The following is a 144,179-nucleotide window of genomic DNA, read 5'->3' on the forward strand; positions in this document are numbered from 1 at the left end:
TGTTATGGATCCATCTTTATCTGAAATGATCCGCTTAGGAAATAATGTACCTAACTGCAAATCCAAGATTGAGATTATAATTTTAATATTATTCCAGAAATAGGTTTACAACCAACGGAGCTTGTTGCTGCATTTACCGCAATATCAGTTCTAATATGATTAAAAAAAAACAGTTCATAAACACTAACAGCAAAATACTAAAGACCAGAAACACCAAACAGAACTAGCATCAACTAAATTAATAAAATGTTTGTTATTAAAGTTTTTTTTAAACTGTAACACTCTTGACCTTACACTTTGACAACTTCACTGAATTCATTACATTTGTTTGTGAGGTTATGATTATTTAGTGACATTCCCCCCTAAAGTAGCGCCGTGGAGATCACAGGCACTAAACCTTCGCCCAGGCAGATGTATAGTGAAATATGTCAATCATCAAGACGGCGGTGGTAATAATGAATCGGTTACGCCATTGCCTAGCAACACCGGCGTTAGCGTACACGGTTATCTGAAAAACGTAAAGCGAAAACTCTCTAATGACACAACAGCTACTCTGAAATACTTTGTGGAGCGAGATCTACTACACAAAGAAGCCAGTAGGGGTTTGCCAAACAATGCATACATGGTTTAAACTACTAACTAACTAGTCGTAGGAGAAATTTGGCGTTTGGGAAAGATAATGATCCTAATTATAGGATTTTTAAAACAGACAATTGATTTGTTTGAAAATATTAAGGCTCGCGTTTACCTGAGTTTGAAACGGTCGAAAAAGTGGATTTTCGATCACGTTTTTTGAGAAAACAGTACGAGATGAACGTTTTCTCTCTTTACTACATAAATTATGAACATTTCTATTAGTGAACTATGAAGAGAAAAATATAATTTTGTTTTGACGAATTTGTTGAAAAACCACAAATAAAATGCTCTGCTTGGAAGCTGTGTAGGCAAAATGAAAAGAGATATCGAAAATATCTCACGTCATTCACTAGATATTGTTATGAATGTGACGCAGACGAAAAGTGGTGTTTCCTACTTGAATATTAGTTGAAAAAAACGAAAAAAATGAAATCATTTCTCAACGTTAAAATTTCACGTTGTAGACAACCAACCCTACATGCTACCTGAGCTAACAGCTTACGGAAAGGGGACTATACAAGGGTACAAATTACATCGGCATATCACCCATTTTAATATTATGCAAATCTCTATCCTTTTTTTTTACGTGCAATAATAATTTCCAGTAATAATACACCATGAAATAAGCACAATTTTTTCCTTTATTTCATGTCAAAATTCATGATTTAAAATATTTTATTTTATACTGTCCGGTAGATGTTCGATTACATTATCCATTTGAGTCCGGTAGGTTAGTTATAACAGTATCAGAGACTGTTTTATTTATACAAATCAAATCTGACATTGAAAAGTGCAAAAGTCGAAAAAAATTGAGTGCTTCGAAATGATCGAGTTGTAATGCGAAAGTTGATTAGCAACCACGAATGTCATTTTTTAAAATGGTTGCAAGTTGCTCGTCAGAAGTTGACGACTCATGGTGACATTTGATATAAAAATAAAAAATGTGACACTAGTATTCGCCGTTGTCTTAAAAATTTAAAAAAAAAAAAAAACATTTGAAGGACAATAAAAAATTATCGAAAAATTATTGCTGTAATTCAAAAAATAAAGCCTTACGATTAGCCGAAAATGATGATGAATGAAATAATCACATATTATATCCCAAGTGTAAAATTTTTTATCGGAAATTTTTTTGCTAATGAACGAAGTCATCCATAAATGAGGTCAGAAGACCAATTATTAGCAAATAAGAGCACGAGACGAAGTCGAGGGCTTTTATTTGATAATAATAATTGGTCCTCTGACCGAATAATTTATGGATGTTTGAGTTCATTAGCAAAAAAATTGCCGATATTAAAATTTTGCACGAGGGGTATACGGCTGATTATTTCCTGAATAGAATGAAAACAAACGCATTATTTCCAATTCTTTTTATTCAAAATAATTAAATAAAAAAAAATCAGGTACCGGCATTTTTTATCAGATTATTGCACATTAGGGGCTATTCTGTAAGAGATCCGATAAATTTAGCGCAGCGTTAAAATACTCGATTTTATCGGAGCGTTTAATGCACAACTTTAAATTTCTATTCTGTAACTCGAATTTAACGGAGACCGGTAAAATACCAAGTTTTAAGGCATGTACGTTAAATCAGTTGTGAACACACCACATTTGTAGGCCGTTCATCCCGCAGTAGATATAATGCGCACGTTTGTTTTGAAAAACCAGACTGAAAATTCACATGTGAGGTTAAGTTATACCTACTTCAACTGTTAATGAAAATGTGATCATTTAATAGAATGTGATTAACAAATACGTAAGTATTACAAATCATCTGAAGAATTTTGTTATGAAATATGAAATGTGTTTTGCAGACGCAGACATCTGTCGCATCTGAGAAAATTTCTCTAGGCCTGGGCAGTAAAATGTAAAACAGTTTTTACAGTCAAAACGTGCCGATTTGATTTGATTTTAGTTTGTTTCCAGCGTTTAAGGAAAAAACAACATAAATGTTTCGAGGTCCAAGAACAACAAAAAAGCAAAAGGAGCTCCTCGTGTGCCTCCTAGAAAACCAACGATTTCAGTTAGAAGGGCGGACGAAAAATGCTATTGAGTTAGAGTGATTTGAGGAAAAGTGGAAAGAAGTGGCTGCATAGTTAAATAAGATGGAAGCGGCTCGGAAAACTGTTAAACAATGGCGGGAGGTAATGAGTTATCTTTTAAAAAAAATTATGTAATTTAAAATGTTTTAAGACGTTAAATGACTTCAAAAGCAGCACGAGAAGTGCCTGGTGTCGTTGGCCAACGCAAATATTAAATTGGCCCAATCAGTTTTGGAGTTGGCAACAAAATTGAGGAGGAAGAGGCCAAAATGTGCTGCACTACGGTTAAAAATTTGATGTTTTTTTGTCATTTTAAATAAAATAAAAGTATGTAAGATGAACATGTAGATAATTTAATTTTCAACTAAATCCAAGCAACATCGTTTGTTTAGTTTAAATAATTTTAAAAACATGCAATTTGGCAGAGTTAATGCGTTACTAGTGTCCCTCAGTTGTCGATGCATCATCCATGCTTTATTTCTAAATACATAATTGTTATTTTAACCATTCTATGCAGTTAAAACAATTGGCCTGTTTTACCTTCGTAAACGATGACGTTGCTGTTCGACAATTCCCAAATAAATTAAACCATTAAATGCCAAAGTGCCCACAGATACCATAAATTTTGCCACAAATCTAAATATAAGTAATAAACGAGTTAAAATACTTTAATAGAAGTAACAGAACAATTATACGTTATTCGTTTACCGCTCTTTTAATTTTAAGGGTTGGTCTGGCCTAGCCGATAAAATTTTCCCCTTAAAAGTCAGATTTAACGCACTTGCTTTAAAATTTTAACGCACCTACGAGATACAGAATAGCATTTTCGTTTTAAGACATCCTTAAAATTTTAAAGCAGCGTTATTTTTATCGGACCTCTTACAGAATAGACTTCTAGTATGAAATAATAGTATACTATTACTATTAGATACATGAGCAAGTACAGAATAAGTAAAGAATAAAAATCGTTACTTGCGAGTACATAATATAATCCTATACTATAGCAAATTTTTTTGACTAATAAACCGATAATATTCAATTATTCACCGAAGGGACACAAGATGAAACCAACCGTTTCATTGTAATTTTACCTTAAAAATATTTTACCATAAGGGTCATTTTTGTCTCATTCATAATTCTTGACAAATCAGGTAGAAACTCCGAACTAAAATTCATTCCCTCATCTGCAGGGAGTAAATGCAGATTTAATCGTAATACTTTGGGAAAATACAACTACACAATGCTGCACCCTGTATTTGGTGAATATTATAGTTTTATTAGTCGGACCTTCAAAGTCAGAAAAATGTCCTATACGATCAAATTGTAGGTATATTATGTACCTACAAAAAAATACTAAAACAAATTCTTAGCTCAATATTTTTAATTTTTTAAAATTTAATGTTCCTTTTGTTAAAAAAAAATCGGGAGAATTACAAAGGAAAGTCGGAAAATTAGGGCAAACTTCAAAAATTATAATTTTTGTATGCACTCTCGATCATAACTGACGACATATTTAATAGATTTTTTTTTTGTTCGGTTTGTTCCCGGGATGGAAATAACTCAATTGAACAAATGTTTTTGGAAAATTTGGAGAAAAATCTGGAAAAACGCATTCCAGCCTAAATTAAAATACATCCGTTTTTACTTTTCTGTTGTTTCGCGATCTGTCGAACAAATGTAATTATTTTATTTCTATACCAATTTATTTCGCTATCGGATTGTTCACTTGAGATTCATTGTTATTTCAAATTTAATGGAAGAAAATAAATCATCATCACAAACTAATTTACTGAAATTTGAATTGGACAAGACAATGTCTGTCGGGTCAGCTAATAAATAATAAAATGGAATGAAACAACAGTTTGCAGTGCAGCCAATTCAGATTTGGCATTGTAGGACTTGTCTTTCCAACACAAAATTTTATCTCCGTATTTAGGTACGGAACAGGACATGATCGTAATCCTCTACCCTCTACTGAGCGTCTGTGACTAATTCAAGGTACCTGCGTCTCTCGGTTTGTTTGACCCGTTTGACCAAAATATAAATCTGTAAATAGAGGACCCACTGCACATCAACTAGGAAATTTCTTTTAGGTAAACGCGAGCCTTAAGATTGGACCTCTAGTAGTGCGGAAACCAGTTCAAACAGGAGTAGTTTTTGCATCATCCAATGCTACAGAATTAGTAAACTGTTATTTGAAAACAAAAAAGTTTAAACATGTATATTTTAGCCGTTTTATGCAAGATGCGTTAGAGAATCTATTTTCAATGGTAGGATTCATTAACCCAATTCCAAGTCCAAAGTTTTTTAAAATAGCCTTAAGAATTATCTCAGTAGCACAATTTTTCGAACCGCTCAGGTCAGGCAATTACGCTGCTGACGATTCTGCATGTTTAATAGACTTTTTAAATGCGAAACCGATTGAAAGAATCGAAGAGGAACCAATTCCGATAATAACGACGAAATAGACAAAACTAGTGATGAAGATGTAAAGAGCCTTTATTATTTAACATGCAGAACCGTTAATCACCTGATAGTGAATACTGGTTTGGCATGTATGTACAACTTGCTTACAAAGTTTTAAAACTAAGTCCAATGAGCCCCAAATAGCAGCCTTCAAAAGATTCACCGAACTAAAGGCATTAGCTGATAAAGTAACGTATCCTCCACGGTAATTATTTAGTTTTTACTCACTCTACAATTAGTGATTTTATCATGATTTATTTTGCAGAGAAGTGTTTGACTTACTGCAAGGAGAAGAGCAACATTACAAAAAATTCAAGCATGCGATAATTAACAGGGGGACTGCCCTTAAAGCGATCAGTGATACTTTCTTAGGTTTGAACACCCAAAACTTCTCTGCCTGCCATAACATAAGATCAAAATTAGTCGATTTACTGAAGAGTACCGGAACAACATTCTTGATGTTTTCATCAATCAACTTCACGACGAAGAATTTGCTCAGGGGTATTTTGAACAAGACGAGGCTAAAGCACAGGAGACTCTTCGTTATTTGTGGCAATTTTTTTGACGATAGGTTGATCAATCGAGAGCTCTGGTCTGCAATTACGCCGCTTGATTATTACCTGTTTCCTGATTTTAAAAACACCATTTTCAAGAAACCTATCCACAGAATTGATGATTTGAAAAGTAGAATTAAGGAAGAATGCGAGCGAGTAACCCCTTATACATTAGTGTATGTTTTTGAGAACATGAAGAGGCGTCTTACAATGTTCATCGAAGCGCAAAGCTATCATTTTCAACATTTGCTCTTGAGTAATTTTTAAAACACATTATTGTTAATTGCTGTTTATTTATTTATTGTTATACTATGGCGGCCAAAAAATTTCGTCCGTCATTTTAAAAAAATCGGTGTAGTCCATTCCTTATTGTCCTTATGATTGATGTTTTTACTTGTCACTTTTGAAAGTTAAGCAAAATGCCATCGGTATCAAATTTTAATAAAATTAGTAACTCTTGCACAAAGAGGAATGTCCCAAGCACATATTTCGATGGACCTTCGTATACCTAAAAGTACAATTTCGTCCATTCTTCAGAAATGGAGACAAAATGGAACTATTGAAAGACACCAAGGCTCAGGGAGGCCTAGCACATCTACTGCAGAAGAAGATAATGTGCTTCTCAATAGATTACGCAATAGTCCTTTTATGACGGCTGTTGAAGCGGTAAATACAAGCAAATACAACGCAAAGGAGCGGTCGATTTTTGGCAAACATATGGGCATGGATTTCAGTAGATAGCCCCGGGCTAATATTGCATGTACAGAGTGATGAACAAGAATCCAAATCAGAGCAAGCATTGCAAATTATCGGTCACGTCGTAGCAAAATCATATGCACATAAGCGGTCAAAACATGGGCGTAGACAATTTATGGTCTCAAACGCTATTTAATAAAAAAATGATACCTTATGAATTTTAGACGTTGGAATTATAATTGTGCATTTTATTATTATTATAAGATAAGGGAAACAATTTATAAGATTAACAAGAGCAACATTTTACATTTGTAAGAGTAAGTAAATTATCATCTTTATTGCCAAACGCGACGCCACTGGTACGGAGATGCTTCGTTGAAATGTCACATTTCAAAATTCAAGGTTGTTGTTGTTGACAATTTAAGTGATTTAACCTAGAAAACAAATCTTCGATTTCGGCAAAGTTTACAGACGTTTATTGAAGTTGTAAGCAATAATTATCCCAGAATAAGTTGTAAAATGGGTTTTACCATTAAAGAGAAGGCATTTTTATTAGGTTATTTTCGAAAGAGGGTGAAACAAGAAAATGAAGACTGGCCTTACTTTGTACTATGGCGGACAATAAATTTAGGCCGGCCTGTCATTGGCTTGACATCAAAATGTAAAGCTGGCATTATGTTCAACTAACCCCATTTTCGATTTTTGTCATTCTTGTCATCTTGACAGCGATAAATCAAAATTAAAATTGGGAAAAGAAGCGTGCACCATCGAGAAGTGCTACTACAAATCAGTTATGCTAGTGCGTCATGATCTGTAAGTTACGAAAAGGGCGAAGGAAACGCCAAACAGCTTGAAAACCTTCAATTTGACAAACTGACACATCAGTCATAATGACAATAAATGGTCGCTTGCATTGACTTTTTTGAAATGTCAGAAAATTGCCGGCCTAAATTTATTGTCCGCCATAGTACCCCCTTACACCGAAGAATTTCAAGCCAGATGTCCGAACCTGATGGTATTGGTTATCAACACGTTTATCAATGTCTTAAAATTATAGTGCCTAATTTTAGCAAATCATTAAGAAGAAATCAGGTCAGTCCTTAGTTCAAATTTTAGAAATGGTGCAAAATGTTCGACAAATTATCAAGGAACATCCCTCAACTTTCATAAGGCGTTTAACAGCAAGTTAAATTGTGTTATGGCACTTATCAGAACATTTTTAAGAAGGATATTAATTTGTTTCCCTTTGTGTGTTGCAAGAAATAAAACCCACACATTACCCTAAACAAATTGACAGCTTCATAAGGGTTTTTGAAATTATGAGAGGCGAGTTTGATTCTGTCTGGACCACAATGAAGAACATTTTGAGCAGTTTTTGTGAAAACTTATTTTTTGACCTTGGAGTAATTTAAATGTTTTAAACACTGCTAGAAAAATATTAGTAAGTTCTCAATTACCCAAAAATTAGAGAATAATAACTTTTACACTTACAGAAAACAACAAAACAAAGAATTGTGAAAAATAATTATTTTTAAAATTTTGTAACTCAAGATTGTGCCTTATGAAGGAATTTTGTGTAACTGTGTGTTTTTTCCTTAATCAATAATAAATAATAATTAATTATAACTTGCTTTTAAATCTATTATTCATGAATTACAAAAAATTTATAAAGGCAATTAATAAATAGATTTTTGAGAGGTAAGCAACCAACAAAACGAGTGTGCACAGCAAGTAAATAAAAGCGACTGATTCATGTTGGAAATACGTTTCGATAAAACAAAAGATGAGGTAGCACTCTTGATTTGGTTTCTTGTTGATCACTCTGCATAAGATTGGCCCAACAGTGATGTTTATGTTAGGATTCTTGAAGACGTGATGCTGCCTTCAGTTTCAAGAATTTTTCCGAATTTAAACTTCATATTTCAACACGACAATTGTTCAGCACATATAATGGTTCAGGAATAATAACTTAAACGTTCTTGATTGGCCGAGTCGCAGTCCAGATTTGAACCCTATAGAAAACATGTAGCGACTTTTGGTTCCTAATTTGCAACAGCGACGACAAGTGATTCGGAATAGGGCAGAACTTTTGACTGCGATTACTAATGCATGCAATCATTACCTAGGAATTATCACAGAGATTATACCTCTCCATGTCGCGTCATGTAAGGCGAGTTATAGACGCAAACGGAGCGATGACCAAGTATTAATTTTAAACTTCATTCATTTTATCTTTTGATTTAGCTACTTAAACAAAAATAAATGTTTCATTTCCTTATCTTTGCCTTAATATTTTTCGTGTGATTTTTTTAAACTACGGCATACTCGTATAATTTCCACGGTTCTCTGTTTGGTACATACTTTAATCCAAAAATAGTCGCAAGTCTGCCTCTAGTGCCACTAGCGGTCGTGTGGTGATTGTGTCAGAGAGGAACTTGTCCTTTGTATTCACAAAATTTGAACTGATGTGAATACAGCGTATGCACTTTTACATCATGACAGTGATGCAGCTATTAAATACAGTAGAATCGTAAGTTTAATGGAGCTGGCCATGCCTTATTAAAAACTAAGAGACATCTATCGGGAAAAGTAGAAATATAGCGGTTACCATTTTTTTATATCTAGCGCAACAGCGCATGTCTTAGAATTTGGTTACTTAAGTGTTTCCACTGCTGTCAAAGTCAAATACATGTCAAATCGTAAAGAAACTGTAAACATTCTAAACATCTAACAAAATGTTGCTTGCTTTGAAAAAGCGTTTCATTCACTTCGGCTACGCTATGACAAAGTGGACACCCCCTACTAGTACTAGGGGAGGTGGGCCACCATGAGACGCGTTTACCATGAGACAGTCGCCATTATTTTTAAATAACGTTGCACAAGTTGTCGTTATTCACAGAAACATCAAGTGGCAGACCGTCCACACCGCAGCGCAATACCGCGCAAAACGCTCGCGAACGTTCGTGAACGGTCACACACAGTTGCGCGGTAAACGTCCAAATTGCTGCAACGTTTGTTCAAAAATGTTCGTGTTTGCCAAGGTTCCCCGGTACATTTGTGGCGTATGTCTGCAATATCTACCGACACTTCTAGAGGTATAGGTGGAAACGGATATTTTTTGCAGACACATGAATATCGGCGATAAGTTCTTAAAGTTGATTAGCGGTCTACTTTTGTGTCGACTGTCGAGCAATAAGTACTGAGTGCATTTCACTGCAATTTGTGAATCATTTTTATTTTCATTGTTGCTATTGTATATTATTTATCTGAAATGAGTGAAAAAAAAAAGAGTGGCTAAAAACAGAAATAGACGAACTAATTGACTTGTACCACAATAAGCCTGTACTGTGGGACGTAGAAGATAAAGTCTACAGGGATACCTGCACCCTGTTTATAAACTCTGTACATAACTGATAGAGGAAAATTTTTGTTATTCGTATTTTGATTTTAGTAATTTAATAATAATAATAATTTACGTAATGCATACTGTTTGAAGAACGACAAGCAGTTCCAATCAAAATTTACCTTTATCAAAAGAAGAGGGCACTTGGAAAAATGCATTTTTAAACTGTCAGCTAGAACAGTGTAAAATTTCTTTGACAATAATCAAAAGCAAAATGACAATAAAGCTTGAACTAAGTACTATTGGGGACACGGAAACTGGGCAGATGTGTCATTCAGTTGTCAAAATTTCTAAACCATACCTTAGCTACTCATAACCAAGCTTAAGTTAATTTGACAGTTTTTTTGAAAATATCAATCATAATGACGGTAAAGGTGGCACTTTTTGAAATGACAATAACAGACTGCCCAGGATTCCATGTCCCTCATTGTACATCGAATTTTTCAAAACTGACAGAAGTTTGATGTCCCACTTTTTTTGCTCGCAATAATACCTAGTGTCGCGAGCCAAAAATTTTGGTCGTCAATGTCATTTCACAATTTGGTTGTCACGAATTAAAAAAAAAAAATCCTGCCTGATTATGCCCTTCTCAACAAATTGTCAAAAAATTAATTAATTAATGTCATACAACACGAAGATAGGTTATGATATTTACGACCGTTTTACAATGGAGCATTTTCCATTGCGTCAAAGCATGATTTTGACGACCAGTTTTTTTTTGCTCCCGACAGTATGTTTTGGTGAAAAATAAAAACTGTTTTATACCGGGTGTCCCAGAACTCGCGGATCAAACTTACAGTGCGTTTTCCTTGGTGATAACTGAAAGCAATAGCGTTTAAAAAAAAGAACAGGGTATAATCGATTTTTTGTAATGAATAATTAAAGTTGACCAATCAGAAGGACGCTGTCAATTTGAATTTCACGTAAATTTAACCAAAGGTTTGAATTGCCTAGCAACATAATTCTAGTAAGAATGGTATGGAATTTCAAGTAAATGTTTGGGCAACTGTGAAGATTTTGACAACGTCAAGTTAGGTAAATTTAAATATCATTCTTTGTGTGTATTACGAGTTGATTTTTTCACGTTTTATTAAAATATTGCGGTTTGTAACTAAGACCTACCATGGGCTACAATAAGACACGAATTTTGGGCCTCCTTGAAACGTGTCTCAGGGTGGCCCATATCTAACGATTTATGTTGAAAAAAAAATTATTTTGCTTAAGGTATGTCACGAGGACGGAAAAGAAAATCTGAAAAAGGCCTGTTTAGTGCCGAATCAATGAAAAGGGCTGTCAAAGATGTTATTAAACACAAATTAAGCTTAAGGAAGGCAGCGGAGAAAAACAACGTGAAACATCAAACATTGGCGAGATATGTTAAGATGACACAAAATAATAAAAGTAATGAAAAAATGTTATCCTACAGGAAATTATTCTGAAGAGTTTTATTATTAAATGTAGCCAAATGTGCTACGGCAAATCAACAAAAGATGTGAGGCGGCTAGCGTATGAACTTGCCGTCCATAATAAAATTTAGATCCCAGAGAAATGGATAAAGAAGATATCAGCGGGAGTGGATTGGTTACAAGGGTCCATGAAACAGCATCCAGCACTGAGCATTAGGCAACCTGAAGGCTGCAGCCTTTCTCCTTTAACCGCAACAACGTCGAGCAGTTTTTTTGCAACTTAGAAGCGCTACAATGGGTTTTGCTGACACTTAGGATGTGGAGTATATTAATTTGATTTTCAGTAGGGTTGGAGATTCTAGTGTGAATAGAGTGAATGTTACGAGTTTAGTTTATAGTCTCGTGTTGGTCGTTCACAATGGAAAAACAAAAACGTAAAGCGTTAACACTAAAAGCCAAGTATGATATTATTCAAAAAATAAAAAATGGTGTTAAACAAAGTGACATATGTCGTGAAATGAGTTTGCCTAAATCTACCGTGTCCGTAACTTGGAAGAAAAGAGAAGATATTTTATCATTGTATGGTAACGTTAATCTTAAGCTAGTGTGACACGATACTAAATTTCACAGAAAATGCTGTAAAAATGACAAAGACAGAATGAAAAAATCAACTCATGAAGAGCTGTATAAGGGACTTTTACAGTGGTTTAATCAAAAAAGGAAAGATAATGATCCCTTAAGTGGCCCAATTCTTCAGGAACAGGCTTCTAAAATGGGTAGTATCATTGCTAAAAAAGACTTTACATGTTCTAGAAGTTGGATTGAACGATTTAAGCAGAGACATTGCATCAGTGGAGGAAAAATTGTTGGTGAGTCTGCGTCAGTTAATATGAATGTTGTTGATGACTGGCTTAGCACTATTTGGCCTGATATTTGCAACAACTATAACAGTAAAGACATTTTCAACGCCGATGAGACCGGGCTTTTTTACAAACTGACACCGGATAAAACTTTGAAATTCAAAGGAGAAAGCTGTGCTGGAGGGAAGATGTCTAAAGTGAGAATTACTGTTTGATAGCTGCGAACATGACAGGAACAGAAAAAAGAAGACTGCTTATTATAGGAAAATCCGCCAATCCTAGATGCTTTAAAAACAAGACATTACCAGTGAAATATAGATTAAACAGTAAATTATGAAATATAAAAAGAAAACTGCTTGGTGGATTCTGTGATACCACTATCGACTTGCTTATTTTCTAGGTCTAGAGAAATGGATGAAATGAACATAGGGCTGTACAAGCTACGTAAGGATCAGTGCGATATTTGTTTTGCTTATAAAACAAAGCAGTTGGATGAAAGCGATTACCAAGAGCATGTCAAAGCAAAGGAAGCGGCACGAAGTGAAAAAGATGTTGACAAAAAAAAAGCAGAAGAAAATCTACTGTACTATTTCACCATGGATGTTCAAGCCATGAAGTTATGTCCTAACCTAGCAGTTAGCACCGCCTATTATAAAACAAAGTTACAGGTGCTCAACTTCACTATCTATAATTTAAAAACACACCACAGTAAAAACTTTTTGTGGAACGAGACTGAAGGAGAACTCTGCTCTTCTGTTTTTGCAACTTGTGTAGTAAAACATTTGAATTCAATTTTACAAAATGAAGTTAAACCTACCTTGTGTTAGCTATTCAATACAACATAATTATCGAGCAGAAGTATCTTGAAAAGGGTCACACTTAAATGTAGTGTGACTCTACTCATAGCCTCATTGAAAAGCGGCTTAAAGGGAAAGATATATTTTTACCTACTGATTATATCGGCATAATTGAAGATCCTAACTGTAAGAGATACGTCCTGGAAACAAGAAAAATGATTTGAAAGTAAGTGCTTTAAGATGCCTGAAATATGAACCTAATCGTGACATCAAGATGTACATTTTCTTAATGATGCGCTGCAGTATGAAGACCAGGCTACTAATATCAAAGAATATGAAAAATGAGGAAGATGAAGATAATAGGGTGGACGGCGATAAAGACGATAAATAATAGGAAAATTAATTTTATAACCTCACTTTCAATAACAATTGACTTGTAAATGAAATGAAAACTTAACTAACCAGTGGAATGTTTTAGGTTTTTTAGCAGTTGATTGGAATGGCTTCGCATCAAACTTAAGGTCAGCATGGGAAAATTTTACACAGTCGAGCTCGCGAAATTATCGTCAACGTTATCGCATTTATAAAACACGAATCAAAGTGTGTTCTGTGTTAGAAAAAATCAGGAGTTATAAAATTTAATAAAAAGTTGATTTTACGTGTAATACTTTTATCCACAATTCTGCATGCATAAATTAGGTATTATATTATAAAATAATAATGCTAGCCTTCGCCCTCAAATCTGACAAAAATTCCCTATTCATTATTATTCACAAACTGCTCAAACGTTTTATTCTACGGTGAAAATTTCCGATTAGATGATGCGCCACTGTCGTGGTTCCCAGCGATTCTCATTTTCCCTACGCCACTGACGTGTTAAAGGCCGCGCAAGCTAAGCTCCGCCCCAGGTCCTTTACAGTTTAATACGATTCTAAAGTTCTGTTAGCGGGTGAAGGGACATTTGGAGGGGGAAACTTGCGCGGTTCAAATATCCAACCAATAGCAAACATTCTTATGTACGAATAAATGGACCTAGTCCAACCACAGAACGGTCGAACGTAATAGCGTTGCTGCACATCCCCACCTAATGTCCCCTCACGCAGCGACTGGAGTCTACCTACCTACACAGGCTGGGATGTTTTGTAATATTTGTTAAAATCAGTTATTATTGATCTTAGTCATAAGTTTATGAATATAACAAAAAGGTAAATCTTATTTATTTCCGCCAGTTTCATTACACCACTCAGTGGAATAATAACTTACTTATCCCACTGAGTGGGGTAATGAAGCTCACTTATCCCACTGAGTGGAGTAATGAAATGCGTCCGGTAATGAAGTTCCTTATTCCACTCACATGAGTGGGATAAGTGTCATTTATCCCACGGGATTAGATAAAAGGATTTAACCAAATGCAAACAAAATAAATAGTTTTCTTCTTCTCCTGTAAAATTTGCTTTTAGTGGGTTACGTCGTATTAGTATTAGGCAATCGATATGTTGCATATTTGGACATTTGCTGCATATTTTCAGCTTTTTGCATTACCGTTTCATACATTTTCGTCAAGTGTTCAAAAATGTTGTTTGACACTGCTCCTACTCCTACTCGTATGACAAGAGGAGCCCAAAATTAATGTGTTTTTTTTTCAAAACATCATTCACGTAACATGCTTAACTCAAGGAATTGGAGTAGGCCGATTTTATTATGAAGTTGGTAACATGCAATTTTTAAAGGCACAGCAGTGACCTTGGACAGGTCAGTACACGTGTTTAAACGTCTATTACCAACCGTTAATAGAATAATAGAAATATATAAATCACAGCCTGATTCTGATTCCGAATTTGTTTGAAGGCACGGTATTAGGAATCAAAATTCCCATTGTTCCGGATTTAATTAGTAATGTAAAAAATTTATTTTTAAAAGCCCCTTGAGAGTCCAGTTTTATAAGGAGCAACTTCTAAATATTCTATTGCCTCCAGAACAAAAAAGATGGGGTATATAGTTAGAGGCAGCAATTTTTTAAGCCGATAATTTAATTCATCTATAAAAAATCCCATAAGCCGCGATGCATTTGTCACTTTGACAACGGATAAAGTTAGCCCTAACTTTGCATCTGGATAAAATGTGCTTAAACTTCCATGGCAAACTTTTTCGAACCTGATTATTGTTTGTTGTTATGATAACGAACCAACAATCTTAAACATTGACACAGCTTGTAATAAATTGAAGTGCAAAATGGCCAATTCAATTTTTCATAATTACCTACCTATTATTATTATTCATTAAATTATCTCATCGAATTACGCTCGAGGTTTTTGTCGTCCAGGATAAAACTTCATTTTTTAAACTCTAATTTGGTTTCTTTTTCGTAAATTGACTCCACAAACCACCAGATAAAAAAACTCGTCTTTCGAACTCGTTTTTTTATCGGGTGATTTGTGTCGTCAATTTACCAAGCAACCAAATTATCGTAAAAAAATTCAATTTTATCCGTACAAAAAAGACCTCTCGTGTAATTACAGTCGATAATTTTGTAGGTAGGTATTTAGTATCTAATTCTTCAAAAAACTGATTCCAGCGCTACCTTGGATAATTGTAAAAAAATTGTGAAATCAACAGAATTGCCTCACCGTCGTTATTGCATTAAATCGAACTATAGTTTTGTTTGAAACTCTTCATAAACTAAAATCGCAGTTTCAGAGTCAATTGAAATAATAGATGCTTTTGACGGACTGAGTAAAAAAGTTAAGGGTGAAATAGGTGACTCTATATCGGTGTCCCAGAACTCGCGCGTCAGCCGTAAACCACAAATTCTGTTCTTCCATCTGATATAGGATAGGATTTTCAAGATTTTTTTTCTTAAACCATGTAGCATGTCAAAATGCCACTATTTTTTTTGACCGGTGTAGGAGGCCCAAGTGTTCCTACCATTGCTCGCGGGAATATCACATCGCTGCTCAAACACCTGGAGCTAGCAGAAAAAGCACGACGTCACATGTCGCCGCGACGCGCCCACCTGCCGTCACATTTTTCGGGACGCTCATTTTGAGATTTTTCAGTTTTGTTTGTTTATCGCTTCAGCTTTCAGTTTTTTTTTAATCGTTTCACTTTCAGTTTTCTTTTGCGGTGTCATTTTGAGTTACTGTGCCAGCCATTCGGGGCGGCTGGAACAACACGCGTTGGCCCCAATATCTAGGGCTGAGTTGGCTTCACGCCTCTAGGCTGTCTAGCTGCGGCCTATCTTTCTATCGTTCCCTTTTTTCTTCTTTCTCCTATCCTTTTCCCTCAATTCCTTAGATGGGGTCCGGGAGTTACTCACACGAGTATTGGATGAACCTAGCCTCCGCGTAATAACGACGAAGCTAGCTCACTTGAGAAGACGATTAAGTAGGGTTACGGTCGAAACGGGTGCGCAAACCGAAGCGAAAGAGAAGTTGAGTGTGGGCATAGAGAAGGCGGTAGAGAGCTTCATACTTCGCAGCAAGTTCTTGACGGGAATTCGCAATACGTCCTTGCTTTTAGAACTAAAAATGTTTCTTCCTGTCACGTCCACACCACAAGCAGAAGCCGTAGACGACCCCTTGTCGTTCAGATACTACCGGAACGGCGAACAAGAAATAGAGATTTGGGGCATCATCTTTCAGGGGGACCGTAAAGACGATCTACCGCATGACGTCCTGCGTCGACACGCGAACGTGCTATTCAAGGGCGAAGCCCTGATCTGGCTCAGGATGATAGGGAGTAGCGTGTCCAGCTGGACGGACATCTGCGAGAGATTGAAGGAGGAGTTCCTACCGATAGGATATTATGACACGGCACGGGACAACCTCTGAAATTATCGTCAGACGGCGGATCAGTCGTATTTGCATTTTCTGCAAAAAGTTGACAACTAAATTTGCTAGACATTTGTGTCTTGCTCATAAGGATAAGCCTGAAGTTTAAGATATTATATTTTTTGACAAAAGCAAGTAAAAATGTATAGTTTGGGAACGAGAAATTGGAACTTTAGCTTCTTGACTTGCAATGGGTTTAGGGAAGCTTGTAAAATTTATAATAATAAAGATTTACGATAGTGGTCAGTATTTGCCCGCCGACGTGCTAGTCTAGTATACCTGCTAGTTATTAAAAAGGGATGCCGAATATCGGCAATATGCGGATTGTTTGTGCCTCCAGGAATGAAGTGCTCACAGTCGTAAATCGTCATTATTATAATCTTTACAACCCACCCTAAACCCATTCCAAGTCAGGAAACCTAAAGTTCACCTTTTTTATGTTAACAATTTTCTGTCAAGGATCTCCAGACCAATTGAAACTAATTGAAGAATTAAGAAAGAAAGGCACTTTTGAATATAACTGTTCTCCAGTTTACAATAACGAGAAGCAACTTCTAGTTTCAAGACGACCTCAATTGGAAAAACAACGCACAGATTCACATTATGAGTGCTGCTACAATTGTAAATCTTTTTTTTCAAAATTAACACTGAGGCGTCACTTTCGAAAATGTATGAAGACTTCCAGAAAGGGAGAAAGAAATATTATGCAATCAGGACGACAATCGAGAATGCATTTACTTGACATTGCAAGTCCTGTTCTTCGTGATGAAGTTTTTCCAATACTGCGACATGATGCAGTGACAAACATTTTGCGACAAGACAAGTTACTCATACTATTAGGAAATAAGTTACTCAAGAAATATAGAGCCAAATATCACCATAAGGAGATTCGATCAAAATTAAGATCTCTTGGTCGACTTTTGCTTGTGATTAAAGAAAAAAATCCAGAAATTCTGAATTTTGCTTCTACATATTTATAATTCTCGATATTATGATTTAACTTTAAAGACAATAAATGAACTGGGAGGTCTAAATGAACAAACTGGATGCTATAGAGCACCATCCTATCCTTATATGATTGGTATCTTATTAAAACAAGTTGGCAAAATTCTAGTAAGCGAATGTATTAAAGACCAAAATAAATATCTTAAAACTAACGTCGAAGAATTTTTACATTTACTTCATGAAGATTATGGAACATCTGTGAATAAAACAGTTCTTGAAAATCAATTGGAAAAGAAAAGAAATAAAGGGACTGAGATCCCTAACTTGGGAGATATTCAAATCCAAAAAAAATATTTAGACAAAAACCGCTCTAAATAATAATAATATTTTAACAATTTAAAAGAAAAGTTTTCTGTTTCCGACTGGAAAGCACTAGCTATGTATACTTTAACTAACCCTTCAATTATTTAATAGAAGAAGAGCAGGAGAAATTCAAAGAATTTTAATTGAGGATGTATAGTGAAATTTTTTTAATAAACAATTGTCCATGTCAAAATTAAGTAAAAAACCATCTGTACCACCCTAAAATGTGCTAATATGGACCAGCTGTATAACAATTTGACACCAAATCATAGTTAAGGTTATATTCACTTCACTTCCCCTACCTTTCTTCCGCGAATTCATTTTCAAAACAAATTGAATGAGAAATCAGCAGAAATCTTTTTCGAATTTGAAATAAAATCTCGCTCGTCAGGGCGCAGGCCCAGTTACATTAAAAAAATATAGACACTCAGTGTGACTAACCGTATTATCATGAAAATCACTGTTTGGCTCATACCAACACGACAACGATTTGACAATTGTTTATTAAAAAATTTCAATTATAGAGAAAACTCATGGAATAAGAAATGGTACTAATGATGATTTGTATAATTCCCTAACACCTGCAGGAAAACAGACAGCAGATCAGTATATGCGATGTGTGATACGTGGAAAATTGGCACGTGGTGTGCCTGTTTTGTTTCATAAGACTCATTGGGAATGTATTAAATTAATATTAAAACATATAAGTAGCGCAAGAATAAGTTCTGAAAATCCATGTGCTTGGAGTGCCTAGTACAAACAACAAGTGTCAAACAACAAGTGTCAATTTTTAGATGCATGTGCTCTAATGAGAGATTTTTCGAATAAATGTGGGGCTGAAAACCCACAATCTTTGTTACATTTCTCTCGTCGAGAGCAATTTACAAACTTATTAACTACAAACTTAAACCTAGAACTTGCCCTAACTTACAACCTAAACTTAAAACTACACAGCACCTCACGGTGGTCCTTTCACACGCGTCTCTCCACTGGTCACCCCTCGTCCTCGTCTTCGAAGAACAGTCCCGGAAAGGGGGACCACCAGCGCACCACCTGCCAAGCGGGATCCTGCATCTGCCCGCCGGCTCTCAACAAACACCGCGGCAGCGATCCGCGGAAGAGTCAACCGGACTACTCCGGGAGAACTTCTTCCGGCCCCGGCCCTCGCCGCCGCCGTCCTGTCACAAAAACGAAAAACAGCAGAGGCGAAGCAAGATAAGGACACAGAAAGTTGTCCGTTTCGATAACGGCTCGTTTCCATCATCGGGACGAACAACTCGTAGTAAAAAAATGAAATCCAAAGCGAATTTACCGAGTTCCTCCTTATCCCTTTTGTATCCTTATGTATTTCCCACTCATCAAAAGAAGACCATAAGTATCACTAGCGCAGTGTAGTCTGATGAACTTTTTAAGAATTAAGGAAAACAATAATTATGTAATACCTAGGATAAGTCCGGTTTTAGCTAATGTATATAAAAAAAAACATTGTTATAAAATAAAAAACAAACAAGGTATTTATTAGTTTAGGATATTATGTATTTTTATGTGTTATTACTGTTTTTAGATAGTTATCAAAATAAAACACAAAAAACAAAACATCGAGCGTTTTATTTCACAAAATTTATATATTTGATTTTAACCGAGATTTTAACTTCAATTAATAACAATAAAATATAAAAAAAAAAATAACATAATACCTAATACTTCCATAAGTTTTAATATTTACATCTTCTTGAGTCCACTGTTTTCCCTTAAGTTTCTTAGCGTTTCCTATTTTATTTTTTGCATTTTTTTAATAATTCTTTCTTTACCAGATTTTCATATTTGCAACATTATTTTGACCAATCAAATGACGGAATGCAAGGTGCTATTTATCCTCTCGTCTGAGACCTAACGACCTAACCACAATCTTACCTTACTTTCGCGCTTGTTAACGCTCTTAATTTATATTATGATAATTTATAACTTTCTAATGTCTTCCTCTGCGGAAAGCCATACACGAAATGTGTGGCGAGAAAATGAGTGTCTGGTGCTGGTAGAAGTTTTCCGACAAAACAACATCAATAAACTATTTGACGGCAAAAAGTACAAGAATGCCGAAATCTATAAGTTGGTCCATTCTAAAATGGCGAAAAAAGGGATAACTAATAAATCGCCAGAACAAATTAAAACAAGGCACTGAAGGTGGCATATTATAAATGCAAAAAAAAAACACAAGTGGCGAGGATCGCTCGCAATGCGAGTTGTTCGAAATCCTGGATGAAATATTGGGGTCCCGGCCATCGGCAAATTTAGAAGCAATAGATGCCATTGAGACACCCTCACAGTTGTTGCAGCAAGATGTAGTATTGCAGGTGGACGAAACTGTGACAGAAGATGAAACAACCAGGTGTGCTCACCAGCAAATTCAGAGAGTGTTCCGTGTTCTGAGAATACATCGCGTTTTTCTGTAATAAAGAAGAAATGGCAGAGGATACAAGAAGAAATTGAAAAGGACTTTGCGAATCGGCAGCAACAAATGTTGACGACTTTTTTCTTGAATACCAACGAGAAAGCGAGGAGAGGAGTGCTGAAAGAAGGAACCAACAATTGGAAAAAATCTTGAACGCTGTTACTACGTCAATGAAACAATTTTTTTATATAGGTTGCCTTATTGATGGGACTCGGAGGGGCTTGTCGACGCGAAGAGCTAAGTAATTTGAAGTTGGGCGACATAGAGAATGTCGGATCTGCCTTACTTGAAAGTGTTAACAACACTAAAACAAAGGTCTATCGAACTTTTGCAATTATCGACAACGACAAAGAGTCCTTGGATTTTCTGGATATGTATAGAAGATATATCGCTCTGAGACCTTCGCATGTACAACATCGCAGGCTATTCTTGAAGTATAAAAATGGTAAATGTGTAAATCAGGTGGTAGGGAAAAATACACTCGGTTCTTTACCCCGAAAAATTGCTGGATTTTTGAAGTTAGAAAATCCTGCTGATTATACGGGCCATTGTTTTCGATGCTCATCTGCTACACTTGCAGCTAATACTGGAACGGATATGACGAACTTAAAGAGATTAGGAGGTTGGAAGAGTTCAACAACGGCTGAATCGTACATTGATAACAGTCATAAGACCAAATTAAATATTGCCAAAAATGTTCTAGTGGGAGAATCTTGTGCGTCGGTAGCTGGTGCTTCTAAATCTTCTCCGCCAAGAAGTGTTTCTATGTCTACGAGTTCACCTTCATCAAAGAAAATAAAATTAGATGAATCTTTACCTGCCAATCCTGTTGCTATTGATGTCCCTGCTACTGACCAAAATATACAGCAAAGTCAAGTGTTAACTTTGAAGATAGACATAAATGTGAATGTAAACAAGTGATTTTGTTCATTCAACTACATACATATTTCAATAAAATAGATATTCAAATTAATTGTTGTTCTTTTAGGCCTTAGGGCGCAAGGCAAAAGGAATTATTTACGCCCGCAAATTACTGTATAAATGACTTCATTTTGATACGATTTTACAAAAACATATATGTGAACGACGCTTTTGTTGGTCCCAAATTGATTAGCAACGACTCGATATTCTGCACAAGAAGCCAATTTATACAAAGCAATGGCCACTTTTATTTCAACCGTTGCAGGATCTTGAACAGCATTGCACTTTGCTTGTAGAAACGGCTTGAGACGATTGCGAAAAAACTTAAATGTTGAGGAGCTAACTCTGAAATTTTGTAGCGAATCTTCATCAGTAAAATGCTTTTGTACAAGTCGATGCCACCAGTATCTACTTCTGGTCTTCATCCAGCAACTCCGCTTCCGCTTATTATTTCTCTCGTAGGATCTTCGACTGTTGCAGTGATGAATAACTCTCATTTGGTGTTGGAGCATAAAAGACACAGTTTCGTTTTGTCTTTCTTTATCTTCAGCTTTCTCTTCATTAATAAGTTGAAATAAGGAAATAAACAATTGAAACGTAACCATGCACAACAGAGCCTTTTTAGTTGCTGTAATCATTTTTGACTCTTTGTTTTAATTTTCACTCACAAACACAAGCGTAAACAGTAAGGTGAAAATAAGTTTAGGATCACAAATTACACTATTGACGGATGAATAAAATATTTTTATCTTACAGGTGGAGTTTTTGAGCTACCTTAGACCATTGTTTTCGGTGACAGAAGTCAAATTTTAATCACAAGTGAGATAAAATACTCACTAGTGAGTAAATTTTACAGCTGCCATTTAACTTGACATAAAGTACTCACAAGTGACTAAATTTGACAGCTGTCATTTTACTTGAATGAAACTTCGTTTCTTGAATTTTTTGCAATAGTTGCACCTGTAAGATAAAACGTCGTATATCACACGTGATCGAAATGCCATTATGAAACTCGTGAGAAGTGTCCCACTCGTGCGCAAGCCCACTCGTCGGTAAAAATTCTCACTCTTGTATAGGCTATGTGCATGGAGGCGTGGTTAACGAAACACGTTACAGCAGCGCCCATGGTGGCGGCCGTCGTAACTGCATTTTAGCCTAGCAAGCACGGCTTTATATTGTCGCCAGTTATATTTTGATTAATAAAACACGTGTTGGGCACTGAAACTCGTACTCACATCTCGGAAAGTAAAGTACTTTTTTGTTCGACACTGTTAGAATTTGAGAAATTTCTCCTGTATGAACGGATTTTGATAAATGTCACAACTTGTCAAAACGAAACGTCAAGCTAATTTTAATGATTTTAAGCTATTTGGAGCCTTTAAGGTGCTCGTCGAACAAAAAAAGACGTCGTATGCAACTCGTTCGTGTGTAAATTGGGCTTTTTATGGCACTGCTGGGTTTTTAAAACGCTCGTTTCACTGGCGTTTTAAACTGGCAGACTCATGCCATAAACAGCCCAATTTACACATGAACTCGTTAAATAATATACTATTTCAATACATTCATAATTGTGTAAGTTATCATCTCCGCTGATGAGCGGCTGTGAAGTAAACTAAAGTCTATTTTTTCCTGGTAGGCGCGTGCGTGCGCATCTCCGAAAGGTAGAATCACATAGCTAAAATTTTTAGCAGGATGCAGGAATTATTAGTATTTTTGGTTGCATATTATCTAGGGGGATCAGTATTTGTGGTTGCATATAAAACTCATGTTTATGATTTAATTTTTGTATAATTTGTAAAATGTAAACAAAAAAGTTTATGAATAAACTCGTGGAAAATTTGATAACAAATATTATATGTACAACATTTTTTATTTTTATTTTATACATACAGGAGTTTAATTGGGTACAAAATAACTCGATACTTTTGGATTCAATCGTTAATTTAAAAAACAAAAATAAAAGAAAATAATCATCAGCGCACTTTTCACTTATAATTTACACGAGCTTTTTTTTGCCGAAGTAAACTTGACATTTCAATGAGAATTTTGTTGCCTGGCAATTCAACGAAAAAAACTCCCTCTGGCAGTTTTTTGAGTTTAATTGCAGGCAACAAAACTCGAATTATAAATGTAAAGTTTACTTCGACCCAAAAAACAAAAACTTGAGTGTAATTCGGTAAGACAATTTAATGAATACGGAAAAGTACGATGATGCAGACCTACTAGAATCAAACGCTTTCAAAAGTTAGGTTCCGTTTTGTCGCTGGAAAAGTTAGGGCAAACTTTTTTCGCTGTCATAGTGACAAAAACATCGCTGCTTATGGGATTTTTAGTGTATGAATTAAATTGTCACATACAAAAAATTACAGTGACATCAACAAAAATTGACAGTTCACATGAAAGCGGCAAAAATTTCATAACATGGACATGGCCTGCTTCGACTACAATCATTTATAATAACCATGTATCTTGCAAGAGAAAAGGAGATATTTTTGATGTTCATCCAATTGAATTATACATTTGCTATCAGGTTTCTTCGGTGCCTTTTCTTCCGCCAAGTATCGTTGAATGGTTCTAAATCCACAACCTTCAACACAAAGTAATTAAGCTGTGATAAAACAAAAACAAAATCTGAAATCAATACCAGTATAATCTGCAGTTTTTTCCATTTGAGCCGTCTTTGTTAACTCGGCAAAATCCTTGAGGATCCCACGAAATACTTAAACGGTCTTTCTTCTCTTCTCTTCTAGATCTTCTCGGCTTGTGAGAAATTTGCTATAAATATGAATTTATGCATTAATAAAAAACTGTTACTTGCTATTAGCATAAATCCAACTTACGCCGTTTATTTGGTGATCGAAATTGAGACATCTTGTTGACATATAAAAACTTCTTAACCTCTAAGAACTAAGACCTGTTTTTTCAATAAATAAACGGACACAACAGAAAACAGACACGAAACAGAAACAAAACAGACACAAAACACGAACGGAAAAGTAAGACACTATGAAACAAAAATGGCAGCTTGGACCTGATTGACAGTACAGAACACTGTAATATTGCACATTTCTCTAGTGTAAGTAGAAAAATAAAGTAACCAATAGGAAAGTCGCATTTCGTTGCAGGATTTTGTAAATGCGCACGCACGCGCCTACCAGGAAAAAATAGACTATAGCTAAATCATTTGAAATTCCTACCTCAAATTGTAACAAATTCGTGTCTGAATGAGAGATATTGAAAGCTGAAGTGAATAAATAAGGTTTAATTAAGAAACCTGTACATTATCGCAAAACGTACTTACAAAATCTATCCAAATTAAAATGGGTTGACAGACGGATAATTATTTCGTATTTTGTTCACAGCGTTGTTTATACTAGTCATAGTCATAGTAACGCTTCGCAAAAAGAGCTATATTAATTTAGTAGTCTACCCAATCTTCTACCTGGTTTCGTAACATTACTAAATAATTTGTTATGAAGGTTTGAAGAAAAATTAGTATACATATGGTATTCGGAGTAAAATTGGTTTTATGTGCTCAGCACATAGAACTACATTTTTACTCCTCATAAGATAATATATTATTTTGAGAAAATGACAATGACGTAACGTAAATTACTACATATTACACATTGGAACTGGCTGGCGACACAAGTGCATTATTTTAACATTATACGGAGTTGCGGTAACAAAAGTTTGCCGCACCACAAAACCATCAATTATGGTCCCAAAGTAAGTTTTTTTTTCTCCTGAACACGGCAGTTATGTTCCTTAGCAAGTTTCATATCTTTCTCGACCGTTGCTAGTGCAAAATCTAGGGTATTTTCCGATTTTCGATAAATTGGAACGCCGTTCGAAGGACAATATCCATCTGTAGTATTTCGAGTATAATTTAAAAATTGTTTTGATTATGCGACAAGTTTTTTTATAAATACATTTGTTATATCTTAGTGTGTATAATAATGCAAAATAGCACTTCCCGGCACACAATTTATTTATAAAAACAGTAAAAACTTGGACTTGCCGCTTGATACACGCGTTTCAGATGCTAGAAATGGTTTACAATTCCGGCCACCAAGCGGCGCCACTTGTACCCATGCACACAGCCTATAATGATGCATTTCTATCACTTACGAGTATAATACAGGGTTATTCTAAATGATTGTAGTCGAAGTAGGCGTGAAAACTGAATGTAAAAGTTATGGTTGCCGCTCCACATAAAAAAATCATCAAAATGATGTGTTAAATTGGGTGCAAAACAACTCAATATTTTTAAAATTGATTATAGAACAACTCAATATTTCTGGATTCAATCGTTAATTTAACAAAAATAAATAAAATCCTCATCACCGCACTTTTCACCTAAAAAATGACAGTGACAGCGACACAACTGACAGTTCACATGAAAGCGGCAAAAACGTAATAACATGGGCATGGCCTACTTCGACTACAATCATTTAGAATAACCCTGTATAATCTACTATTGTAAACAGAATTCAATCGATTCGACTAGGTATTGAAACTACTCATATGTACACTTTTGTACTCAATATTAATACCGTTTTCAAATCGCTTTCGGTTCCTCGTGGAAACGTAGTAAATATATGCTTATTTACAGCAAATCACTGTGCAATTCTATCATCCGACCATTTTGTAGCTGTTTGCAAGAAAAGTTTTAAAGGTACGTTATATTTTCTAGAAGTATTATTTTTAATGTTAAGAACAAAAAAACACAGTTTCGATCCTACTGGAAATCGAATGCACAAAATTAGTAGATTTATAATTTGAGGTGAGGAATCGACATACTTATTTAAAAATGCATCGGACAAAATGCAGCGAAATAATAAAGAAACATTCTCGCACCGCACTTCGCAGATAACCTGAGAGAAGATATTGGGGATTCACCTTACTCTCTCCTCATAGACGAATCGACAGATATCGCGGTTCACAAATATCTCGTCATTTGTGTTATACAGGATGTCCAAGAACTGGCGCGTGAGCCGTTAACTGCGAATTTTAATATTTAATTCGACAAGGATTCTACAACAAAAAACGTCAAAAGCATGTTAGTTTTGTAACACGCCTTCCTGAAGGTAACTCTACTAAATGTATGCGTTTCCGAGGAAATGACTTTAGATGTTGCTGCTAAAAAACTCTGATGAAATATTTAAAGTCCATTCAAAAATCAAAAAACCACCAACGTCGCAATTTCCTCGATAATTACTATCGGCAACGCTGTCTAGTGTAAAATTTGGTGAGATGGTGAGAATTGTAATTTTTAGGTTAAGTGTTTATTAAGTGTCAAATTACTCAAATTTATCGGGGGTTCGTGTGAATTCTATGTTATTGTACAGTATACGATGAGAATACTTAATAAAAAAGTTAGCAGGCACGAAAACAGGAGTTCTGATTAAAGAATAGTGAAATATGTAATAATATAAAAAAAAGAAAACAATGAACTGTACTTTAGATATGAATTAAAAACAAGAAATATAGAAGTAGAAGTAGCCCACTCGCGATGCAGGATGTCTTGTTATTGCTTCCACTACTCGGGCGATATTCCGGCTCAGGTTCATCTTCATCCTCATCATTATCTTGGTCACTGTCTGAGAGGTCTAAACCTGATTCTTCATCATCAGAATCGGCAAGGTTTATAATCCCTGGTGGAATATTATCAATACTGGAGTTGCCCATCTCTTTTATCCAATCACTTTTTATCAACTCTTCACAATGGGCAATGGTGTTTTGCCACATTTCAGGAGTGTAACTAAATAATGCCTCTGCCCACAAATTTGCAACACGGTCCTTATCATCAGTGTTTAAGTGAATATGTTTATTGTAATAAGATTTACAATAACCCCATGCATGTTCGATGGGGTTATATTGGCAATGATAAGGGGGCAAACGTAGGACATCTATGCCATGTTGACCAAGAAGTGTGTCAATTTCATATTGTACAGGCGAGTTGGTAAGAGTTGGTTCAATTAATTCCCATAATTGTTTTTTTGTAAATTTTTTGTCAAATGCAATATTTTTACTGATTAAGTAATTTTGTAGGTTCTCCTTCTTTGCAGATCGAGTTGGGGGTTTATCAAGTTGTACAGAGTGGTAGGGTGCGTTGTCCATGATTACCACAACTTTATCTTGAGAAAACATCGGCGATAACAATGCAGGAATTAACTGATTTAACACCCATTCTTTAAAGACGTTACCATTCATTGTGTTGTGATAATCACGATCATTATTTTTGGTATCTAACAGGAGAGCGCACCCTTCCATAAATCCATATGCACAACCAGAATGGAGGATTGTAAATCGCTTTCCTTCAGTTTTTGGAATCTTGTAATTAGTACTTGGCAAATCATCATTCACCCAAGTTTTTTGCTGTGAACCATACCTATATATCCATGTTTCATCTAAGTAAATAAATTTTACATTTGGATAATTTTTTAAATATTGCAAATACGTTCTTAAGAATTTAATTTTCTTTGCTATTATAAATGATCGTTCCATGAGAATGTTTCTATTATTTTCCAATTTATATCTAAAGCCCATTGATTTTAAAATTGAGTACAAAGTAGTGCGGCCGTAATTGTACCTTAATTCCACTCTGGCAAACTGAAACAGTTTGTCGAGAGTGAAATATTCTCCATTTTCTTTATATTGTTGAATTTGACGGCCTAATTCTTCTTTTAAAAAATGGTCTTCAAATAATGGTCGCTTATGTCTCCCGCCTTTACTTTTGTACGATCTTAGTTCTTCGCCGCGCAAATAGGGTTTCAAAATACTGATTACTGTACCTCGCGATACCTAGTTACAGATTAAATTTGGAATTGTTTCTAAAAATACAAATTCACCACAATTACCGAAAAAATATGCATCAGTATTTTATGAATCTGACGACAACTAAGGTCAGGCGATAATTTTTCAATTTCTTCGTAACCTCGCCCAACAGAAGCTTTCATTCCTGCAGTTAATAAATTTCTTGTTTTTCTGGGCATGTTAATAAATAAATGAAATGTGCTAAGCAATTTGAACAAAATTCAAAGCAATGGGATTTTGTTTTAAATTTAAATCAAATAAATGTGTAAATGTCATAATTTATTGTTACCAACATAGTATGAAGAAATAATTACCTAGGGTTTTTTAAATTTTACCAACCTAAAGCAACAGGTGGTGGTTTTTTGATTTTTGAATGGACTTTAGACAACTTTTATTAAATTCTGTCACTTTGACATTAACAGAAAACGGAAACAACATTAAACGAAAAGTACTATTGGGGACACGGAAAACTGGGCAGATGTGTCATTCAGTTGTCAAAATTTCTAAACCATACCTTAGCTACTCATAACCAAGCTTAAGTTAATTTGACAGTTTTTTTGAAAATATCAATCATAATGACGGCAAAGGTGCATTTACAGACACTTTTTGAAATGACAATAACAGACTGCCCAGGATTCCATGTCCCTCATTGTACATTTTTAAAGTAAATGATCAAATTGTAGATTTTCTGCCGACCATATGTGAAAATTGTGACTATTAAAAGTCAAGAATCCTTTTTAGACATAAAACCGCTAGGTTGGAATTTGCCCATCACAACATGAACTAGGAGAATGTAACCTAAGAATTTTCAAAAAATGTAAGTTTTTTTGAAGCATATTCTTTTCAGATAATTTTTTCTAATGAAAAAATGTTTAAATTATATGGCCCGACGGACTTAACTGCTATTGGAGGGATTTGAGGAAAGAACCGCAATACTTTTCCAAACGGAACTTTGGTGGTGGCACTCTAAAGGTATGGGGAGCGTTCACATAATGAAAAGTTTTTCTTTTCCCCATTATTTGTAATGGGGGCCACACACACAGAGGGAAGAGTCAAGACTTGAATGCACACGCCACGGGGTACAGTTAAAACTCCGTGTGTGTGGAGAAGAATGTGGCACGCGCATTCAAGTCAGTTGAAATCAAGACTGTCTTGAATTTTGGCGTGCAATTTCAAACCCGCGCGGGGATAACTCACTGTGTGTGGCGACAAGTCTCTGCATGCTTCGGTTAAAATTCAGTGGCAGCCGTATTTTGTCTGATTTACGAAATATGTCTCGTGAATACAATAAAGGGGCACGCCACTGTTATCAGACAAATTTCCTTTTTGGCCACCATCACAATGAACGTTTGCTGCACAACTGACGGGGAAGCAATAATGTGTGTGTACTCACAGAGAGTACGGGTTTAACTTAGGACAAGCGTGTACACTTTTAACTGCACATTCTTCCGTCTGTGTGTGTGGCCGGCTTAAGATGTTGAGCAACGTGTTATGTTTGATGTTTAATTTTAGGTGTTCAGAGATTATTGCTTCAACATCTTTTAGCAACACTATGAGATCTTTCGACGGGAATACCAAATGGCCTCTACTTCTCTGAGTGATGAATGTGTTAAAGGATTCCAGACCATCTCCAATGATTGTTTTTACACAATTCTGGCATTTCTCAGCTTTAAATTTTCGAGCAATGTACCCACAAATATATGCAAATGCTTCCTCATTATCACTGAACTCCACATTGCCAGCACATTCAAAATCTCCATCCAGCATTTCGTCAAGGTGTAAATCGACTTCGGCTTTTGATATATTTGTTTTTGCTTGAGTGCTACAACTCAAAAGATCTTTGGGGTTATGGACCAATGCTTCAAGCATAGTTCCGCCAGACACATTACTTCCACGAGGTGGCTTAACCAAAGAATTATAAAGATATTAATCTAAATCACTGAGCCGTAATAGAAAAAAAAATGTTCAAGTGGATGCCCTTAGACCTTTTGACGTAGATTTTATTAAAAAGAATTCAGGTTCTGCACAAGATTCCCACAATTCCATGTAAATCAAGAAATCTTCTAATGCTTGTTGTTCTGGAGAATTTAGTCGAAGTGCATTGAAACTATTGTTGGAATTGAAAATATCACATTAGTGATTTATCCGTCTGCAAAATTGAATTGTTGCTTCACAATCGGAAAAGCCAGGTATGCCTTTTTCTTTTAATATTATTAAGGAATCTGCAACTGTTGCACTGAATAATTGAAATGCATATCTAGTAGTCATTTTTTCATGATGTTCAGATTTAATATGTTTTTGTGTTAATTTTGGGGTCAGTTTAAATTCGTGATTTGCATCATATTCAACTAACATTTTGAAGTGGGTCAATTGAACGCGACCTTCAGGTACGTGAAATTCTGCCTTGGAGACGAGACGATTTCTGATGCATTTTATTAAATGTGGAAAATCGGAACACATTCTCAATTTTCTTTCTTCCTTGCAAGGATGAATACACCAAGGTTGCTGTGGATTTCCTGCACCAAAGGCTCTGTTCCAAGTAGCACCATCTGAAGTAACCACATCTATAAACAACCCAGCTGCTTCACACAAGAGAGTTGCTTCTAGGATCAACTTTGCTTAAATATTTCCTGCCTTTTGATAAGAAACAAGTAAGTGCCTGCATTTGTTTGCCAGCAAATGGTTGAAACATTATCACTAAAGCATGATCACCTAACTCATCTTTTTGCTTCTCAGGAGTATAGTTTCCCAAGTCCACAAAACCCATTACTTTAAGACGATTTTTATCAAAGTGTTTGCTTGGAGTAATTTTACATTCGTCCACCATAAGAGTTCCATGACGTTCACATTCCGGCATAAATTTTGTTTTTTCTTTTAAGAGTTCAAATAATTTATTATGAAAACCGTAGCTACTATCGATGTTGTTGATATGTCGAGAGATAGTGCTTGGTGAAAGCAAAGGTAGCAAGTATCTATTTCTTAGATGCCTGTACAATTTTGGAGACTTGATTTTTATAAGTATACAAGCATATATCCAATCTTTGGTGTACCTCCTACCATGTAGTGCCTGACCTGCACTCTCGATACACGTTTTGACCACCAGTTGTTGATTTTCTGGCAACTGGGAAATTAGATTATCAGTGTTTTTCATGTTTGACATTGGTTTTTGCAAGTTGGTGATAGTTGCTTCCTGTTTTTCTTATTTTTGCTTTAATCGCCTGCACTGATTTTGAATTTTTTTCCTTTGCGCTATGTGCTTCAATTAATTCAGATTTTTGTTTTGTTTTAATAATTGTTTTCGCAACTTTGCACAAAAGTCACAACGGTCTGTTTTTTTTCTTTTATTTTCACCACTACAGTGACGGCTAAACCTACTTCGTATCCCAGATCCATTGCAAAGAATCATATTGCCAATTTTTGCTATTAAAGTTATCAGATCATCCAATTTTGTAACTTCAGCATTATATTCACGAGAAATATTATTTAATGATATTCTTATTTCTGATCCGTATAATTGATTTGTCAAATTATAATTGATTTGTCCATTAGAATTGCTTTATTACCTCCTAATGAATCGTTGTATTTTACGGGACTGATTATGATCGAGCTACATTGATGTAATCCCCATTCATAAGGTAGCTTAGTCAATAAATTACTCTCTGAAATTTCCTTATTCAGATATTCAAAAAAATTGGCAGAAACCGAAGGAAAAACGAAATCATTTATGTTTGAACTAGTAGGAAGTGCTTGCTCGGATGATTCAGGATGAGTGGGATTTATATGTGAGTTTTGGAGTGTTATGGTACTACTAATTACTTGCGGTCGGAGTGGAAGAATTTCTTTAGGACTGTAAAAAAATATACATTATTAACAGTTTTATTTTTATTATTTACATTTTGTATTAGTTAGTAGGTATGTATTGTGTCCGTGTATGCTGTAATATGTAAAAATACGTGTTTAATTTTTAAAGGCTGATTTTTACACACCTTTCGAATTTTTTTTATTCCTATATTGCTTGATGTTAAGGACAGGAGAAACAGGAGGCAAATAATTGGAGCACGACTTCACATTTAGTTCAGGAATGGCATCTGGAGACAAAGTCCTTCCAACTGGGTCATTTTCATGATCAAACAAAAAGTGCTCCTTTACAAATTTTTTATTAAAATGTTCTGTACAAACAAAATGCTTTGCTGTTAAGAAAACACCTACCTCTGCTGCGTCGCCCGCTGTTATATCATTGGCAGCATCTTTTTCGTCGAGGTAAGCTCCACCTGGAGCTTGGCGATTAGCTGGTCCTTGGGCTCGTTCTGGGACTGGATCTGGTAGGTGTTGTGGTCGCTGATGGTGGCCCTGGTTTGGCCCATCGGCGAACGGCACGTGTGGCACCACGTCAGCGGGGTGCCGTGGTTGCGGTGGTTCTTGAAGATGACTTGGATCGATTACCAGGAAACGGCACGTGGCAATGAACTTCTCCTCCGTGATGTTGGGGAAGATTCGTTTTGCGATACGTCTTTTCCTTGAAAGAAAGCTGTCGGTTGACTCACCGACGGCTTGCCTGGTTCCGTAGTACTGCGCGTGGAGTTCGATCACGTTCTCGGGGCCTCCGTACTTGTTCACTACGGCCCTCTTCAAGTCTTCGTATGTTGGCGCGAATGGTGCGTTATGGCTCCACCATTCGGCTGCTGAACCTCGGAGTCGCGTTGCGATTTTGTCCCGCCACAACGCGGGGTTGGTTGTGGCGAGCCCTTTTTCGCAGAGTTCCAGGAAATTTTGTGGGTCCTCGTGGTCGAGGCCGGAAAATTCTGGGAGCTGGAGCGTCCCCGCCGGTGTGGTGACGAGGAATTGTTCCATGAAGGCCGTGAGAGCATCGACATCCTTCTTGGTGAGGGTCGAAGCCCAGGCTATCAGGTCCTGTTCCTGTTGAGAGCGAGTCTCGACCATGATGATATGCCCGGTATCTCAGGGTAGTCGGTTCTTTTCTTCTATCCAGAAAAAAAAACACTCGGGAGCGCCACGTTTTGGAGCCAAAATTGTCACCGGGCCGGTGTGAATTCTCTAAAAGCCGGGCCGGCTTTTAGAGAATTCAGTAATAAAGAAATGAAGGTTTTATTTATTTCAATCAACAAAAACAAAAGTTCTTATGTAATACAAAAATTAGAAAAAAGTAAAGTCAACTTGACAGCGACCGCCTGCTACTTGATCGGTGCCTACCGTCTCGCTTACTGGTAACACTATACAGTGCATTTTTTTTAACTGTTGCCATAGGGAATTGCATGGTAAAACTTATACCCCCTGTTAACTTTTGTTCTGATGAAAATATTCAAACCATTTTTGGAACAAAGTTGAAAGATTTTTTAAACTATCGGATAGATTACAATTCAATCTCCTAAACTGTCGAAAAAGTTGTGAAAAAAATATTTGTACCACGCCGGAATAATAGTCCGTCGAGCGGCCGCCAGAATAGCGTCCTTGTCGGCTCAACCAGCAACTGCCTATCCCCACTTTTGATTTTTGTCAGTTTCATTTAAAAAATAAATAGCGAGATCTTCTGGTGGCTATGATTAAATTTCTTTATAAAAAAAACAAAACGTAAAAACGTTAACTCACAAATAATTCAACACATTAACAGAAATTATCAAAGGAATTGTTCGAAATGTTTTTCTTCGACTATTTTGTAAATGTCGCACTGGAATGTAATTTGGTCAGGTTGAGCCGATAGGGACGCTATTCTGGCGGCCGCTCGACGTACTATTATTCCGGCGCGCTTTAAAATATTTTTTCACAACTTTTTCGACAGTTTAGGATATTGAATTGTAAACTATCCGGTAGTTTAAAAAATCTTCCAACTTTGTTCCAAAAATGGTTTGAATATTTTCATCAGAACAAAAGTTAACAGGGGGTATAAGTTTTACCATGCAATTCCCTATGGCAACAGTTAAAAAAAATGCACTGTATAAGAAAATTATTTATTCAACATCTAAAACGCCATTACAGATGGAGTTTTGAATAAGGAAATATTTACAATTTACAATATTTACAATAAAAACAAATCAAAAAACCAATTAGGTAAATCAAACAGTCAAATGTTACTGTCAATTTCATTCGTATGTGTTATTTGTTTTACAAAACGTTTTCGCAAATGACTCATTTAACAGAAACACAACGTACAGAAATTTTAATGTTGATTGGGTGCGGGAATAAAACTAGATAAAACTAAAACAGGAGGAATTTCTTCATAAACTTGCTTGTTGTCAACAAGCTGAGGGATGGCAATTCGAACGTTTAATTCCATAATTTTAAATACTTACTAACACAGTTTTTGACTTGTTTTTGTTCGTTATAAAATTTATTTTTTCCAACTGTATTTTTTTTTTCTCAAAAATTTCCTTATGTAAGGTAACAAAATGTTTATACTGGCGTTTAGACAATAAAAAGGGCTATCAGAATAAAAAAAAAATAGGGGGTTTCCATTTAAAAAAACTATCGATGACGTCATAACTCGAAAACAAATAACTGCTTGGAATTTTATTTTGTATTAAAATATGTATTTTTATAAACTAAAATTGACCTGTTCAAAGATTTTTTTGAAAAAAAATTTGTTTAATTTTTAATGAATTTATTCCATACTTTTGCCGCCCACTGTATATTTACGAAATAATTTAAAATTATGACATTATGAAAGCGGCATCTATGAAAATGGAAGACAAAGATAAACAGATGGTTCTGTAGTTTCATGAAGTCAAAATCAAAAGTTGTTATTAATATGACAAGAAAGAAGATCAAGTCATGGGTAGACATAATCAACTGCAAGTGGTTATGGTGAGAAGTCTTTTTTCTAATTGGAAGCAACCTGTCTATTTCGAGTTTGATCAAAAGATGAACAAATCTATGTAAGAGGATTGTTTGATAATTAGTGAGCCTGATCTAGGTACAACCGTTTGACGAAATTTATTTTCATGGCAACGCATACGCACTTGTTTTCTACAACAAGTGTGTAGTTGCGTCAATATTGTGACAATAGTTTTCGAACAAGAAATTAATAAGTGGTGCCATGTCAGGAGAATCAAGTACAGTTCTCAAAATTGAATACCGAGCCGTAATGAAATACCTTGTGATGAAAGGTAAAAAGGCCAAAGAAATTTTTGAGGATCTCACCGAGACATATCTCAACTTTTCTCCTTCTTATGCCACGATTAAACGTTGGACTCGTCTTTTTCAACAAGGACGGGAATCGATCGAAGATGATCCTCACCCGGGGAGGCCGCAGACTGTAGTGACTGAAGAAAATGTCAAAAAAGTGGAGAATCTAATTCTGCAGGATCGTCGAATTCGGGTTCGGCAGATAGCTGACGAATTAAAGATTAGCACAATTATTTGCACATGTCCAAGGTATGCGGACGTTGGGTGCCCAAAATGCTTACTCCGTTTGAAAAACAACGACATGTTCAATGATGGCTACAATTTTTTGGGATGCTGAGGGAATTTTGGTGATCGACTACTTGGCAAAAGGAAGCACAATGAATGGCACTTTATTATGCTAGTTTAATCTCGAAAGTTCGATCTATTGTTTTGGAAAAACGTCGAGGTAAACTTAGCCGCGGAATTTTGCTGTTGCAAGACAATGCCCCTTGTCATATGGCTAAAGTTTCAAAGCAAGCTGTGGTTGATGCCGGGTTCGAAAAAATTGAACATCCTCCTTATAGTCCGGACCTGGCTCCCAGTGATTACTACCTGTTCCCAAATTTGAAAAAGGAGCTTCGTGGAAAAAAATTTTGGTCCGAAGAAAAGATGATGTCCGCTGTAAATGATCATTTTGCAGCAAAATCTTCAGATTATTTTTTAACTGGTCTACAGTTATTATATAGTCGATCTGAGAAGTGTATTGCAGTCTCAGGAGATTATATCGAATTGATAAAAACAATTTGCTTATACCCTAAGCGCAATTATTATCAAACTCCCCTCGTAGCATTAAAAAACGCCACGATTTCGTTTCGGCCGGTGTAGAAGGCCCGAGAGGTTCTACAAAAGCTTGCGGGACAGTAACATCGCTACTTGACCATCCGAAGTCAGCAAAGAAACATCAAATAAAATGCAACGACGACCACGTCTCGTCTTTACGCAAAATCCCTACCTTCCGCGACATTTTAAATAGTTTATTTTATTTGACTGTTCGTTTCAAAATTCGACACTGTGCCAGCCACGGGGCGGCTGGAGAACCATATATCTAATACTCCTATATGGAGCATTCCCTATTTTATTGCATGGGCGGTTCGTGGACAGAGCAAGAGAGACAGACATATTGATGTCTACGGATTCTTTGGTTCAAATGCGCAAGCGCAACTTTACGGTGCCAAAATTCACACAATCAAATAAGTAATTAATTTTGAAATATCAGAAGGAAAAGTTTAATACAAGATTAATTTTTAAATGAAAAATTTTACCTGTTAAGCGTTTTACATTTATTTAAGGGGAATTTTTAATTATATGACGTCTCATTTTGTTCAACATATGTATTACATATTTTGTTTAACATACCTACTATTGCAATAGTTGTAATAGTTCGTCAGTCTTGAAATTGGACATTTGAACTAAAAAAACTCCGAGCCGGTTCAGACAAAATCATCATCAAAAACTTTTGATGTTATTCTTTTTAATACGCAGATAAAATGAGTCTTGAAACTGAACATTTGCAGCAAACGATCTCCGATGTGGTAAATAGCACATTATTATTGTTTTATTAGGATTAAAAGTGGCATTTTTTTGATGAGCAAAGTTTGCCGAGCGGATGCAACAGCTAGAAGTCAAAAAAATGCCAGTGGAGACAGGAAAAATTAAAACTTCCTAGCTTTAGGTTGGCGCCACTTTGGTGCATGCGCGTTTTCAAGAAGTGGCACGAAAGGATAGAACCCATGTTCGTTCATTTTCCTCTGTCCACAAATTGGAAGCAAATGCTCTATACAGTGAGCGGCAAAAGTATGGAATAAATTCATTAAAAATTGAACAAAATTTTTTTCAAAAAAATCTTTGAACAGGTCAATTTTAGTTTATAAAAATACATGTTTTAGTATCAAAGAAAATTCCAAGCAGTCATTTGCTTTCGAGTTATCACGTCATCGATAGTTTTTTTTTAATGGAAACCCCCTATTTTTTTTCTTGATTCTGATAGCCCTTTTAATTGTCTAAATGATAGTATAAAAATTTTGTTATCTTACATAAGAAAATTTTTGAGAAAAAAAATACTAAATTTGGAAAAAATAAATTTTATAACGAACAAAAACAAGTCAAAAAATCAAGTAGCTAAATCAAACAGTCAAATGTTATTGTCAATTTCATTGGTATGTGTTATTTGTTTTACAAAACGTTTTCCAAAATGACTCATTTCACAGAAACACAACGTATAGAAATTTTAATTTTGATTGGGTGCGCGGATAAAACTAGATAAAAACTAAAACAGAGGGAATTTCTTCATAAACTTGCTTATTGTCAACAAGCTGGGGGATGGCAAATCGAACATTTAATTCCATAATTTTAAATACGTCCTAACACAATTTTTGACTTGTTTTTGTTCGGAATTTATTTTTTTTTTTTCTCAAAAATTTCCTTATGTAAGGTAACAAAATTTTTATACTGGCGTTTAGACAATTAAAAGAGCTATCAGAATCAAGAAAAAAAATAGGGGGTTTCCATTTAAAAAAACTATCGATGACGTCATAACTCGAAAACAAATGACTGTTTTGAATTTTATTTTGCATTAAAATATGTATTTTCATAAACTAAAGTTGACCTGTCCAAAGATTTTTTTGAAAAAAATTTTGTTTAATTTTTAATAAATTTATTCCATACTTTTGCCGCTCACTGTATAGGAGTACAGAGTGATCAACAAGAATCCAAATCAGAGCAAGCGTTGCAAATTATCGGTCACGTCGTAGTAAAATCATATGCTCATAAGCGGTCAAAACATGGGCGTAGACAATTTATGGTCTCAAACTCTACTTAATAAAAAATGATACCTTATGAATTTTAGACGTTGGAATTGTAATTAATTAATTATTGTGCATTTTATTATTATTATAAGATAAGGGAAACAATTTATAAGTTTAACAAGAGCAACATTTTACATTTGTAAGACTAAGTAAATTACCATCTTCATTGCCAAACGCGACGCCACTGGTACGGAGATGCTTCGTTGAAATGTCACATTTCAAAATTCAAGGTTGTTGTTGTTGACAATTCAAGTGATTTAACCTAGAAAACAAATCTTCGATTTCGGCAAAGTTTACACTTACAGACGTTTATTGAAGTTGTAAGCAACAATTATCCCAAAATAAGTTGTAAAATGGGTTTTACCATTAAAGAGAAGGCATTTTTATTAGATTATTTTCGAAAGAGGGTGAAACAAGAAAATGAAGACTGGCCTTACTTACTTTGTACCCCCTTACACCGAAGATGTCCGAACCTGATGGTATTGGTTATCAACAAGTTTATCAATGTCTTAAAATTATAGTGTCTAATTTTAGCAGATCATAATCCATCATTAAGAAGAAGTCAGGTCAGTCCTTAGTTTTTAGAAATGGTGCAAAATGTTCAACAAATTATCAAGGAACATCCCTCAACTTCCATAAAGCGTTTAAGACAAGTTAAATTGTGTTATGGCACTTACCAGAAAATTTTTAAGAAGGATATTAATTTGTTTCCCTTTGTGAAATAAAACCCACACATTACCCTAAACAAATTGACAGGTTTATAAGGGTTTTTGAAATTATGAGAGGCGAGTTTGATTCTGTCTGGACCACAATGGAGAACATTTTGAGCAGTTTTTGTGAAAACTTATTTTTTGACATTGGAGTAGTTTAAGGCCCGGTTGTATAAAGCCTTTGTCAACTTTAACAAGTTGTTAAACCAATGTTAAATTCATTTGCTAATGTTAAGTGTTGTATAAATCAGTGGACAATAGGTTAACAGATTGTTAACTAACAATATGTCAAACCAATGTCAACCCAGGATTTGCATTGCATTTGCATTGTATAAAAGTATTGTCAAAGTTAACATAATGTCAAACCTTATTTAACTTTCTGTCAGCTAATCAGTCATCAGGCATCAATTAAATTACGAGTTCGTTTCCATAATGAAGCTTTGAGGACAAGATTTCTAATTTTTGGGATAAAGTAAACGTAATTCAGTAATAATATTTTTATTTAATATATTATTAATATATTCAATATAATTATTGGTTTATTTAGATATAAAAGATGTCAATATCTAGTTTGTCTTCACTGATGACTGAAGAGAGTGATGAAGAACCGAGATTACTATTACGAGCAGTAAGAATTCGTCGTCCAAGACGCTTTTTCGTTCGTAAGGATCCATTTGAACTGTATAATGACGCGGATTTTAAGGAAAGGTACAGGATCAATAAAAATACCTTCAACACGTTGCTTAATTTGATCCGTCGTCACCTAGAACCTGCAACAAAAAGAAATCAATCTATTTCGGCAAAACTGCAACTCATTGTTACATTACGATTTCTGGCCAGTGCATCCTTCCAACAAGTACTTGGGGACAATATCGGCATTCATAAATCTTCGACGAGTAGAATAGTTACCAGAGTATGTAATTTAATAGCAGCCTTAAAACCTCGTTACATTAAGATGCCAGTAACCGACCAAGAAAGACATTTAATTAAATCTGGATTTCACAACATTCGTGGGTTTCCGAAAGTAATAGGTGCTATTGACTGCACTCACATTAAAATACTCTCTCCAGGCGGTGAGCAAGCCGAACGATTTCGAAACCGAAAAGGGTACTTCTCAATCAATGTTCAGGGGTTTGTGATTCAGAACTAAAAATAATAAACATTGTTGCTCGTTGGCCAGGTTCTGTTCACGACAGCACCATTTTCAATGATTCACCTCTGTGTGCTGATTTAGCTGCTGGAATGTATGAAACAGACTTTTTATTAGGTGATAATGGTTACCCCTGTAAAAGTTACTTACTAACACCACTATTGAATCCAAGAAACCGTATGGAGAGGGCGTACAATGCGTCTCACAGATCCACTAGGAATTGTATTGAGAGGTGCTTTGGGGTGCTGAAGCGACGTTTTCCTTGTTTGTCCAGAGGATTAAATATGAAACTTCAAACAACTCTCCACATTATTGTTGCATGTGCAGTGCTACATAACATATGCATTCTAGAAAATGATGAATTCTTTGAGGGTGACGAAATTGAAGATTTTGATCCAGAATTGCACATTGTGAATGATGAAAATACTGCAGTTAGAGCAGCCCTAATTAATTCAGTTTTTGCAGACATGTGACATGTAGACTATATAATTAAAACTCACGTTAAATGCCAAATACGTTTTATTTGGGTTTATCACAATTAACACTTTTAATTAACAAGTTGCCCTTACGGAAAAAAAAATAGTGCGTTGTATTCCTTGCGAAGTGGGCTTTCAAACGAGGTGTCACTTGGCATACCCTTACATTTGAAAAAAAAAGTTAGGGGTAGTTGCGCACTTCCAGGAGGATATATGCAAAAACCATATACGCCAAAATGTGGGCAAGGAAAAACAAAAATCGACCTGTTTCGGGATTTTTTACAAAATGTACCTATGTCCAAGTTATGAATTTTATTCCAGTTAGTTTCCACAGGGTATATGTTACGGACAAAGACGATAATTCGGCCAATAACGTTATTGGCCGGTCAATGACGATAATGGCCAGTCAAGTTGGACATTAACCATAATGACCGGCCAGTAACGTTAATGTCCATGTAATTTGGGCAATGTTAATAATTCATTCATAGCATAAAATAATACCAGCGCGCTGCATAAAAAAATTTGCTCGAAGTACCATGGATCACTCTCATGCCACAACAAAAATGAACAATTTTGAGTACTCTCAATATTATTTGAAAAATTTGTGTTTTTCACTTTGTTCTAATTAGCTATTTATCCACCAAGGCGTTACAACGATGATTATGCCCGGAGAACGATGAATCCAGCTCGAGGGCTTTAGCCCGAGAGATGGATATCGTTCGATGGGCGTAATCATTCGGTGACGCCGTGGTGCATACCAGATTTTATTTTTCACTATACGTGTTCTTTAAAAAATTTCATTACGCCCGCTTATTCTTATTACACCCTGTTATTATTCCCCGGTTGTTTGGACATGTTTACGTATTTCGTATCCTAGGAGTTATCATGCAATTATAGTAAAGTGAAAAATAAGAAAAATCTTTTGTTTTTTTTATTTACTTACGTTACCAAGTAAAATTTGATAAGTGTGAATAATTTTTTTTCACATAGTACCTACTTCAACACATTTGATAAATAAAAATACTAAAAGAAAACAATATATGTATTGTCTAGTTTCAATAATAATCATGTAACCTACGAGTATATCAGCATTACCCAGCCGTTTTTGACCATTATCATTAATGACCGGGCAATGCTGTTAGCGTTAGAATAAAAATGACATTTTTAATAACATTGCCCACTCACCACGGGCCATAACGTTAATGTCCGGTCATCATCAATAATCGCCAGGAAAAATGGACATTCACGTCATTGTCCGGCCATTATCGTCAATGTCCATTTATCGTCTTTGTTCGTAACATATACATACATACGAGTATCTCTATTATATTTCTATGAAGAAAAATACAATTAAAATTCGAAAATTCACAAAATAAATAATAATAGTAAATTATATATTTTTAATTTGTTGTAACCAATTTAGGGCGTTTTTGGTGAGTACATGAAGTTCGGAGAAAACTGGCTGGAATTTAGAGTAAGAGGACATTCTTCCACAATGTGTTGGGATGGTTTCTTTTTCTGCACCACATTCACAAGATAGGTTTTCACGAATGTTCCAGTGAAACAGCATATTACTGCATTTGCCATAGCCGGTTCTAAAGCGATTTAATTTACACCAGATTTTCGTGGGTAGGTCCAATCCCGGAACTTGTTTTGTAGGATCTTCAATTAAATTTTTATTGAAAATATCTACGTCTTGCCAGGATGCTTTCCAATAATCAGATTTGGAAAATGGTTGCATGAGAAATTCTTCTTTCCAAACTGGTTCCAATGATAAAAATTATGTTAAAAATCTAAAATTAAGACAAAACATGAAAGAAAAAAAATTTATTCAAGTAATATAAAACAAAAAATTAGCTTTGCCCTTATTAATAAATTAATTTTTATTTAAATTTTCCAACTGTTTTCTCCTTATCTTCAAATCTAAACAATGCAATTGCCTCTTGGATTTTAATTCAAAACAAGCTACTTCGTATTTTTTTTTAAAGTATAGTTGTTTATAATTCAATTTCTTTTTGTTTATAATTCTTGTCTTTTTAACAGTTGCAATATGGCGAGACGATTTGGCTTGTACCGAGGCTTGTACATTAGACTCAACCGGAGTAACGGGCACATATTTAGGATCGGGAGAAGATACAGGTTTTGGTGAAATCTGGATAACAGAGCAACCAGGAATATCTATGGGTACTAAAATAATAAATGAGTTATAAAGGCATTAAAAACTTCCAAGACTAAAATACGCTGTTACCATCATGAAAATAATCACCAGCATCATCAAAAACATTTGATAATGGATCAATTTGATCTTCCATAATTGCTAAAATTTGCGCCCCTGCATCATCTAATTGGGGATTATAATTACCTCCACCGGTTTTATTAATTTCGCGCCTGTCCTCCTCATCAATCAACTTTGCTCTTATATACTGTTCTTTCTGTTAACAAACAAGTAACAAATGTATTACCCACTTGAAAAGTAATTTATTTTTACGTGTTTCTCGGCGACATCTTTTCGTGTTTTCCGCTTTAGATTTGTGTAGAGCAACTTCAAATGCTTTACTGTTCTGGTCACTTCAGTTTCGGCATTAAATTCCTGCATAATATTTTTCCAGGCATTGTTCTTTTTATCATTAATTACGCATGACGTGCCTTTATTTTCAATAATAGGTTTGTACCTTAAGGGAGAGGAGAGTGGATTGGATATTCAGGAATATATATAGAAATAGTTATTTGAAGGAATAATTGATAACATGTAAAATGTAAAACCGTTGAATTCTACCTACCTTTCAATTATACTCAACAGAGCCATTTTCTCCTTAACCGTGAAGTTTGCGGTTCGTTTTGTTTGATCTTCCATCGTTCTCTAAATGCAGAAAAATCGTCAAAACACTTAAAACCAAAACAAAACAGGCTGAAAATTACTCACGAATTAAGTTTAGGTTAGACAAAAGGTCAATGACGCGAAGCCAGTGGCACCAACTTCAATATATAAACGATAAAGTTTCTAGCATTCAAACGTGATCCCATGTTAACTCGTTGTCAACGCTTTGTCAGTTAACAAGCCTGTGCAAATCATTTATACAACGGTGTCAAAATTAATTCAATGTTAACATGTTGTTAAAGTTAACGCGGTGTTAGCTGACATGCAACTTGACATGCTTTTATACAACCGAGCCTAAATGTTTTAAACACTGCTAGAAAAGATACGAGTAAGTTCTCAATTACCCAAAAATTAGAGAATAATAACTTTTGCCCTTTTCTTACAGAAAACAACAAAACAAAGAATTGTGAAAAATAATTATTTTTAAAATGCTGTAACTAAAGATTGTGCCTTATGAAGGAATTTTGTGTAACTGTGTTTTTTCCTTTATCAATAAAAAATAATAATTTAAATTTATTATTCTATTATTCATGAATTACAAAAAATTTATAAAGGCAATTAATAATAGATTTTTGAGAGGTAGGCAACCAACAAAACGAGTGTGCACAGCAAGTAGATAAAAGTGTCTGATCCATGTAAGAAATACGTTTCGATAAAACAAAAGATGAGGTAGCACTCTTGATTTGGTTTCTTGTTGATCACTCTGTATTAGATATATGGGAGGAACACGTTTTCGCCCTGCAATTTTAGGCTAATACGGCCTCACGTCTTTGGATCGTCTCTGGCTGCGATCCATCTTTTTCTCGTACCCCATTTCCTTCTTCTTCTTCTCTCACTCAATCTTTTCTCAGCTATGGGTAACGTTACGGCAATGGGTTTTCTCACTTCCACTTTCGTCAGTTGCCTGGACGTTATCTTCTGTCTTTCCGAACTACGTCTTTTCTGTCTCTTTTCTCTTCTTGACCACGCGAAGATCAACGATTACCGTCTGACGCAACAAACGCGGGGACTCACCGGCTCTTTGCCGAAAACCATTTGCAATTTTCCCCGTCAGCGGAAATTTCAACATCCTCTAATCCGTCCTCCCGAAAATGTAAACAAACCAGAGCCATAATCCTTCTTTTGACAAGCCAGAGCGCACAAGCAGTACCGCGGAAGCACCTTCCATCCAATGTGACCGAATACATTCCAAAATCGGAATGCCTTATTAGAAAGGGGAATAAGTGTCGATTGTCTCACGCCACGCAGAACTGACAACTACCGGGGGTTACGAAAAAACTGCAGGAAGAGGAAACGACATCTTTTCATTGGTGACCGGGGAGAGAACCAGGCGTGCCGTGGTCGTATCGAAAAATGTTCGCTTCTGAAATCATCGAGGTACCTTTATCGACTACCGTCTCCCAAGAGACCACAATTATATCGTCACCCACAATCCTGGAAATTTAATCGGAAGAAATCGTTAGGTCGCCCATTTCAATCAGAGAGGTAATTCAAATCATTCTTATTCGCGTTGCTAACGACGCTCGTTAGGAGTTGCCGGTTTTGCCGTTTTTGCCAGTTTTGCCAGTTCTGCTGGTTTTGCTGATTACGGATTTTTCACGAGCAACTAACCTTCCTTGATTGGAACAACGACTTTGAATACCAACTTTACAGCGCTCACTCCGGCTTCTTATTGAAGACATTATCAACGTTGAACCACCAGAAGAAAGACCAGAACCTGTGGTAATGTGTTACACGTGCACGTCAAAAAAAAAACGTAAAATGACAGCTACATATTGTAACCACTGTCGCCGCGCGTTTTGCGCGGAACACCGTGCGGTATCGTCTGTTACCTGTGACGCCCCACATTAGTGTCTACATGGTTGACTGTTTATAACATTAGTTTAAAGTTCATTTAATATATCTATAAATAATGTGTCAATAAAAAATTATTTAGTTACTCATTATTTACTTTTGGACATAAAATCGTAAAACTTACGAATGGATAGTGTTTAGGCCACAGCAAATAAAGATTAGTATTCTAGGGTTAATTAGGAATTATGACGTCATCAATATTTTTTTAAATGACAACCCCAACTTTTTTCTTCTCTTTCTGATAGACCTTCGACTTGAGTCCAATTTTTACGAATATTTTTTTTTGCATATGGTACTTTTTTAGTAATTCTGATAGAGATTTTTATTCTGAAAACAACAGTGTATCACAAGTATAACTCGACATAAGAAAAATTAAAGAAGAGGAAGAAAACACTATTTAGCCTTGGGTAAAAAAATAACACTAGCTTTTGAAACAAATGACGAGTACCAAGCGAGAAACTATCAAAATGCATTGTGTTACAATGTAATAACCAAATTAAGTTAGCTGAAAAAACAAATGACAAATAATAATCGCGTAACTTGTCAAGTTCAACTTAAAAAATTGCTAAAATGAACGAACAATATTTAGACATGCTTCGAGTTTATTTTGAGTGCGATGATACTCGTAATTCTTACCAAGCTTCACAACGTCATCAGCAGCTCTATCCGAACAGACATCATCCAAATCGATGCAAATTTCAACGGTTAGCAAACAATAATTTACGGAGAAGAAACCGAAGCGGATTCAGCGTCAACTACGAGTACGAGATGAAAAGGTAGAACTTAACGTACTTCTGAGTGTTGAGGAAAAACAGTGGACTTCCGTCAGAGAGATAGCGAACAATTTGGAAACTTCAAAGAATACTGTTCAAAGAATTTTGAAAAAACAAAATAAAACACTATGTTCCACGCAAAATACATACAATAGAGGCAGGTGATCCTGACCACCGTTCAACATTTTGTCGTTTTCATTTACACAAAGTTCAAGAAGATATGTCATTTTACCAAAGAATTTTATGGTCAGATGAGTGCAGTTTTTCCAACAACGGTATATTCAATCGACACAATCATCGATGTTGGACTCAAGAACATCCGCATGCGACGGTAGTAAACAACTTTCAACGTAGATTTTCGGTAAATGTGTGGTGGGGTATTTTACATAGCAGACTCGTTGGACCAATTTTTATTGATGGTAACCTAGATCAATATAAATACAACACCATTCTTCGTGAAGGTGTGGAAAATTTTCTTGACGAGCTACCCCTAAATGAGTTTCGAAGAGTAGTTTTTCAACAGGATGACACTACCTCTCATAACGCCATTCTGAACAGGGAGCTTTTAACAAGGAGGTTCAGAGATTCTTGGATTGGAACATATGGACCCATACCTTGGCCGGCACGCTCGGCAGATATTAATTACCCCAATGGATACTTTCCTTTGGAGATATCTTCAAGATCAAGTTTATGCGCCACCTCCAGAAAATGAGGCTCAATTAAGAGATAAAACTATCGAGGCTTGTCGAATAGTTCCTGCTGAAATGTTGTCCAGTGCAACATATGGGGTTGCGCAGAGATGCCGCCAATATTTAGCGCAAAATGGACAGCAGTTTGAGCATAGACGATAGCAGTGTTTTTTAACTTTTTTTTTGTTTTTTGGTTATGTAAATGTATACTTGTGATACGTTGTTGTTTTCAGAATAAAAATCTCTATCAGAATTACTTAAAAAAAAGTATGTGCTCCCATTTGAAAAAAATATTTTGACAGTTTTAAGTGCATATGCCACTCATTTGCCTTATGTGCTGCTTATGCGACAAAGAATCTTCCTGATGAAGTTGAGGTATTAACTAATAACTAGAGACATTTATACTCATATGAATTTTAGTTTTAAAAGACTGAACGAGTTCAAAAATTTCAAGAATTTACTGAAACTAAAGTTCATAAGATACTTTTTCTACTTTGCGTTCGTACTGATGCTATTACGATATTGTTTTACGTATCGTAATAGGAAAAGGCGTGATATAATAATAATACTAAAAATAGTGAAATTTGATTTTTTAATTTTGACGGATACTGTGGTGTCGCGGCAGACCGCAGACGTGACCTTGGGTGGAATCCTTCAACTTTAACGGTTTTAAATTTTAAATTATTTTTTTTCATTGAAAAAGTGGCAAAGTAGAAAAAATACTGTATGACATCTCGTTTATAAGGCATTTTATCGCACTTACTCCTTTAGGGCACTCCTCGCTACGCTCGTCGTGCTCTAAAACCGTGCGTGCGATAAAATGCTTCTTATAAGACTCGTATCATAATATATTCTATTATCATCATCAGGTAAGATGGTTATCACTTTCTTCTGTGGTGGATCGGATACTGGAACAATATTCCGCCGTAAAATTATATTTTCGTTCACAGTATTTAGATAAACGTGATAAGACAGTTGAAAGTATTCATAAGAAGCTTGAGAATCCTATTTTCAGTGTGAAGAACCAAAAATACATAAATTATATGAGAAAATACTGCATACGTACCAGACACTTCTTCATTTTTATATTAAACCTGAGTTCTTAAAAAAAACTACTGTGTTAGATATTGATATTCAAAATCCTAAACATTTTTTAGATATAAACCAAGTTTACTTTGGTCCAAAAGTTACCGAAATGCTTTTAGAGCAAAACTTGAGCCCACCAGATGTACATAACATTAAAACTAACTGTCTTAATTTTTATATTATAGGGGCTGTACAGATAGCTAGACGCTTTCCTTTTAATGAAATGGAGAAATTAAAATATATCCGCAATAATAAACCTCCCTCAATAGTACCTTTAACCAGACACTTCCAACATTTAGTAAATGATATTGACGAACTGGACCGTCAGTGGCGTTTATTAAGGAATGACAATCATTTAGAATTTTGTTGAAAGCGATCTAGATTTTTGGGTGAAATTAAAATTAAAGAAAAATGCTGATGGATCAGAAATGTATGGAGCTCTAATTCAGTTTAGTCTGGATTTACTTAGTTTACCTCATAGCAGTGCCAATGTAGAGAGGATTTTTTCTACTATCAATCTAAATAAAACTAAAACCAGAAATCGTCTTTCAACTGATGTTCTTGCTGGAATTTTACATACCAAAGCACTGATTGGTAAAAATAATTGCTATGATATTACAATATGTGATAATTTAATTGCAAAACATAATGTGAAAATGCACGACTAGTTTTTATTGTGCATTTTTTGTGATAGTATTGATATTGTGTAGTTATATTTTTTTTTGAGAATCTTTGTTTATTTTTTTAATGTTTTTACTCATGTCAAAAATAAATTACTCCCTAAAATTCGAACTTTTAGGGAAATAACGTGTTTCATGTTGTGTGTAACTAGAATTTTAAAAAGTTATTTTGAATGCTTGAGGTTGGTTACTTTGAATTGAGAGATTAAATCCAAATAAATATGCCGCCAGTAAGCAAAATTGATTGTGAAACGAAAAATCATCTATCACTTAGCGAGAAATTAGTCATTCGCAACTGTTACAATTAATTTGCTGTCTTACATTTTTGGGATATCTTTTGTTTGTCACCAGAAACCACATAGCCTCCAACCTAAAAAAATCTATGGCAACCTAGTAACGAATATCCCTAAATCCTAGGGAGTAATTTATTTTTTACACGAGAGTATGTCCTTGCATCCAAAATACCAGCAAATTCTTCAAAACCAAAAATTATGTAAAGCAATACATAGCTCAACAATAGCTATTTATGTAACCAGTTAGGAAATGCGTTATTTTGTGTAACGAGTGGAATACTTGCGGGAAGAGCGCAGCGAGATCCCGCAAAATCACACGAGTTACACAAAATTGCATTTCCTGACGTGTTACATACAAGATTTTTTCTAATTTTGACAAAAAAAAATGTTTCTTCAAACGTTAAACGAAGTAATGAATAATAAATTATTATTGTGTTAAAATATCAAGTAGGTAAGTAGGCACGGTTATTTTGCTTAAAAACAAAAAATATGACTAACTGGTTAGGAAAAATTTATTAGAAAATAAATTTTTCCTAACTTAGAAAATAAATTTTTCCTAACCAGTTAGGAAAGATTTTACTTTTCGTAACCAGTTACGAAAAGTGTGACGTTTCCAAACGTCAATTAATTTTGAAAAGTGTCACTTTATATGTCAAAATTAGAAAAAGTATGTTTAGTCACCTATTTTTCGAGTTTATTTTTCTACTAACATTTACCCGCGGCTTCGCCCGCAAATTTCAGAATGTTTTAAAATTATGTTTGTACTTTCATGTATGCAGTAATTTCAATATGAAATTTGTCTTTTTACGAAGAATAATTAAAACTTTACTGTAGACTACTTTTTTAAATCACCAATTTATGTGAAAATCGTACGACACTCATTAATGACCAATAGAAAAATTAGTTCACGAGCCATAACCATGGCAACAAAAAAATTTCTTGGAAATTTTTTGTAGGTAGACCAACCTAACTGTGATTAATAAGTGGAAATTTTTTCAACCAATCAAAATCATTTATTTTGTTGTTGTCTTGGTTATGGCTCGTGAACTAATGTTTCTATTGGTCTTTAATGAGTGTCGTACGATTTAAAAATTTATAATTTAAGAAGCATAATGTCCGTGTCGTTGCGATTTTCTTACCGAATATGCCCTCGTGCATTGATTAATATCCGGAAATTTTATTCTCGTGCATTTCCAAAACGTAATTAGCCCTCGTATTCCACTCGGGCTAATTAATACGTTTTAGAAATGCATTCGAAAAAATTTCCGGAAATAATCAATGCACTAGGGATATTATAAGTGATAAGTTTATTGGAATTTATTGGATAAGCAATATAAGAAACATTTATTTTAAAACAGTAAGAATACATTTTTAAACAACAGAACTTATTCTAAGGCTTTTGGGTATACTACATTTTTAGTTTTCCTTTCTGGCGCATAAATATATAATTGTTTAGGTGTGCCTACCCGTAAACAGGCCACATATAGCTGACCGTGTGAAAAGCAGGGATTTTCTGAATTAATTCCTGCGACTCTTAGCGACTGTACTTGCGCTTTATTTATTGTTATTGCGAATGCCAATCGGACGGGGAATTGCAGCCGTTTAAAATCAAAAGGCATATCATTTGGGATTATTGGAATGCGCTTTCTTATGTGCCATGGCGCACTCGTCCCAAACAATAACTTTCCACAGTTGTAATAATTTCGCTTTTCCGGAGCCTTTGCTAATGTTGCATATAGGAATGTCCGACTGGGCAAAATTTAATAGTAATTTTAGAGCAGAATGAGCCGTGCGACCTCCTTCTAAAAAAATGTTTTCCCTGTGTCACCATGTGCATCAAGAAAAAAGAGACCTCCATTTTCACTTGCAAAGAGATCCGTTATGGCGTTATATGCTAAGCTTTGGTCGTGTATTGGGAGAGGCTTGTTGGTAGCGACGAAGTTTTGTAATTTTTCAGCATCGTAGCTTTTTTCTCTGACGACTTCTCAGTCAAATACATCGAAACCTGCTCGAACTGGTGCCGGTAGGTAAACCTAGTTGACAGAGTCTTTCCGTTAATGGATAAACATTGATCTTCCAATCGTATAAGAGCTTCATGGTAAGTAAATATGGAGAGAAAAATTTAAGCTCGTATTTGGGTTATGCCTTTGTAGCTCCCTTACAATATCTTCGCTTAAGTATTCTTTGTACTTGTCCCAAAGTGCACGCGAATTCGATGGCGCGCAAGTTGTTATTATTACAGCAAAAAGACTTCTTAGCTGAGATGGAAATCGTGTGAGGCACACTTCCGACAATGTATTGTCCCATTGTCTATCATCTTCAAGTAATCCACGTCTTTGGTATGCCTCCCTAAATGTCTCGCAAATTTCTCCTTCGACGGTTTTCAGGTCTACGAAAGAAGTCGGTCCACGGACAGTGTGAAGAAGTAATCTTAAGTAGTAACATTCAGCGTTGTTTGGATGAACTGTATACACACGTCCTAATGCATCAGTTTCGCGCACATCATATCCTGGTACTCGTTCACCTTGCTTCCTTTTGAAAAATACCTTGGTTGATTTATTCCACGTGTAATATTTTGGGACTTAAGAATACAACAGTGTTCTCGCAAAAGGATCTGTTTGGCACAAAAGGAAGAACGCTGTAAGTGTTGTGTTCGGTGGCCGAGCAGCTCTTTCTTGAGCGTTATTTTCTGTGAAATATACTCTTTGGCCGTTTTCTAAATGGACACTGAGATGGATAACGGTTGGATGCCGTTCGTGAATAGGAAAACTAAGTATACGCCAAACTGCTTCATTGCTGCTGATGTACCTCCCCATCTGATATAGCGTAATTTCATCAAACGGCCTACTTTCATTCTCTATTTGAAACACTGCCATATCGCTCCCCTTATTCACATATTTACATATGTATTTAACTGACTTGACTGAGTTGCAATACTCAACATTAATGTACGCTTTAAACATTTTTGAAAGTAGTGGCGTGTAAGGTACAACCCATCTGTTGTCTATTTGAATATCTTTATGCTGATTATCTACCTTCATTTTGATGGTCGTGGTGTATCCTCCGCATCCTGTATAGCGGGTAGCTGTCGTCCCCTGTTTGCGTCTCTTGTATCATTAGGCGTAGGTACCTTTTAGTACATTTTTTGTCTTTCATGCACGGTGACCTAGGATTAAATGGTCCACAAGGACCGTGAAAAGAGTTCAGGATCCTCCTCTGGGTTTGGAATCGCTGCGGAAATAACGTTATCGATTTCAGCAAGGTGTATCTTGTTCTTGAGCCAGATTAATATGTGAGCATGTGGAAGGCCCCTTTTTTGCCACTCAATTGAATACATCGAGCATTGTGTTTCTCCGTAGATATGGCACTTCCATGAGCTTAGTTAACTTTTGTTTGAACACTCTTGCTGTCAAGTCGTGACGATCAGAAGGTGCCTGACCTTCGAAAATCTCTTCCCTTATTTCTATCCAAGCCGGACTACATGTAAACGTAAGTGCATATTCACAATGGACATAAGACATAAGAAATACATAAGAGAATAATTTGTAAATTTGGGCAATTGGAAAATAATTTATGTGTCCATATAACTCGAATATGATTCTTCATGCCTTTTTGTACACAACAATAATGTTCACTGAGGTCACTTCTCATAAGTTACGTAAAAATTAATAGTACATATATCCCTTTCTTATTTCTTATGCCTTATGTCAAGCTTATGTCCATCGTGAATAAGCACTAATAAATAAATAGGGCCGGCCGTGCGTGCGAACATACTTCCCATAAACGTAGCTGGTAATATAACCGTCCGTCCGATGTCCGATACGGCTCCATCATTTGTCACAGCATCCCTCAAATGGATGTAATCTTCTACTCGAAGCTTCTGTTGGTTCAGTCGGATGTACAGAAGACGCTCACTTTCCACCTTAGCATACATATCAACAATAAACTGATGAAAAAGCTACCTACACATTAGAATGTGTTTTGATGATCCTTCCCTTATCATTATTCGATGAGCGTAAAAATCCATAGCCGATACTTTTTATTTGTTAACATACCTGTTGTTGCGTTAGTTTGGCGAAGATTAAAATGATAGCCATTCTCCCGCTCCCAAAATATGATTGGGTACTGTACGGCGTCATTTGAGCGATGTGTCTCAGCAATGCGTTGAAGGGCTTTACTTCGTCTTTGAATAATTATATCCCTTTTGTCGAATTCTTCTCCTACAATGACGATGGCTACTTCGCCGGTAGTAGGAGCGTTAAAACGTCGCTCATGTTCCCCGGTTGGAGTTCTGTCAACTCGTATAACAATTTTGAATATAGCTTTTAAGTTCTTGCACGCTTAAAATAAGTTGGCAACCCTTGGTGTAATTGGTATTATTCCGATTTTGTTTACTATAGTCCATGTAATACCCCAAGTCAGTAAACTATCTTTTTCTAACTTAAAGACTTTGGATGAAACAGAAAAGAACTAGAAAATAGGTATATCGGTGCTAGATCCAAATAATTCGGTAATCATGACAATTTTTGAAAATTTAAAAACAACTGTCAAATTCAGACATTTTGTTGAAAGTGGTAATAATAAATCGTTAAAATGGTGAAAAGGTTTAACGACCAATCAAAAAAGTTAATTTTGCATGTGTACGAGTATTTCCGCAAGCAATCCATCGAAAAAACAGACCAGAAGGTAACTGAAGAAATGATTGTATCGCAGACTGCTGAAGTTTTAAAGATCTCAACAAGATCCCTTTACCGCTTAAAGAAGCCGACAAAATCTGATAGCGAATTCAGAGCTTCAATGTCGAAGAAAATTAAAGAACTGAAGATCAAAATAAACCCAATAATGCAAAGTTCGATACGAGAAATTGTTTATAAAATGTGTGCTGAAAAAAAACACCTTACAATGAAATCATTGCATTCAAGATTTATGGAAGAAAATCCTGACTTTAAGTGTTGCGTCAAATCAATACATACATGGGTTCGTCAAATTGGATTCAAGTTTAGAAAAGACGACAATCGAAAGTTCCTCATGGAGAGACCCTGTATTCAAATAAAAAGAAGACATTTTCTGAGACAATATTTACGTCATAAGAGAATGCAATTATACCAGCCCGTGGTACTTGACGAAACTTGGGTATTTAGTAAAGGCGGAAATAGAAAATCTTGGCAAGATGGTAGTATGGCTACGACGTCGAAAAAGACTGGGGATGGGTGCAGATATATTGTGTTACATGCAGGAAACGAAGATGGTTTTGTTGAAAATGCGGGGCTCATTTTTAAAAGTACGACAAGAAGCGGAGATTACCACGACAACATGAACCGGAAAAACTTTGAGAATTGGTTTAAAACAGAATTGATACCCAATTTAGAAGAACCATCACTTATCATAATGGATAACGCAAGTTATCATAGCGGATTGCAGGTTTGATTTCTGCTAGGTACCATTTAGTATAAAAAATACAATATTTGTAATTCCAGGAAGAAATTCCTATAAAAAGCTGGACAAAAAAGAAGATGAAAGAATGGCTACAGAAGAAAAACGTTACATTTTCAGTCAGCGATATGAAAGATCAAATTTGGAAAATCGTTTCGTGTAATTTACCAGAAAAAGTATACCATTTAGACCAATATGCTGAAGAACACGGGCATTCTGTCTTAAGATTGCCTCCATATCATTGCCACTTCAACGCAATCGAAATGGTTTGGTCTGAATGCAAAAGATTTTATGACGAAGAAATAATCAAAACAAGATCAACTGTAGACGATGTGTTGAAGATTTGGAATATGGCAATCAAAAAAGTAAGTGCCGAACATTGGAAAAATTATGTAGCACATACTGAGAAAGTAATTAATGCTGCATGGGAAACTGAGAAAAAAATTGACGTCATAGATGTTGAGCCCATGATTATAAGTACTAATGGTGATTCAGATTCAGACAGTTCGGATTTCGATTCAGATAATTGTGAAGACGAAAATATGTGAATTTCCTCATAATTTTATTTCCTTTTCTACTTTATAATAAATGATTTACAGCCCTTTCACAATGGCGTTAACGTTACGTCGATGTTAAAACGTTAATGTTAACGTTAGCTAATTACATGTATTTCAGTACTTTTTATAAATTATTTCCGTTGGCTAACGTTAAGAATCCAGAACATTTCTAGAACTAACGTTATAACGCTAACAATATCATGCAACATTTACAGCCCTTTCACAATGACGTTAACGTTACGTCGATGTTAAAACGTTAATGATAACGTTAGATCTAATTTCATGTATTTTAGTTTTTTTTTTTTTTATTATTTCCGTTGGCTAATGTTAGAATGTAACGTTAAGAATCCAGAACATTTCTGGGTCTAACGTTAACGCTAACAATATCATGTAACATTAACTTTCATCATAACGCCATTGTGAACGGTCTACACTGAAATACATGTAATTTTGAATTTCTAGATCTAACGTTAACATTAACGTTACGTCGATGTTAAAACGTTAATGTTAACGTTAGATCTAGAAATTCAAAATTACATGTATTTCATAGTGAACCGTTCACAATGACGTTATGATGAAAATACAGGCCATAGGCCCGTATTCACCAACGCCAGTTAAAGTTAACTGTAGGTTAAAATATACGAAAACATTGTTATAACAATAGGTAACTAAAGTAACGAAGTATTTTAACCTACAGTTAACGTTAACTGGCGTTGGTGAATACGGCCGTTAGGCCCGTATTCACCAACGCCAGTTAAAGTTAACTGTAGGTTAAAATATACGAAAACATTGTTATAACAATAGGTAACTAAAGTAACGAAGTATTTTAACCTACAGTTAACGTTAACTGGCGTTGGTGAATACGGCCGTTAGTTTCATAATTTATTTAAAGGATAATTCTAAACCCATTTAGGTAGGTAATAGGTATTATGTATACTTATGTAATAAAATGGTTGAAAAATAAAGATGGGCTTAGTTTTTGCAAGTATTACAATAAAACTTTGAAAGGTTCACAAAGCCTTTTAAGAAGACATGAACTCAGAGAAAGTCATATAACAAATACCGACAAGTGTAAAAAAAACTGCCGACGTGAGTGAAATGCTAAAACAATATAAATCAAAACACATTACAGAAGCTATGAGAGTTCGCAAAGCAGAACTGTGCTTGACCATGTGTTTAGTAGAACACAATCTTCCATTTCTTTTTATGGACCATCTGCCTAAGTTATTAACAACAACAATATCAGATTCAGAAATTGTGGGAAAGATCAAATGTTCTAGGACAAAAACAGTTAAATTAGTGCACCTTTTAAAAGAAGAGGCACAGAAGGAAATGATAAGTCAATTACAAAGCTGTAAATGTTCGCTAATTATAGATGAAACAACAGATATCTCAGTGACAAAATGTCTTGCCATAGTTGTAAGATATGTTGAGAATTATCAAAGAGTTCAAGACAAACTGTTAACTTTAGTAGAACCCTTAAATTGCACAGCTGAAGGGATCACAACCTCTGTGCTAAGTGCACTTAGAGATTTCAATATTCCTGTTGAAAACATAATTGGGTATCCATCTGACAACTGTTCTGTGATGATGGGCGACATTGGGGGAGTTAAGGCCAAACTCCAGACAATAAACCCTAATATATTCGTCATGGGATGCATCTGTCATTCAATGCACTTATGTGCATCTTATGCGGCAAAAAAGCTTCCATCTAATGTGGAACAGTTTGTGAGGGATATCTACAATTATATCAGCAGAAGTAGCAATAGGATGAAATCTTATAAGGAGTTTCAAGTATTTGTCGATCTTAAACCTCATAAATTGCTAAAACTTGGACAGACTCGTTGGTTGTCGTTGGAAGTAAGTTTGCCCCTAAAAATTTTCTCTGACAGGTACTAATTATTGGTTTTTACTTAGGCAGTGGTGAATCGAATATTAGAGCAATGGGATGGATTGACGTTATTTTTTACAGCAGAGGTAGCTGATGATGATTTAATCACCACACAAAATATATTGGACATTTTGAAAAACCAGCCAGTCTGCAAACTCTATTTGCAGTTTCTAAGCTTTAGTCTCGATTTAATCAACAATGTCCAGGCATTATTGTGAGGAAGTGTATTTGCCACTCTATTCACCTATGTGCAAGCGAGGCTTGCAAACAATTAGCCCGAAGTTGCGAAGCTTTTGCTAGAAATGTTTATTCTTTTTTTTAATTTAGTGCAAAGAGGCAGAGCAGCAACACGATGGTTATCTTTAGAGGCCGTCGTCAATAGAATCTTAGAGCAATGGCCAGCGTTAACGTTATATTTTAATGAAAAATGGTTAGACCAGAAACTGATTGCGACTGAACAAATTTATAAATGTCTAAACGATCCATTTATGAAGCTGTATTTTTTATTTTTAAAATGGGTGTTACCAAAATTCAATAGAATGAAACAGTACTTTCAGTCTGAAAAAGTACTTTTAACAGACATGCACAGAACATTGTCAGATATGTTTCAAGATATTTTAACTTGTTTTATGGACCGGGCTTATGTTTTTTCTAAGGATTTTGATGAAATCAACCCAGAGGACAGAACAAAATTTAAACCAAAGAATGTATTATATCTTGGCGTGGAAGTTATAGAACAGTTGAAGGATCCTAAATTTAAAGAACATCCAGAATTACTTGACTACTTTTACGATAGGTGTCGATCATTTTTAAGCCAGGCTTGTGTCCACATTAAAAAAAGGATCAATTTCAATGATTCAGTTTTGCAAAACTGTTCTGTTTTGAATCCACGACGAGCTTGGTCACATGACGAAAGAGATCTGACTCCCTCTTTGTATAAATTGTTAACTTTAGTTCCAAGGATTGCTTCTCATGAGAATTATCAAAAGATAGATGATGAATGGCGGCAGTTGCAGTACTACCCTCTTCAAGAAAAAATGTTAAATGAAGAAACTGATATTTTCTGGCATTATATAAGAAATATTCAAAATGAAGGAAATGAATTCTTATTTAAGAATGTGGGTGATTTTGTGTTCTCTTCCTCACAGTAATGCACAGTGTGAAAGAGTATTTAGTCAAATTAATTTGATCAAAACCAAAACAAGGAACAGGCTGATAACAAGCACTGTAAATGGTTTATTGCTAACAAAACAAATGGTGAAGTACTTAGAAAACTGTACAAAATTTGATGTGACGAGGGAAATGCGGCAGAAAATGACCAAAAATCATTTGTACAAATCTATTGAAAAGACTGGGCAAGTGCAAGAAGAAGAAACTGTTGATATCGTTTTTGAAGACTGCGATTAGTAATTAGGTTTTTTATAACCAAAAGATTTACTTTTGTTTGTTGAAAAAATATTTTTGTTTTCAATAATGTTCAAGTTTTATAAATAAACTTTTAAATTTAATAGACAGCCTTGTTTTGACAACTTGAGGTGATCATAATTCATTATCATTATTGTGCACATGCGCAATACTTTTGGAAGAAATTAAACCACATGAAAAAAAAGTTTTTGTTATACAGCATGCACCTAATGCATACTAATTATCAAAAATCGTGGATACGATATTGTTTTAAAAATACGATATTTTTTTTAACAGTTCTACGATAATCAGAATAAGAAAGGTTGGCAACACTGCAGTGTTCTGGCAACACTGTGGCGCATAACAGTTCTGGCAACCCTACACGTCAGTAGTAGCAGTATTGTAATTTCAATTTGGTTGTAGGTCGTAAAATTTTATTGGATATTATGAGCGATTAACGGGCACAATGGTTGGGTTTGAAAAGGTTGGAAAGCGGCGCGTGCCGTTTGCCGTACAATGCAAATATACCAAATGTACAATACAACCCTGCTTAAAATATTACCTGCTAGTAGTAAACTAGGATTTATAAGCACCGCAAGATCTTTAACTTAAAGTACCATACAATTTTACGACCTACAACCAAATTGAAACTAGTATAGAAGGTTAACCAACAAGAATGGCACGTTAACCGACATAATGCCGAAAATGTTGCAGTTTGCAACAAACAAGTTAAAACAAGGCCACAAGAACAGATTTCGGTAAACATATAGTTTAGGGACCTTTAACTGCGCATACATCAACTACAAGTTCTATCGAAGTAAATGTTTCAACATTGTCGTCATTACATCCAGGGTGTACCAAAAATGGCGTACTAACTACTTACTACCGTATCCAGGATGTTTAAATGTACACGAAAAAAATATGGAAAAAAAATTTCAGACAAAAAAATTAATTATTATTATTTTTATTATTAACGGTAATACAATGTAAACAAAGATGTACTCGTACATCATTACCTTGCAATGTTAGCGTAGTGGATTTAAAATATTCTTTTCGATTTCCAAAGCTTCTAAATTCACTATTGTGCAGGATTAGATATTGGTAGTGAGTAATCTTGTCCTTTGTGATAATATGTACGATTAGAGGTAGCTGTCATGACAATTTCATACATATATTTCAAATTAATTTACCTGTTAAGTGCCACTTTCAAGGACCGCCAAATCAGCAAATAAGTCCAATAGAATTTTTTAAACATTTTTCTGACGTTTACGGTAGTCTCTTCTACACCGTAGTGCACCGTTAGTACACCATTTTTGGGACACCCTGTATAAAGCGCGGGAATGCAATCGGTGTGGTTAAGTAGAGTTAAGTGTGTGTGTGTGTGTGTGTGTGTAAGTGCACGCGCACGCGCACACGCACACGCACACGCACACGCACACGCACACGCACACGCACACGCACACGCACACGCACACGCACACGCACACCTGTCATGAACTCGTAAATCTAACCTATACAGTTTGGTATACGAGGGTTGTTCCATTAATTTTTGTACTTAGACGGCTCTGAATGTAAAATGTTTCTTTTTTTTACATTTCGTGCTATCCGTAGAGTTTGTCTGTCTCTATATTTAAAAATTATTGATTTCATTCGATTGCAATAAATGTGATTTATAACGGCCGACGTTTAGTGAACCTATAAAAATATGTAGAAAACGGGTTTTTAGAATACAGAAGTTTAACAAGATCACCATTATTTGTCGCATTTGCTAAAGCCACGTTACCAAATTCGCTCCCAAAGTGACCAGGTAGAATTTTGCCATGGGTAAATTCGCTCCCGGATTGTGGACAAATTGGCTCCCAGAGATGTTTTAAAAAATTGTCAGATAGACAGTAATGTTAAACAAAGAAATTGTAATACAGTTAGGCCGATATACGACAAGAGTTCTTAAAAAAATTGACTTCATTGAGACAAAAATAAATGAGCTGAAATCAAATGTTATATCAAATATATTGTTAAAGCAGTTTCATATGATTTTAAACATAAATCAAAAATTAACATTTAAAATTTTAACATGGGAAATATGTTCATACCCTTATTGGGAGCGAATTTCGTGATGGCCTGCTAAAGTGGTAACCGAAATCCCTTGTTCAGCCACGTAAGATTTTACAATCTTGGGTAAAATGGATCATTGTATTTGCACGATTTCACCAGGAAGATGTTTTAGTTTGCTGTTAATGTCTATTAATTCATATTGTCCATATTATCCATTTTTACATTAATTATTAGAGTCCGGAAAATGAGACATTACGGTACTGTGTCCAATAAAAAGTTTTACCGGATTCAAACAAGAGTATCAATGGTAATTGCTTGCTTTGTTATGTTTTTCTATTGTGTTTCACGCAAGCAAAAACTCAAGAAACAAACAGTTACAATTGAGACTCGTTTTTCATAGATGCCCATATTTTGAATCCGAGAATTTTTTAATATTTTTTAAAATTAAACCAATAATGCAATAATTACAGTGTGAAATAAAACGTGTTACGTCATACATCCGCTAAACTTTTACAATAACTAGTTTCGAAATTGCAGACTCGGCTCCTTCGTCGCCTCGTCCGGAAACATCATTTTATATCGTGCTATGTCACATTTGTCAGTTTTAAGTCAAACTTTTGTGTCTGGAAAATGTTATTTTACAGCCTAGTCCTGTAAAAAAAAATTACCGGATTCGGATTATATGTAGTGTTACTATGGTTCAAGCTTTATTGAAACTACGATAAAGCGGCAACAGAACAAGGAAAAAGAAGCTAAACAAATACAACACATCAATGATTTTTCAATTTTTCATTTGAACACCCGTTATTTATTTTTGAGATTATTTTATTTTAATTTTTTCGTAGTTTCATTAATCGCAAATTTCTCTGCTACTTTTTTTTAAGAAAGTTAAGTTTCTTGTCATAGTTTGCATGTAACTGGAGTTTATTTATTTTAACAATTCAATAGAAAATCATTTTAGCGTATTAATTTTTGTTTATTTATTATTCATAATCATACGATTTTTAAGGAATAAACGTCATTGTATAACAATTAAAAAAAACGCAACCGAATTATGTACATTCGTTATTAAACGTTGAAATGCATAAAAAGACTCTACAGTTTTTCATTTGTCAATCAACACCGTTCATTAAACAGAGGACAAAAACTCATGGAACTGTCCTCGTATACCCCGTTTAATGTCTGAATTCTTGGACATTAGATTTATGAGTTTATGACTCCCTTTGTCGAAGGATCGATTGGTGATTATTGCTCTACGGAAGGGTAGGCTCAATTCTTTTGCGGTCGGGTACTGTTACGATTTAAATCGCCGCGCGATTGTAAATCTTCGCGATTTTTCTAGAATGTTCTAGAATCCATCGCGACGGAAACGTACTCGGACTTCCGCCGAAAAATCTGCGCACAGAGGGGGTGGAAGCTATAAATCGGGGGAACCAGAGACAGAGCGGGGATTTTTCACGACCTTTTGCCGGGAGTGTTGTCAGTGCCTGGGGAGAGTCAAGGGGACAGTGATCGAGTGAATTTGCAGGGCCGACGAGACGACGTAGTGGAGTTCACGAGGGCCGTTGGAGACGATTCGTCTAAGTACCACCGCCCACATCGCCAAGCGGATCACGGACTTCACTACGGAAGGTTGCAGACCGAACGCTTTTGCGGATCAGGATCTCGTCGAGTCCTGTCAGTCCAGGTCGTCTCCGGACTCACCGGAAGGTGCCGGATCTACCCACCAGCAAGTCCGGAGCAATGGTGACACCCCAATTTTTACAGGCCGTAGCTTCTCAAAGTTTTCGGTTGTATTTTGTCACTCCGTCGAACTAATTGAGCGTTTGTATTTAACTATAGTCAAATTTCCATTGTCACTCATTATTTCGACGGGTGAAAAGTTCTATCAAATTCCTTTAATTTGTATATCGCGTTGAGGATTTATAATTTGTTCCACTGTTAAAGTTGCAGTTTTGTCATAAGACGCGTCATTTCATTAATCGTACTAACTTAAGAAAAAAATTCCTTATCAAGTCCGTCGGGTTTTTATATTCACGAACGATTATCAATCGGTGAGTGACCTCGCCAGGAATTGTGTATCGCGCTCACCGAACATTTTTTTTTGCGCGTGGTTCTTCACCGGTGAAAAACATCTTAACTTCAATTTTTTTTTTTGAGCGAAGGAAGACTTGGAGGACCTCCCCGCTTATGCGGGCGGCGTAGCCGAATAGCGACGTTACGTAGGACCAGTCGGCCTTCCTCCTTCGCTAAAGGGATTTTTTTTTACTGTTTCGCCGGTACTCGTTCGTTGAATATCTGGGACCCGGAGGACCCTCCGAGGAGTTAAGGTTATTCAATTTTGTACACGCCATAGGGCTAGTCAGGCTTCGTTGTTTTCTTTTTCATTTATATCATTATTTTCATTGTTTGACATCTGAATAAACGATTAGTTGGAAGATTGTGTATCATTTCCCGTACTCCGGGCTGTTCTCACCAATTTTTCAGCTTCGGTCGGCGTTTCTCGTGGTTCGCATTGTAAACCGAGTCGAAGCCACGACTTGTTCGTTATACCCCTGAACATTCCGGATTTGTAACCGGTAACAGGGTTGCCCAGTTTCGGGAGCGTAATTTATAACGTAACAATATTGGGGGCTCAACCGGGATTCATTTTGAATTTCGTGGGCTTCGGTCGTCGGTAGCGCGGCCCGAGAGCGCAGACTGAGGGTTGATTGCACCGGAGAGCGGGAAAACATTTTCTTGTGACTTTGTCTAATTTCTTCTTTGATTCTGTTTCGTCGGGGGAAAATCACTGGAACCTGACTGGGCTGCAACAACAACCCGGAGCCTGAGTGTGGAGATTGCCGCTTAGTCCACGGGGGAGGAGTGTCATTGCCTTCGGAGTTCTCGGAGGGGAACCGAAGTTCGTCGTCAGCGAAGAAGTTCCGAATTGGAGGTTCTTCAGGGTGGAGAGCCGCAGCTGGCCATGGCTACGGTATTGGTTCTGTGATGGGGTTTTATTTTTAGAGGTGCGCGCTTGCCAGTGGATTTGCCCGGGAGCCCGACCTTGAGCCCCAGTCACGGAGATTGTACCAAGGGCCCTCTGAGCGCAGCTGCCGTCTTCGTCCACCTGGAGAGAGGACAAGTAGGGCGAGGTATCAAAGACGACCGAACCTAGGGGAAGACTTCGAACTCCAGTGGTACCGTTGCTCACCCACGTCGGCGGACCGGTAACAACATTGTGTCACACCAGGTGGATTGCACAAGAAAGGAGTAAGTCGGAAAAGAAAATGGTGGTGAAAATATTTTAACGTGTTCATAGTAGTCGTCAGATTTTTAGCAATTTCGTGTTTGTGTTGTCAGAGATTCACGGTCACTGGTATTCCGGAGTTTTCTTTTGTCGGGACTTGGATTTCCATTTTTTTTTTTCCTTGTTGGATCGTGAATGTCGCCAGCGTCCTCGTCCATTTTCGATGTTTTTTTGCAAATCTTTGGGAGGTTGGTTGGGAGTGCGGCAGGTCACTTTCGCGATTTTTTTTTTTTCACCGGTTCGGCTCGGTGTCGAAGAGCGAACGGTCGCGTGGTCAACATTGGGGGTGACAAGTGAATCGTTGCGTTTTGCGTTTCCATTTTTGTGTCTGGTTGTTGCGTTTCGTGAATCCGAGGAGTTTCTAGTTCGCAAGGGACGAAAGTTGTATTTTCGGACGTCGTGTCGTCAAGGTTAAAGACCCGGAGGACGGTAGCGTGGTCGTCGGCGTGGTGCGCGGGCGGTCCGGGGCGAAAGAGGGAGAATCGTGGTGAGGTTCACTAGGGGCGAGTGTCCTCTGGAGGGCCGAAGTTGAACGGTCGAGGAACTCGGCGCCATAGCGCTGCGGCGGATTTGGAACCTCACGCACGGAAGACCAAGAGTGGTCGAACGCCTAGTTGCGGATTTAATTCCTTACTTTTGCACTAGATCTTCGCGCCGTCCACGCGACGAAGAAGACCTACCACCGTGATGTCGTTCCGTTCGGGAAATTGAATCGGTTTTGACAAAGTCGCCAGTTTTTGAATTTTTGCAACTCGGGGGAACGAACGCACGATCATCAATGTGGGACGCGGGCGAAGAGCGCGCCGACGGTTTCCAGCGGCTATTTCGAACTTGACCCACCAATGTTGACAGTCTTCAGGGTTTTCGTGTGTTGTTTTGAAATTCGTGCTCGGTTGTGGTAGCAACGGCTACACAGCCGCACATGGGTTATCAGTTTTGCAATTCTTTGGGAGGATGGAAGGGCGAGCGGAGGTCTCTCTCGGGGTAGCCAGACCATCAAGGCGCTCAGAAGTAAACCCCAAATTTCAGGGCAGTCCAGCAACCGGGTCAATTTGCACAAATGCCTATTGTTTCAAGCCGCTATATCGACGTGGCTGTCGGTTCCTTCAGATACGGTAAAACGGACCCCTTATCACTCCGAAACTAAATTTCAGCGGCTGCGGCTAAATAGCAGCAAGGGGTGTGGGAGAGTTTTGTTATTTTATGTTTGGGTTTTAAAGTTTTAAATAATTTGCATACGATCCTTCTGATCGCGTCAGTCTGGCAGGACTACAAACTGCTAGGTCTGTTCCAGAGACCTGGGGCTTCACCCCGAACAGAATCATCTTCTGGACATTCATCTTGCAAGGTAATTTAACTCCGTGGTCGAGTTTACTACGTTGGGGGTCCACCAGTTTTCTCTATCGGTTCACGGTTTTTAAAAATTTCGCCAAGCTCAATTTTTATATTTTAGGGGGGGGTCGCGTGTTACGATTTAAATCGCCGCGCGATTGTAAATCTTCGCGATTTTTCTAGAATGTTCTAGAATCCATCGCGACGGAAACGTACTCGGACTTCCGCCGAAAAATCTGCGCACAGAGGGGGTGGAAGCTATAAATCGGGGGAACCAGAGACAGAGCGGGGATTTTTCACGACCTTTTGCCGGGAGTGTTGTCAGTGCCTGGGGAGAGTCAAGGGGACAGTGATCGAGTGAATTTGCAGGGCCGACGAAACGACGTAGTGGAGTTCACGAGGGCCGTTGGAGACGATTCGTCTAAGTACCACCGCCCACATCGCCAAGCGGATCACGGACTTCACTACGGAAGGTTGCAGACCGAACGCTTTTGCGGATCAGGATCTCGTCGAGTCCTGTCAGTCCAGGTCGTCTCCGGACTCACCGGAAGGTGCCGGATCTACCCACCAGCAAGTCCGGAGCAATGGTGACACCCCAATTTTTACAGGCCGTAGCTTCTCAAAGTTTTCGGTTGTATTTTGTCACTCCGTCGAACTAATTGAGCGTTTGTATTTAACTATAGTCAAATTTCCATTGTCACTCATTATTTCGACGGGTGAAAAGTTCTATCAAATTCCTTTAATTTGTATATCGCGTTGAGGATTTATAATTTGTTCCACTGTTAAAGTTGCAGTTTTGTCATAAGACGCGTCATTTCATTAATCGTACTAACTTAAGAAAAAAATTCCTTATCAAGTCCGTCGGGTTTTTATATTCACGAACGATTATCAATCGGTGAGTGACCTCGCCAGGAATTGTGTATCGCGCTCACCGAACATTTTTTTTTGCGCGTGGTTCTTCACCGGTGAAAAACATCTTAACTTCAATTTTTTTTTGGAGCGAAGGAAGACTTGGAGGACCTCCCCGCTTATGCGGGCGGCGTAGCCGAATAGCGACGTTACGTAGGACCAGTCGGCCTTCCTCCTTCGCTAAAGGGATTTTTTTTTACTGTTTCGCCGGTACTCGTTCGTTGAATATCTGGGACCCGGAGGACCCTCCGAGGAGTTAAGGTTATTCAATTTTGTACACGCCATAGGGCTAGTCAGGCTTCGTTGTTTTCTTTTTCATTTATATCATTATTTTCATTGTTTGACATCTGAATAAACGATTAGTTGGAAGATTGTGTATCATTTCCCGTACTCCGGGCTGTTCTCACCAATTTTTCAGCTTCGGTCGGCGTTTCTCGTGGTTCGCATTGTAAACCGAGTCGAAGCCACGACTTGTTCGTTATACCCCTGAACATTCCGGATTTGTAACCGGTAACAGGGTTGCCCAGTTTCGGGAGCGTAATTTATAACGTAACAGTACCCACTAAAGTAACTACCCAACCATTACAGGTAGGTGCTCACTTTTATTTAGTAAAAGCATATAAAACCATGCATGTACTTGTAAATTGAGATTTCCCAGAAAAAATGTCATAAACATATTTTTGTTTTAGACTGATTTGGAAGACTACTATTACTACTACTACTACTACTACTTCCGGACGTAGTAATGACAGTTTGAAAACGACATCAAAAATTCAAACAAAAATGTCTTCCTTTGTTCCACAAAAAAAAATTACCACAGTTTTATAAAGATTTTCAGCCATTTCGCGTTGTTGAGGACGAAGGGTTTCGCCAATATACGAAAGCTTTAAATGCCTCCTACGATATTCCAAGTAGGCAAGTTATTTCGAAAACTTTTGTAACAAGCTTTCATAAAGAATGCTTGTTTAAATGCAAAGAATATAATAAAACAAGTTCAAGTAGTTTCTTTAACCACAGACTGTTAGCGCCAAAACGTACCGCATTACGTGTCCAAGTGGTGATTCTGCATAATAGTGCTAGTCTTACACATTCGTAAGTGCGGACCGCACCCCAGCAGATTGACCACGCGCCTCGTTCAGTGGAGACGCATTATTGTTTAAGCTTTTAAGATTAAAAGCTAACATCAGAAGTGGGATTGTGACATATCGTGCCCAATTTAATTTTTTTTCTTTATTTTATTCTTTCCCTGTTGTTAAAACAAAAAAGTCTCTGTGCCGTGCCCGTGCAAATGGAGGATAAAAACAACTCGAACACAAAGAGTATAAGATAGAGGGGAAGCAGAAATATAAGTGTAAGTGACGACCTCTGGTGTTTCAGACTCGTAACTATTCCGTTCATGGGCTGCTAAGGGGAAACGGGGAGCGGGAGGAATAGTTTATTCATTATTTTTAAGAGTTTCACACACTAGAGGCGCTGAAACTCATATACTGTAATTTAACATTGGCCCTTATGGGTTACTTCTCCTCTATCCTATACTCTCTGCTCGAACAGTGTTGATCCTACCTCTGCGGTTGCCACTGGAGCGGGGAACACCACCGAAGATAAAACCGCCCGATCATCCTTGACCATTTTACTTCGTGGTTTGTTGGACCACGTGGATTCTGGACCCACAAATGTGTCTTCTGGATGAGGTTTGACTGACGGCAATTTTTTTTTTTTTTTTTTTTGTTAAAATTTCCGGTTGTGAGGCCGAGACAGGTGAGTGGTTCTCCTGTTGCACCCCTTTAGCGCAAAAACAGACCTCTGCGAAAATTTTGCAGGCAGTGCTAATTTTGGCAAGTTACTGCATGATGCAATCTCCTATAATTCTGAGAAATGACCAACGTAGGTATGGGTTTTGTGGCCGCATCAAATTACAAAAATTGAATGTTTTGTGTGTTCCATTTACTCAAGGACACCTAGTTTCGGTATTAAAGACGATGCTTTGCAAGCACGTCCGTGCCCGATTTGCGCATTTGTCGCGCCCCCAGTCAAAATTCACTTTTAATCGCCGAGATAGCTGAGCTAGTAACGTTGTTGCTACTTTTCAAAAAGCAGATTCATTAAAATGCTTTGGATGTGGCCAATTGGGCCACCAAAAATCTGTCTGCACCTACACCTTTAGTCCCGGTGTTAAACTTACACATGACAATGCTCCCGTGCTTAGCTCGTCTTCAACTCATGTTTCGTTAACCTGTGACTTTTGTACACAAACATGTCATACCGTTAACAAATGTGTTGTAATTTTTAGATCATCGATAGAAATTCGTTAAAATCCGTTAGTCATAAGGAAATGTAGAAGTGTATTTGGTTATGAGTGAATGCTAATAGATTGTTCGGAACGAATTAGATTTAACAGAAAAATTGTCGGTTAGGAGAGTCGGTTGGTTTCAACGGATTGTTTCTAAGTTTAAACATTCGATTGTTATTGGATTAGTAATTTTGGCCGTTGGAGCTAGAATGAATGTGAGTGGTTGAATGAAATGGGGATGTATGAATATAAAAGTAGGAGAGTTACAGTAAGTTGAGGAGAGAAAGTGTGAATCTAAGACTGAGTAGACTTAAGAATTAAAGTTAAGAGTAATTCGAGTGTATGTAAATAATAAATCATCGTTCATAATAAAGTTAGTGTTTTAAATTCAGTGTTCGAAATTGATCAAACATCCTGACAAAAGCAAAGAAGAAAATATTGCTACAGTTTAATCAAAAGTGGAAATTCAAAGAAAAAATATTTGTAACAATTTCAGAAGTGGGTAGAGAGAAGAAAATTAATTGCAACAAATGTTTTAAGAAACGACTCATTGATTGAACCAGACCCGTTAATCTCTGCCATTTTCGTTGATCGTTTCCGATTTTGCCCAAAAATGAAGATGGATTCACCCATGTTTTTGTGGCAGTGGATGTGTATTTCAAATATTGTTTTCTGTACCCACTTAAAAGCCTCAAAACAGATGAAATAGCTAATTGCGTCCAAGACATCATCTTTCTAGTGGGTACCCCGGCTCGCATTCTCACTGACACTGACGTCATCTGCTGCCTGTCAGACGCGTCTTGTTAAGTAACCAGTAGGGGTGTCTTTCTCCCACCCAAACTTAGCTTATATAACCACTGACGAGAGCCGTCCGAGCAACTGTCCGTCTCTCCGTCACCACTCTGTCTTTACCTGTACCATACCTTTTGTAACACAACACAACACGAGACAATATACATTTGTTAAATTATACATTCCGAGTACATCATTTATATCACCATCATCAAACCAGCAAAATCACACACGTTTTTAGACCAAGGGATGGTGCCCGGACCCGACCCGGACGACTGCGACGCTCTCCTTGAGAGTCATATTCTATTATAGTCTGTTTTTAGCACGACCTGCTAGATGGTCAGAGTGTCTATAGCGGCCTGGGCGTAGACCGAAAAATCCTATTGCCCTCATGATTCTGACATTTGGGGTTGTTTTCGGGGTTTACTGTTAGCAACTAACTGTCATGCTATCAAATGTGTGACAACGTCATGTGCATCGTGACAATTTAGACATGCAGTCCACACTCCACACACATTTTGGATATCCTAAATTGGCAGAAGCAAGATGTTGCGCACTGGTTCGGTTGTGCGGAAGGAACAAAGTTTCAGCGCCGCGTTTTTTTGAAAATATCTTGATCAGTGGCGAGTGCAAATTCATAGAATAATAATTTGTCCAAAATTATATAATTACATTCAAAACTGTACACACTGTACTTTCCACTCATTTCCACTAAGACTGGCACGGATTAATTAAACAAACTAACGGAACTTGCTGCTGCATTTGTCGCAATATCAGTTCTAATATGATAAAAAAGCCAGTTCATAAACACTAACAGCAAAATACTAGAAATACCAAACAGAACTAGCATCAACTAAATTAATAAAATGTTTGTTATCAAAGTCACTTTTAAACTGTGAGACTCTTGACATTGCACTTTGACAATTTCACTGAATTCATTACATTTGTTTGTGAGGTTAGGTAGGTTAGGAAAAATATGTCAATCATCAAGACGGCAGTGGTTTTTAGAATATATGCAGTTGTATCAGTTTATAACACGCACTTGGTGTGTGTGGCTGTCTCCCTTTAACACATGTGGGGCAGGTTCGTAGTTCGTTGCCTCTGCTGCGTTCGCTATTGAGATGTCGTTCTGTGCGTCTCACTCTGAACTATACGATTTGAGGAACATGGAACTATTGACGTGCGTCGGTCTCGGCGCGGGCGCAAGATGTCAACCAAACGTCAAAAATTGTTACGAAACAAGGAAAATGTAATTCGATTTAACCAAAGCTTCGGAAATCACTGCAAAAGTGTTGCAGTAAGCAAAACTATTACACAGATGATGTTGCGTAATGTGCTATCGTGCAGCAACGAGAAGAAATTTAGCTGAACGTATTCTCCAAACCTATTTTCAATGAATCCAAATAAAGTAGTGTCACACTGTCATCTGAACGGAAGGGTTGGGAAAACCCACATTTGTTGCGAAGTCCGATGGCATTCATTCAAAATAAATTCAGATTTTGCGTCTTTTCAATTTCAAGAAAGAAATTATTCGATTGTTATTGGAATCGAAACGAAATTCAAAATAAGTGCACAACTGCGCATCATTTAGGTATAATTGGAAGGTCGAATGATATTTGGTCATTTGGATTATTCAAAGCGATTATTTCGATTTATTCGATCATCTGAATATATCGATTATGCCCAACACTAGAAAATACTATAATTTCTTGACAATGGCGGTAACATAAACAACTCATTATGCCTAGTGTACCTATATAAAAGTTTACTAAGAGTAGGGCAAACAGCGTGATCCAATTTGATTGGTGGATCACTTTTACCACAGCCTATTTATTTATTTTATTAAAATATACGTCATTGTGACATTCATTGCCGTTCGTCAAATAACAACAATGATGAAGGAGCACCATTGACAGGTTTTTTAAATTATATTAGAATGAATCAAGATAAAAAAAATTATAATGATAAGGAAACAGAAAGAAACTTGATATTACCGTCCGATTGGAATAAACATCAAAATGAACTTTCTTTGAGAGAAAAAAATGCTTTGTATAATTGTGCTGGATATGTGATAAAGACAATGAGGAAACAAAAAATTTGTCAGGATTGTATGTTGGCTTTAGGATCAAAAACTAAACGAATTACTATTAGACCTTATTCTAAATTTGTAGCTCTAAAGGAATACAAAGCAGGATGTCTGTTTTCTGTGACGGACAAGACATTTCAGACTGCAGTTTTAGTAGAAAAAGCATTTTCCAATTTAAAAAAATATTTAAAGAAAAATAGCTACAGCGGAAATATATTGAAAATTCTAAAGGATGGAGTTTTTGCCGATCCTGATTATCAGGCAATCAAATTTCGACGTTGTTGTAACATAAAATCAAAGTTTGCACTAAAATTGATGGTTTATCGTTTAAAAATTTATACTGCGAAATTAAAAAGGGAAATCAGAATCCGCCAAAAAATTAAATGGTCCAGCAAGAGTCATGCCATGAGGGATATGGTTCAAAATTTAAAACAATAGATTCGTATTTAGTATTTAAATGAATACATATTTATTATTGTTCAATAAAATATTGTTTGGTTTGGTTTTCCAGTATTTTTCATTTTTTTATTTATTCTGATCCGTTAAAAGAAACTCTTGTGACGCTACTGACCTAATGACATTAAACTGACATAAATTTGGATCAAAAATTGTTGTCAAATATACGCGTTTGCCCTACTCTTAGTAAACTTTTATATAGGTACACTAATTATGCCTTGGTGTCAAGTATCAAACACGGACGAACGGCATGTCGTGTTCTTGATTCAGGCGTGACGTCACTGCATATATTTCTAAAATGAACCATATACCCCGACTGTTCTTTTCATAATGTCATGATTAGCCGTGTTGGCGGTTGCTAGCGTGCCGTTGATGCTTGGGTCAGTGTGCTTTCTGGCGGATATCAACTTTGACTGTTGATGCTTGGGCCACTGTGCCTTCTGGCGGATATCAACTTTGGCAGGAATTTAGCTGTGCTGTTGATGCTTGGGTCAGTGTGCTTTCTGGCGGATATCAACTTTGACTGTTGATGCTTGGGCCACTGTGCCTTCTGGCGGATATCAACTTTGGCAGGAATTTAGCTGTGCTGTTGATGCTTGGGTCAGTGTGCTTCCTGGCGGATATCAACTTTGACTGTTGATGCTTGGGCCACTGTGCCTTCTGGCGGATATCAACTTTGGCATGAGTTTGGCTGTGCTAGTTGATGCTTGGGTCAGTGTGCTTTCTGGCGGATATCAACTTTGACTGTTGATGCTTGGGCTACTGTGCCTTCTGGCGGATATCAACTTTGGCAGGAATTTAGCTGTGCTGTTGATGCTTGGGTGAGTGTGCTTTCTGGCGGATATCAACTTTGACTGTTGATGCTTGGGCCACTGTGCCTTCTGGCGGATATCAACTTTGGCATGAGTTTGGCTGTAGTAGTTGATGTTTGGGTCTCTTTGCCGTCTGGGAAGTTCCGCACCTTGAACGTGTACATAATCATGGACATTTTGACGCATGTTGTGTTTGTCAGATGCTGAAAAACCCCGATACATCAGTACCAGGACCATCTCATGGAAGTCAGGATGAAACCAAGCCCTGACTTGCGACACGTATACAGTTCCAGTTTATTCTAATAAAGTTCCTAAATTTAGTATTTATTCAATTACAAACGTCAATAGGTAAATCTTCAAATTGACTACGAAATAAAAACTGGTTACTATTTTTGGGCCGAGAGCGTCCCAATGTCAAGCTGGCCGTGTTAGCGCCAAAACGTACCGCATTACGTGTCCAAGTGGTGATTCTGCATAATAGTGCTAGTCTTACACATTCTTAAGTGCGGACCGCACCCCAGCAAATTGACCACGTGCCTTTTAAGATTAAAAGCAAACACAGACTTTTGGAATTCTGGCAATAATGAAAGTTTTATGGGGGTTACGATTCATTTTGTTGATCATGATTTTAAACTTCAGACAATGCTTCTTAAATGCGCGGTTTTTAATGGCAGCCATACCAGTGCTAATTTAAGTTCCGAACTATAAACACTATAGCTGGTGGCTATCAAAAATTTGTGCAAGCCGTATCCGACAATTCGGCAAATTTTACTAGTGCAATAAAAAATGGAACAGGATGGAAGTTTTTTGGATGCTACGCGCATACTTTAACTTTGATAATAAGAGATGCACTAATGTCCAGCCTAGGATTACTGAAATTATAGGAAAAGTAAAAACTATAGTTACTCATTTTAAATATAGTTCCAAGACCACAGCAAAACTAAGAGATTTTCAAGAAAGTAAAAGTAAAGTTAAAAACCCTTGGAAACTTCTCCATGATTTGGTAAGAAGGTGGAATTCCACATTCTATATGATAAAGAGATTTGTGAAATTGGAAAAGGCGGTTCGTAGTACTGTTGCCTTGTTAGATGCGGATTTACCAAAAATTACTCTTAACGAATGGTGCCTAATAAAAGAATTAAAAATAATTTTGGACCCCTTTGAAGGTACTACCCGCGTAATTAGTGGACAGAAATACCTTTTGTATCATCATTAGTAATAGTTATTACAGGAGGGCTTCGAGACGTTTGCCAGGAACTCAGTGCATAAAATAACATTTAAAGTAGGCGGCACTAGTGCCGCGTACTGACGAGTTTGTGCCGCCCAGTGACGATCGGTTGTGCCGGCGGCACAAAAGCTAAAAATTTCTAGCTTGCAGCATTTATTTATCATACCTGCACACTCCGATATAAGCAGTATGTGAACATTTGCTTTAGTGCATTTTTATAATTTTTGTAGTTTATTCCCTTAGAATAAATTTCCTTAATTTCATGAGTGCCCGACATCCTGTGAGCAGTTGCGCAACCATTAACCATTAGTGAGCGCGGCCGGTATTTTGGTGAGAGTAATCTAACCTAACCTACAAGAGTTTGACTGATTGTCTATAGTCAGTTGTTCACGAGACACGAGTTTATCAATTTGATTTGTAATTTTTATTTAATCAAGTAAGTGCTATGACTAAGGTGAGTTCTTGTTTTCTTTATTCTCTTGTACTTATTTTATTTTCGGTTTGCTTTTGGTGATGGTTAGGTTAGTTAAGGTGGAGGGAGTAGTTGATTATTTATATATAAGTATATAAATAGTCTTCGTAATATTCTAAATAACCAATAACGAAAAAAAAAACAACATTGACATGTCCAAAAGAATTACCGACTTCTTTAGTTTTGAGGCCAATAAACGCCAAAGGACTGTTCAAGCTCAAGATGAGAAAGATCAAAAGAAAGCTCAAAGCGGGGTGTTAACTGTTGAACCCCATGCACAGGCTAAACCTTCTTGTTCTCGTTCCTTGAATAATGATGCTGATCGTCATGAATCTACCAGTTTGGCCCAAAATAATGCTTCCCAAAAAATAAAATATGTTAGTCAAAATGAAAGTAAAGTTGGAATGATTGATGCAGAACATACACAAGCAGAAGATGTTGAATGGTATAAGGGATCTAAGTTAAATATCTCGTGGCTCCTTCAAACATATTCTTGTTTTCAAAAAGTAAAGATGGGTAAAAGTTTTGGAATTAAATGCACGACTTGTTTTAAGCATATTCAAGAAGCACAAAAATTTTCTAAAAATGGTAGAGTACCTATAGCTGATGGGGTACGCTACGATGGCCAAAAGGAATTAGAAAGAATTATCGATCATTTGAAAACTGAAGCTCATAAGGCAGCTGATAACCTCGACAAAATGCAGCAGAAATGGATGGCTCAATCTGATCAACACCCGTGGATAAGAACTCTTAAATCTCACAACGCCGAAAAAGTAAAATTGTTGATTGAACTAGCGATTGACGTCTACAACGACAGTCGTCAATTAACCCTTTCTGCGCATTCTTGGCCCCCTAGGTCGTTGTCTAAAATTCATGCTGACACACAAGTAGCATCTTTTAAAGATGAAGGACTAGACTCGCAATTTTCTCAACTAAATCCGTCGTCCGCATTATTGCAGTATAGGAATCCAGTTGTTTATCGGGAAATGTTAGATATCGTTGGCACAATCGTGATGGCAAAAGTCATAGAACAATTAAAGAAAACTGATTGCTTTTCTTTACAAGTTGATGGTTCTGTAGATAAATATGGAGTCGATAATAAATTCATCACCGGATCGGCTCTTCGATATGAAGAGCTCAAAAAAATTTGTGACCAAGATAAGGTTTCAGTATATCGATTTCCAGCTTACTTTGAAGTTCGATTTGTCGAGCATCTTGTAAACTTGTCCAAAGCCGTTTGGAAAAACCTACCATGCATGCAAAAGCACTGGAAATTGATTATAGAAAAAACTGATACGACCAAAGTTGAAAAAGCCACTGCTCGAGGATTCTTGCGTCTGTGGGCAAATGACCTGACAAGCTTAATGATGGACCTTTTGAGACAATTTGAAAAGCTTCAAAAAGACTGTCAGAAATCTATGATAAGATGATAAGAAAAGAGTCACAGATGCGATTACCTTGATGGAAAACGATCCGTATCCCGGAGGACATGAAGAAAATTTGTTGAATCGGATTGCATCTACAGAAGCACTAGAGACTGATCCAGAAGTTCCAACAAGACGCGCCACCAATTCTCTGGTTTCTACTAAAAGATGTTGGTGTGCAGTGAGAAATGAAGTAGTTCTAAGCTGCAAAGAATTTCTTTCTCAAAGAGTAGATCAAGAACAAAAAAATATATTAGATCGCTTCAATGAGTTTATTGACGCAAGAATAGCAAAGAAAGTGATTCAAGCAGCACGCATCGATGTAGAAAACCTATTTGGAAAAGACGCAGTTTCCTCTTTCACTGATGATGTCATAGGTTTATATGCCGCTGACAAACTTCTACCTCCTTCAGAGATGAACACCTCCACAGCAAAATTGTTTCATTATTTGAAAATTGCCATGCCACATTCAGTGTTTTCCAAATTGGTACAGTCATATATCTCTTTGACGCCACACAGCGCTGGCCCGGAGAGAGCCGTATCAGTACATACAACATTGAAAACTGCTAAGCAGTCCAGTTATTCGAGAGAAGCTATCAACTGAAGAATGTATATAGCTCTTAATGGGGTAGGAACGGCTTTATTTGATCCCAGGCCCGCAGTGGCCAAATTTTTAGAAATCAAAGAGAGAAGGAGAAAATTCCCGACACGGAATTGTACCAAGATCAAGAATTTATCAGGAAATTTTTTGCAACGGGTACCACTCTGTAATTTTGAATTTTATATTAATTAAATATAATAAAATGGATTAAGCATTAAAATGGAATTTTTTTAAACAAATCCCACCGCGTCAGCACATTTACTTTGTAGACCAAGCTCACAAACCCCAGTGCCGCCCAGTGAAAATTGTTTAAAATATGCTCTGCAGGAACTTTTAAAAACACATGTGACATCTTCTGCAGTAGAAGTTATAAAAAAATTAGAAACATTAATGCAGAGTTGGCTGAAGAAATTTCAAATACGGCACCTAGAATCAGAAAAAAATGAAACAATAAAGACAAACGCCGAAATTGAGCAGAAGAAACAAAAATTCTCAATATGAACCACGATAGATAAAGTAGCTTCTGAAGAAGTGGCTACAAAGCCAATTAAAAGCTCGACTGCAAAAGCGATTATAGAAGTACAAAGATCCATTATACTTGGGCCAACCAACAGATATAGTAATAAAAAAAAGGGGATGTGGCCTAGTTGCGTAGAACGATATACGCCGAAGCCTGTTTCACAATAAAGCAGGTTCTTTGCCATTTGTCATTCTTATAAGCCTTGAAAAAAAACTATTTTGTAATACAAATCGAAAAATGCCAAGGAAAACAAACAAACATAAACACGTGGTCAAACTCCGGAAGCGAGGTTAAAACGAATGAGATGCCGGATGCCGTCAAGTGATTTTTGTGGATGTACATCAGGCTTTCGAAAATCTGCGCACGTTTTGAATAAGCCAATTGGAAGCTGCTATTTAAAATATGCGGGCACTAGGGGGCGGTTTTATTACTATATCTGTTGGTTGGCCCAAGTATAGAGTGGTAGAGTGAACATTAGTATATCTATCCTAATTTAGGTTTATTAGCCCGAAAGAAGGGGCGCACTCGAACTACGGTCAACAGTCAACAACACAGAATCTCAGATAATATTTTCTTGTGAAAGTAACATGCAATTTATGTGTAATCAACAAATATTCTTTGTTGATGGAACATTTAACTATCGCCAAAACAGAATTTTATTGACTCTAAGATTGAACACCTTAATACCAAAACATTAGTATGATTATGTCAAATGCGTGTCTCACAAGTTTTGTAATACTGTTTTGTAAATAAATGTTTGTTTCCAAAGCTTTGAATTAAATATAATAAAGTTTAATTGCAATTGATGGTATGTTGGGGAGAGGCCAACAGGTACATACCTTTTAGTTATCACCGAAATACTGCCAATAAAAACACTAGATGATCATAGCCAACTCGGTCCCAAAAAGTTCGTGAATGCCTAATAAGTTAAATTTTCTTGACCGCAGTTCAAGATAAGATTAGAGACGACCAGGTAAGTTAAAATTCTTTGACCGCAATTCAGGTGTTGGATTATTGCGCTTCTGACCGCTGACCGCAGTTCGGGTGCCCCGGAAAGATGTTGTGCACTATTGGTATACTCCAATTTTTTTTTAAATCAATTGTCAAAGTGTTGTCATGTTGGTATAAACCACTGGTTATTTGATAGTTATTAGATTGGCAACGTAAAATGTCAACTATATGTCAGTCATTTTGATGTAAAGACGCTTGCGCTATTGAAGGCGCAATTACATTTAAATAACAATACAAAGTTAAATGAGTTTCCGAAAACAAGGATCTAACACAACGAGAAAAATTGGCTATGATTAGATTACGTGAAGAAATGCAGACAGAAAAACCGACCATGCTAAATTGCAGTAAAGATGCACACATCATATTCGACGTATTTTCTTTAAATATATGGGTTCGTCACTGCGAGGAACTGATTAGAGAGGACTGGAAAAAATTGATGGGAAATCTACCAATTGAGGACATTCCTCTTCCGCAGAATCATATTCGGAAGACGATTGGGGGTTAGATTCTGAAAATGAATAGGTAAACTGCTTATACAGGGTGTCCCAGAACTCGCGGATCAGATTGAAACTGTATATTCCTTGATGGCAATGAAGGTAAAAAACGTTTAGAAAAATATTCAGGGTGCAACAGCTTTTTAGTTATGAATTAATCAAATTGACCAATAGAGCTCGATCTAATTTTTCCTTTATGAGAAAATTGAGTACCTTCCCTCAATTGCCAAGCAACGTATAATTCGATGAATAATAAAATTATTTTCAATATTTGTCTGGTCAACTTGTCGAAACAGACGTCAAAAGTGACAATTACTTTTGAAATAAGCAAAAATGTGAAATTTCGCCAAAGGCAGGTGAACAAATGTATAAAATCCAAATCAGAGAACGCAAGAAGTTTCTTCTTCCGGCAGTGAATAAAATATGGTTTGTTATAAGTGAAAATTTCCAGAGCAATTGTAACCTTGAGGGGTATGGGAAATTGACGGGAGGGGTATGATGAATTGAATCTTTGTTGATGGAAGGTAAAATGGCGACGTAGCGTCAAGTGAGTAATATTAGTACCTTTAGTAAAAAGTGAAATATGCAGGGCCTGTGAAGTGAATCGGAATCACAAGAAATTTATCCTGACTCCTGTGCATACATTCTGCATCTGCAACGTATTAGCGCAGCTACACGAGCGGGACTTTTCATCGTCGAAATGAAAGAAGACTTTTAGGAGCATTCTTGACATTGCAAAAAAAGCTGGAGTTACACGTAGGTTTTGAACAACAAATCAAGCATAGTGCCAGTTGAACTAACCTATTTATTTTAGCATCATTATTAGTAAAAATTTAAGGTCAAATTTTATAACTAAATGATGTAGAATGCAACAAATGAAATAAAAAACATGCAAAATAAAAAGAATAATTTATAACAAGTATTCAAAATGACCACCTTTCATCTGAAGGAATAGGCGAGCTCGTTTTATTAAATTTTCCCTTGCCAGTCTAAGCATATTAGGAATAACAGCCAGTGTTTCGTGAATTTGGTCATTTAGTTTTTCTAAAATATTGATAGGTTCGCGGTAAATATAGTTCTTAAAATATACTTCTTCTACCGTCGTCATCAAAGGACTGAAGAACAGCATCTTCAGTCTCTGGCGTTCTAACTTCTCGCGGGAGACCACCAATTTCTTGTCAGGTAGGCACCAAGGACCCAGTGTCTCGAGCACGGTACACCAACCTTAGAAATACGTTATAATTTGGATGTGGAAAACGTATTGCATATTCCCTTGCATCCTCACGTGCATTGCGCCGGCACTATCCGTAAATTATTAGCATTTCGGCATACACTGCACCTGTATACATGATTTCAATACGAAGTTTGACAATTTCGAATCAAATTATAACTTGACGTTGTCAAAATCTTCACAGTTGCCCAAACATTTACTTGAAATTCCATACCATTCATACTAGAATTATGTTGCTAGGCAATTCAAACCGTTGGTTAAATTCACGTGAAATTCAAATATACAGCGTCCTTCTGATTGGTCAACTTTAATTATTCATTACAAAAAATCGGTTATACCCTGTCCTATTTTTAAAACGCTATTGCTTTCAGTTATCACCAAGGAAAACGCACAGTAAATTTGATCCGCGAGTTCTGGGACACCCTGTATAACCCATTAAATAAATTCCCATTTTCCTGTATATGTTAAGTTGCACTTTTTAGTGTGATTATCGTCTTTATTTCTTGTCTTTTGTTATAAAATTTGGTTACATCTGAAACTTTTCTGACATTTGAAAATTACTGATATAACCTCAAACCTGATCTAGGGAGATTTTACGATAGAGGTGTCCCGAAACGAAAGGTTTTAGGGTGGTACAGCCTGGTCTTTGAGGGAATTTTGACATTGACAATTGATTTAAAAAAAAAAATTGGACTATACGTCCGTGCCTTGTGAAAGTTTATTTTCCAAAGCAGGCGAAGTCTTAAGTAATCGTTGACGAAGCCTTATTTTTAAATTATAACGCCAAATTTAGTAAATAATAGTTTTTGGTAATACTTTTTTTTTACTTTATCTAAAATAATTTTTTTGTTTAATTTTTCGTTACTTTAGGTATTTGTCAGAAAAATTTTGAATTTTTATCTTTTTATATGTACCGATTAATTATAAAAATAAAATATGAAAATATCCCTCCTAAATCCCCTTTACTTTTTTACTGTCGTCATTCAACATTTAATTTTTCAATTGTAATTAGTTAATTACCTACTTATACCTAGTATTTCTTATAAAGCACGGCCGCCTGGATCAACAATGCAGTTCGTCCAAGTGAACAAGGGACGAAGTGCCTTGTTGCTTGTTGATCCAGGTTCAGATTATAAAGCGTAAAGAGCCACTATTAAAATTTCAGCCGTCAGTGCCGCCACTGTGCGAAAACCGATAAAATGGTGGAAATTAAAATATGGGAAGCAGTTTCAGTAACATTCAGTACAGAGCCAGTAGATTTACAGAGTAGCGCACTCCTTTGACGCAACACATGCCGACGTGACGGCCATGTTTACTCCATGCGTCTAGTCTGGGGGTACGAAAGCAAGTGTATATTAGGTGTTCTGTGGTGTATTTTGTAATAAAATGCCGTATTGTTGTGCAGTTAATTGTTCCGAGAGATCGGAAAAAGGTACGAGGTTATTTTTACTGCCCCAGGGACCAAGAAATCAAATGAGAAGAAAGCAGTGGATATACAATATCAACCGGAAAGATCGCCTTCCCGATCGTGCTTACGTTTGTGAGGTTAGAACTTTTTTTAGGCTAGCGCTTCCGTTAGTTATTTGTTTTTAATAAGAAGGAAACAGTTTAATTTGTATTGTAGAAGCATTTTGAAATTGATCAATTTGAAAATGATCGTGTGGATCAAAAGAAACCATTGCTTTGGAATGCCGTGCCAACAATATTTTCTCATAAGAAGGTTCCAAAACATAGAAAACCACCACAGGCGAGATGCAGCAGAAGAATGGAAAGTATGTAATTTTAATAGTATCTACATAATGTAGTATGAAAATTATTGTACCTACCGACAAATTTTTACAATAAATGTAAATTTGTCAACAGATTCAAGATCTGAAACCTCACAGACAAACGTGGTGGAGGATTTAAATGTATTAGATAAGCAAAAAGATGAGCCTGTGGGTACTCCTGAAGAAGGAAGAGAATCAAATTCATGTATAGTAGAATTGAAGCGGAAATTAAATCTAGCACAAAAAAGAACACGGAAATTGAACGAGGAAGTTGAAATGTTAAAGAATCAAGTTGAAACAGTCTTTAATGAGGATCAAATTGATTTTTTAAAAAGGGGAACGATGATTGGTAGACAATGGAAAACCGACACAATAAAAAAATCCCTAAAATTATACAGTGCATTTTTTTTAACTGTTGCCATAGGGAATTGCATGGTAAAACTTATACCCCCTGTTAACTTTTGTTCTGATGAAAATATTCAAACCATTTTTGGAACAAGGTTTGAAGATTTTTTAAACTATCGGACAAAATACAATTGAATATCATAAACTGTTGAAAAAGTTGTGAAAAAAATATTTTCTAGCGCGCCGGAATGATAGTACGTCGAGCGGCCGCCAGAATAGCGTCCCTGTCGGCTCAACCAGCCGGCACCTACATCTCCACTTTTGACTTTTGTCACTTTCATTTAACAAATAAATAGCGAGATCTCCTCGAGGCTATGATTAAAATACAGGGTTATTCTAAATGATTGTAGTCGAAGTAGGCCATGCCCATGTTATTACATTTTTGCCGCTTTCATGTGAACTGTCAGTTTTGTCGTTGTCACTGTCATTTTTTAGGTGAAAAGTGCGGTGATGAGATTTTTATTTATTTTCGTTAAGTTAACCATTGAATCCAGACATATTGAGTTGTTTTGCACCCAATTTAACTCACGTATGTACTCACTTATTCACATCATTTTGATGTTTTTTTATGTGGAGCGGCAACCATAATTTTTACATTCAGTTTTCACGCCTACTTCGACTACAATCATTTAGAATAACCCTGTAAATAACAAAATAAAATATAAAATCTAATGTAGGTGCTGGCTGGTTGAGCCGACAGGGACGCTATTCTGGCGACCGCTCGACGTACTATCATTCCGGCGCGCTAGAAAATATTTTTTTTGTTCGACACTGTCAGAATTTGAGAATTTTCTCCTCTGTGAACGGATTTTGATGAATTTGACAACTTGTCAAAACGAAACGTCAAGCTAATTTTAAAGATTTTCAGCCATTTGGAGCCTTTGGGGGGGCTCGTCGAACAAAAAAACGTTGTATTCAACTCGTTCTTGTGTAATTTGCGCTTTTTTGGCACTCGTGGACCTTTAAAACTCTCGTTTCACTCGAGTTTTAAACTGGTCCACTCATGCCAAAAAAATCCCAAATTACACACGAACTCGTTAAATAAATAACTATTTTCACAACTTTTTCGACAGTTTAGGATATTGAATTGTTATCTATCCGATAGTTTAAAAAATCTTCCAACTTCGTTCCAAAAAGAGAAATTGTATCTCTTTTATATTATATTTGGTTTTTCTTTTTTTTGTGTTGGGAATTGGGAAACCTAGCAGAGAATAGAACCTAGTACTTTTTGGGGATTTTGAGCATGGTAATGGTATGGTTGCCAACCATACATTGGTTGGTAGTTGGTATGTTGGTCGTAAAAAATGACAAATGATGAAGATGTGATGTTAGATGTGTTAGATCAGATGTTTTCATTATTCATTGTTGCTATGCAATGTGCTCGTAATTTCCTATAAAGGAAATAGAGGTAAATAAATAGTTTTTAAAATATGTTCCCATATTTAATTTGAATCACTTTTAGACACTACCTTTCGCTGTACGCCATATTATTGTGACCCATACCAAGGTACATCCATCCTGCTTCTCGAAAATGCAGAAACAAACTTACTCTCAGAAGTTTAGACAAGAATGGCTACAAATGCCTGTGTTTAAAGACTGGTTGAAACCTAATGCTTCAGATAAAACAAAAACTGTCTGCCGATTCTGCAATCAAGACGTGTATGCCCACATAGCAGATCTGAAAAGACATATGGAGACTAAAAAGCACAAAAAATCTATCGCACCCTTTCAAAGTAATTCACAAAAGAAAATACATTTTCTCACAGAAAATCAACTTTTAAAGAAAAAGCGAGCGCAAGCTAAAATAGCAATGTTTATTGCTGTACACAGTACATTTAGAGCATCTGACCATTTATCTAAAGTCTGCACTAGTTCTTTTGAAGACAGTGAAGCAGCAGGCTTTAAATTGCACAGGACGAAGTGCCAAAATATAGTTGTACATGTAATTGCCAATCATTTTCAAGAAACGCTTGTTGAGGACATTCAAAACTCTTTTCATTTTAGCCTACTATTAGACGAATCCACAGACATTACTGTTAACAAAATGTTGGGAATCATAATTATTAATTAGGTATTTTAGTGAACCCAAAAATTCCATAGTTTCAACATTTTTGGGACTCATTGAGGTGGATTCAGGGAAAGCAGAAGATATTGTTAATGCTTTGATAAATCACCTACAAAAGAATAAAATAGATATTAAAAAACTTAATGGCATCGGAAGTGATAATGCATCCACAATGGTTGGAAGTGCTAGAGGAGTATATGAAATAATTAAAACTAAATTCAATCTTCCTAAACTTGTATTAGTAAGGTGTGTATGCCACTCTTTACAGCTGGCACTAAGTAAAGCTACTGAAAAAAGTCTTCCAAGGCAGTTGAAGTTTTTGGTAAAGGAAACTTATAACTGGTTCAGTCACTCAACAGATCGTCAAAAAAAATACAAAGAAATTTATCGCACTCTCAATGATGGTGAGGATCCTTTAAAAATACCTAAAGTTTGTGCAACACATTGGATTTCTATAGAACCTGCAATTAATAAAATACTCTCACAATGGATGGAGCTAAAAACTTTGTTTGAAATTACTAGACTGTCAGAACGTTCCTGTACTGCTGAAGTATTACATAGTTTGTATAATAATAGTACAAACCAACTGTTTTTAATCATTCTGCAACCAATTCTTCAAAGAGTTCAAGAAACAAACAAATTATTCGAATGTGATAAAGTTGATGTTACAAAACTACTGGATAGCTTACGTGACTTACTGAAATATTTGGGTTCAAAAATTATAATTCCAAGTGCAATACATAATTTCAATTTTTTTTCTGGAAATTGAAGGATATCGTCAATTTAATTGAGGAGATAGCAGCTCGCCTGCCATCAAATATTGACTTGTTAGAAAATTTGTCGATTTTATCTGTTGAAGAGGCACTGAAGTATCCTACACTAAAAAAACCAATAATAAATTTGGCAAAACAGTTTTATGATGATCCAAACATCATAATATAATAACACAGACAATACAGAGAAATTTTGGCAGGAACTTAATTCTTTCAAAGATGCTGGGAGTAGGAATAACTTCGCAGAACTGTGTGATCTAGCTAAATGTGCATTAGCATTACCGCATTCTAATGCTGCTGCGGTAGAACGCGTTTTCAGTCAAATGGATTTTTTTAAGAATAAAACTCGAAACCGTTTAAACAGCAAAACTACTAATGCACTTTTATTTATTAAATTTGGACTGTTAAACGCAAATTCTTGTTGTGATACATACCAGTTACCTGAGGAAGTATTACGCAAAATAGAATCAAACCAAACATAAATATGTTTGGTTTGATTCTATTTTGCCAAATTTCATTTTGTCAAATGACTGGAAGTGATAATCGTGACACCAATGATGATATTGATGACTTAGACTTAGGCTTAATTTGTTTAGACTTTTAAAACACTGCAATAAGTTTAAATGTGATATTATCTTGTTTTTTATTTGTTAAGAAGAAATGTTTTTTTTATCTTTTTGAACTTTACCGAATGTTTTTTATTTTTCTTGTTTTTTTCTTTAATAAAATTGTTATAAAACAATCATTTTTTTTATAATATAAAATACAATTTTATTTTCAGTGCTTTTTGGTGGAATTCTAGAAATCTTAAATTCAACTATTTCTAGTGCTTTATTTCTATCAAAGAAATAACAACATTTGCCGTAAAAGCACTAAATGTTCAAAAAATTTCGCCCGCGGCGAGGTTTTTTACGCAATCCAGTGCATTTTATATTAAGTTTTAATGCTTGACATAAATCAAGAGTTGGCAACCCTGACAACAATTTTAACAAATCTACTCTTGGTTAGACATAGGCAGCGCATGCGCAGTTAAAGATTCCTAAACTACGTTTACCCCGTGGAGGGAGAAAAGACTGGAGATGGCACTAATTCAAATACGTGTACCGGCCCGCGAAAACTACAGAGTCATAAAAGGTTTCTGAATATAGACGCTAGGCCAATGGCTTCCTTCGCCTTCCTCCCACGCGCATTGTGCTTCTTTATCTAGCACATTGTGGACTGGGTCATAAAAGGTTGTTGCACGTGCTTTTAGAGGGTACGGAATTTTAACATGGGAAGCATAGGAAATGCCATCTCCAGTCTTTTCTCCCTCCACGGTTTACCCAGATTTCTTGCTCAACATGACGAAATCAAACGTAAAACATGAATTGGACTTACCCCTTGTTCTCCTCGTTGTCTCTCCATTTTCTGAATTGCACATGATGACTGCATTCGGATTACACATTTTATTACCACAAACATTTGCTGTCAACTTAATAAACCACCAAATTTCACACATTTTAAAACGACGAGACTACAACGACGACGCTACCGGATGCACGTGAAAACAATGATGGTGGGGGCAAGCATACCAACCAAACATGAATTCCAAAAATTTTACCAATAACATCCGAACTATGAAACTCCCGTCATGTTGTCACACTGATCATTGTCAAAGCTGAAAAGCTGTTCTATAGTTCATTTTTTAATGCTGTAGAAAAAGTGGGGCAGCCAAATATACACTTTCAATAGTTCACTAGATTCCTATTTCAATTTTGTAAATTACTTCAATCCATGATGCCATATGCCACAATAAATGCATTAATGTCAATTTGTGTCAATGTGTCACAGGTATTAATTTAAAGGCTAGTTTGGCCAAAGGTTTTTATACTTGATTATTATCGATAGGCTGCACAGAAGAAATTATGTTCAACGAAAAAGTAAGTCGCCCTTATCTGTATTCGAAAAAACATGATTTTGAACATTTATGTATAGTACTTATTCCAATGTACATACTATTGCGGGCATAGAGCTTTATTGTCATTTTGAATTTGACACTATTCTAACCTGATAATTCGAAAATTTATTTCATAATAATTAATTAAAAAAAATATATGTATTGAGAAAAGCAGTTTTGTTTTCAGAATTCTTGTCACCAATTCAATTCAAATTATTTACAATATTAGTGCTACGCAAGTAAGTATTTGAAATCATTTGAAAATTTCAAGCCGGCGAACCTGTTGTTGATTCAAAAAGAGGTGCCAGAAAAAAGAAAATTTTTGATGAATGTTATTTTTGAAGGAAAAACTTGCTCGTAAAAATTTATTCGTACCATAATAAAAACGAACATTTTACTTTAGACGATTTACTTACTTTTGTAAAACAGGAATCAGATAATTAGAATTTAAGAACAGTCAAACAACATTGTACAGAATACATAGGAAAATGCGATACAAATATACAAAATGTAATAAAAGATGGATACTGTCAGAAAAACCACACATTAAAGCTCTAAAAATGAAATTTCTGAAACGGTATTTACAATATTTAAAATCCTGAGATGTTTATGTTTACTTAGATGAAACTTGGATATTTAAAAATGGTTCACCAATGCGAATGTGGGTATATACATGAAAACGATATACAGGCAAGTTCTAAAAAAGTTACAAGCGAAGGCCAGCGATTTACAATGTTGTGAATTTGGTTTTCTTGAGGGCTTGTTGTATATTTGTTGGTAGTAAATCTGATGAACTTGATTACCATATGACAACAAACGCTTCCAGCTCTGGAGAAATTAGAGAAGTGTGTAATAATTATGGACAACGCCCCATACCACAGTGTCCTTATGGAACAAGACTCAAATTTCAATTCCTCAAAATTAATAATGGTCGAGTGGTTAAAGAAAACCTATGTATAACCTATGAAGGAACATTAACTCTGGTCTAAAATTAAACCTATACATGGTACTCAATATAAAAAATATGTTATCGACAAACTTATCTGGGGCAGAGGTCATGAAGTTCTACAGCTCCCACATTATGAATGTCAATTCAATGCTATAGAACTACCCTGGGGATTTATGAAAACTTAGTATAATGGACATATTAGATCAGAATCAGGAGCTTCTTCTATGGATAATGTTTAGTGAGAAGTAGTAACTAATTTTAGAGCTGCAACGTGGAACTATCGTATCCCACATTATGAGAGACTAATTCAGCAAGAATGAAAGCAATTGATGGGAAATTTTTCCATTAATGATACCCCTTCTGTAATAATTTCACTTGATTCTGACGAATTTGAATTTTCCCCTGATTGTAACGACAATGACCATTAATTTCAGGAACCTATAATAATTATTATTCAATTAAGGGATGAAAACATTTAATGTTTACCTGTTTCAAGTTGACTGTTCTAGTGAGATTTTTTGGTCTTTCTATTTAATGTTGCATGTCTTCTTTTAAATTTAAACAACCCAGCCAAAATAAATTTTCATCTGACAAAATTTTACCGAAACATTCACGACGTACATAACCTCACAAAAACATGAAGCAAGGTACTATTGGTACACTTTCAATCAAAAGTTGTGTTTCAACTTGCGCAGGGTAGTCAGGGTACAGTTAATTTCAAAATTATAGAGTAGACCCGTACTTACGTTGCGGACACGGAATTTTAGAGATCAAATTTATGATTTTGTCAATTCAAAAAATGTCATTGTAAGCCACGCTTTATTGTCATTATGATTGACGTTCGAAACTACAGCGTGATCAACAATGAGTCTGTTGGCGATGAAACAATTGAAAAGTACTGGTGTTTTTTGTCTGGTAAATCGCACTGACTGAATTTTTTAACTTGAGAATCTTGAGACGACATTAAAAACATTTTTGTTGGTAAATTTCAAATTTGCCAAATTTCATTGACACCAACATACTACGTATACATCCAGCCATTAGTTCGGACTATGCTAGTGCGTTCTAACGTAGTCCACTTTAAGGCTCCAGTGGAGTAAAATAAAATTCCAGTTTCGAGGAAAGTGGGTTGTATACTCTGTAAATTTTGAGGGGTGTCAATCAGTTTGCCGGGGGTCCTTCGAGCAGAAGTTATGGTCATAAAATGCATGCATTTTCTGTCAGGTAGAAATGCCGACACAGGCCACGGCCGACAAACCCGTTCCCGTTATCCCATAAACCATTGGGCGCGTTCAGCAGACGAAACAGTTTCAAAACTGTTTCACAATTGTCTGATGAACGTACCGCTCTATGTTTCGCTCCAAACGTAGCGCTACGGAGCGGACACGGCGCCAACACTTCAATATTAGAGAGTTTTCGCGTTACGTTCCGTTAAAATAACCGGTACGCTATTCGCGAGAAATTACCGTAATCGTTTATTGTAATAATGAATCGGTTACGCTATTGCCTAGCAACACCGGCGTTAGCGTACACGGTTATCTGAAAAACGTAACGCGAAAACTCTCTATTCATTCAGCTGTTTCGAGATAATTACCACACCACTTTAATAAATCCTGATCAGAGATAACGTCTCTGCCCTGTACATCGCACAAAAAGTGAGGTTATGTTATCACAGTATTTGACAGCTCAGAGCTCAGGGTAGCAAAACATAGCGTAACCGTTCAGCAGAATCCAGAATAAATTTGGAGCGGGTAGCATGGAGCGGAAAACAATTACCGCTCAACGCTCCAACCTGCTGAACGCGCCCATTATTTCGGAATACCGACACTAGAAATACGGTAAAAGAAATTTTGTATTCAGAAAAATCATCCATTTGAAGTTCTGCGACAAAACAAAGCGAAAAATTGGAGCACATTATCGGGTTGAATGTTAAAAGTTGTGCCATGTTTATTGATAAATATAAATCATTTTTAGCAAAGAGATGGATTAATAAATTCGGATGCAATTCTTGAAATAAAGTACCCATTTCCCCCACGTGAAGTAACAATTGAAGAAGGTATCAAAAATAAGATTAATGATTTATTTAACGATGGATCATGAAAACCATATGAAATTAAAAATATTGCATCCGTATTATTAAACGTTGTTGACGTTGAGTTAACAATCTCAATGTCAAATAATTTAATTTTTTGGCTCTGTAATTACGTTTTGTAAATAGTGACATGCAGCTAACCAACATAATGCAATTTAGCAATGTTCAATTCAACGTGAACGGTGTTTACCTGCATGTCACTATTTACAAAACATAATTACAGAGCCAAAAAATAAAATTATTTGACCTTTAAATTGTCAACTCAACGTGAACAACATATACATATTAGGTACAGTTGATGGACAAATAAAACTGGGACAAAAATGACAGTCACATAAGTCAAAATTTACAAATTTGCCTCGTTTAATTACGGCTTTATCACAAATAGGTTAACTTTGGTATGGCATATTATATAGAGACTGACAAATATATTGACAATTCAATGGTCTGATTTACATAGATTAAATTTTAAGTGTCCCAGTTTTATTTGTCCACCGACCGTACAAGTGATACGTGTTACTTCGTTGTTTATACTCCTACCAAAGAAAAAATCAGTTCTGATTTAAAATATTTCATAATTAAAAGAGATAATAGATTCTGGCATGAAATTGGAAAAGGAAAATACTTAGAAACATTTTATTTTGGCACTTTCTTCCCGAATTAGGGGATCCTAGACTTCAGAGAGGTCAGCCAAATACTAAAAAATAGTTATAATTTTGCATTGTTAATATTTTAAAATTAAGTCAATTCGAATTTTTATTCATTTAGATAAGGATAAGATAAAAACATATTTTTATTAAAATTTAAAAAAAATAAATTATACTCTAAATAATGTAAGAAGTCTTGTCAAACGTGACAGTGGCGTTAATGCATGTGTAATTTCATTAAAAATCAAAATATTGAGTTAATAAAAGTTTCGATTTGTAACAGAAATGAAATGTGGATGTCAAATAAAGTAGTTTTGAATGTTCCTACTTTAAATTTTTAAGTCGTTACCATAAATGTCCATTAGTCCATATTTTTGCCGTGGGACTTCTTACATTATTTAGAGTATAATGACAGTTGATAAGTTGATTATCTGAAAAAATTGTAGTAAGTAATAACTAATAACAGTATGTGGATATTCTCTACCTTCTTGTTTACCTGCAATATTTTTGAGAAACATTTGGAAGGGTCGTTTCACTTTATTATACCTGAATCTTTCATATTGTAGGTAAAAAAAAATATTATTTGTTCGTCAAGTTTTGCATTTTGTCCTGTGCACTAAGAAGTTACTTGACTATTTACAGAAAAATATTGATAATCTTCGAGGGTTTTAATAGGGTCCATTATGGTCGTATGAATCCAGATATTTCCAGTAATTGCTGGCTTAGCAACCACTGGAGATTATATTCTGCAAGTTGTCTTGAGGGTATACGCTTTGATACCTTCTAAGAAAATGCTTACTGATTATTAATATGTGGTGGGGGTCAGTCAGTCAGTTTATACAAAATTTCCAAAATATTTTACCATTTGATTTGTGACTCTCTTCATCTGAAGTTGATTGACAAATACGAGATACTTGCTTTGCTTCTGTCGAAGTTATCTGCTGTAGCCCGCAATATAGTTTTATTTTAAACTATATTTTTTTTAATATAGGTTTTTTAATTTAAATTTAGTGTAGTAGGTACTATTAGTGTATATTAGTGGTAAGTTTTTTTTTTAGTAATTTAATACAGTTTCGTTTTAAAGTTAGTTTTAGTCGGTTTATTGTTTAGGAGTAGATAATATTTAGCATTCATCTTTTTTGACAAAATGGGGAATAATAGTAAATTATCTGTTTCGAAAAAACGAAAGAGTAGAAAACAAGGGGCACGCGATTTTTGGAAAAAACAAAGAATACGTTCCCAACGTGATAGTCAGCGCCACGAAAATATTATTGCTCGTGATTTTAGTAGTTCGGACGATGAAGTTTTTCTTATTGAACAAGATAATAATCCAAAAGAAAGTTTTGTTCTAGGGAGGTCGGAGGGTTGTTGACATAGGTCATTTACTATCAGCTTTGAAAAATATAAATCACAAAATTTATGGATGTGCTTTTTCTAATATTGAAAAAATATTTAGGATTTAAAAGTATTTTTAAATATAAATGTAATATGTGCGGTATTGTGGGAACTTTTAGTACGGAAAAAGAAAATATCAATATCCAAGTGAACGAAGCTGCTGTTTGTGGTACAGTTGCCATTGGTGCAGGATATACGCAACTCACAGAATTTTGTGCAGCCTTGGACATTCCAGTGTTTAGTCGAAAGACATATTTGCGAGCGGAAGAAAAAATTTTAGACATAACAGAAAAAGTAGCTTTGGAGGAAATGTTGGCGGCAGGTGCGGAAGAGCGTGCTCTAGCAATAGATGCCGGTGAAGTTGATAAAGATGGTGTACCCTATATCACAGTTGCAGTTGATTGTGCGTGGTCAAAGCGATCGTATAAGTCAAATTACAATGCTTTGTCTGGAGTTGCAACATTCTGCAATATTCTGAATTTTTAAATAGTTCTTTGTTTATATCATTTATTCAGGCTCTAAAAAGAGTTGCCACCTTGTCGTCTAGCCTTTTATACGACGTTGACAATAACTCCGTTGAATCTTACAATTCTATAGTAAATAAATTTGTTGGGGGAAAAAGAATTAACTTTTCACTCCGCGGTTCTTACCGCGGAAGATGTTTTGCGGCAGCCATAAGTTTTAATAACAAAAAAACATTTGTGTATAAAATACTGGAGAAGGTTTTAGGTTGTAATGATGTTGGTATTTACACCAAAAAATTTTCGGACCATTCATTGAAAAATAACTCAAAAGGCAGATAATAAAAGAAGGAAAATTAAAAAATTGAGTGCAGATTCAGATTACGGTGCTTGTTATAGTGGATTGGGTGATGAGGAAATGATGGATATGCCAGAGGCTACATATCAGAAAATAAAACAAGATTTTTTAAATGAGTTAACTTTGTGTGATGTTGCATCAATTCCAATTTTAACAATGGGGCAACGCAATAATGACGAGTGGGAGAGACTAAGAAATAATAGGTTAACCGCTAGTAATTTTGGAAGAATAATAAATATGAAACTTACCACGGACACTGCAAATACGATAAAAGATATTTTATGTCGCGTCGGAAAATCAAAATTTTAAAAATTGCCTGAATCGCTGCAATGGGATATTGACAACGAAGAGAAAGCAAAACAAAAATTTGAAGAAATAACGGGTTTAATGTTAGTTTAATGTTAGTTCGTGCGGTTTATTTGTAGACACCGAGAAAAAATTTTTGGGAGCATCACCAGATGGACTGGTTGATTTGGATTCAATTGTTGAAATCAAATCAAAATATTATTAAAAGAAAATGACAATTATATGTACAGTGGGGAGCACGGAATTTCGCACGCCAATTTGTACGTCATTAAAAAAAAACTATCTAGTCTAAGCTTTATTGTCATTATAATCAATAATGAGGTGGGATACGCATGATATATATGTGATCATAACTGATGTTTCACCTAAACTGTCACGCAACTGTCGCCAGTATCTCATTTTAATAAAATTAAGTCAGTGAAATGTCCAATGTGTGCGAAATTCCGTGCTCGCCACTGTACTATGGCGGACAATAAATTTAGGCCGGCAAATTTCTGACATTTCAAAAAAGTCAATGCAAGCGACCATTTATTGTCATTATGACTGATGTGTCAGTTTGTCAAACTGAAGGTTTTCAAGCTGTTTGGCGTTTCCTTCGCCTTTTTCGCAACTTACGGATCATGACGCACTAGCACAACTGATTTGTAGTAGCACTTCTCTCTGGTGCACGCTTCTTTTCACAATTTTAATTTTGATTATCGCTGTCACGATGACAAGAATGACAAAAATCGAAAATGGGGTTAGTTGAACATAATGCCAGCTTCACATTTTGATGTCAAGTCAATGACAGGCCGGCCTAAATTTATTGTCCGCCATAGTACCAGGTTCAAGGTCAACTGCATATTACCAATCGACAAAAATGTTATTTTATTGTATATACACAATGTGACTTAAAATATTGTATTATTGAAAAAGATGACTGTAAATACTGGTATGGTAAAATGATAGATCCTTTAGAAAAATTTTACATGAATGCAATGTTGCCCGAAATAATTGACTCGAGAAATAGCCGAAATTTACCTATAAGAAGCACCTTAAAAAAAGACTTATAAATTATAAAACATAACCATGTACTTATCTATACCTACCTATAACAAAAGTTAATTCTCTGATCAATCAACCACTCAATTATAATTAATAAAGTTTTTATTTCATAACAGCAAGAACCAACATAATTGTCGTAAATAATACGTGATTTCGATCGCACCGAACGTTTGCAGCTTGATAGTACTTGAAATTTTTTAATGTGTACCAGGAATTTTGACTCTTTCGATAACAAATGGACTATTGGATTTTCCGAGTCCTTCTTGGTACTTACCTAGGACCAATTATCCGAAAATAACGGTACCGTATATATTGTGATGAACCAAGTGAGTAATTCAAAAATCCCACCAAACGGCCATCTCATTTTTTTTTTACCAACATATGCAATGAAAATAAAACCCGTGAAATTCAAAAATGGCCAAGAGCGTCTGATCGTACCTCGTTAATTTTTCTACGTTGTGTCTTTTTTTTTACAAATTAAACATTAGCAGATTCGTTCCAACAGGGTTTGTGAACCACACCACAGGAGAGTGCAAATAAAACAACAAAATAATTATAACCAGCTATTTATTCAGTGTTATGATTTTTGTTAACACCGAGATCCCGGGATTAATGAATAATAAAACGTCTCGGGAGAGGGCACCCAAGTCTCCCCAAATGTGAGAAGACTACTCATTTAGAACTCTAGGAAAATGGTGAGCTCTGGCCATTCTCCTAGACCCCCGAATGAGGCTCCGCTAAAACCTCTCCTGAAAATACGAACAAGGCCGAAGTGACAACGTGGATGGGACAGTTATTGAAAATTGAGCAAAACTGATTTCACAAAAAACACAATCTAAATTTCAGGAAAAACAGAAGGGTCATGTACATTACAAACAATGCAGATTACCATTCCGGAAGTTCTGTGAAAAGGAACTCGGATTCAACTTACACCATGAGCGACGTTGCGGACCAGCATTCAGCAAGCCCCGCCAAGCGTTATGGTTTTTGGGTCTCTCTTGGGGCACAACATGTTAAACGATGGGTCGCGGGGTCGTGTTCAACGATTGGATGTTAGGAGAAACTAAACCCCGCAAACAGAGAGACACCCTCGCGATAGGGAAGAATTGACATTTACAGCAACTGGAAAATGCAAACGAAACCGCGACAAAACTTTGTTGACGGAGTAATCTAAGAATACTTTCAGTTTGGGATGGAAAAGTGGTAACAACCAATAACACATAGGTAGGGGAAATGTGGGTAAAGTGGCCACCCAGAGTAAAGTGGCCACCTATCATTTTTTCACAAGGCCATCTGAATCAAAAAGCTACGCTTATAAGGCCGTTTCAGTTTTCGATTTTTCCATATAAACTTTGTTTCTGTGACATTTCGGGCGGCAGAACCTTTTTGCGCTCCATCTACCGATTTCGAACGCAATCGATTGAGACTTTTTACTTTGAGGTTAAGTGCTTAAAACGTCAATTAAAACATGAATGCAATAAAATATCCAAGATCCGAGCTTATTTTGGATACATTCTGGACTAGCAAAATACTAATAAATTAGAATTGCAAAAAAAACATGAAATCATAACACAAGGTAGGTTAAAACAATTTATAACTTTAATATTTTTCTGCAAAGGAGTTTGTTCTGGATTGCACATTTCTCCTTTAATAAATCTGTTTTTTCTTGACAAATTTGTATTATCTAAAACTGGTTTCAGCGTTGCGGTTATTATCAGCTCGCAGATCTGATTTTTATGTACCAGACAAAATGAAAGTATTGGAATTTCTAGCAAATGAGGGCCCATTATCTCAACCATTTGGTGGCATATACTCCGCAGAAATACTATTTACTTGAATTCATTTGGACGTCATTGGAACAGTTGGAATGATGAAAGACTTTACAGGATTTTGGGGTACAGAAATTTCAACCGGAGTTTCAGTGGGCAAAGTCTAAAAAACAAAAACATTAATAAGATGACAGTAATTAATAACTGGAGGTCGAAAAATGAGAAGAGGAAGTTTTCTCATATTTCGTGGTTGACTTCGCTTCTATGTATATTTCATGTAGCAATAAACACCACAACCCTTTTTTAATTATAGATACTTACAAAAATAGAAGGACAAGGCACAGCATCTTTACATAAGCGTCGTCTTTTGGGGTTTGTAATTATAAAGTCTTGTTGAAAATGCTGCTCACAAATTTCTGAGTAATCCGTAATTTTTGTAGTCTTTTATATTACAAATACAAATTAAAAGGTTGTGCTTATCATTGTCTCCATAAATTTGCTTCCCGCAAAACGTTTCAAAAGCTTCGAACCATTTTTGTCTTTGTTTCATATTGCTGCGAATTTCAAATAAGCAAACATCTTTTGCCCCACAAATGAAACACGCTTTTACCATTTCATGTAAAATAGAAGGGTAATATTTTAAATTGCTGCCAATATTGTAGCTTTGATTTTTTAATCGGCCACCGAGGGCGCGCAATAAGGTTCTGCCTTCTTTTGTTTTATGGCCACTCTGCAGAAACAATAATCATGTACAGTGGGGAGCACGGAATTTCGCACGCCAATTTGTACGTCATTAAAAAAAAACTATCTAGTCTAAGCTTTATTGTCATTATAATCAATAATGAGGTGGGATACGCATGATATATGTGATCATAACTGATGTTTCACCTAAACTGTCACGCAACTGTCGCCAGTATCTCATTTTAATAAAATTAAGTCAGTGAAATGTCCAATGTGTGCGAAATTCCGTGCTCGCCACTGTACATTGAAACGGCCTTATAAGCGTAGCTTTTTGATTCAGACGGCCTTGTTTTTTCAAAACTACTACTGCCATCTTTCGGCATAACCACAGAATTAGTGTAACATGCACTACAGTGAAGTTGGCGACCAATTAAAAGCATAGAACAGAAATCTGTCAGCTACTTTTTTCAATTTTGCACATTTGTGTAAGTACGATGTTATATTGCAATTGTCTTTGTTAGGTGTTTAGTGTTGTGTAAGATTTTAAAAAGTTATAAATTTTGTTTCTGAGTGTTAGTATATGTTGTCAGGTAAGTATCCATGTAGTATAGTCAATGATTATAAAAAGGATATATCGTAGGTTACGGCATTTATCCTAAAGGTACTATCTGGGGCAAAGTGGCCACCAGTGGCCACTTTACCCATTCGCCTTCTACTGTGTAAATTTAATTTTGTTACAGAAAATGCCAAGGAAGTATGAAAGAAAGTTGTTGCGTTACACTTGGTTCAGTAAGACGGGAACTGGACTGCTGAACTGAACTGCCGGGTGTGATGCTGGGGTGGAATTTGATTCCTCCTGGTGCCTCACAGAGCGGTAGTCGGGGGTTTGGGTCGCCATCTATCGGTGATTGCTGATGCTGGTGGAAGTTCCATTGGGATCGTCTAAGGCTCGTAGGCAGTAGCTGGTGATGCCATCTTCAGGCGATCGTTGGGAAATCTGCCGATAGATCTACTGGTGGTTGCGGATGTATTGTTGGTTGCAGTGACTGGCTTCCAACAGGTCGCTACATCACCCCCCTCCCAGCGGGATGGTCGCGGAAGCGGACAGGACGTTGGATGTTGAGTCCAGATCGCGTTTGTTTGGTGTTGGTGTCTGTTGTGTTTGTTGCTGTGTTTGGTGGAGTGATGGTGGGTTGTGGTGGGTCTTCATTGGCGACGTATGCGGGTTTGAGACGATCTGTCGAGACGGAGGTCGGACGACCGTTGAGGAGCAGGCGGAAAGTTCTGTGATCACGGTGGAGAACTTTGTAGGGTCCGTCGTACGCCGGTTGAAGAGGAGGTTTGACTGCGTCGTGGCGTAAGAAGACGTGGCTGCAGGTTTCCAAGTCGCGGAAAGTGAAAATTTGTTTGTTTCCGTGACTGCTTGTTGGTGTTGGACGGAGGTCGTTCATCAATTTTCTGAATTGTTGAATAAATTCAGGGTCGCTGAGGCGTGATTTGCTAGGGTTGAAGAATTCTCCAGACAGACGAAGGGTTTGACCGTAGATTAACTCGGCTGTTGTGGCTTGTAGGTCATCACGCCACGCGGTGCGGAGGCCCAACAGAACGAGGGGAAGCGCTTCTGTCCAGGTTTCGGCGTGGCAAGTGAGGGAAGCCTTTAGTTGACGGTGGAGTCGCTCAACTAGTCCGTTGGCCGCTGGGTGATATGCGGTGGTACGGAACTGGGTAGTACCACATATCTTGTTGAGGCAGCGAAAGAGTTCGGATTCGAATTGGCGGCCCTGGTCGTTGGTGAGGCGAAGAGGCGTACCGAACCTGGAGATCCAGCCTGCTACAAATGTTTGTGCGACGGAAGCAGCGTCGATGTTGGTCAAGGGGAATGCTTCGGGCCACCTGGTGAAGCGGTCGATGCACGTCAGCAGATAGCGGTACCCGTTGGATGGAGGTAGGGGGCCTACTATGTCGATGTGCACGTGCTCGAAGCGGTGATTGGGGGGTGCGAAGCGTCCGAGAGGAGGCGAATTGTGACGCCAAATCTTAGTTCGCTGGCATTGGGTGCATGTGCGGGTCCACTGGCGACAATCTCTCTTGATGTTGGGCCATACAAAACGATCTGTAACAAGCTTTGTAGTGGCACGAATGCCTGGATGAGAGAGGTTATGCAACGAGTTGAAGACGGGACGTCGGAGGGTTGGTGTGACAAAGGGACGTGGTTCACCGGTTGTTGTGTCACAATAGAGTGTCAGGTTGGTACCAGGGATAGTGATCTTTTCCAGACGGAGGCCTGTGTTGGCGTCTGGGCGAAGAAGTTCCTGCAGTTCGGCGTCGTTTTCTTGGGCCATGCTGAGGGCGCGGAAGTCGCCGGCTGAGGAGATGCTCCCAATGCGTGACAGGGTGTCGGCGGGGATGTTCTCGGGGCCTGGGACGTATCTGACATCTGTGGTAAATTGGCTGATGAAGTCGAGATGGCGAAACTGACGCGGTGTACACTTCTCGGGTTTCTGTGCGAACGCGAACGTCAGTGGTTTGTGATCGGTGAATATGAAGAATGTTTGGCCTTCCAGCATGTGACGAAAGTATTTGATCGCGGCGTACACGGCGTAGAGCTCGCGGTCGCAGGCACTGTACTTAGTCTGTGCTGGAGTTAGTTTCCTGGAGAAGAAGGCAAGCGGTTGCCAATCGTTGTTGACTCGCTGTTGGAGGCAGGCGCCGATACTGAAGTCGGAGGCGTCTGTAGAGAGGGCGAGGTCAACTCCAATGATGGGGTGTGCCAGGAGCGTGGCGGTGGAGAGACTTTGTTTGCAGTCTGTAAATGCTTGTGCCATCTCTGGGGTCCAGTTGATCGTTGCTTTGCTTTTCGTTTTTGGAGTGAGAACAGCGTGAAGAGGAGCTTGGAGACTAGCTGCTTTCGGGATAAAGTTCCGATAAAAGTTTATTAGTCCCAAGAATTGCCGTAACTGTTTCGCTGTTTCCGGTCGCGGGAAGTTTGTGATCGCGTCGGTTTTTTCGGGCGTCGGTCGGATGCCACTCGCGGAAACGATGTGTCCAAGAAATCGGATTTCGCGTTGGCCGAACACGCACTTGTTACAGTTTATGAGGATGTTGAAGCTTGCGAGTCTTTCACACACAGTACGGAGGTGTTTTAGGTGCTCTTCCTCGTTTTTGGATGCGACGAGGATGTCGTCTATGTACACATAGCAAAATTCCAGGCCGCGTAGAACGGTGTGCATGAAGCGCTGGAACGTTTGTGCAGCGTTGCGGAGGCCGAAGGACATATACATGAATTCGTACAGTCCGAACGGTGTTGTGATTGCTGTTTTCGGGATGTCTTCGGGTGCGATTGGGATCTGGTTGAAAGCGCGCACCAGATCAATCGTCGAGAAGATGGTGCAGCCAGCAAGGTTTTGAGAAAAGTCTTGAATGTGCGGCACGGGATACTGGTCGGGTATGGTGCGTGCGTTGAGGGTGCGGTAGTCGCCGCAGGGTCGCCAAGAGGAGTCTTTTTTGGGTGCTAGGTGTAGCGGTGAAGACCATGGGCTTGCTGAGGGGCGGATGATGCCGTCATTGAGTAGTGCCTGAAATTCTGTCTTGGCTATCTGCAGTTTGTGTGGGTCCATTCGTCGAGTCTTACAAGAGATAGGAGGTCCTGGCGTGGTGCGAATGTGATGCACGGTGTCATGTTTGAGGGTGGTTCTGGTTTGCTGTGGGTTGGTTAGTTGCGGAAATTCTTTGAGCAGGCGGAGATATATTGAATCAGTGACCGCAAGGAGACGTGGAGGATTGGTCGCGGTTATGGTAGAGACGGTACGGACGCTGAGGGACGTCTGGGTATCGATTAACCGTTTGTTGCGGGGGTCGATCACTAGGTTGAAGTGGCTCAGGAAGTCCATTCCGATGATTGGGTGTGTGACCGCGGCTACAATGAATTTCCAGGTAAATTGTCGTCGTACACCTAAGTTGAGATCCATGGCTCGAAAACCAAAAGTTGTAATGGTGGAGCCGTTTGCGGCGTGTAGCTGGAACTCGGTTGCGGCGGGACGGTAGCGTAGCTTGTTGACGGGGTAAACAGATATTTCGGCACCGGTGTCCACCAGGAATCGCTCTTTTGTGGCGACGTTGACTACGAAAAGGCGGCGTTGCTGGGGTACCGGACCAATTGCCGCCGTGAGTGGTCCAGTACTTAGTTTTCCGTTTGGTAGGAACAAGGCTGGGTGCATTTGGTCGCTTTCCCCTTGAAGCGGTTGTGGTACCAACAGATTGTGTTTTCTGGTTTGTCTTGTTGTGCTGCTGGTCGTGCTGGTGATTGGTTACGGCGCTGCTGGCGGTTGCATGCTTTGCGGAGCTCGGCTACTTCTTTACGTAGTTGCGCGAGTTCTTTGCTAAGGTCGGTTGATGTTGCTGCTATTTGAGTGGCGTCAATGTGTGGCGCAGTGGGCAACATCTCGTGGACCTTGTCTGCGAGTTCAGCGAGCTTGTCCAGGGTGGAGTCCGTCTGTGTGGTCAAGATCACCTGAGTTTGGTGCGGCAGGCGATTTGTCCACAGGGATCGCAGAAGGTTCTCTGGTACTGTCGCTAGGCTTCGGAGGTGCCGTAAAAATTCAGAGGGCTTGCGGTCCCCTAGGTCTTCTCGTTGAAGAAGTTGTTGAATGCGTTGCTCTTCGGAGCTCGACAGGCGGGATATTAAGGCTGTCTTGAGTGCTTCGTACTTGTCGCTCCTAGGTGGTGTTTGCAGAATGTCGCGGACGACTTGTGCGTTCCGGAAGTCAAGGTTGGAGACCACGTAGTGGAACTTGGTGGTGTCGGCCGTGACGTTAGCTAGTGCTAGTTGGCTTTCAAGTTGCGAGAACCAGAGTGCGGGCTCGTTACTCCAAAATGGTGGGACTCGAACTGTGACGCGGTCTACCTCAGGGTTGCGGAGCGCAGGGGCCTCAGTCTGCACGGAAGCTGTGGATTCGCCGTTGTTGGGCATGGTGCGCAGTCCAGGAGTCAAAAGTTGGTAATCACCACACAACACTCGCGAATGGTAACTACGTTGGCAGACTGGACTGACACTACTGGGGGCACTTGGGAGCCACTGAGCACTTCTGGGGGTACTTGGGTACACTGAGCACTTCTGGGGGTACTTGGGTACACTGAGCACTTCTGGGGGTACTTGGGTACACTAGGGAGCACTGAGCACTGGGGTCACTGGGGTACACTGACTCACAACTGAAGCACTGGAAGACACTACTGAATCACTACTGGAGCACTGTTTCTCGGGGTCACCACTGTTGCGTTACACTTGGTTCACTAAGACGGGAACTGGACTGCTGAACTGAACTGCCGGGTGTGATGCTGGGGTGGAATTTGATTCCTCCTGGTGCCTCACAGAGCGGTAGTCGGGGGTTTGGGTCGCCATCTATCGGTGATTGCTGATGCTGGTGGAAGTTCCATTGGGATCGTCTAAGGCTCGTAGGCAGTAGCTGGTGATGCCATCTTCAGGCGATCGTTGGGAAATCTGCCGATAGATCTACTGGTGGTTGCGGATGTATTGTTGGTTGCAGTGACTGGCTTCCAACAGGTCGCTACAAAGTCAAGTCAGGCATCATGGGAGAGTGAGGCCATGGCAGAGGCTATTAAAGCCGTTAAAGAAGGGAATATGCCCTTCCAAACTGCAAGTAAATTATATAATATCCCGCGAAACACTCTAAAAAGAAGAGTTTTGGATAAAAATAAAGATGCAAAAAACGAAATAAAACTATTAGGCTCTATCCGACCTGTTTTTACCAGTGATCAAGAAATGGAAATCGTTCAGCATATTGAGGAGGTGGAAACACGTTTCTATTGTTTTACTAAAAAGGAACTTAGATCTTTAGCTTATCAGTTGGCTGAGAAAAACGGTCTAAATCATAATTTCAACAAGGAAAGTCAACTTGCTGGAGAACATTGGTTGAAAGGTTTTCGTGACAGGCATCCCAACATTAGTCTTCGCACACCTGAAGCCACCAGTGCGGCTCGTGCCAGAGCCTTCAATAAGAATAATGTAAACAAGTTTTTCTCTTTGTTAGATGAATGTTTTCGTCGATTTCCTTATAGTCCTCATCGAGTTTTCAACGTTGATGAGACGGGTCTTACGACAGTGCAGTCAAAATCAAGCAAAGTTTTTGCTGCAAAGGGAAGAAAACAAGTAGGCAGTCTCACATCAGCAGAAAGGGGAATTTTGTCAACAGTTGTAATATGCATGTCAGCAGGCGGTATTTTTGTTCCTCCAATGATAATTTTTCCAAGAGTCAGAATGAAAGAGGAGTTAATGGATGGAGATCCACCAGGAACTGAATTTGCCTGTCACAAAAGTGGATGGATGCAACTAGAAATTTTTACTAGGTGGTTTACGCATTTCCTGAAGTATGCAAAACCCACAGCTGAAGACCCTTGCCTACTTATACTTGATGGACATGTCACTCACACAAAAAACCTGGAGTTCATAAATATGGCACGTGAAAATTTTGTCACGGTTTTGTGTCTACCACCTCATTGTAGTCACAAGTTACAACCCCTAGATGTGGCATTTATGGGACCTCTTAATACGTTTTATGTCCAGGAAATCGAAAAATATCTAAAGAATAATCCTGGAAGAACAATTTCCCAATTTCAAGTCAGCAAACTATTTGCTGGGGCATATCTTCGAGCAGGAACACCTACCACAGCCATAAATGGGTTCCGACGTTGCGGAATCGTACCCTACAACCCGCACGTGTTTAGTGATGCAGATTTCGTTGCATCTGAGGTTACTGATAGAGATGAAGCTAGTGAACAACTCTTGGAAAACGCAGAATCTGTTGAAATAGTTGAACAAGTTAACTCTATAGAGAATCCACTTCCTTCGACTAGTAGACAAGTTGATCAGAATTCACTTCCTTCGACTAGTAGACAAGTTGATCAGCAACACATGCACGATTTAAATAGTGAACCAAGCACATCAGAATTAGTTGTCAGCCCAAAAGACATTGTTCCGATTCCAAAGTGCCAAAGCAGAACAAATCAAAAAACTAGAAAAAAAGGTTCTACTGCAATAATTACAGACAGCCCTTATAAAAACGACTTGGAGACGGCAAAAGAATCCAATAAATCATCAGCAGGTAAAAAGCAATTGTTTTGTGGTAAAAACACTAAAAAGACACAAGCCCCCAAAAGAATGAAAACCGCCGCTAAAGAAGACACAAGCAGTGACGATGATGACCAGGAAGATGCAGAATGTCTTAATTGCAACAGTTTGTTTTCTCAATCCAAGAAAGGGGAGGGTTGGGTGAGTTGTTCACTTTGCAAAAGGTGGGCACATGAAGAATGTGCTGGATGTAATGAAGATATAGACATATTTTTATGTGATTTATGTACCTATACTTAAACAGTTGATAATTATTATACCTACTTTGTTTCTACCGTTTATTTTTGTAAAATAAGATAGGTTTATATTAAATGTGATTGTGTTAGTTACACATTTCTGGACTGGCCACTTTACCCCATATCTGGTGGCCATTTTACCCTAATATGTGGGGTAAAATGGCCATTTGCACACATTTATTTAAAAATATCGCAATATAAACAACAGTAAAAATAGGATTCTGGACACTTCACTACTGTTAGATAAATATTTAAGGCATTATTTGTCCTCAGTTCTGCAGTCATACTGCTCTTTGTTTAATATTACACAACGTTCAAAGCTTAAGGTGGCCACTTTACCCACATTTCCCTACATAAAAATTTAAAACCACAGTCCGGTCGACCCTAGCTTAATTGAGCCGGTTTATCGACAAGGGGGCGCCCTGAATAATATGGAGGGCGCCCCGGGACTAAACGATGGAAATAGCTAAATGTAGAAGATCCCTGGATAAGGAAAAGCCCGCGCAGATACCTGAAATATAAACCCAACTGGTTGCTACCGGGACGGAAAATGGAAACTTTAAAATTTTGATTAAAGTGTTAAGCAATAAATAGATACTTGTTACACCAAAAGCGTCACTCGGAGTAATTAAAAAGGGGTTGGAATAAAGCGCTCGATATTTAAAACGGGTTTGCAAAGTAAAATATTCAAAATCTTCTATAAAATATTGGAAATGCAAGTATGTGATGATCCGTATTTAAATGAATTTTGCACGCTAAAATGAATAAATGCTCGGTAAATCTCATTCTGTTTAGCACGGTAAAAATAATGTTTGGCCGATAAATTGTGCTCGATAAATTTGACAAATTTTGCATGATGGAAATTCAGACATGTAAGATATTATGTAGGTAGTTGCTACATAACCTAAAAAAATTTGCTCACGTTTCATACAGTGTACCTACATACTACACAAATTATTTATAGAATAACTGAATTAGACTTAATATGAGTAACAATGGAGCTAGATGAAGTCGGTGTAAGTTCTGTGGGTCTTGAAAAAGAACAAACATTGGATAAGTTACCGGATTATGTTAGTAGTTCGGATGAAGATTCAAATATTGCACCTTCTACTCGAAAACGAAGAAAAAAACGGACAAACAGTGGAAAAAAGAAAAAGTATTTAACACCAAAGAATTTGCTGAGCAAGCGGTGAAATCTGAAGGAATATGGAGCCTCTATCACAAAAATGTGGACAAAGACGGTAATATTGATAATATTTATCGTTGTAACAGAGTCAAGTTTAGAGGAGAACAGTGCCAATCTGGTGTTTACTTGAGTTATCCGTGCCATAACACCGAGATAATCCTGTATCGATCCAGTCTTGCACATACCTGTGACAAAATACCCACAAAGTCTAAGAAAAATGAGATTAAAATTTTATTTGAATTTGATAACAAAGTGAAACCTAAAAAAATATTGGAACTCTTGCAAGACAAGGAACTGGAGTTACCAAATATGACAGATTTGAAAAATTATTTGAGTTTGTTAAGAAAACAAAAATTTGGACCCCACACTGTGAGTCTTGGAGAATTAGAACTGTTTGTAATAGACCACTGTACAGTCCCCGAAGATGATAATAAGGGCTTTATTGTCTCATACGAAATAAACTACGATGAACCGTCATATTTTCGTTTCTTTGTTTCGTCGAAAACTTTATTGAAGTTACTCTTAATGTGAATCATATTCACGCAGACGCTACCTACAAACTGATTTGGCAGGGTTATCCTGTATAGGCGAAACAAATGACCGATGGTGGCGCTGCAATCGTGACAAATCAAGGCCGTCTGAATCAAAAAGCTACGCTTATAAGGCCGTTTTATTGTCCATGATAATTGTTTCTGCAGAGTGGCCACGAAACAAAAGAAGACAGAACCTTATTGCGCGCCCTCGGTGGCCGATCAACGAATTAAAGCTACAATATTGGCGGCAATTTAAAATGTTGCCCTTTTATTTTACATAAAATGGTAAAAGCGTGTTTCATTTGTGGGGCAAAAGATGTTCGCTTATTTGAAATTCCGAACAATATGGAACAAAGACAAAAATGGTTCGAAGCTTTTGAAACGTTTTGCGGTAAGCAAATTTATGCAGAAAATGATAAGGACAACCTTTTAATTTGTATTTGTAATATAAGACACTACAAAAATTACGGATTACTCAGAAATTTGTGAGCGGCATTTTCAACAAGACTTCATAATTCCAACCTCCAAAAGACGACGCTTATGTAAAGATGCTGTTCCTTCTATTTTTGTAAGTATCTATAATTAAAACAGACTTGTGGTGTTTATTGATACATGAAATATGTCTACATAGAAGCGAAGTCAACCACGAAATATGAGAAAACAAAATGAGCTTCCTCTTCTCATTTTTCGATCAATTACTTATTAGTTTTCACAGTCATAATCAGGAACCTCCAGTTATTAATTACTGTCATCTTATTAATGTTTTTGTTTTTTACATTTTTCCCACTGAAACTCCGCTTGAAATTCCTGTACCCCAAAATCCTGTAGAGTCTTTCGTCATTCCAACCATTCCTATCACATCCAAATCAATTCAAGTAAATAGTATTTCTGGCTTCTCCAGTACCACTGCAAAGTGTTGACCCAAAAGCTGAAACGAACAAATTGTTTAGTTAAATTAAAAGATTTAGAGGAAGAGAAACGTAAAAATTCAAAAAATATGAACTTAATACATAATATAATTCAAAACGCTGATGAGAAGGCCATCTTTCTGATGGATCTTATAAACAATTATAGCAAAAGAGTACCGAGATGGTCTGAAATATCAGTCAGAACGTGTACAGTATGGAGATTCTGTTCAGCTAAAGGTTACGGGTTTTGACATAACAACTTAACAAAATTACCTTCAAAATCAACAATTTTGAGATATCTTGGAAAATTCGACGATCAAAATAATGAATGTATCCAAAATAAGCTCGGATCTTGGTTATTTTATAGCACTCATGTTTTACTTGACGTTTTAAATATTTAACCTCAAACTAAAAAGAGGAAAAGTCTCAATTGACTGCGTTCGAAATCGGTAGATGGAGCGCAAAAAAGTTCTGCCTAAGGTAACTAGATCAACACACTACGTATAAAGGTACCGCCATCATTGATTTTTTATGCCTGTCCTTGTCGCACAATCCACTCAAACTGGGGATAAAAAAAACACCATCTAAAAATGATTTGACGTAATTTGACAAAAACTAGTGTCATTATTCTGCTGCATATTTAATAATTCTAGTTCAAGATTCATCTAACTTATTATTTCGTTACAGTTTTCGTTTGTGTTTAAGTATTGTCATTTATTTCTTTGTTTTCGTTACATCTTTTAACTTGGTTCAGTTACTTGCGTTTATTTTAATACTTTAACATGGTCAGTAACAAGTGTTGTGTTAGCGGCTGTTCAAGTTCTAGAAGAAATGGATTTAAATTGTTTTATGTTCCAAACGGTAAGACACCCGTTACATATACTTATATACAGTAACAAGCTACGAGTATTTAATATTAGGAGTCAAAAACAGAGTACGGAGGGAACAGTGGCTAAAAACATTGAGACTCACTACAAATCTGCTGTGTAAGTATCTACATAATAAAGTAAAGATTTAGTTTTTCTTATGTTAGGTGATATAGATAAGTGGCTACAGTATACTTAATATTATTTTCATTTGCAGAAACGTTTTAGTAAGTAAAGATGATTTCTTTTGAGCTGAAGATTTGCAGCGATTGAAACCTGAAGTTTTCCCTCATCTGTTACTGTAACCTATGAACATAGGTATATTTAATATAGGTATTTTTGTGTCTGATAGTTTAAACAGCTACCTATACCTATAACTTTTTTTATTATAATAGTTACATTATTAATATATTTTATAAAACACAAAAAAGTCAAAATGCGGAGGCGAGACGCCGGTAATTATGTTGATAAGCACTGCACTATTACTTGATAGTATTATCCGTAATAGTGTATGTACTCCGGCAAAATTGCCGTGCCGCCGGGTGGAGGTGGGAAACGAAAAAATATTTTATTAACAATAATTATGTACTGTTTCAATACCTAAACTGTTTTCCTTGATTTTAGTTGCTGTAGATCATCTTGCAACTGAATTTGTTCCCCAACTAAACCCTAATCCCGAAACTCCCTTTAACCAAAACTACCCTTTTACGAATCTTCTGAGAAATATTAATTGTGGTCAAAATGTGGCAGTAAAAGTATGGGAATGAGAAGAGCAGTTCAAAATATATTTTGATATTGTATTTTTAAACGATTAAAAATTTGGTAACTTGTTTGGGTTTTATTAGTGGTTTTGTAAATTTTAATTAAAAAAAATATCTACAACCAGTAAAACATTTCAGTTAAAAAATTTTGATTAATAATGGGCGACATAACCTAACAAATTTTTGACATTGTAGTAATGCCATTATTTCATTAAAAAAATCCCCAAAACTATTGTCTTCCTTATTTCACTTATGAAATTTGCATTTGATATCTTTATCAAGTTAATGAATAATAACAAAAGAAACAAACCGGATCACGACTCTTCACCAGAAACAGAACAGAAACTATTCCGAGGAGGTACCCAAGTGGGCAGAACACAGCTAAAACAAGAAAAAACAGAGGACCGAAACATGGAGGAAATCAAGCAAATACTGCTGGAGTTGAGCAGAGAAGTAAAGGAAATGAGAAACGACATCAGTCAAAACAACAAAGAAATGAAGAGCCTCAGAGAGGATGTAAGAACCATGCAGGTGAACTGGGAGAAGGAAAAGCTGGATCTGGAAGAAAAGATCACGAAAACAGAAGAAAAGATAGAAAAACTCGAAAAGGACAAGATACGCAACAACTTGATAGTGACAGGAATGCGGATGGAAACAGAAGACGAAGAGCTACTGAGAAACACAATGGAAAAAAAGATAAACAAAGAGTTGAGCCTAAACGTGAAAGTAAAGAAGGTGTACAAGATAGGGCAAGATAGGTATAACGTGGAAATGAATAATTGGAATGAAAAATTAATGGTCCTAAAGACAAAAGGAAAACTTAGAGGAAAAGAGATTTACATTGATTCCGCATTAACATTAACGGAGAGAGAGATTCAGAAAAAGATCAGAGACTTCGCCAAGAAAGAAAGAATTAAGGGAGACACAGTAAGAGTAAAGTATCAGGGAGTGGAAATTGACGGTAGGAGCTGGAAATGGAACAAAAAGGAGCAAAAGCTCATGAAAGTAGGAGAAATTAAGGCTCCAAAAAACTGAGAAGCGATACAGGAGGCACAACAAAGACGACAAGGCAAAAGGAAAGGACGACGCAAACGGAACGTGAGGAACAAACTGAACCGACAAACCCGGGCAAACGAGCAAAAAAACCGAATAAAAAGGGAAAAATGAAAAAGAAAATCATCAGACTGGGCACATGGAACGTAAGAACAATGTTACCGCCAGGGAAGATGTCCGAAACAGCGAGAGAAATGAGAAGATACAAAATCGAAATACTAGCAATACAGGAAACAAGATGGTCAGGAAAGGGAAAGATAGACAAAACCAACTACACACTATATTACGCTGGGGAGAAAAAGCAAGGGAAGAACGGAACAGCATTTTTAGTAGGAGGGGGGATAAGAAACAAGATAATGCAATATGAAGCGGTGGATGGAAGAATATCGTGGATCAGAATCGAAAACAAGCAAGCAAACATAACAATAATAAACGCTTATGCGCCAACAGAGAATAGCAAGGAAGAAGAAAAAACTAAATTTTACGACAAACTGGAAAAAGTATGTGAGAAAGTAGAAAGAAACGACATCTTAATGATAGTGGGGGCCTTCAATGCGAAGATAGGGAAGGAGGAACGCAATGAAGGTGTAGCAGGGAAAGAGACAATCCACGACACCACTAACGACAACGGAGCGAAGATTTGCGACCTAGCGGCAGCAACAAACACATTCATTGTTAGCACGCAATACAGACATAAAAGAGAGCACAAGATAACATGGATGATTCCAGGGGGGACAGAGGGAAACTAAATAGACCACATGCTAATCTCCAAAAAGTGGAAAAGAATAATACAAGATGTTAGGACATACAGAGGGGCAAATGTCGACTCAGACCATCTCTTGGTTGTCGCCAAAATGAGGATGAAGGTGGTCAAACAAACAGGAGGCAGTAGGAAAAATGGATGGGACGTAGAGAAACTAAACCACACGAGACACAACGATGAGTACAAAAAAGAGATGAGAAAAAAATTAGAAACACGAGAAGAAGAAGTAGACATTGATGAAGAGTGGAAGAACCTAAAAGAAAGCATAACAGACACGGCAGAAACAGTGCTTGGACGAAGAACAACAAGAAAAAGAAAGGAATGGTTCGACGAGGAGTGCGAAAAAAGAACGGAGGCGAAGAACCAAGCCAGAAACAGATGGTTAAAGACGGGAAACCAAAAAGACTTAGAGAACTACAAAGAAAAAAGAAAAGAGGCTACCAAATATTGCAAACACAAAAAAGAAAGTTTGATTGGGGAGCTTATGCAGGAGGTGGAAGTCAACAATAGGGACAGCAGGAAACTGTATAAACTGATAAAACACTGGAACTCGACGAGTAAAAAGACACAAAGAATAGGTAACAAAAGATGGGAAACATATTACACGGAACTTTTTAGGGAAGAAAAAGAAATTACAGGGAGAAAAAAAGAAAAAGTGGAAATGGAAGACAGTAACAACGAGGACGACGCGCCGTCTTATGACGAATACATGGAGATCATCGCACAGCTTAAGACAAAGAAAGCAGCAGGGCCGGACCAAATTAGTAATGAATTAATCAAGCAAGGAGGGCACGAACTGCTAAGCAGAGTTTATAGAATACTAGTGGCGGTATGGCAGAGCGAGACAATGCCAGAAGAATGGAGAACAGGACTACTCATTCGACTACTTAAGAAAGGAGATCCTACACAATGTAACAACTACAGAGGAATCATGTTACTCAACACAACATACAAAATACTAACATCGATTATCAGGAAGAGACTGGCAGAACACACAGAAACAAAACTAGGAGAATATCAGAATGGATTCAGAAAAGGCAAATCAACCATAGACGCAATACACGTTATGTCACAAATAATAGAGAAGAGCTACGAATACGACATAGAGTTACATATATTATTTATAGACTTCAAACAAGCCTTCGACAACATAAACAGGCGCAGTCTAGTAGAGCAAATGCAACAAATGAAAATACCGGAGAAACTAATCAAACTAACGAAAATGACGATGGACAACTCAAAAGCAAGAATATCTACAACAGAGGGTGTAACAAACGAAATAAACATAGAAAGAGGAGTCAGGCAAGGAGACGCACTGTCCACAACGCTCTTCAACATCGCACTCGACGGTGCAATAAAGGCTGCAGGACTGGACAGAGCTATTACGGAGAGTGCAACTCAAGTAATAGCTTACGCAGATGACATAGCACTTATAACAAGAGATAAAAAGAGTTTGGGAGCGGCGCTGCAAAAGCTAGTTACAGAAACAGAAAAAAGAGGTCTACAACTCAACCAAGATAAGACTAAATACATGATAATCTCGAGAAGAAAGACAGACCATATTAAAGAAACAAACCTAGGGAGTTACACGTTTAAAAAAGTAGAAAATTTTAAATACCTGGGAGTGAACGTGAACGAAAAAAATGAACGAAGCGCCGAAATCAAAGAGCGAATACAAGCAGCGAACAAGGCTTACTGGAAATATCAAAGATACCTAACGGACCATCACATTAGCAGAGCAACAAAGATAAAAATCTATAAGGCAGCAATTAGACCTGTAGCGACTTATGCAGCGGAAACAATGCGACTCACTAATACAGACGAAGAGAACCTCGGGATATTTGAAAGAAAGGTACTCAGAAAAATTGCAGGGCCAAGAAGAACAGAAGAAGGGGAATACAGGACACTAATGAATCATGAAATAAGGAACATAATCGAGGGAGAAGATATTGTAGGATTTGTGAAAGCACAAAGGCTACGGTGGTTCGGACACGTACAAAGGAGGGATACACAACACATACTAAGAAAAACCCTAAATTGGAGACCAGTAGAAGGAAGACCAAGAGGCAGACCAAGGATAAGGTGGGAAGACCAGATACACGAGGACATTAGAAGGATAGGAATAGAGGACTGGATAATCAAGATTCAAGATAGGAAGAACTGGGAAAAAAACATACGAGCAGCCAGGGAGCAAGGCAGAATCTAAAGATAACAAGAGAGAAGAACAAGGCGGAGTGATTCACCGCAGGAAAAACAGAATCGAAAAACTCCACCATAGGAGTAGCGTAAATTCGGCATCGAATAATCGCTTATATATATATATATCTTACAATCCACTCTCGCGAGGAATGGAATGGCGGTACCTCTATACGTAGTGTGTTGATCTAGTACCTTAATAGTACAGGGTCATTATAAATCTTTGTAACAACTAGTGGGCGTAGCGGCGCACCTAAAGCATAGCGCACAGCCACCTACGATGGTACTATCATTTATAATGACCCCGTATATGTTGTTCACGTTGAGTTGACAATTTCAAGGTCTAATAATTTTATGTTTTGGCTCTGTACTAATGTTTTGTAAATAGTGACATGCAGGTAAACACCGTTCACGTTGGATTAAGCATTGCTAAATCGCATTATGTTGGTTAGCTGCATGTCACTATTTACAAAACATAATTATAGAGCCAAAAAATTAAATTATTTGACTTCGAAATGTTCAACTCAACGTGAACAAGGTTTACCATCACCGCATCACCTGAAAAATCAAGAAGTCGATTTATAACAGTTTTTTCCACATGTAGGGGAGAGTAGCCTAAATTGGACCACTTTTAAAAAATTAGGAAAAACAGTATCGAAAACGGTAATTTTTATTTCATGAAATGCAAAAATAATAACTTTAATTGGGTGGTAACGAAAGGCCTGAATATGTCATAAACAGAAACAGCATTTAGCAAAAAAAAAACATTAAAATTAAATGCATCATCTGTTTCAAATTAGGCAACCGGTTTCGTAAATTGGACCGGAGGGTTCTTAATTTGAACCTGTCTCTAATATTACCTAATATGTGCACAGATCGCAAATGAAATCATCACCCTCCCCAATTCCAGCACAATTTTCGTGTACCCATGGAAAACACTGTTTGCAACAAGCTAAATCCTCTCCTTGTTTAGAACTCAAATAGGTACTTCCACAGTATAAACACTCTTCATCCTCTTCAGTCGTCACTCTCTATTTCCGAGCTTTCAGATTCTATGGGTTCAACAGCTTTTGGAGCCTACTTTGGTCCGGAAATATTCACAACTATTTTATTTTTCGAATATTCTTTTGCTGTTGTTTTTTTCCGAGAAGATCTTTTAACAGCTGCTTCTTTATCTTTTCTTTGCTTTTTCTCTGCTCGTTTCTTCCTTTCTTCAAGTTCTGCTTTGTAAGGACGACCTAGTTGTTAATTTTAATTTTACTGCTGACTGTACTGCTCTCTTTTTTCTTTTTCCAATTTTGACGAGATGAGTTTCTGACAAGGAGGAAATTTTACTTTTTTTATTAACCTCTTGCTCCTTGAAGTAGAGGGAGTGGTAGGCGTTAGTTTAATAGTTCCTACTCCAGTTGCAACAATGGATTGAGAACGGATGCATTCGGTTGATTCCGTGTTGCTGTTATTGCTTCTGCTTCCGCCTTTACGATTGAAGTAGACCTGCTTGGCGTTGGTTATTGGATGGTATCGTAGAGGGTAGAGGGATATGGAGGGAGCACTGTTCCGCGCTTTTCTGTAGTAATAAAAGGTTTCCAGATGAGCCGAGCGAAACCGAAGTTAACTCATCTTCCCAGTGGTGTCCCTTCAACTTTTTTCTGGGAACAATTTTTGTAGGAATTGTAGAAAGACGACCGTAAATATTTAGTTCAAAATAAAAACAGATCAGAGTAATGGGTTTGTCACAATAGTGTTAATGTTAGTGGTAATGTTATAATGTTAGTGGAGATGGCAATGGTGATGTTAGTAGTCCAGTGTTCACAATAATGTTAACGGAATGTTACTCTTACAGCTGTCAACGTGGTGTGAACTGTCACTGCGCCTGCGCGTGCGTGAAATTCTCGATGGTGATTGGTAGATGTTAACGAAGATGTTAAAGAACCAGACATTTTCTGGATCTCTTAACATCGTTTCTAACATTAACATCACCATCACCATTATTGTGAACGGTTGAACGTTTCACCAATGTTCTGAAGATTAACATTCTGGCTAACACTAACATTAACATTACCATTAACACTATTGTGACAGATACATTATACAACTGAAAAAATACAAAGAGAATTCACCAACCGGTTCACGTGTAAAAAACCAAATCTCAGTAAAATGACGGAACACCGTCGCCTATGAAGCATCTGATGCCCAACAACCCTCGTCACGAAATTTCACGAAGTACTGGCGGTCATTTTAATGGGTCTGTCACAATAGTGTTAATGTTAGTGGTAATGTTATAATGTTAGTGGAGATGGCAATGGTGATGTTAGTAGTCCAGTGTTCACAATAATGTTAATGGAATGTTACTCTTACAGCTGTCAACGTGGTGTGAACTGTCACTGCGCCTGCGCGTGCGTGAAATTCTCGATGGTGATTGGTAGATGTTAACGAAGATGTTAAAGAACCAGACATTTTCTGGATCTCTTAACATCGTTTCTAACATTAATATCACCATCACCATATTGTGAACGGTTGAACGTTTCACCAATGTTCTGAAAATTAACATTCTGGCTAACACTAACATTAACATTACCATTAACACTATTGTGACAGATACATAAAGCTGTTGCCTAGTTAGTGGAGTAACGATAGACAAAAATACGGCGTTATTTCGGAACCGGTAGCAAGAGTTCCGATTGTAATAATTTATTTTTTTTTATGTAATGAATACAAAGTACTAAAACCTTTATAGGTTAAAAATTGACGCTCATAGTGGGAAATACACTCACCGGCACAAAAAGCGACTCATTATGATTTCTTTAATAAATAATCTTGAAATTATATTTGTGCTTATTTTTTTTTTATAATAGTTAAATAAGGATATTTTCAAAGATCGGGAGTGCTATTGTCACCATGGCGAAAGAATTGTTTTGTGTAAATAAATTATTGGAAAGTTTGCGCTACTTCCATGTTGTGTTTTTGTCGGTTATTTTACGTGTTAAAATTTTTAATTTGACAATACGAGACACTAATTCAAAATACTGTTCAAATTTTGACAATTTTTTATAACATAATTTTTTTTTCTAAAAAATAACTTTTATCATTTTTCATTAAAATCTTATTTCCTACGTTTAATGTTTTGTTTGTCGGATATTCTTTGGCAAAGAATAACTTAAATAGCACCTACCAATACAACATGATACCAAAAAAAAATTCTAAGACAATGAATTACTTAAAATTGAAAGTAAGTAGAACTCTTCAAACGATCATTGTGACGGGTATTGGTAAAAAATATGCAAGATATACTGAAAGTAAAAATTTATTAAGAGTGTATTATAAAAATTAAATATTTTCCCCGGTCATGTCATTTTCATCTAAAATTGTTGATGGTGGGCAATTATAGTGGCCTATTTTTTAACACGTTGTTTTTCAGGAATGGAAAAACAAAATAATCAAGGCAAGTTGTTGGTACAGTTGGGAGTAAAAAAAACGGACATCAAAATTGTGACATTTTCAAAAATTCAATATAACCCATTCTTTATTGTCAATGTGACAGTTTATGACCACTGGAACATTTGAAGAATTGATCAGACGTACCTACTACCTTGTCAAAAATAAATTACTCCCTATATTTTGAACTTTTAGAGAAATAGCGTTTTTCATGTTGTGTAGCTAGAATTTTCAGAAGTAATTTTGAATGCCTAAGGTTGGTTACTATGAATTGAGGGATTAAGTTCAATTAAATATGCCGACAGAAATCAAAATTTATTGTGAAACGAAAAATCATCTATCACTTAGCGAGGCATTAGTCATTAATTTGCAACTGTGACAAGGAATTACCCACAGCCTTACATTTTTGAGATATCTTTTGTCTGCCACCAGAAACCACACAGCCCCTAACCAAATTTATGGCAACCTACTCGTAGTATCGAATACCCCTAAATCCTAGAGAGTAATTTATTTTTGACACGATTGTAGCACAGTTATTAACTAAACTGTCACAATCAGTCTAAATAAGTTTAAATGTAGGAAGGGCGGTTTCACACTTATGACTATTATGTCAAAAATTATATCTGTTTTTTTTTAACTCTCCAATGTAAGTGCCTTGAAAGTCCGGAAACTTTTGTTGAAATTCCTCGAAAACTAGAGGTGTCGAATAGGACGATTCGCCGTTTCTGAAGTAACACTGCACAATGAAAATTTTTTGCTCTGAAGTGAACATATTTTAATAGTCAATAATTAATAATGACAGTTCTCCATTGTAATGACATCTGATGACATTTGAATTACATTTTTACGTGTTGCCAACTGAAGCGTATTACTCACGGACCTCTGGATTTTTTTTTATTTTCGATCACATGGTATTACTAAACACTTTTTTGTCAAAAACCATTAAAAATAATTATATATTTTCTTCAAACAATGCTAACTATGCGACTCTAGAAGACAAACTGAACGTGTTTCTATCTGAGCCGGTCAACACCGGGCTACCGAACATTTGCCTATTGTTCTTCTTTTTCCACATACAATTAATTCCAAATAAGTTTCAATATAACAATATACTCTTCCCAAAGTCATTCTATATTGTTCTCTAGTATTTTTCTTGCGAAAATAACGATTTCTACCTGGAAAATTTCAGTTCTTATAACAAACAATGAGCGGCAATTTTTAGCCTATAAAGGTTTTAATATGTTTTATTTATAACACATTAAAAAAATTTCGTTCAAATCCGAGCTCTTGCTACCGGTTCCGAAATAAAAACCTAACGTTACTCCACTAAGTGGTTGGCCAAGCAATGGTAATGCGCGCTAAACGGATTTTAATTATTTTTCCACAGTTTTATATTTGAAGCTATGGTGACTATAGTTTTTGTTAAACATTAACGTACCACACAGGGCTACTGTCTCAGTTTTTTTGAAAAATCGCTTCATTCTTTTAAAAAAAATTAATAACGTTTTTCACTAATTTCTCTTACTTTTGCTCAATTTTTTATTTAGAGGCTATTTAAAAAGTGCATTGGATTCAGAAGAACGTATCTCATGGGGTTACTGTCTCAGTTTTGGAAAAAGAAGTTAGATTGAAAGCAAAAAAATAAACAAAAGTGTCAACAAAACGAGTAAAATTCGGTTATTAGGCAGCCCACTATTCTTCTCAACTACCTGGAGCCCCTGGAGGTCGTAAACTCGGGTCATCCGCAATGCAATTTTATTTTGTTGGGAAGATACTTGCGCTCGGCCGACGGGAACTTCCTCGGGGCAGGGCCGGCGTGCCGCGATGGTCAACTTATGAATCCCATTTTTAAAATATACCTGAAAGGAGATGGCCGGATTGCCGCGGTGCGGTATCATGATCTTTTTAACAAAGTAAACCACTCACTAATTCTAATAATAGAGAGTAATTAAAATACCTAATACCTACATATAACACTTTTTTTGATCGAGCACCAATTATACAGTGTCCCAAAAAAAAAAGACGAGTCCATAGCACAGACCATTAATCTACAGGGTGTTTTGGAAGTTGAGGTGTTCCTTTTAACATGTGATAGTATGCGTTGTTCTAAAGAGTTTTAGCCAAAATCACCTTAGTAAAATGTGTATGGCAATGAAGATACAATAAGTTAATTTTTTTGAAATTTTTGAAACCGGTCCTGCTCAAATTTGCGCCGATTTGTTAGAAATTAGAATTGACAAAAAAAAAATCAAATAAGCATGGACGTTAATCTAAAATACTGTCAGAGTTGTCATCTAATTAGTCGGAATGGCTTTATTATTAGAAAAATTATGAGCTCACAGATATGTTGCAAATGCATGGGCAATGTTATCACGTTATCAGAATGCATCTGCAGCGTCCAGAGAGTATTGCAAAGCGATTTCCGGAAAGACACCATTCTGGGCCAGGTTAGTTATTAATCTAGTACAGCGGAGAAATGGACAGGGCCGGACTTAAAATTTTAGAAAACAATAAAAATAAACAATCAATTATCTAGAAAAAAAAAATCAAAAACTTAATATAGTCCAATTTTTACCCTTTTGAGGTGACGTCACGATTTCCTCCCTCGCTTTCTCTTTATTGAAACGACAGAAACAGAAAAAAACAAAAAAAAGGCACGTTTATTTATTGATGGTCACTTTGAGGTTATTTTATGCTCAATTGCTGCTGTCAATTTGACAATTTTTAATTTCTTTCACTTATTACATTGATTACAAACATAACCTTTCGAAGCAATTGTCAACAAATTTGACACATTTATAGTTATTTATGATCTATTCAAATTTGTTTCTGGTCCTAGCTCAAACATACGTAAAGTTACTAGATAATGACGTCATCGCAAAAGGGTAAAAAATAGACTATACTGACAGTGCGGGAGTTTAATAAACGGATAGTACCGTGTGAGCAAGAAGTACTGATTGAGTTGGCAATAAATTCTGGTGATTTTTGGTAACTTGTATGTCATGTTCCAACGAAAAATCCATTTTATTAATAAAAGATTACAAAAACCAAGACGTTTAAATATGAAATGTGTACCAGCTGTCAATACTGTCAATAAAACAAACCGAAATAGGTACTATGGCGGACAATAAATTTAGGCCGGAAAATTTCTGACATTTCAAAAAAGTCAATGCAAGCGACCATTTATTGTCACTATGACTGATGTGTCAGTTTGTCAAACTGAAGGTTTTCAAGCTGTTTGGCGTTTCCTTGGCCCTTTTCGTAACTTACAGATCATGACGCACTACCATAACTGATTTGTAGTAGCACTTCTCTCTGGAGCACGCTTTTTTTCCTAATTTTAATTTTGATTATCGCTTCATGATGACAAGAATGACAAAAATCGAAAATGGGGTTAGTTGAACATAATGCCAGCTTCACATTTTGATGTCAAGCCAATGACAGGCCGGCCTAAATTTATTGTCCGCCATAGTACAATTCACAGTGTTGAAAATTTTATGTAAATTTTTTTATTGCCAACTGTAACAGTTATTGTTGCTCACCCTGTAGAACAGTTTTGACAATGATCAGCGTGACATCCTGACGGGAGTTTCATAGTTCGGATGTTTTTGGTAAAATTTTTGGAATTCATTAGTGTCTAGTGACTTTAGTTTGGTTGGTATGTGTGTCCCCCACCATCATTGTTTTCACGTGCGTGGGGTAGCGTCGTAGTCTCGTCGTTTTAAAATGTGTTGTGAAATTTGGTGGTTTATTAAGTTGACAGCAAATGTTTGTGTTAATAAAATGTGTAATCCGAATGCAGTCATCATGTGCAATCCAGAAAATGGCGAGACAACGACGAGAACAAGGGGTAAGTCCAATTCATGTCTTAAGTTTGATTTCGTCATGTTGAGCAAGAAATCTGTTCTTGTGGCTTTGTTTTAAATTGTTTGTTGCAAAATGCAACATTTTCGGCATTATGTCGGTTAACGTGCCATTCTTGTTGGTTAAACCACAGAATAGAAACAATCAGAAGGCAAAGTCGGCAAAATCGCCTTTGATCTCAGTCAGCCAGCGGCAGCCATTATTATAGCGTAGAATATCAGGTCCGCATTTACAACATGTGAGCCCGAGGTTCAGGTCCGGACTCGCATAAATTGTTTTGTGTTATTTGTGCGAAAAACACCCGATAGTATTGTATTTCCCGCTGACCGTAAGGAATACGTTGATTAAATAACTGAGAATTTTGATGATTCAAATATGAACGGCGAACGTGAACGTCGTAGGAAGTAATTTTGATGATCATTTTGTTGAGTCAAGTAAAGACTTAAGTTTTGAGTTTGATTGAGGGACAAAAATTTTGCTTTCAAGATCAAGAGTGAAAAAGCCGGCCGGACGTTTTCATTTTGGTCAAAAAGGAGGACATGTCCGGCTTTATCCCGAGGTCTGGTCACCCTCAATAGCGATCGAATTACAGCGATAATTTGCACTAGAGCAAAGCGGTTGTCAAGAAATTATACCAGTTCAGTGCAAATGTCATGACTGTCAACGACATACAAAATTACGTTTATTTGTATAGTTTGTTTTTTAATTAAAGAACCACGACCTGTTGATTTAGGTTTGCAAATATAAAATTTTACTAAATTTAAGGAATTTAATGATATCTATTGGCTATTCCAGTCAACGCCTGTCATTTTTAATATCCTTGAAAGTACGCAAACTCGCAATTAAAATTTGAACGTGTTATTAAAAATGCCTCGCAAAGTAAGACATTTATTAAACTCTCAAATTAGTTGTTATTAGTTGTTATTAACTTTATTAACATGCCGCGCTACTAATATCTCTAATAACCTCAATTTTTATATGATGAGATTTTTCACCCTATGTCAAAAGTGTACAATGTTGTCAGCTCTATTTTGGGTGTAAATTGCGGCGTTGTGGTTCTTTGATTAAAAAATAGACTGTACTTACCATGTAAATTTTTCTCAGGAAATAGTCTGCCAAAATTCCTCTCGTGCATGTAAAATTGTCTCATAATTTCCTCTCGTGCGCTTCGCGCACTCGAGAAAATTAAATTATCGACAATTTGACATGCACTCGGAATATTATTACTTAGTGATAGGCGCTTATAAAAAAGTTTTTCCAGAAATGTTACAAAGTACGGAGTCGAATATGAATATAATTAATTCAATTCAAGAAGTATCAAGAATCACACAAATGGAATAGAACGAGGTTTTAATTATTAATAAAAAATAGAAAATAAATAAATAATACTTAACAACGTAATATTTTGTCATCGCTCATACTGACAAATTGTAGATAAATTTGACAACAATTTTGTCATCCATATGTGACAATTTCAGTAAAGCATAATTTAGAGTATTTTTTTATGTGACAGAAAAATTACGTTCAAAAGTTAATGAAAGTACCTACATAATAGTAGTTTCTTACCTTGCTCGATTACGTTCTTTTGGAAAAGTGAAGAAAGCCAAATTACAGTTGTAGGCTTTGTTTTCACATTTTTTTGCCGTACAAACCATGCCACCTTTGAGCTTACTCATCTTAATATTATTCATGTATCGCCACCACTGGTAGAAAACCAATTGCGCCAACCGCGGTTATGATACGCTACTGACTTCTACTCTGAACTTATGGCCGCTTCATCTGCGCGGCTTAGATGCGCGGACTTTTCCCGCCCAAGAGAGTTTGTCTTCTGATTGATTCTATTCTGTGGTTAAACCTTCTACTCCTACTACTGGGGTGCGTTCAGGAGTCGTACCCAGGTGCACCGACGTCGCCATGCGCCGTTCGTAAATTGCCGGTAATGCAGACATGGTCATCAGCAGTGTTGCCAGATCATAAAAATTTGTTTCCCACAATAGATCAGTTCTACCAAGTAGGCAATATGGCCGCCGATCAGCTGTTTTGTGGGTAAACAAACAGCGCCATTGTATGCTATTCAACAGTGTTTGTAGTTCATTTATCAGGTTTATTTATAGTGTTTGTCAGGTTTGTTTATAATGTTTTTAAGAAGACAACCGTGAGGATATCAAAAATAAGTAAAATAATATGGAAAAAAACAAAAGTTTTTTTTACTTAAATCTAACACTAAATAGTTTCTAAATATAACATATGCACTTCTAGCCACCACCTATCAAATTAAACTAGGAAAAAACCACAAAACACTTCTCCACTATACACGTGACTAACGCTGAGAACGCTTTGTTTACCCACCAAACAGCTGACGACGAATATTGGTGGTGGGGAAATGGAAGTCAGCTATTGACACCCAAATTCCCCACATGGGACTTCAAAATCCCACACAAATTTAAAATCATTAAAAACATGTTACATATCAAAAACCGAATTTTCAATAAGTACTCTTAATTCCGATTTAAGAAATCAGAAAAACACTTGTATTAACAGGCACATATTTATAAAACGAAATTGATACACTTTAAAAAAATAAACTTAATTAAATTCTTACGAAAAGAATAACAATAATAGAATTAGAATATGAATAAATGAAAAACTCAGTCTCTAAATTTTAAGAAAAAACAAAGTAAAGGTCAGTAACCTTTTGTGACCCTTGATTCTATAATTATATTTTCAATTAGGTATTATTGATTACAATTTGAAAACTTATTCTTTTTTTGCATAAATACTTGAATTAAACAATTTAAAATGTTCATCATTTGGGTGAAACGTTGCGCAGTTAATACTGTTTGATCTAAATAAAGACCTAATTAGACACATGGCATTTAATGTATTGTCACCTATCTTATTACGTTTTGCGGTCTTCACGTCATTCACCACCGAGAAAATACGCTCAGATTCAGCGTTAGAAGGAGGAAGACTTAAAACAATTTTGGCTAATTTGCCAATGTTTGCAAACTTTTTCTCGCCTTGAAAATTCTGTTCAGTTAACTCATTCCACATGAGGTCCACCTTCAATGATGAATAGAATTCTAATTGTTTTTCGTCGAATGTAAATGGCATTATTCGCCACTCATCTTGGACCTTGTTTGTGTCAAGTAATGTTTGAAATGCATTTGTTACCCGGGAAATGTCTTTAAATACAACGCGGTTTTTATTTTAAAACATGGCACGGCAAAATGAATTCAAATTACGAAAGATACCATCCAGTGGCAATCTTTTAATTATGTGACGAGCAGCAGTGACATAGAATTGTAAAATTTTAACACGAACACCATGTTGCTCGGGTGGTGACAATGTGTTAACAAATGCATTGCATTCAGTTCCTAGGTAAATTTCCTCTAGTGGTAGATAACAATGAGGATTTAATAAATCAATTGGTTTTCTATCAGTTAGCAACAATTGATTATGGATGAAATTTTGAGCAAATTGCTGAAATAGTATTTGTGATTTCTTGGCCAAAGAATGAATTAGAATATCACTTGACTGAAAAAGTGTATTAAATGAATTAATGAAATTCAATGCATATTTGAGAAATAAAAGATAACTTTTAATAGTTTTATCTTGCATCAAGTTTAAGATTGTATTTGCTGTCTCTAACTGATCCTCTAATTTTTAGTAAATAATTTAGTGGTACATACTTTTTGTAGATCAGATACAAGTGTCTGACTTTCATATTTTCCTAAAACTTCTTAAATTAGTTGGGTACACTTAGTTCTTTTTAAATGAAAATCTTGCACAATTTTCGAATCTGGAATTCCTTTTTTCAAAACCTCAGTAATATGATCAACAGTCTGGACTGCCATATTATGTTCAGCAAAACATGCCGATAATAACAACTCAAATTTCTTCACTTGATGTTCATGGGCTTTTTGTCTAACAACTTCTACATTTGCTGCTTGAACCATTTCATCTATTTGCTGCTGCCTGTACTTAATTTTCATGGCGACAAAGTTCTGATGATCCTCTGTTTTACTATGTTTTATAAGCTCACTCTTCCCTCCTTTTAAAACTTTATTACACGGAATACATTTACAACTGTGTGTGTTATTTTTATCAGCTTGAAGCCAACCCTGGAATACTGGCAAAGTCAACCAATGTGGCTGAAATTTCTTCAACCGTTTCGCTTTAATTTTTACTGACGGCATTTTAGCTCTCTTGTTGCTTTTGATGGACTTATCGCATTCATTACTACTTGAATCAGTTGAATCTGAGTTCATCTACGAAAACTAATACAAAACACCCGAAAACAAAGCACTTACCGTTTTACTTTTAGTTAGTTTATGAAATTATAGATACGTCACGTGTAGGAAAAAAATTTAAATGTTAGGTTAGGAATGGGTTAGGGACATTTGGCACGCACACAAAATAATAGTGGCAGCACTGGCATCGCGCAAAAAATGGTTCCTAAAGGCACAGCTAAAGGGAACAACGATGCACAAGAAGTCAAGAACGAATCTTGTAGCTTGTAGCTTGTAGCCATTGATGTCAAAGTCAGTCACCATTTCATAATTATTGGATAATTAACAAATATTATCGCAATATCTACTCAAGTCTCAAATTTTCAAAAATCCCACAAAATTGGTGAAAATCACATTATTCCCCCGAAAGGACGTTTTTCCCACAACACAACACTGGTCATCAGTGTTGCCAGAACGATGTATTGTATTGTAAAATCACTAGACTTAGCCAAAAAATCCACATTCTCAACACAAAATTCACCAGATTCTTAAAAGTAGGGAATTTTAATTGAAGCAAGTTATTTCTTTATTTTTGCAAAATTTTTTATTAAAAAATAACTCATAAACAAAATAAACTGAAATTATAATTCTTTAACAATAATTAAACTGTACTCTAATAACTATAATATGGTCTACTATGTAGTATCCAATAGTAACAGTGTGTAACAAAAACAAGAAAAGTAAAAAAACATCATTCGTTCTCATAGAATAGATCAATGAAATCTTCTTCTTCAGTCTCAATAGTTTCATTATTATTATCTACATTCAAGAAAATTGCCAGAGGATAGTTTTCAAATTCATATTTTTCAGAAGTTACAACATTCTTGTAAAGCTGATCTGGAAAGTCATAGTCATAGCAACACTTTTGGGTCAATTTCAAACCATATTTTATGTTTAAAATTGCATTTAATGTTCTTAGATGTAAACGGTTCCGCAATTTTGTTTTAACTGTATTCATTACGCTAAATACGCGCTCGACGTCAGCATTTGAATGAGGAAGTGATAACATTTTTAATGCAAATAAGGAAAGTTCTTTAAAGGGATTGTTGTCCGCACAGTCTTTGTAAGAATGCACTTCCTTCCAAAATTCGGTAATTGTTCACTTTAACTACTTCTGGAATTTTGGCGTTTTTTCTGGCTAGACAGCCTCAGGACGTCCTCCTATATCGTTTCCCACCAGTCAAACCTTGTGCAAATGAAAATTTTCCTTACCCTTTAGTTATACTAAGACTTGGCACGACCTTGACGCGACCTTGAAACACAACAAGAGAGAAAAAAAGGCATTTGCACAAGGTTTGAATGGTGGGAAACGATCTAGGAGGACGCCCTGAGGCTGTCTAGCCAGTGTTTGTAACATTTTGCCATTTAATTAAGTGAACATCACTCCACTGTTGTTCTATTTTTTGAATCACAGTTTCATTTGCTTCATATGCATCCAATAAAGGTATTAGAGATTGTTTGTTGTGTCTTAAAGTACTGTTTACAGAGATTAAGTTAATGGGTGATATTCATAAAAAATAGAACATACTTATACTTATACATTTTTAAGTAAATACTTACATCGGTATTCATAAAATGTAAGCAAATACTTTTGTAGTATTTAAGAAGATGCTAGTACTAATGTAGCATTAGCATATGCTTAGAAAATCATGGAGAGATAAGTATCTACTACTGTAGGTATTCATAAAATAAAGAAGTTACTTATAAAAATAAGCATATCCTTATAAAATCACTAGTCTACTATTCGTTAGACTTATACGTCAATTAACTAAAACTACCATGTTTGTCGTACCAAGAAATCCAAGGAATTTCAAGACTAGGCGAGAAAATCCGACCGAACGTAATTTCATCCAAATGTATCGGTTTTCTGCCGAAAGTGTGCAGTGGTTGACGCAACATTTCTTAGGGGAAGAAGATGATGAAACTCGTGGTGGTGCAGTAAATTCATTCAGTAAAATGAAAATTTATATATATATATACTTAATATATACTTAGTAGTTACTAAAGTTTTTAACAAGAAATTCTATAAAAAATCTATAATTATTGTAATTCACGAAATATACACAAATTCTCAGGTTTCCAGGTAGGTGTCGGTGAAGACATCGGAGTTAGCCAACCAACGATATCGCGAACAATTCGGTTCGTAACTCGAAAAATTCTGGAAAAAGCCCATATATGGATTCGTTTTCCTCAAGTAAGTAGGTATAAGTTTTGAAATACTCGGAGAGTGTTAAAATCTGTGCTGTAGAATCAGGCAGCTGTTGAAGCAGAAAAATACCAATGGCGGAATAAATTTAATTTTCCAACTGCTATGGGTGCAATTGATTGCACTTTAATACCCATCAAGAAGGTATCTCAAAATCGGCACGGAAATGAATATATTTGCCGAAAACAGTTTCCTGCCATTAATGTACAGGCAACTTGTAATGGGATTGAAATGTTTACAAGTGTGAGCGCAGAATGGCCAGGTTCCGTCCATGACAGTCGAATATGGAGAAACAGCCATATCTGTCGTGTGCTAAGAGATTTTAATAATGTAGTACTATTAGGCGATAAAGGCTATGGAATCGAGAAATGCTTGTTAACGCCCTATAGGAATCCAGCGACCCCAGAAGAGATAGCATACAACAATTTGTTCAAAGGTGAAAGAATAATTATAGAAAGATGCTTTGGGCAAGTGAAACAAAGATTCCCTATTCTGCAAAACACCATCAGATTGTCATTGGATTTCATTCCATCTATTGTTGTGGCTTGTTTTGTACTACATAACGTAGGAAAGTACCTAAAAGATGAAGCAATATTGGAAAATTACGCACATCAAGACCTCGACAATGATGATGATGACGATGTGGAAGATGAAGAACCCGTTGGTGTTGCCATGCGTCAAAAAGGCCAACGTAAACGCGACGAAATAGCCGCCATTATTTATAATTATAATAATTGATTAATTAGAGTACATACTTTACTTACATTTTACCATGAAATTAAATAAATTAAATTACTAATGCTATAATTTTTATTAAGGCTTACAACAAATAACATTAAAAAATTATCGCCCCTTTGCGGAGTAGTATGTAGTAGTTTTTTTGTTTAGCAAATTTTCTTTCTTTAAACGAATTACGGTGAGTTGTTCCAGAAGAACAAGTCTCTGTAATTCAGAATTTGTTAGGGCCTTTGTTTCTTCTGTTTCGTATTTATCCAGAAGTTTTGCCCGTTTTGGTGGTGGGTGTGGTGGATTTTCCACTCCGGAGAAGTGTGGTTCTGCTCCTTTTATTTCTACTAATCCTGCCGTTACATTTCCTATAAAATAGGTACTTTTATCATTGTTTTTATGACTATTCGTTCTAAAACTTATACCAGTCAGTTTGTGCAGTACGGGGTTTGGTTCCGTGAGATCTCCCAGCATTACTTCGCATATTATTTTTTCTGCAGCACTCAGTTTCTTCGTTTTATTTCCTGTTATGCTTGGATCTATCTTTTTTTTAACATTTGCTTTTAAGTTATTTATTTGTTTTAACAATTTTTTTACGTCTGTGACTTTTCCTAATTGCTCTGAAAACTTAATGTTATTATTGTTATTTTTCATGTTATAAATGTTTGTACTCACGTTCAAATTCTTTTTTAATTTGTTTTAAGGCCTTTAGCTTCTTTTCGCTCACCGACGCACAGTGGTCCGGTTTGTCGCCGTAGCGCGAAAAAAATCAAAAACGTTACATTGAAATATTGCGTTGCAAGTTACATTTTCAAAACAAGATACTATTATAACATCTTCAGAAACAAGTTTTTCCAGGAAGTACCCATCCGTTAGGGTTTAGCAGGTAAGAAAGTGCCAAGATACGCCGGGATGTTGATAAACTCCGTTAGTTACCCTTTGCGTTTCGAGTTGACCACTGCCCTCTCTGAATACAAGTGACGTGTTTTGCACAATTTACAGCAATCAATGAGTGAATCAAAACCAGGTAGGTAATAGCTTTTTTGACCTTTCCTTGCTACATTTCCTATGGAAAACTCTCTGCCTAAAGTGGAAACTTGTTTTTTTAAATTTCTAACATTATAATTGACTTACAAAAAAATGCAAGAATTTGCAAGTGTGGGCGCTACTATTTATTGGTAAAGTCATTATAAAAGAAAAACATATTAAAAAATGAAGTGCGTACGAGTGCGATTTTTTAAATTATAACAAATTTTCTAGGTCCGTCCGGGATAGTCACACATTTGGACTTATTTTCCGTGTGGTACGCACACAAACGTTCGAAAAGAACAGTGGTACTGTTCCACCTTAAAGAATTTGTAAGGGACGTCAATGAAAGTGATCTGGAGAAAGCTCTTTTGAATTTTACAAAAGCCATTGAAGGTCGCTGGAAAAAGTGCACTCGCAATGTTAAAGCATTTAAATCCACAAATCATGACTGGCTTAACACGAGTTTAAAAATTCCATTAAATACACAATCAGAAGAGTCTACAAAAAAACGTGGTCGCCCCTCAAAAGTCTTTGAAGAATGTGGAACTCGAGGAAAATTAATAAAGACAAAAAATTTAGTGGAAGAAACATCGCTGGAAAAATTAACATTTGCAACCCAGACACAACTCCGAAAATCGGGCAAACGGTCAGCTGCTGCTGTTGTCTTTGATGTAACGTCTACGACACCAACAAGAGCAAAAAAATATAGAAGATCGTATGAAACTCTAAAAAGTAGTGAAAACAAATGCGTCGCTTATAGTCCTGAAGAAGCTTTGTCTCTTATTATTAATGCTAAATTAAGTAAGAGACAATAAGGTAGCTCGGTGGCCGCATGGCTGTCGGAGAAAGTACTCCGAGGTCGCGGTCCCGATGCTAGTGGGTTCGAATCCCACCGAAGGGGGAGGATTTTTTCAAAGGAAGGAAACTCCGCCCGGCCATGGATGTGTGTGTATGTCTCCTCGGGGCTGACGGTAGGGTGGTGGAAGGAAGAATCAACACTCTTTCGGCCACCACCGCGAGGTCAGCACGGTTTCGAGTCCCGTCGGGAAGGGCGCCCATGGGTGTATAAATGTTGTGTATGTCTGTGAATGTGAGGTGGAATGGGCGTGGGTGGCCGGGGAAAGTGCCCCGGAGCCCCGTCGCATCACCTGAAGAAAGGATATAGGCAAAGGAACAAGGAAATGAATTGAAAAAACGGCCGACCGAAAGGTACCGTAAAAGCCGTATGGCAATAAAAACGGGAATGGCAATTAAAAAAAAAAAAAAGTAAGAGACAATATTTGCTAATTCGAGTAGAAGCAAAAGCAAGAAATGCCCCCATCTATCCTTCCTGGCACCATATATTAGAAGCAAAGCAAAAGTGTTATCCTAATTTGGGGTCTATACAAATTACAGAATCATCGGCCGAAGTAAGACTACAGGATCTGCTAGATCTGACAACACGGAGAATATTTTCCCTGCAAGACGAGCTTGTGACATCTTTACCAGAGGGTTCCAAAAACACTGCCCGTACTTTCTTCCGTAACCCAGAAGTCAGTGCCCAAATTACTGGATTAAATGAAGAACTAATCAGAAGATTCAGTGTGATTTTAAAAGCAATGTCCACTGGGTTTCGTATAAATACGGATAAATTCGAGGCATACGCTAAAGAAACGGCTCAGTTATACATTGATACTTGTCCTTGGTACTATATGCCCCCTAGTGTACACAAGGTCCTTATCCATGGCAGTGAGGTAATAAAAACTGCGGCTCTACCAATAGGACAACTCAGCGAAGAAGCACAAGAAGCGAAAAATAAAGACTTTAAATTTGTGCGCGAGCATCATACGCGGAAAATATCCAGGACTTCAACGAATGAGGATCTACTCCACTATTTACTGCTTTCTTCAGATCCAATAATTTCACACCACTCACGGCAAAGATTGTCCAATTATAAAAACAAAATTAGTGCGGACGTATTACCTCTATTAGATGAACCTGATTTAACATTAGAAAAAGCGGATAACGAAGAAGTGGAAAATCTCAGTGATGATGAGTTCGATTCGTCAGACAGTGATTAAGTTAGGTTTTTTGTATACAAAAATTAGTTCTAAGAATTAGATTTAGAAATAAGTCGATTGAAATAAATTGGTAATTTTTGGCAACTCTTTTTCTAATTAGGGATGATATAGGGGTGGTGAGTTAAGGGTAATATATAAAAATCATGTTAATTATAATAATTAAGGTATACAGGGTGGTCCCGATATAAGCTGCCAAAAAAATTCTGGGTCATTAGAAGGATCTAACAACTCCAAAAAACCCCTTTTCATTAGGTCCAAAACGATGGGGATAAATTAACCCCTATCCACACCCTTTCGACGCTGCTGACGACAAAAATACGTACCTACTCAGGAATTAATTGTTGGTGTTTGTAAGGATGACAGTATCTAAGTAACATAGGTACCTGAATCGTTTATGACAAATTTCAAATCTGACAAACTAAATCAAATTAATGACATTTATTAAAAACGCTGTACACTGTGTGCGTTAATTCACCAGCTTATTTAGGTGCAAAAGCTGATTTTGTAGACTGAGATGAATGAGTAATAAATAAAGTGGTGTTCTTCAATGTGTAAATAAATGTAGAGGTAGTGTGTGCAAAATTGTGGAAGAACTGTGTAAAAAGAGTATCGTCTTAATTGTGGTTAAATAGCCAAAATAATGTATTGAATAAATTTATTTACACTTTACATATTCGTACTTTCAACTCTAACTGAGAATATCTACTAACTAATGAAAGGTAAACTAGACTAGAAAAATGATTTTATAATAAATGTTCTGTGTGCCTTCCGTTGGCATTTAAGCACATTTGAGTACGCCGGTACCAATTTTCATAAACAGAATTCAGCATTTCTGGGTTTTTACGAATGTGGTTCGCGGCGTCTGTTACGCGTTTCTGGAGTTGGCCTTTTGGATTTATTTCAACTTCGTATACCAAATCTTTCGTGTGGCCCCAAAAATTAAAATCCAGAGGGGTTAAATGGAGGATCGGGGACGCCATCGTATTGGCATCAGTTAGAACCAACCTCACATAAATGCAGATGTAGCTCCACAAAAGTACAACGGGACGGAAGGACTCCTTCAAGAAAACGTTCGCCGTATGGTCGCCTTGCCGGTCTTGAATTACCACGTATTTCGCCATAGAGTAAATGCAAATCGGCGTATTCTTGTTTTGTGAATTTCATAACTTTTTGAAGGATTCGCAAATTTAAAATTAAACTTGACAAATGTCGTAGGTGTTACAGGTACCGTTGCTAAAGAAATTGCAGCCAAGTAACCAGAATTACCTTTTTAAAACCGATTAACTCATTAGCGTACAGCAAATTTTGACCAAATTTTCAATTATTTTTATCTCGAAAACGAAAAGACTTTTATTAGAAACATTTTTTGTGTATGAGTTCTACTCATCGTCACCTATTACTGGATTTCTTCTGGCAGGTTATATCGGGACCACCCTGTATACTGTCATTCTGCCTTAAACTTTTTTGGAAATGGTTCATACTTTTGATTGAATCATTTTTTTCGCGCTACGGCGACAAACCGGACCACTGTGCGACGGCATTTTACTTTTACTTAAAACTATGGGATATGTTTTAACCAAAGTGGCTACAAACAATGGCTCATTAGTTTCTTTCCTTTTTAGTGCGCTCACTTCTCCATTTTCATTTTCGGATTCTATATCCGACATGGCGCTGACCTCAAGTATCAGAATACAGTTTACACAGACGAAGTTTAATTATAATTTACAATGCAGGCTAATTAATTTTTTGAACGTCAAAATATTAATTGTCGATTTTTGAGAAATCTGTCGGTAACCAAGCAACATAAATAAGTACATACTTATATGATGGTAAGTATCTGCTCATAAGGATAAGCATCTGTTTATGAATATGGATGCAAGTATTTACTTTTAGGTTGAACTGATACTTTTAAGTAAATACTGATACTTGTAAGTATCTGCTTATAAGTAGATACTAATTTTTATGAATATCACCCAATGTTTTGCAATATTTTAATATTTGAGGGAAATCTACTTTGAAGTTCATTAAACAATACAATAAGCATATTTTTACATCTTTCCCGCAGTTCATTTTCATCTACTGCAGAAATTTTAATATTTTTTAGAGCTGTTTCAAATGCATAACCTAAATAAGGTTTTGGATCAAGAAAGTTTGAAATGCATTCAGTAAAATAATCAAACGTGTTTTGCCTTCCAGGTAATAAAATCTTATTTCCTATTGACTTTGTTAAATGAATTAAAGAATCGAGTAACTTGGAAGGATCGTTAGTTTCTGCTCCAAAATGACTATTCACTTGTTTAACTTGGTCCAATATAGGATGTAGAAACTGCAAAAAAGTTTTCAATTTCATATCACTATATATAAGATAAAGTTGCCCTGCTGTATAACAATTTTCCTCCATATGTGTTCTTTGATAATGTTCCTGTAAAGCAGTGACGGCTCGTTAGGGGCGGCAGAGTCGGCCGGGCCGTACCACACAAAATTACGAATTTTATTTTCATATTTTCTGATAAAAAAATGTTTACGTTATTTTTCTTCAAACCCAAATAACAACTTAAATTACAATTTACATTTCTGTCTCGTACCTAATTACATTGTACTGTGTACCGTATGTCTTGTAAATACACATATTAGTACCTATAAATACCTAAACGCATCCAGGATAGTTTTGATAAAAAAAAAATGTGTGTAAATAAAAATCCACTTAATAAACGCAAAATTCTTCTAAACATAAATTATGATGTCTGTTCGCCTTCATCGTTTTTTTTAATTGCCTCAGTAAAGACCAATTTAAATTACATATTGAAGTTATTTTTTCACCATTACAAAAATTAAATGCATATGAATATTTACAAAACTATGACAATAATCGACAAAGCCGTTTCTAGGCTCCTGCGGCAAGTGTTTAGTAAATAATAAATACATTCGGTCAAGGAAGGGGAAGGGTCGGCCAGTGACGTATTTGCCGAGTGCACACAGACCAATCTTTGCACTGCGATTTTGAAACGATGAATACATTCAGAAGTACGTCCAGCTGTCTCGTCTCACCAATCTTAAGTTATGTTGCTGTAACTTGTAACGGATAGCTTAGCTCGTTTCACACAACCCCGGCAAAAGTTAATTTGGCCGATATTCCGTTGCAGCGCTGTGGCGCTGCTAGACTGAGACGATACAAACATCCCGTGACACGATTCAAACATCCCGTAAAACAATGAGTTGTCGTTACCTTATTTATCATCGAGAACCTTAGAGTTTGCGTTTGCGTAGTTTAATTCCTTAACTTCAAATGCTCGTCTGCTCCTAACCGTTTAATGTATTGTCTTTTGTTTCTGTTTTGTGTGTTTAATCTGTTATTATGTAATTACTATAGTATTATTTAAATTGTGAGTGTAAGTGGTAAGTAGGTAAAGACACCGACAATGGCAAATGTAAAAGATGTAGTGAGTACCAATGCCGATTTGGTTAACTATTTATTGGTAAATAAATTTCATACATTGTCTTATGATCACAAAATATTTGTGAAGAAATTGCCAGTTCCACAACCTTCAATTTTGCCATATATGTAGATAATGTAAATAGTGGGGAGTCAATAAAAAGACAGAAATGACTGGGCACTGGTAGCGAGTGATTGCTCACGCTCCCGATTCCTGACCCTATCCCAAGACATAACATGGCGCAGTCGGTAGGATTTTTGAAATGCGCTCCTCTCTGTCTGCTGCTCGCTTCTTCTCTTTTCCCATCTCTGTCTCGGCCACTTGCAGTCCCTTGACCTTGTACCCTTTTTTGTCCATCTTCAGTTTTTCTCACTTCCATAACTGATTGGAATTCGTCTGTCCTTCTTCCACTTGTGGTGCACAAAATTTCCATTTGCTTGTTCGTTATCTCTGCCGCCTTGCAGATTTCAACAGCCTTCAACAAGTCTAAATTTTTTGTTCGCAAAAGCCTGTCCTTCACGTTCTTATCTCTGATACCCAACACCAATCTGTTCTTTATCAGAGACTCGCTCAATGTCCCAAATTCGCAATTTTCTCTTAGCTGCTTCAGCTGCGTTACGTATTCATCCACGGATTCTTCTTCTCTCATGTCCCTTGAGAAAAATATGTACCTCTCGTAGGTCACATTGATTGTAGGAGCAAAATACGCTGTGAATTTCGCTTGAATGCTTGCGAAACTCGTCTTTTCTTTCTCACTTTCAAACTTGAAGGTATTGTAAATCTTCAGAGCCTTGTCTCCAACGCAGTTAAGTAAAACCGCCCCCTTGTACTCCTCTGTTTCTTTTTCCGCCTTCGTCGCTTGCAGATAAATGTTTAACTTTTGCACAAAACAGCTCCATTCCGCTGCGTTATCTCCGTCTAACTTTAACTCTGAAGGTGGTTTTGCACTGTTCTGCATTTTGCTGTTTTTTCCACTTTAGGAATTCACTTTTCACTTTTCAAACTTGACTTTCTCGTTGAATTTGTCTTTTTTCCGACTGCGCCATGTTATGTCTTGGGATAGGGTCAGGAATAGAGGAAATTGTTTGGTTGTACCAGAAACTTTAAGGAAAGAAATGTTAGATCTTATTCATTTAAATTATTCGGTAAACAAAATATTGTAAATACAATCGACAGCGGTCAATCCGGTCATAAAGAATATATTAAAAAATACAATGAAAAGGTCCGGGAAAATCGAGAAATGGTTAAACATTTAATAAATATGACAATTTTTTTGTCTACACAAAAATTGGCATTTCGGGGTAATGGTGAACCAGTACATTCAGATAATGAAGATAATTTTAAAGAGTTAGCCAAATTTGCCGCTACTTTAGATGAAAATTTATAGATCCTTCTTTATCTCCTGTTTTTACTGGGCTATCAAAAACAATGCAAAACGATTTAATCGACTCGGTAACAAAAATTCTAATGAAAACCATTTATGACGAAATTAATAGCGCCGTATTGCGTAAGCTTTATTGTCATTTTTTTTGACACTATTCCAGCTGACAGTTTAAACATTTATTTTATACTCCTATTTTCCTTTTCCAAATGCCCTCTTCTTTTGATAAAGGTAGATTTTGATTGGAACTTTGCATTAAATAAATATTCACTATATACAGGGTGATTTACGAGGAATAATGAGCCTAACCAAATTGTCGATGCAACCAACAATACATTTCCGCACTTTGCGAAACTTTTTTAAAAAATTACAATTTGGATCCACGATGGCTATCAATCATTATTATCATTGTCATTTTTTGACATAGACAGAAGTAACTGAAATACCAACGCAAAAACCTTTTAATAACGAACAGAACATAAAAATTAAGTGAATTAATTAAGGAGATGTTCAAAATGCTGCCCACCACTTCTTTCACAAGCGTCAATGCGATTCCGGAAAGATCCTCTAACTATCATAAGCATCGCTGGCGTTATAGATCTACAAGCGAGGGTTATCCGATGTTCGAGATCTTCTCTACTGTTGATAGGTGTTTGGTAGACACGCTCTTTGACTGTTCCCCATAAAAAGTAATCTAGTGGAGTCATGTCAGGACTTCTCGGGGGCCAAGGATTAATCGAACCCCTACCTATCCACTTATTCGCATACACAGTGTCTAAATAGCGTCTCACATCTCTGTGGAAATGAGGGGGCGCGCCATCCTGCTGGAACCACATGTTTTGTCTTCTGTGTAAATCTATCTCCTCCAACAAAATTGGCAGAATGTTTTGCAGAAAATCTAAATACACTAGACCATTTAGTCTTTCGCGAAAAAAATATGGTCCTATAATTTTGTTCCCCAATATTCCACACCAAGCATTTGTAGAATAAACCGTCTGGAAGTGTCCTTCGCGAATCCAGCGCGGATTATTCTGGGCATAATAGTGACAATTATGCTTGTTTACACCCCCATTGTTGTTAAAAGATGCTTCATCACTGAAGAGCACATTTTCCAAAAAAGTTTGATCCAATATGATTTGTTCCCAAACGAATCGACAAAAATTCAGTCTTTTAGGGTAATCTGTTTATTTAAGCCCTTGGACCAATGTGATATGATAAGGATGAAAATTATTTTCATTCGCAATTCTGGAAATAGAAGACTGGCTAATTCCTACCCTTCTTGCTACTTCTCGTTGCCCCACATGTGGTTCCTCTTCAAAAATTTGAAGCACTGCTATTTCGTGTTCCTCATCCGTGGCTACCCTTTGCTTTGATAACTTAACGGGAGGCCAATTAGCTCTCAATTGACCCTCCAATCTTTTAAAAATCATGTCAGAAGGCACTCTCCTTTCAGGGTATCGCTGGGCACACAGACAATTAAACTATAGTAAGACACTTCAATCCCGTATAATAATGTTGGAATAGCTTCGACGGTGCTGTTCCGCACGCAGTTGGCCAAAACACTCCGTCGTATTTATTCGTAAAATTTCGACTATTAACGTTGTATTTAAAACAGTCAAAAAATATTTGTCAAATGTGACACTTTTCTGAAAAAAATAAAAATGTACTTTTTAAAGATATAGGTAAGACTTTCTGTGAATAAAAAGGTAGGAATTAGTGCCATTTATTAAATGAAAGTAATTACAATAGCCAACGTTTTCAGTATTGAGAAATTGTCAATAAGAAAACAATAAAGAAAGGACAAAAATAGCATTTTCTACTTTTTGGGCAATTTGTGAATCTGCTTCGTAATTTATAAAGGTAAAAACTTAAGTGATGAAACTTCTTAATAAAGTTATACTTTCAGTTTCAATTCAAGACAAAAAGAAACCAAACAATAGTGTGTGCCCTCGGTACCTATTCTTTTAAGGAGCATGACAAGTTAAAATTGAAACTAAAATACACAGTGGGCCGAAAAAAACGGTACAAATTTTGTTCGTTCATATCTTCCTGAGTTATTAAGTTTTTTAAATGATTAATATACCAGTGAAAAACTCAATATTTATAGAAAAGATGAAGGCCTCTTGCTGTGCAGAGATAGTCCTAACTCAAAAGTTGTGCGTCATAACATGAAGACATGCAAAAATTCTGGTTTTGAAGATTACCTATCTCAATTATGAGTTTCCAGATATGGTTCAATCAATATGCCCTCCATTTTTATTAGCTATCATTTGTAATCGTCTTTGTCCGTCCCCAATTGCAGAAGCTACATATTTGTCTCTGAGGTAGCTGATTCCAGCATTCCGTTAATTGTTCAGGAGCCTTCAGCTCAAGGTATATGATTGTTTGTGCCACTCGGTGCGATGTTGATGTTGCTCCATCAATCACTAGTGAAGACGATTGCAAATGGTAGCTAATAAAAATGGGGAGCATATTGAACCATATCTGTAAAACTTATAATTGAGAGAATTTTTGCATGTCTTCATGTTGTGACGCACAATTTTTGAATTCTTGACAACAACAACCTTTTCTATAAATATTGAGCTTTTCACTGGTATATTACTCATTAAAAACAGATAATAACTCAGGAAAATATGAGCGTACAAAATTGGTACCGTTTTTATCGACCCACTATGTATATATGTATAACAGAAGAGTTGTGTGTTGTGTTGCCAAAATTTACGATCTAAGTGTATTTTTGAATAAAAGAAGTATTGGAAAGAAATTACGTATCGCCTTAGAACGAAAAATTAATTTTCATGGTTTTGCAAAGTATGCTGCGAAAATGTAATGTTGGTTGCATCAAGAATTTGGTCAGGCTAATTATTTCTTGTAAATCACTTGCTTACTCACAATCATTCCCTACAACCTACAATACTTAATGACAACGTCAATCAATTCAAAGTAGGGTTATTTCACATAAAAAGGCAAGACAATGACGTTGATGTCCCACTTTTTTTGCCCGCAATAGTAACTTGCTCTTGTTTTGCTATGTGATTTTTTTTTTAATTATGCACCTACATTTGCCATGCGGATGCCTATCAAAAAGTTAAATTGACTAATTAGAGCTTTACCGATCTACCCATGTTCGGTCATTAATAATACCAGTCATCACACTGGCATTGCCTGTTCCAATACCAGATAAATTATTAGAATTTAAATCAAAATATTGTAGCAATCTCTGCACACTATCAACAATGTGATTAGCAGTCCCTCCTCCTAATTGAACTAATCCCAAAAACGTGGAACAAATTCTATTATTATTTGCACTAAAATACTTAACAACAATGCCTAAAAGTTTCTGAACTGAAATATCTGTGGACTCGTCCAATATTAAACTATAAGGACAATGACTGATATCTTCTTTCAGAAGTTTTCTAAAATGTGGATCCAAAATATTAACAACTAGCTTTTACCCGCGGCTTCGCCCGCAAATTTCAGAATGTTTTAAAATTATGTTTCTACTTTCATGTACTGTGATAAACGCAGTAATTTCAATATGAAGTTTGTCTTTTTACGAAGAATAATGAAAACTTTACTGTAGACTACTTTTTTCTTCGACTATAAAACAAAAAGATCAATACGATAAGAAACTAACACTATGATCATTGATCATTTACCAATTCATGAAAATACGCCAACATAACACTTTTATTTTCAGTTGTAACCTTATTTAGATCCTCCTATTGTTTGATTGTCTCGTTTGATTTCAGATACCTGTCTTTTGATTTTTCCGGTATTAAGCTATTTGAAGCTTGTTCTGCTTCATTTAAGACATCTTCCGGTAAAAAACAATCATTCAAACACATTTTGCGAAATTACTACTTTTATAAACAACCAAATGTAACTATGACACCTGAACATATCATGCAAACGCGATTTCCAACTCGAAAAAACTTTTTTTGTGCTTAACAGGCTTAAAAATGATAATAGGGGTTGCTTTTTGTAGGTGTCAAGCGGCGAAGGTGACGATATACTCAGAGGATGAAATAGGGGTGAAGCGGCGAAGGTGAGGGTATTTCCAACTCGAAAAAACTGTCTTTTTTTCTTAACAGGGTTGAAAATGGTAGTAGGGGTTGGTTTTTGTAAGATTAAAGTAGACAGTAATTTTCTTCTTATTTTGAAGATCAAGTGTACAAAATTTCATCAAGATCGGAGTACAACTGTAGATTTGCATACAAAATATGCAAACAGACATTCAGTTTTATATATATAGATTAAAGATGTACATTTTGTACGACTTAATTTAAAACCTGAAGCTTTAGAATCAGTAAAACAGGTATTACAAAGAGAAACCATGTGATCACAAGTTCGAATTGCCGAATGAATGGTCACATGTGTATATAGCTATTTTCAATTGGGTCCTTGCCTTTTCATCCTCAAACTTGGCCTTTTGAAACTTCAAGGTTTTCTGTCTATTCATGATGGAACACGCTTTTTTGTGTTTTGATGTTTCCAAATGTTTCTTCAGGTCAGCTAACCTGGCATTTAAAATTGTTTGACAGTATTTGCAAAATGCTTTCTTCTCATCTGCATGTGGAGACAACCAATCTTTAAATGCTGGCAAAGTTGTCCACTGTTTTCTAAAGTGTTGTGTATATGGTTTTGCCATTTTAAGTTCTTGAAGTTTAGATTCGGGTGAAATATGCAGTGAACTAGAAACAATTTTTTACATAAATATTACTTCGTTCATACTATAAACTTAACCGTGTTTTTGGATTTTTTGGACCTGTCTTGAGTGTCCCAGCATACAACAAGACTAAGGAGATTGGTAATTAGTAATTACTATATAATTACCTTTTACCCAAGATAACTCTAGAGTTATCTTGCTTTTACCTTAGGAATGACAAATGACTAATGACGCCACAACCACCCACAACCTCACAACAGTGCACAAGATTGCCACAGACAACAGAACACCCAGTAGAGTACAATAACAATTCTTTTTTCTTTTTTATTCTGTGACCTAATGACGCGTCGGCCTGTAGGCGTCAGGCGGTCATGACATGACACATGAGCTTCGACCTTCGATTTTGACCTTGACTAGGCTATTGGCTACCACTACCAACAATCTACTGAATGACCAAATAAATATCCCTAGGTAAAGTTTTTGAATGTGTAACTATAAATAAGCACCAGATTTGTCACTAATCTGAAATGCTCAGAATTTGTCACTGATATCTCTTCAAATTCACCAAATCTAGTGACAAAATCACCAAAATGGCAACACTGAATTGGTCATCTGTCATGCATTCGGAATTCTTTGGGTGATTCAGTGTTGCCAGTACAAAAAAATTAAAATCACCAGATCTAACACAAAATCACCAACTTTAATTTTTTGTAGAACGTAGAAAACAGCAAACAGCTGAATCTGAACAATTTTTTATTACAGCCATAAAAAAATACATTGGTAACAAATAGAACAAAAAAAAACAACTATTAATTTAGGTATAAATAGAGTAATTATGTTTTTTTACAATTTTCGTATCCCACCTCCACCCGGCGGCACGGCAATTTTGCCGGAGTACATACACTATTACGGATAATACTATCAAGTAATAGTGCAGTGCTTATCAACATAATTACCGGCGTCTCGCCTCCACATTTTGACTTTTTTGTGTTTTATGTTCTGTGTCAATGTTTAGGAATTTTCTCACGATATGACATGAGTATAATAATATACCTTTTTGAATATCAACCACCAATGTGTTCTCTAAATCCAAAATTTTTAAATTTTTAAAAAGAAATTGCGGTACTATTCCTGTTGCTGAAATTATAAATGGTAAAATCGAAATTTTTTCTAAACACCAAAGACTCATAGCAACGGAGAGTTCTAAATATTTATTAATTTTTGTATTATATGTCTGTGTTATATTGTGTGAATTTAATAATTTAATGTTAATATAAAAAGAGAAACATTCATTATTGCTATTTTTAATTAATTGCTTTGTGAGTAAAATCCCCGACAGGGTTGTTTCTCCCAACCTATTTCTTACTTGGCCCAAAATTGATCATTTATGACAAAATTTTCAACTAGTCTAACCATTATTGCTAAATTTTTGGTTGATGAATGGTCAGTAGATTCATCGATTAATATGGAAAAATTATTGCACTGCATTTTTTTGACTAGTTCTAAAAAAGAATAATCACCAAGGATGGAATTGATCACTTTAGTGGTCTTTGTTTTTTTTTAGCGTGATATTTTTAGCTGCCTCAGGATATTTTACAACTTCTTTGATAAGTCCTTCTAGGTGACTTGAAGTATTTATTGAAATATTGTGTTCAACCAAGAATGCTGCATAACGGAGTTCAATTTCTTTTGTTTTATTGACTTGACTAGTATTGGACACAATATTCAATGATAATACTGACTTTTGCATCTTTGAAGCATTACATTTTTTAACATGGTTTGATGTAGCTTCATGCCTTTTGGCAGCAACAATTCCTCCTATCAAATCAATGTTGCAACGTTTACAAAAGAAGTTATTTTTGTTTTTCCTATTTGGGGCTTGTAACTGCTTCTCCCAAGACGTCTTATATTTGTGGACATAGTTAAGTTTTTTCTTTTTCTTGGGACTTTGACAACTTTGACTAGTTTCAGGACTTTCGGGTTCAGAGCCCTCACTCGGATACTCGTTCGAAGACATCTTCTACATGCTACAACTTTCTGAGATAGTTTTTATTATTTTCAGTAGGGTTCGGGGTTACTCACCGACAATTTGGCTTTTACCATATATTTACTACATAATATACATATAGTTTTTACGGTTTTTACGGCAACATTAGTTTCAAATGTCAACGTCTTTACGAATACGAATACCACGAGGCACGAACACAAATCACATATCCATATGTGATTTGTGAGCACGAATACAAGGTCATTGGATCATCTAATACCAACACCAACCATATAAGTACAAAAATCACCAGATTTGTCGCAAATCACAAAAAAAATCACTAAATCACCAGACAAGTGCAAAAATCACCAGATCCGGTGTAAAATCACCAGACCTGGCAACGCTGGGGTGATTGCCTGAAGGTGTTCCCAAGTTACCATGCTCCATGAGTGTGGTAAGAATTGCCGCACATGCGCAATAATAATAAACTGACAATTCACGGTCATTTTGCCCATTTTGGCGCATAAATAATAAGTTGGGGCTGGCTAAGTCGCTAAGCAGTATTGCCAATTTGGTGATTTTTTTACCTTTACCTATAGTTTTCTAATTTAATAAAATAATATAGGTTAACCGGAGTAAAATAATGTAATATTTGTTTTAAAAAGTTTATTTGGTTTATATCTTCTCTTCAATTGGCAATGTCCATATTTCATTTTATAAGTATACAGGATTTTACCGCCGGTGGCAAAATGACCCTTAAGAATTAAGAAAAAATTATAGAATTTACAGTTTTGATTTGTCGAAAAATTTACTTTCAGCCGGTATAATTGATTTTAAATTTTTTTTTTCTATGAGCAGATATTTATAATAGTATATTACGATACAAGTTTATAAGGAAGCTTTTAAACCACGCGCGACGAGTTTTTTTAATGTCGCAAGTGCTTTAAAGGCCCTTATAAACGTGTATCATACGCTATTTTTTATTATACCCGCATTACAATCTCAAAATTATAACAAAAAAAGTAAATTGAAATACCTTTTCCGAAGTAATCTGTGTCACTAATCGTTGATATAGAAATGGTCAATTGTTGTTGTTTCGTTGCCATGTATATTTGTTATAATTATAAATTGTGTACAAATGTGTATTTATCATTGTTCAAAATGTAGGTGAATTTGTTGTTACCTAAGCAACCCTTAAAGCTTTAGTGTTTTAAAGGCCCTTTTTCGCACGCATTTTACAGCCGGTTCCATAAATGAGCTCTTAAAGCTCCCTTTATGCAAAGCCTTATTTTTAAAAAAGTCGCCTTTAAAGTAAGTTTAAAGTCTATCTTGTTCCATAATACAGCGTGATCAACAAGGACTAAAGCTGTTGGCAGCAAATGACAGCAAAATATTCCCAAAGTATGAAAATTTTTTGTGCGTCAGTGTTGGCATCCGCTGCAAGTTGTGAATGTCAAAAAATTTAGGTTATGTTACGGGTTGGTAGTTTTAAAACACGATACGTACAAAACGACCAAAAACAGTATAAAAAGTAATTAGCCATACTTAACTAAATGGCCCACTGTTTCGATATTCATAAAAGCGACAGACCGTGCCCCCATGCCCCTCCTGAGAAACAGAAATATGTTTCATGCGTTATTATTTTCGAGCTGAAAGTCTGCGGGATGCATGGATTGGATCCGGGAAAATTTGTAAGGGTGGAACTTTAGTTTCTTCTTTAAAATAGTTAGGCAACTTCCATATCACAAGCCTGTAAAGTAAAGAAAAGGAATGACGGGATTTTTAATGGTACGTAAGAATTATTAGGTCCTGCATTAAACGTGCCCAATAAAGAGCATTGGATGCGTGTGTTTTAAATAAGAATCACACCCTTTTGGAGTGAAAGTTTTCGCATTGAGTTTCGAGGGCTTTGTTCCATTCTACCTCGAACGTTCTCGACTACATCTTCTGTGAGTGTAGATGTTCTACCTGTAGGTTTTGCCCTTTTCACATCACCTGTTTGCAGGTAACGTTGCACCAATCTCGTGCAATGCTGCCTAAACGCAACTAAGGTAACAACTTGCTCGGGGAACATTGAAATTGGTGAAATGCATCGTCCGTGCTCCGTGGAATACTGCCAACCGTTAGCAGCATCAAAATTTCCAGTCCGAAAGTACGTCATACCAATAAAAATGTCTTGCTCTAGTGTAAAAACCATTTTAATTAATAAATTGATACAAAAATGACACTTGATTTTCAAGTTTGAATTTGCCCGTCAAAATTGACAACTGAAAATGTAATGCTACCAACTTCACTGAAATTTTTATCATGTTGTCATTGTTGCCAACAGCTTCAGTCCTTGTTGAATACTCTGTATTATGTTTACGGTGCTTTACATAAAGTCAGCTTTAACAAACCGTTTGTACAGAATTGTTAGGTTGGTGAACATGCCTAAAATTTTTAACCAATGGACGTCTTTAAATTGTATACCAAATTGGCAAAATTTGATACATTTTTCTGTGGCTAATTGTGGTTAATTATTGCGGTAGTTAGGACCTATATCCTACTATTATCTTCTGAACTGATTGCTTCATTGTTTGTGCCGACAATTGTTTTAAAGAAACGAGTTATGGAAATTAATTTATTAAGTTCATCATCCGATTCATCGTCAGAAGATGAAGAAATTGTTTTTGTCCGGAGACAAAAACTGTATAGAAATAGAGAGGATTGTTTTGAAAAATTTGACGAAGTTGAATTCTTTGAAAGATTCCGGCTGATCAAAACAACGGTAGTGGCTTTGTTGGATCTTATTGAGCAACAAATATCATCTCCAACAAACAGGTAAACTTTGTAGTTTAAAGTAAATTTGTCAGTGGTATTCAAATGAAAACTTTTTAAGGGGCGGGTGTATACGACCAATGACACAGTTGTTGCTGACATTAAGATTTTATGCAACAGGTAGTATGTTAATATCAGCAGGTGATTTTGTTGGAGTTTCAAAAACATCCGCATGCCGAATAGTGAAGAGAGTGTCTTCAGCAATAGCTTCTTTGCGTCCACAGTTCATTTATATGTACAATAACCACAACGAGATGCAAAGAGCTGCCCAAGAGTTTTATAACATTGCGAGTTTTCCAAGAACAATTGGTGCTATTGATTGCACATTAGTGAAAATGGAATCTCCTGGAGGACAGGACGCAGAAATCTTTAGGTGCAGGAAAGGATATTTTGCCCTTAACGTCCAAACAATTTCTGATGCTAATCTGAAAATAAAAAATATCGTAACTCGCTGGCCTGGATCTACCCATGACCAAACAATTTTTAATAATAGTCGGGTTAAAAGAGAATTTTGTGATGGTAGATATGGGCAATATATGCTCATTGGTGACAGTGGCTATGCCATAGAACCGTTTCTTATGACAAAATTGCAAGAAACTCAAACTCCTGCAGAAAATTTATATAACGAATCAATTTTACGGACAAGAAATGTAGTAGAGAGACAGTATGGAGTGTGGAAACGACGATTTCCAATTCTTTCATTGGGAATGCGGGTTAAATTGCTCACAATGATGGAAATTATTGTTGCCACAGCAGTCTTACATAATATTGCTGTGGAAATGAACGACTATTTTCCAGAAGAGTGGCTTGAGAACATTGACTACGATGATGATAATGAAAATGTGCGGAACGAAGTCCCTAACAACATTCTAATTAGAGGAAGAAATGCAAGACGATTGCTAATTGATGAACATTTCAATAGGATGTGATAGTT

General features: G+C 36.5%; 4 protein-coding genes and 4 long non-coding RNA genes across 15 annotated transcripts; 5 read left to right on the forward strand and 3 right to left on the reverse strand.

Moving 5' to 3' along the window:
- The first annotated feature begins 2,233 nt into the window (after nucleotides 1-2,233).
- On the forward strand, nucleotides 2,234-3,019 carry LOC138141246 (uncharacterized). 2 transcript variants are annotated; one of them, XR_011163046.1, is made up of 4 exons: nucleotides 2,234-2,392; nucleotides 2,451-2,503; nucleotides 2,552-2,780; nucleotides 2,830-3,019. It is a non-coding gene; the product is annotated as an uncharacterized lncRNA (long non-coding RNA). The 2 variants fall into 2 exon arrangements; XR_011163045.1 differs by having other exon boundaries at nucleotides 2,235-2,392; nucleotides 2,563-2,780.
- Nucleotides 3,020-23,139: 20,120 nt separating this feature from the next.
- On the reverse strand, nucleotides 23,140-25,889 carry LOC138141348 (uncharacterized). Its single transcript, XR_011163108.1, has 3 exons — nucleotides 24,212-25,889; nucleotides 24,016-24,146; nucleotides 23,140-23,958 (listed from the first exon to the last, which is right to left on the reverse strand). It is a non-coding gene; the product is annotated as an uncharacterized lncRNA (long non-coding RNA).
- Nucleotides 25,890-39,353: 13,464 nt separating this feature from the next.
- LOC138130038 (uncharacterized) lies at nucleotides 39,354-87,939 on the reverse strand. Of its 7 annotated transcripts, none has more exons than XR_011159483.1 (6): nucleotides 87,433-87,939; nucleotides 85,439-87,384; nucleotides 40,534-43,369; nucleotides 40,184-40,476; nucleotides 39,711-40,120; nucleotides 39,354-39,653 (listed from the first exon to the last, which is right to left on the reverse strand). It is a non-coding gene; the product is annotated as an uncharacterized lncRNA (long non-coding RNA). The 7 variants fall into 7 exon arrangements; XR_011159487.1 differs by having other exon boundaries at nucleotides 39,711-40,029; nucleotides 40,083-40,120; nucleotides 40,184-43,369; XR_011159486.1 differs by having other exon boundaries at nucleotides 39,711-40,029; nucleotides 40,083-40,139; nucleotides 40,184-43,369.
- Nucleotides 87,940-94,456: 6,517 nt separating this feature from the next.
- LOC138141383 (uncharacterized) lies at nucleotides 94,457-95,497 on the forward strand. The gene is made up of 2 exons (XR_011163126.1): nucleotides 94,457-94,825; nucleotides 94,950-95,497. It is a non-coding gene; the product is annotated as an uncharacterized lncRNA (long non-coding RNA).
- Nucleotides 95,498-100,046: 4,549 nt separating this feature from the next.
- On the reverse strand, nucleotides 100,047-100,668 carry LOC138123922 (uncharacterized). The gene is made up of 2 exons (XM_069038811.1): nucleotides 100,150-100,668; nucleotides 100,047-100,100 (listed from the first exon to the last, which is right to left on the reverse strand). The coding sequence occupies exons 1-2, from the start codon at nucleotides 100,666-100,668 to the stop codon at nucleotides 100,047-100,049; spliced, it is 573 nt and encodes a 190-aa protein (XP_068894912.1).
- Nucleotides 100,669-101,254: 586 nt separating this feature from the next.
- Nucleotides 101,255-103,170, forward strand: LOC138132160 (uncharacterized). The gene is made up of 2 exons (XM_069049567.1): nucleotides 101,255-101,721; nucleotides 101,775-103,170. Exon 2 carries the CDS (start codon nucleotides 101,920-101,922, stop codon nucleotides 103,081-103,083), a length of 1,164 nt encoding a protein of 387 aa, XP_068905668.1. The 5' UTR covers nucleotides 101,255-101,721; nucleotides 101,775-101,919; the 3' UTR covers nucleotides 103,084-103,170.
- A 4,574-nt stretch (nucleotides 103,171-107,744) lies between these two features.
- LOC138123997 (keratin, type I cytoskeletal 18-like) lies at nucleotides 107,745-108,368 on the forward strand. The gene has a single exon (XM_069038933.1). The coding sequence runs from the start codon at nucleotides 107,745-107,747 to the stop codon at nucleotides 108,366-108,368; it is 624 nt and encodes a 207-aa protein (XP_068895034.1).
- A 173-nt stretch (nucleotides 108,369-108,541) lies between these two features.
- On the forward strand, nucleotides 108,542-109,135 carry LOC138124072 (craniofacial development protein 2-like). The gene has a single exon (XM_069039039.1). The coding sequence runs from the start codon at nucleotides 108,542-108,544 to the stop codon at nucleotides 109,133-109,135; it is 594 nt and encodes a 197-aa protein (XP_068895140.1).
- The last annotated feature ends 35,044 nt before the right edge of the window (nucleotides 109,136-144,179 follow it).

Source organism: Tenebrio molitor, chromosome 1 (assembly GCF_963966145.1).
Source record: "Tenebrio molitor chromosome 1, icTenMoli1.1, whole genome shotgun sequence".
In the NCBI taxonomy this organism is placed as follows: Eukaryota; Metazoa; Arthropoda; class Insecta; order Coleoptera; family Tenebrionidae; genus Tenebrio; species Tenebrio molitor.

Coding starts and splice junctions, on each gene's coding strand:
- LOC138123997 (XM_069038933.1), top strand. CDS start 107,745: ATGGAGGAAATCAAGCAAATACTGCTGGAGTTGAGCAGAGAAGTAAAG.
- LOC138132160 (XM_069049567.1), top strand. CDS start 101,920: ATGTCAGCAGGCGGTATTTTTGTTCCTCCAATGATAATTTTTCCAAGA.
- LOC138124072 (XM_069039039.1), top strand. CDS start 108,542: ATGTTACCGCCAGGGAAGATGTCCGAAACAGCGAGAGAAATGAGAAGA.
- LOC138123922 (XM_069038811.1), bottom strand. CDS start 100,668: ATGCCCAACAACGGCGAATCCACAGCTTCCGTGCAGACTGAGGCCCCT. Junction 100,101..100,149: donor TCGCTGAACTCGCAGACAAG/GTCCACGAGATG, acceptor CCACTCAAATAG/CAGCAACATCAACCGACCTT.